General features: G+C 38.6%; 3 protein-coding genes and 1 long non-coding RNA gene across 15 annotated transcripts in view; 2 read left to right on the top strand and 2 right to left on the bottom strand.

The window, feature by feature from the left end:
• The first annotated feature begins 2,241 nt into the window (after window positions 1–2,241).
• Window positions 2,242–9,584, top strand: LOC108711080. Its single transcript, XR_001934849.2, has 2 exons — window positions 2,242–2,321; window positions 9,404–9,584. It is a non-coding gene; the product is annotated as an uncharacterized LOC108711080 (long non-coding RNA).
• Window positions 9,585–9,949: 365 nt separating this feature from the next.
• Window positions 9,950–49,623, bottom strand: tbc1d30.L (TBC1 domain family member 30 L homeolog). Of its 7 annotated transcripts, NM_001127869.1 has the most exon segments (15): window positions 9,950–10,772; window positions 10,847–12,163; window positions 12,537–12,596; window positions 13,365–13,571; window positions 13,679–13,818; window positions 17,102–17,214; window positions 17,718–17,823; window positions 18,079–18,247; window positions 18,864–19,032; window positions 21,441–21,626; window positions 21,958–22,083; window positions 24,678–24,743; window positions 27,392–27,453; window positions 39,340–39,504; window positions 48,987–49,578. In NM_001127869.1, coding segments are annotated over 14 exon segments (2,781 nt in total). In that variant the 5' UTR covers window positions 49,444–49,578; the 3' UTR covers window positions 9,950–10,772; window positions 10,847–11,408.
• Window positions 49,624–49,711: 88 nt separating this feature from the next.
• On the top strand, window positions 49,712–82,239 carry gns.L (glucosamine (N-acetyl)-6-sulfatase L homeolog). Of its 2 annotated transcripts, none has more exons than XM_018252421.2 (14): window positions 49,712–49,829; window positions 59,749–59,808; window positions 60,802–61,005; window positions 61,198–61,263; window positions 63,836–63,934; window positions 65,326–65,493; window positions 66,871–66,953; window positions 69,263–69,381; window positions 72,839–72,942; window positions 73,582–73,683; window positions 73,912–74,019; window positions 75,447–75,557; window positions 76,752–76,912; window positions 77,768–82,239. In XM_018252421.2, exons 2-14 carry the CDS (start codon window positions 59,791–59,793, stop codon window positions 77,844–77,846), a joined length of 1,422 nt encoding a protein of 473 aa, XP_018107910.1. In that variant the 5' UTR covers window positions 49,712–49,829; window positions 59,749–59,790; the 3' UTR covers window positions 77,847–82,239. The 2 variants fall into 2 exon arrangements, with proteins under 2 accessions (XP_018107910.1, XP_018107908.1); XM_018252419.2 differs by lacking the exon at window positions 49,712–49,829 and adding an exon at window positions 54,972–55,277.
• Window positions 82,240–98,466: 16,227 nt separating this feature from the next.
• Window positions 98,467–144,179, bottom strand: part of rassf3.L (Ras association (RalGDS/AF-6) domain family member 3 L homeolog) — a 94,271-nt gene continuing 48,558 nt past the window's right edge. For 4 of the 5 annotated variants that reach the window (XM_018251399.2, XM_041586323.1, XM_041586325.1 and 1 more), the window contains exons 3-6: window positions 108,355–108,462; window positions 105,184–105,448; window positions 101,786–101,901; window positions 98,467–101,190 (exon numbers count right to left, since the gene is read on the bottom strand). In XM_018251399.2, coding sequence (XP_018106888.2) covers window positions 101,041–101,190; window positions 101,786–101,901; window positions 105,184–105,448; window positions 108,355–108,462 — 639 coding nt within the window. In that variant the 3' untranslated portion in view covers window positions 98,467–101,040. Of the gene's footprint in view, window positions 101,191–101,785; window positions 101,902–105,183; window positions 105,449–108,354; window positions 108,463–128,606; window positions 129,222–144,179 lie in introns of those variants that run through there. The other variant, XM_041586326.1, reaches the window with a different exon arrangement.

Below are 144,179 nucleotides of genomic sequence, written 5' to 3' on the forward strand. Positions count from 1 at the left end.
TGATTAAAGGTTCTGCAGGGGCTTTCAGACTTCTCTGGCACACTCGGGGTTAAGGGTATTCCATGCAACTGTTTGTCTTTTGCCCTTCATTTAAACAAAGTAATTGGAAGTTATTGCCTGTTTTCCTTTATTGCTTCCTGCGACACACAGCCCCTACACCTTGTTTTAATGAAGCAAACAATTCCCTTAAGGAAATGGATCTTGATTTCAAAAATATGAAACCATTCCCCCCTCCATGATTAGGATAAAACACAGAACACTGCTGCTAAAGCCACAACATGGTTTCTGATTGTATATTGTCCATTAGAACACTAACATTTCATTCTTCTCTTATATTTATGATCAATTATCTATCACTCTCTCTCCCTTGTTTTACTATGTATCATAGGATCACTGACTATTGACTTCACAGAGCTCATCTACTAATTAATGCCTAATCCTAAATCATAGTGGGAAAGACACTAAGATTTATAGAAGAGACCTATACTGACTTTCCAGTGATATGGGATGTAAACAGGACCATAATTTCTAAACTGGAACCAGAGGCCGGCAGCTTTATAGAAAACAAAAATAAGCTTTTCCCAGTCAAACCTTGGGCACTGGCAGCAGAGCTAAGAGGGAAGGAGAGGGACCCTGCCCTCTATGATCAATGCACATGTAGACTGTCCTGCAAATATGCTGAATAGTGAGGGGAAGATCTGGTCTAAGGTCTGGTGTCCGGGGGATCAATGGACTGATATATCACTGCTGGATGTAAGTATCTGGTTTGACAGATGCAATTTGAAGCAAAATTTACAAGAACATGGCACTACTATATCAGGGGGAATAAAAACAAAAAAACATAAACGAAGGGTATTTCTTTTTATCGAAGGTTGAATTTTAGAGCTTTGTGAGGTTTTTAAGACCTCCAATCAACTCACAACTTGATTGGTCATTTAAGAAAAAAATAGAATGTAAAAAAACTCAAATCAGTGAATTCGAGTTGAGAAACCCAAAAACCCACTGAAAAAAATCTTGAACATCATGAAGGCTATTAACATCTTCAAATGGTTCAAGGGACCTCTGCCGTTGACTTCTACATGACCTCGACAGGTTGTAGATGGTGTATTTTCTGATTCTAGCTATTTCTATGTTCGGGGTTATAAAAAATCCGACCACCCCTTCCCTTTACAGCTCAGCACATGTGCAGTACAGACATAATTATGGAAAAAAGCTACCCTCCTCCCCCCTCTGTTCCACTGCCAGGTTTTCTGGAAATGCCCACATATATATATCTATCTATATATGTATATGTGTATATATATATATATATATATATATATATATATATATATATATATATATATATAGATATATATATATAGATATATATATGTGTATATATATATATAGATATATATGTGTATATATATATATATATATATATATATATATATATATGTGTGTATATATATATATAGATATATTTGTGTATATATATATATATATATATATGTGTGTGTATATATATATATATATATATATATATATATATATGTGTATATATATATATATATATATATATATATACATGTATAGATAGATATATATATATGTGGGCAGTTCCAGAAAATCTGGCCAAAACTGGTTGCTAGGGAGTCTTAGCAACCAGTGTGAGTGAGGGAAAAAGGTGTGGAACACGGGCCCAATAAAAAGGCAACGCGACTACATGCCTGCACGCTGATCTGCCCAGTTCCTGTGTAAGTTCCAGTTCACCTCTGCAATATGTCGGACGGGTGAGTTTACATTGCGGTTCCAGGGGTCCATGTTTCTTACTGCCAGGACTTATACTCACACTGGTTGCTAAGACTCCCTAGCAACCAGTTTTGGCGCCAAACTTGCATGTTAAGATCGCCATTTTCTGTGCACTGTTAATTTTCCTTCCCTGATGAAGGTTCTGAGATAGAACCGAAACGTTCGATATAATAAACCTGCTATAGTTTATTCTCTTTTGTTTTCTTAATTATTTAACTCGGAGTGCTGTCACCATTGGATGTATACTATTTATTAAATACGGACTGGCGCCCAGGCTTGGATTTAACTTATGGTTGTAAGTTCCATTGTGGACTATATATATACATTTATGTATGAAGAGCCTGTGCAAAACAATATTAGATGCACAATTAAATTGACATGAATAAAGTTTGGACAAATCAGTATTCTCTTTGTGATTAAAATGTAGCTTTTACTTTACACCATTATAGGAATAAGCACTCGGATAAAAGATGGCAGCGGTGCTAAGCGCAACTATGCAGGAGTGCAAGGAGCACATGTTGATACAGGTACCATTAATGAATAGGAAAAATGTACATATTTACTACAACTGCAGTGCAGTAAGTGACCCCTGTGGTATAATATAATGTTAGATGCAAAGACGGCTCGATTTCTAGTAACCCAGAGCAATTGACAAGTAGGTAGCAAACTTACTGTTTGGCAGCAAGCACCTGATAGTTACTACAAATATTGCACCTATTGTTGCTGAGATATAGCGATATAAAGGCTCACTGCCACTGCACACTCCTTATGGCTCACACATAACGCCAATGAAGAAATACATCTTTCTCCCAAGCAGAAGCCAATTTGCATCCTTGCTAGTTATGGCACATGCTCTTTATTTGACACCTGCAAAGACACTGGAATTACTGGGAAAAGACTGCATTGTGGGTAAAAAACATGGCAATTTTCATACATTATAGAACTTTGCAACAGTGCAATTTGTACATCAGTCAGGTTTTTTAATGCTTAGTCCTTTAATTATCAGTTTCTCTTGTCATATCCTTTTCACTAAAACATTACACTGTCTCACCCACTTTTGCTTCCCCATACTCCATTCATTGCTTCATTTTTACATTTTAAATCTCTCCCATTCTTCCTTCTGTTCAGCAGTTATTTGACTTTCCATTTTAGCAGCCATTGTTATGTTCTTATTCATTCATTCATTCTTTATTTCTGGAGTAAAGACTAAAATGGAGAGTGTCCACGAGCAATATATTGAATATTGCATAATGTAGTAGCTATGATTTATCAAGCCACACTTTTGATGTACTTTGGATGGTGCTGTCCTGGTCAGACCATGTCGTGCAGCATTATTCGCTCCAATAATAGAGAGAAAAGTGCTGCACTTCACTCTGAGTACATCACTGCATTCAGAGGGAGTGGGCAGCACACAAACCGGCTTTATTCTGACATGTAGGACATGTCAGTGTAGTATCCTACAGTACTGCACTTTAGTGAAGAGTACCGCCATTTCCCTGGCTACATGCAATATTGTGTCCCTTGGTGCTCCTTCTCTGCATCCAGTGCAATAATAACTGAACCCTTGTAGTAAGAACCTGAAATATAATCTAGTAGACAAACTTCCCCACTTAGCCAAATATTTTTGGCCTACAATAACCATGTATAGTACTGTAGCAGAGCAGACAAATACAAAAGAAATACAAATGGAAAACAAGGTGCTGTTGTCACTGAACAGAATGCATTCTTATTAACGGAACAGTCCTTGACGTTCTACTAATTCCTGGCATCAAGTGCATATGCTGTTGTGTGCCACGCCTCAGTTATTGCCCTGCCCTTGCCGTAATTTTGTGTACCAATTCATTCCTCTTACACAACATTACGATGAGCATGGTCTCTGTAATGGTTCATCATTACTGTACAGTAAATGATTTTCCTAAAATCAAAGGGATTATTAATGACATTAACTCTATATAATTAATGCAGTTAATCATTATACTGTATATATTATGGTTACTGAAGAAGACATGAGAGCTCTGATACAATGATCTGAAGACTAGGGTGATTAAGGAGCAAGTAGCGATGAAGAAGTTCTTTGTGTTGAATTATATCATCTTCAGCAGGACATTGTTGGATCTCATGTCTTTTCCACCTGTTCAGTTCAAGAGACTGAAAGATTATTGTGTGAAGTATGAATATATATGGAAAAGTTCTGTAATAATTAGGTAATTAATAACGTAATAAGAAAAAGCCATAAGGCATGATGACAGAAATAGGAGGTTCCTCATTTTTGTGAAGACTTGCCAGGAATCTTAAATTGTTCAAATTCCAGTAAAACATCAATGGGAAACTCCACTGGAAAAGAACTAGCTCAGTTCAGGTGCACCTCACTTCAATGAGGAATACATCATGTGCCCAGATGTGCGCCTGCTGCTGGATGTGATCAGAGGAGATGAGATTACATTCGAGGAAAGTTTCAGCCACTGTAGAAAAATAACTCCACATCACTGACATAGTTTACAGTATGTATTACATTGGGGGGGGGCTGCTTTTTGGATCCTGCTCTTCTTTAGCTAAGGAGTGTTTGTGAAGGCACGACTCTCTGTGTGTTCAGAGCTACAGTTTGGTGATGCTTTGTTGGACATCGTCATTCTCGCTTTTCCAGTTTTTATAGAAAATTTAGGTTACTAAAGGTATGTCTACAAAGTCGTCTTTCCATAATTTGGCGCTCCAAATACAAAAATCACTGAAAACACATTTATCCACACCCTTTAAATTCTAGATATTCTAGAATGTTGGCTTCCTGGTTATTCTTTGATCTATGCCTCGTAACATGTTGTCAGGCTAGATCAAAGAGCCCTGGGAGGTAACGGGTTAAACACTAAAAAAAAAAGCAGCACAACTGCTTTGCTATAAACAAAGATTAATGCAGAATTCGTTGACATCTGTTACAAGGCATTATGTTATCATAACAGAGAAAAAGCCAAGAATGAATAAGTGCTATTTAAAACAATACACACTGGGCAACAGCATTGTTGGTTTCTTGAGTATTCGATGCATTATCGGGAAATTGTGACAAACATACTCCAGTTTCAGGAATCAGCTTAATTTATTAAAAAACTAGCTCCAAAAATGCCCTTCATATAGAACAGGTATGTAGTGTGGAGAAAAGAGCCTTGTCTAACCTGGAAATGGTCAAAGCTTGGACAGGACTCAGCTTGCAGACCTTGATTGTATAGGGGGGCATAGCACACTTTAACCCATACGAGGCAGCCCTACAGCTTTTGAGACAGGACTTGTCCCAAGGTTATCCCATCCATGCTGAAAGGAACAGTTTCTAATATAGTTAGTTAGGCAAAAAATGTAATATATAAAGGCTGGAGTGACTGGATGTCTAACATAATAGCCATAACACTACTTCCTGCTTTTCAGCTCTCTGTGAGCCAGTCATCGACTTGAAGGGGGGCCCACATGGGACATAACTGTTCAGTGAGTTTGCAATTGATCCTCAGCATTTAGCTCAGATTCAAAAGCAACAGATATGAGCCATGTGGCCCCCTCAAGTCACTGATTGATTACTGCTTGGTCAGAAGTGGAAACCAAGAGAACTGAAAAGCAGAAAGTAGTGTTCTAGCTATGATGTTAGACATCCAGTCACTCCAGCATTTATACATTACATTTTTGACTATTTTTTTTTTTATTTTGCACATCCTATCTAGTTACCTAGTTTTTACTTTTATACTGAACTCTTCCTTTAAAACTTTTATCCCACTGGTTATGATGTCACCAGTTAGTGTCACTGGTAGTGGAGTGATTCTATTGGTCACACTACTCTAATCTCTTTTGTTTGATATGCCCCATGTGACCAATATCCTGCTTTTATATATATATATATATATATATATATATATATGAGATATATGTGAGATTCCCTGAATCGTAACTCCCATTAAGTAGAAATAACATGCAATTTACTACGTTTTCCACTCTCTCCCGCCAACACAGGGTTCCCAGGTTTGCCAAATAGCCAGCAGAAAGATGCCTTCAGAAATACACCCATATCATGCTACCATGTCTCCTAAATGTAAAGGTGGTAAAAAAAATCCCCTATAAAAATGTTAGGGTGAATATAGCATTGTAAACAACTTACCGGTATAGCCATTGTATCATGCTTACAATATAAGAACAAAATATATTTATCAGCTTTATTGCTTCCAATTAGGTCATTACACAAATCATTCCAAGCAGCTTCATAACTGGTTACTTTCACCACTAACTCTCTGCTGAAGTCCTGGAGACTTAGGATACTGCCTGCAAGTGATCATCGGGATAAGAAGCCATTGCAATATCTGTAGGCAACTGCCATGCTTCCCTGCATGGACATGCACATGAAACTAAAGCTTGACATAATTTAGGGAATAGAAAGAGGGACAAAAAAAAGTTGGCTCGCAAAGTGCAGGGAAAATTTTTTGACCATGCCCATTTTTTGTGACCACGCCCCCTAATAACCAGGTTCATTTTACAAAATTTGGCAGGTTATGAAAGTTTGAACACATTTCTGTATTTTTTTTCCAGTTATTACAGTTAATGAAGGTGAATTGCCCTTTAAGCCGTGAGTCTAACTTCTCCCAAGAGACCTGTTATCTAAATTGTTACAATTACTTATTTGCTTATCTCAAATTGTTAAAAATGATCTTATCTGCACCTCGTGGCTTTTCTGGTCTCTCTGTCAAAAGCCTATTAAGTTAAAAACACTGTATCTGTTTTTTAGCTGTTTAGTGCAGAGAAAATCGGGTCTTTCCAGTACAAACATGGGACTGCAGGTTGGGCTGTCAAAAACGGGACGTGGGACTGCAGGTTGAGCTGTCAAAAGTGGGACAGTTGGGATAATTTAATATTTGATTGACAGCTGATATTTTTAAATGAGCATACAACAGCTATGAATGCTTTAATAAAAAATAGAAATTGGATTTCAGGTTTAATTTGAAAAGCGCTTTTATCATACAGATTTTTGTTTCTGGGGGACAGGTTCACTTTAAACGTGGAGGAGATTCACCGGCATACTGATTAAATGCCCATAAAGTTTCCTTCTATCTTTCAACTACTGCAGTGATTTAGGATTGCAGCAGGGCAGATGAAACAGGGGAATTAATTTCCTTTCCAATCAGACGCCTTCCTACATTTTCTTCCCCACTGTTGTTAAGGCGAAGTACAATGATATGGAAAATTCAGCAGAACATCCACTCCTCATTTAAGGAAGCATTTTATGCATATTTACATTAATTTTTATAGAGGCTCTTATTCATTTTAAGGGATGATCTCCAGGTGTTTTGTTTGTTGGAAAACACACATTGGTTGCAGACTGCCAACAGATATGTGACTATGCTCTAGAATAAAATGACCACCTGTATTTTTTCTATCCAGTGGTTTATATAATGGAGATAATGAAGATTTGCTACCACTTAATATTTCAATATTTTCCAAAAAATATTTATCCCATTGCTGGCATACAGAATTTGGCTTAATCTCATATGTTACTCATCAATAAGCCTTGAAACTTGCCATGTATCATATTGGTCAATGTAAAAAGTGGTGATGGCAAAATTAATTCTTCAAAGATTTGGTAGGGCAATTTGGCCATTTTTGACCTTACTGCATTCCAACTATGCAAATATTGCTCCCTTACAATGTATACATCAAACGTGTGCATAAATACATATGGAGGCACATGCAAAATAACTAGCTTCTTCCTAATCTACTCAAAGTGGTTTTTGTATACATACATGCTGGGGCATTTTAACACTAAGAACTAAGACCTTTTAGTAGATAGAGAAGTTCCAGATGGCATATCACATTTTGGCAGAGTCACAATTGTACAGCAGATGGGGTATAATCATTCTCACCAACCTATTCCCAGACATTCCAGTCCAGAGTAACACAAGTGGGAATTATCTATGCACATAATAATCCCAGACCTCAAACTGAAAACAAAACATGCAATACTCATGGATCAAAGCATCTGATTATCTGAATGTCAACATTTATACTAAAGGTTATATGTTTCCAAGCATGGAAAGGTACTTCAAAGGCACTGTCATTTTAAGAAATGCTCAGATTCCCAAAACAATTTTAAGAAGGAGGAGCAGATGGGGAATATTTTCATTGAGCAAAGTTAAAAGTAGTTTAAGATAATTTGAAGTAATACTAATAGTGGCCTGGCAAGACTCAAACTGAAATCATTTTCAAACCTTTTAGAATTCAATTTACATGGTCTTAGAAATATTAAATATTCATTCAAGCTGGGTGAAATCACCACGTTATCTGTAAAAATGACACAACGGTGACCTCTGGTGTTCCAAACTTGAAAGGCAATTTAGCAACATAATTTGTCGTATGACCGACCACAATGTGCCAATAGAAATAGGCTCATGTCTGTCCATTAGCCTTCTGTGTATACAAGGAAAAATTTAAAATTCCAATTACCGTAAATGTAATAGGTATTTGTTCATTGTTTATAAAACATTGAATTTTTATATCCTGGTATTAATGTATCGCCGACACATTTCTGCAGTGTTTCACAGAGATTTTACAACATTCCCATCAGTCCTTGCCACAGTGGAGCTTAGAGTCTAAAGTGTCTATCACACACAGTAGGGTTATAATTATATCTGGAGCCAAATAACCTGCCTGTATGTCTTTAGCGTATTATAGGAAACCGGATCACCTGAAAAAACCCACGCAGACGCAGGGAGAGCATACAAACTCCTTGCAGATAGCACCCTGGCTGAAATAAAATTCAGAACCCATCACTGCATGTTGCTGTTTCAGTTATTGATGGGTACCTACTGTCTTGTGCAAGTAGGTAAAAGTATTACATCATTTTACCTTATGACCAGCCCTGATTAGATTATACATTTATCTTGTGTGTTATACTTGCGTGGCCCAGAAACACAAAATCATTATACACGGATATAAATGTGTAATAACCGATTTGTTGGCGTGGTTTAAACCAAGGTTGGATGCTGTAGCAGGAATCATTTGCATATCAGTAGTGATCTAATTCAAATTTTGGAGTCTAGAAGAAATGTTATCCCTTCTGAATTGGCATTATCAGCTTAATGCTGTGGGTTGTGTGTTTTCCTTTTGAAATGGATTGTTTTACTGCACCTGTGTTTTAATATTTATGGGGTTTTTTTTTAATCATGAGACAAATTTGCCTCAGGTTTTCACTTATGCAGAAGATGTTATATAAATATATAGTGACGACACCAGATCTTTTTGTCTAGTCTATAGATTTTTTTGTGTGAAGGCCAAGGAGTGCTCTATATGGTTTTGGAAGAAAAAACCCTTTGATTTACCATCAGTTTTACCAGGGACAATATCTTGAAATTGTGGTGCCTATACAGTCCTGTTCTGGTCATGAGTGTAACGCTCTTCTTAAAGGGGAACAGTCACCCAGACATAAAAAGCTGTATCATAAAAGTCCACAATGTTTGGCAAGATCTGCCTCCCAATTGTCTTGGCCTATGATATAAATGCTAAGTTAAGGGACATTCAGTTTGGTTCATAAGAGGATTATGATGGCTTCCTTTAAAGCTGCTTGACTGATGTATGTACTGTTCTTTCTCAGAAGATGCCTCCACAGCTGGAAAAGACATCTGTGATGATGATGAAGAAATGACTGACCGGGATCCTTGGGACATTATGTTTTTAACAAAACTGGCATATTTAGGATCCGCAATACTTTGGGTATGTTCCTTCAGCCTGGGAACAATACCGGTATTTCCTTATTAAAGGGATGCTATTATTTACTTCCCTGTTCTACAGCCTTTTTAAAAGACATAGATTTCAGAAACTTTCAACTTTAATACTGTATTTGTTCCTGTCGCTGTCTGTAGGAGTAGTGGAAGGGTTTTTTTGTGTTTAATACAAGTTTTTGGAGTCTGTTTTTATTCCCATACAAAAATACAAAAGCTGATTGTATTATCAATAGTTATCTTCAAAAGTTTACATTTATACTGAGGAAGGAAGTAGAGTTTTGGTTTTGTGTGTAACATACAGTGACAAACTGCATAGGTGTAATCAGTATTTTTATTTTCTTGTATTTTTCTTGTTACTATTCCTAAAGTCTTTGAAGGTTTAAAGTTTACAGAGGGTTAAAAATAACACCAGAAACAAAGATGCTTAGGTACTTTATTACCAAGTGCTTGGACAGGCCAGACAAAAACATAAGCTGTGACACAGATCACCATGTTTAGTTTCCACCATGCATTTTGGCACTGTGACTATGAGAGGACGGAGGAAACACAGTGGTGGAGACAGATGACGTTTTCCAGGTAATGAAATTCCACCCGCAGAGTTTTTAAGTGAACATAGACTCAAGATTACCAAGAACATATCTGTATTCTAGAAGACTCTTTCCAATAATATGTCTGACCACAGGAGCACAAGATGCAAAATAATGCATGCATAACTGAGGCAAGCATTCCCATATGCAGCAGTGTACAACCCTACCTTCTGAAACCTGAAATAAATAATGGCACGTTCCAAGCTCAGTGAGGTTAAAGACACATGACAATGCACATCATGTCCCAGGAAACATCTCAATATAGTCTTCCAAAACTCATCATTACATAATCAAAGGACATGACCATCTTAATTCTGCATCACTGTAAATGAAATAGCATGTAATATAATAACAACAAGAATATTTTACTGTTCAATCAAAGTGCAATATTGTAATATTATATCATATTTGCCTCTGGGAAAAATCCTCAGAAATACAGGTTTCCAAAAATGTTAATTACTTTCTATTTCCGTAATAGGTTCATGGTAAAACAAATACAGAAAATGTGTGTGAATGTGTGTGCATATACAGCAAATTTATGACAACGAGCATGATTTTCAGATACAATTGATCAATGTTATCCCTAGATAGCAAAGCCTAGCAATGTTGTGCATGTATATATATATATATATATATATATATATATATATATATATATATATATATATATATATATATATATATATATATATATATATATATATATATATATATATATATATATATACACATGCAGGATGTGTATATGTAACAAAGCCAGATGAAATGCAGTTTACTAGTCTATAAGAACTGAAATTTTTACTGGCCACAGAGATAACTTTCAGGCCTCTCATGCCATACACTGTTGTGCTCTAGCATGTTGTCTGATACGATAGCAAGCAGTTTCTGCAGCAAGCACTCCTATAACATGTACATACATTTGAAAAATCTTAATAAAGTCCATTTTAAAGTTGAAATGTGCCATAAATAGTGAATGGACCGTACCACACTCAGAAAAGAGTGTCAATTTCCACCCATTAATATACATGATACACATGTACTGTATTTTTGAGAAAAATATTTTCCAAATGATGCATAGTTCAACAATTATCTTTCAGAGATGCAACCTATATTAAATGCCACCTACAAGTCCCATATCCCATAGGTGGATTACAAAGAACCACAACTCTGCACCACCAAAAACACCAAACTTAGCCACGTTGCCATGAAATGGATGAAAGAACAAAGGCTTCAGGCCTATGAAGGAAAAGAACAATGTCTCTGATAAGCATAGAAAACTAACAGCATGTTATCGCTTCTTGCTGCCAGTGGTACCATTTGCAGCTTTGTTGAAGGTTTTGCTCATATGTGGGAAGTGTACAGTTGGTGTTCTACTGTTTGGCCCATACAAACCCAAATTTCTGGCTGTGGCAGATTTTCGAAGTGGTTTGACACTTGGGAAAGGGCTAAATACTTGCGCCTTGGGAGATTTCTTTAAAGATTCACTTTCACTAGAGGAACTATGGGAATCAGATTGCGACTCCTGGAATGTCTGACTCATTTCTAAACTGACTTCTGTTTTAGCATCTGGGCTCAGCTCCAGAGCCTCTAGCTTGCTCTGCACAACAGTTACATTTGCATTTTCATCCTGGTAAACAGGCTCTGGAGAGCGGCCATCAACCTTCATAACAGTTCTGTCCAAGCCTGTTTCTTCCCCTGCCAAGGAGCAAGGAGGCTGTGCAATTTCCTCAGTTTCTTTTGAGGTATCTGTTTGATCTTTGGGGACCTCGTTCTGCTCCTCTATAAGTCCTATGGTGTCCCCATGGGCAAGCTCTCCTTTGGCCCTTGCAATGTTTTTTCGATGAACTCTTATATGGGTACGCCAGGGAGAGTTCTGTTTAGCTTTGGTTTCTTCATTGGCCAGGAGGGATGATTTGGATGCTGGCAAATGGACAACATTTTTAGACCTATTTACTTGCTTCAGTTTCTTACCAAGTAATAAATGATTAATGACCGGAGACTGATTAACCTGAGATGGCAGAATACAGCTCACAGGACCTTTGTCTGAAATTAACAACAACAACAAAAATTCATTAGAGCAATGTAATGCCTGTCAATATGGCACAACTGATGGATTTCAAATAAATATTATTTTTGGCAAATGCTTAGAAATAACCATCAGAACACTTGATTTATACACGTTTTCAAACATACTAATTGTTGTAGTACATTAATCCAAATTATGAACGCCGCCACCACCACAGAAATTAGAAATTTAATTGCTGATTTTATTAGAAATGGTATGCTTGCTAATCCTTAGGAGACAGCTCAGTGTTGAGAGCTCAAGGTACTCCAGGAGAAAGGATAAGTTAGTATGTTATATACAGACAGAGAGTCAAGACCCCAACATATAAATAAATAATAACAAAGTGAATACCAGTATTCTGCTGATGCCTGGGATCTAATGGGATCCCAGGGGCTTTTTCTTCTTCATGCCCTGATTAGATGAAAACAAACATTAACAGCAAATCTAGTGGTTTTATCTGAAATGTGTTTCGGATAATGTTTTTTCATACTCTCTTAGTTACGTGCCTATTTGTCCTTTAGATATTGCTTATATTTGTTTCTATTCACTCAGTAGCACATTTTAGTAAAAAGGAATACACAAATAAAAAAAGAAATTGTGTCACTGCTTTATGGGCAGGGACACATGGTCAGATTCGGGGAGATTAGTCGCCCCGGTGACAAATCTCCTCTTCTTCGGGGAGACTAATCTCTGAAGTTTCCTTCGGGCAACTTCGGAAACTAAGAGCTCCAAGTGCCATCCTACCGGCAATTTTCATTCTAGCCGGTATGAAGGCAAGAGGAGATTTGTTGCTGGGTGACTAATCTCCCCGAATCTGCCCATGTGTTCTCTGCCCTAAGGGTAGGGGCATACGGGCAGATTTGGGGAAATTTAGTTGCCTGGCAACTAATCGCCTCTTCTTCAGGGCGAAAATCTCCCCTAAAACGAAAAATCGCCTCTGGCAATGCACTCGCAGCGCTTCGATTTCTGAAGTCACGTGAAGTTTCCTTGTGAGGCAACTTCGGGTGACTTTGGAAAACTAAGCGCCGTAAATGCCATGCCACAGACGATTTCGCATTCTACCAGGCGGAAGACAGGGGGAAGCCATTCGGGAGATTAGTTGCCCCAAAGAAGAGGCAACTAAATCTCCCCGAATCTCCAGGTGTGCCCTTACCCTAATAGTTTGCATTTGTGTATTACCTGCTGCAATGTACACTTGGTTAATTTGCTGAAGTTGTCTTTTCTTAATCCTGGAATACTGCTGCTTAAGGGCATTGATATCGGTGGTCATGCGCTCCATCATCATGCTATTAAACACTGCGTGATATTCACTCCGGCAGGAATCAATTGCTCCTGGACTCAGTTCAGCAATATTGCTAGCTTTCAGGCTCTGATCTTCTTTATGATCTGAAGGGAGGTAATTAAGTAACAATTAAATGCAAATAAAATGATACAAGATCAGCAACTTTCAGAATTTTCAGAGACTTCCTGAACTTTTCATTGTGCAGTACTACCTTTGATCTGCTTCTGGTATTTCTGTAGTTCTGGAGCCAGAAAGCCACTGAATGGTCCAAGACAACCAACAGAATTAGCATTTACATCATCTTCATCGATTTCATTTTCTTCATCGCTGTCTCGCATTTTGCTTGTGCGCCTGTATTTCAATTCCAACAAAAGAAGAAAAATTATTGACATGCTATCTTAAGTGGCTGCCAATGAGTAATGAATAATTTGATTGAGATAATGAGCTCTGTATAAACAATCACCTCCTTTCCCAAGCTGCAGCCTTAGAGGCTTTGCATAGAAGGAAAAAACAGCTGGATATATAGAGGGCTTATTTGTTGGCTGGTAATTTGTTTAACTAACTATTGCTCTAGTGACTAGAAAGTGCAGAATGGTTTAAATGTTGTGCAAATACAAGAAAAAACATATATTTCTTCATTAAAATAGTCAAAAAGTAGTAGCAAATAGGGTCATATAGAAAACAGGTTTACTAGCCCTTTAACAGAAACAAAGCGTATTGAACAGATTTATGAAACAACAATTCAATGTGTTACATTTATTGCTAAAAAAAATGTTACAACATTAATGAACACTGATGTATTAATATTTTAAAAAGGAAAAGTTCATTTTAAAGGGATACTGTCCTGGGGAAACAAGGGTTTCTTCAAAACGCCTCTCAACCAGAATCAGGAACTCATATTAATTTCACAACAGTGAAAATAGAGGGTTTTTTTTAAAATATATTTTCAAAATTGGCATGAGGCAAGCCATCTTTTTTTACTTCCCATAGTCCCTTTAGCCTTGTGCTCCAATAAGCTTTAAGTTGACCATACAATAAAAAAAATCAGCTTGTTTGGCGAGGTCCCATTCATGTTTTGTTGCCTTTGGGAAATCAACAATTACACATTTCAAATGACACGTGTTAAGTGCCAATTAAAAGTCCTTTTTTCATAGGTCGAGACGGTCAGTACAGACAGTGCAGTGTTAAGGTATCCTTCACCTTTGGAAGAAGGACAAAGAAATTATTGATCTGCACCCAGTGCTCCCACAGAAGCCCATGCATATGGGGGGGAGGGGTGCGGAGCGATTACTGGGCCATCTAGCGCTGGGGTGCCCACATCATAAATCTGGTCCTGCCTCCTCACATTCCTTTGGCTCCAGTTCTTCCTTCAGCTTAGCTGACAAGTATAAGTGGAGACAGCAAAGCACTGGCTGCTCTGATAAGAGTGGGCTGTGACTAGGGGCTTGGGCCTACTATCTTTGGTTAATAATGCTGACCTCGCTATTGTCCATTTATTGACCATTTATTTATGCTGACCGTAATTTACGAAAATTGTTTCAGATTGTCTGTAAGTAGCTGATCTGTGTAAGTAGAATCTGACTGCTCTGACCACCTGAGTAGTCTGCCTTCTTTGCTGCTGCTGCCAGCTTCAGAGATAGTCAGAGATAATCTTCTTAAGGTCAGGGACAAATAATGTCTCTCCTGAGAATTTAAACGCCAGGAGTCTAGACTTGTATGCTGTGATCAGTGAGTTCACCATAAGGCTCCCGGCTACTACAGTATTAGCTGAGGATTTAGCAGCTAGTTTAATAGTGTCCAGCCTGCCTCTGCTATCAATGACAAGGCTGAGTTTATTCTGTTTAGGCCTTTAATAAGTGTCTGATCTGTAGCAGGTAGGTTAATAAAAATATTCATCTGAATTAATACTTGGCACAAAAACTCAAAAACAAATAATAGTGGCTTGGTATATAGCTGTTCAGCATAACAATAACAAATTGGGGACAAAGCCGTTGCGCAGTGTGGATTGCTGTCATCCATGGGATGTTTGAATGTCGGATCCTGTCAAAGACATACTACTACAGAGTGAACCTTTGGAGGCTTATATCACATAACGTGCTGTTCTACTCTAGTACAAGATATGTACTAGTCTGTAGTACAATCAGGTTGTGCCCCCTCTATATCTATGGTCTGTAGTACTGCTTCAAAAACTGGAAATGATCTGGATTTTTTTGGTTGCACTCCCACAACTACCTTGGATAAGGTTGTTTCCAGTGTTTAATACTTGTTTGAATAGGTTCTTAGTAATGTTAGGTCTATTCGTGGTGACTTCCTGTTCAAACTCAGATTCTGTGGTCCTCTAACTGTGATGGAGCTAGCAGGGCCTCAGTAGTTTCAGGTTGTTGTTCATTGTCCCCACCCAGGCCTGGATTTGTGGAAAGGCCACCTAGGCCCAAGGCCTAGGGTGGCAGGTTTTTAGGGGGGCGGCATGTTGCCCAACCACACCCACATTGGTTCAAAAACACTGGGGATGCGCTGGAGATACAATCATTTTTTAAATCCACATTGCTCTGGTCCAGATGATTTGCACGAATAAAGGGGAGGGGACAGGGGCGACAAATGGCAGTGGTACTAGGGGCGCACACTATGTAAATCTGGCCCTGTCCCCACGATTAGATCCTTGCTGTGAATGGATCTGTTGCAGAGGGACCTGTAGTGATATTAAAGGAGTGACAGTCAGAGAGAGCCTCCTCATTTTTGCATAAACTGTGCTTATAGTTGGAACATTTATTGGATTTTGCCAACTGTTTACCTGACTTGTCCATTACAGTTTCCCTTGCAGGCTTTCTAGTTTCTGCAGAAACCAGAGAGTCAGTGTTGGGCACTTCCTAGTCTGTAGCAGACATCATTCTACCACAGAGTATAGGGCACAAAAGCTTGCAATGTCCAGATTCTGGTTGTTGGTAGTATGTCTAATTTTTGGAGCCCTCCAATGTGGCATGTGATAGCCAAAGAAGGTGCCAACATTAGCCTATGCTGTTCAAGAAGTGACATTGATGATTTAACAAAAATTGGGTTGCCTGAATGCTGGAGCACATTTCAGCATTGTGCGAGTCAAATTCTCCAGACTGCTGAATATGCTCCTGTGCACCACCTAGTGGTATGTATAACAATAGCACCCACCTGGAGAAATTAAAGAAGCTGAGTCATAGAAGACCCGAAGATAAGAATTGAAAAGCTGAGGCAGTGTCTGCATGAAAGTACTTGCATTGTGCTGTGCTGTTTCTGCAAGCATAGGCTCATGCATAATAAACAGAGCTACTTACACTCCATTATTAGCACTTAAAAAACTGTTTGAAAATAACTTGTAAGAGGCAAATATTTTACCAATTTAATACAGTATTAAATACTACACCATAATAATCATGACAGTATCCCTTTAATTAGGGTAGTGTAATAAACTAGATAAGCACTACATTACAGAGTAAACAGAAATGACATATTTGAAGGCAATGGAATGCATCATAGTTTGGGGTGTTTTGCCCTCCATATTTTTTACCTCATAAAAACAAGGCATTAAAATATTCAATATTAAATAATGCCTAAATGTTCATATTTGCATGTATGTGCCACAAATTATTTTCATGGTACTTACCCAGAAAATGATGCTGACTTAACAGGTGCTGGGAAAGGTGTTATATTATATGTGTATTTTTCTCTCAGTTCTGCCAACTGTGGGAATGGGAACTGGGCCATCGAGTAAACAGTCTAATGGGAATTAAGCAACACATTACTTTTCAGACAGAAAAATACAATAGGAAAAACAATAGCAATAACATTCCACCCTCTAGCTCCCAATTTAGAGAATATATAGAGCACTTCATTTATTTTATCAAATGATACAATCAATATCATCATAGAAATAGAGTCTCGTATTCTGCACATTATCACTGCCACTGAAATGGTTATTTTTATACATTCTGCTATATTTATTCTGAGAATTGAGGATAAAACTAAAAAAAGACTTAATAGGCAGGATTTGCTTCCAATAAGGATTCATTATATTTTTGTTTGGATCAAGTACAAGGTACTGTTTTATTACTACAGAGGAAAAGGAAATTATTTTTAAAATTTGGATTATTTGGATAAAATGAAGTCTATGGAGGAAGGCCATCCCATAATTCGAAACATCCTGGATAATGGGTATCTGGATAATGGATCCCATAGCTGTATATCAGCACAACTGTAGCAAATTTGAAGCGTGTACTTACCTGCATTAGTTCATTGCTGTCTATGAGACTGTCTTCAAGCATCTCCTGAGTCAGTCTTCCCATGGTACTGTAGAAATCATCTGAATTCTGACAGCATTCAATCTGCCTGAAAGAATTAAAACATGGAAAGTGCCAAGTCTGCTACAAAGAGTGTATTTTAAATGTTTATATTTTAAAATAATGGTCCATATATCTTCAACCATGGGGAACAGTGAGAGCTGTTAACAACTAATACATGTAATTAGATTATATATTTGGTGCCATGTGTTATGAAAAGCAAAGTGATATGCTTTTCAGATATCAGAGATGTAAAACAAGGCGAAAACAAAAGACTTGAGGAGAAATATTTTTCTGCACTTACTCTCCTAATTTGGCCCAGATAGCAAGCGATACTCGCAAAAGGATCTCAGAACCTTCAAAGAACACAGAATCCCAAATCTTCAGAACAGTGTGGTTAGGAAGGCACGTTGCAAACAGTGTCAAAAACCACTGCATAGTAAAGACATTTGTAAGAGGGGGCTCATAACCTCCTGAAAAACAAAAAATTCAACAAATGAGTTTTATTTATGCATAAAAAGACCCATATACAACTTTATATGGCAAGCATATAAATCACTGAGGAAAAATGAGCTGCGGTTATCTCAGTACAGTAGCTTTTAGCACAATCCTACTACATATAAATAAATAAATATACACTGGCACGTGGAATGGCAGTAATGAATCCGGCTCCAATATCAGTTTGGCAAAAACTTGAAATAACCAAGAATTTATTCAGATATATATATATATATATATATATATTTATTCATATATACCAGAGTTTTCTAGTTCAAGGTCAATAAAATGTGTAGCACAAATTACTACACACATGCAACACTTTATAATGAACCTATAAACTGTAAATATATGACTTTGTATTCTAGGATCAAAGTAAACGTATTGCTACTCCAATAATGTATCTGGAAATCAGAGGAAATTTGGGCTCATTTGTTATGGTACCCAGTGCAAGCACCATCAATTATCTGCAGAGCTAAAGTACTGTGCAATGGTTGCTGTACCCTTTAGAAAACAAGCTCAGGTGAACCCTTGTCCATAGCAGATGTCCCTCACACAATGACAACCAGTGGTAAAGTATGATAAACATACCTCCGCTTTCTTTGTTTGCAGTTCTCTGAAGGACATCCAGGTGCTGGGACAGTTCAGGCAGTTTCATTCTCAAGAGATCCCGAAACACAGCCATATCCACAGATAATGCTCGCAAATTGTTGGCAAAATAGCTGTCTGGTAGCACTTTGTCTATGAGATAAATCATTACCTGAAACAACAAGCTCTAGGTTAGGAAGCAAATATCTGTCAACCTAAGTTATCATATTGAAAAATATTTAAACTACTTCTAACCACATACTTATTCAGGTAAATAAATCTGAAGTAAAACGGAAATTATTTCCTACAAATACTAATGAAACGGTAATGAAATCCCCACCTGGGAAGCATAGAATCTAGAGGGACAAGTTACTCAGTAACAAACGAAACACAAACTAATATTAGTCAGTGACATAACCATTTGGCAGGCTGCATTAAGTAAGTGCCGTCTGTTAATGTGGAAATTTGAAATGTAGTTTTGCACTAAGCAAACAATTTAAGCAGGACAAAGGTTACAGACAGCCTAACATTTTAGTTCATGAAAGCATAGTCATATTTGAATCCCTTTCTCACACTTTGTGCATGCTTTCTATCCATTCCCCCTATCATGCTCATAGTGAGTGCTTGTGCATGAAGCAGATTTAAAATGCTTGACCCTAATCAAAGATGTGCACACATGACAAATATGATTGCTCTAATGGATATTAAGACAGTACGGACTGTCCAGTTCACAAATATTATGAAAAACAGAAAAGGATATGCTCGAGAAAACCATATGCTATATGAGAAAAACAATGCAGGCTTCTTTGGCATGATGATATTATGATGAAGCAGATAATCCCACTGCATGGAAAATGCTGAACAGCAAGATTAATATGGTTTAGCACTGCAGTGACTCATATTATGGTAAGGGTGGTAAACAGTTCATGACAGTGAAAGGAGAAGAAATGATCTTTGTCAGTAAAGCAAATAGATCTACATCTATTGTTCATGGGAACATACAAGCTGCTTGTCTGAGAATTAAATATTTACAGTAGAACCCCCATCTTACCCCCTTTATCCCCTGATTTTAAGTTTTCCCTCATTTTACATTGTTGTCTTGTGGTCCCACCTATATATTATGCATAGTCAGGGCCGGGCCAAGTCTGCTGGGCGTCCTAGGCAACCCGGCTGGCCTCCCCCCACTCCGCATGTGCGCGCACTCCCCCGCAACTTACGCATGCGCAGGTTGGGTAGTGAGCGCGGCAGAGGGGACGCAGGGAAGGAGAGCGACGGAGGGGACGGGAAAGGGGCAGGGCAACAGAGGGGAAGGGGGCAGAGCGACAGAGGGGAGAGAGTGGCAGAGGGGGGAGAGAGCAGCAGAGAGGAGTGGGAAACCAAAGAGAGATGTGATATCGGACTGGGGTAGGCGGAAGACAGTTTAAGAGGTAGCTGCCCAGCAAGGTTAGTTGCCCGAAGAAGAGGAGATGTGTTGCTGGGTGACTAATCTCCAAGAATCTGAGCAGGTGCCACCACCCTTAGTCTACTAGAAGATCATGTAAACATTATATAAACCCAATAGGCTGGGTTTGCTTCCAATAAGAATTCATTTTATCTTAGTTTGAATCAAGTACAAGGTACTGTTTTATTATTGCAGGAAAAAAAGTAAATCATTTGTAAAAATTTGGAAAAGGAGTCTATGGGAGACTACCTTTCTGTAATTCGGATCTTTCTGGATATCGGGTTTCAAGATAACGGATCCCATACCTGTACTAATGTAAGTGGACTCAAGCGCTCTGGAAAAAGCCAAGCCAAGGTGGCATAATGAATGAAGTGTGTAAGATGCACTTAGCCTTGCCCAGAGCAAACTATCTCACAGACAAATATAGTCAGAGACAGATAAAATTCTTAAACAGGGCTTATCTTACCCCATATATTTTGCATTACATCCCAATGTCTTTAACTTAAGTCCTTAATGTGGATATTACATGGGAACTTCCTATAATGTGTTTTAGGAATGGCTTATGACCAGAGGCTTTGGTGTGAATTGTTAAAATATGCAGATAAACCCATTGCACTCCCAAATATACAACCAGCCTTTGTATCTTGGCTGTCATAGAGATTCCACAAATAAAGGCTCACTTCAGAAACTGCTATCTATAACTGTTTAATATGCTAAAAAAAAAACAATTCTTTTAAAATAAAAATAGCCAAAAATTATGTGACAAAATAACTAATAGAAGCTTTCCTGCCAAAAGTTGACACAGATCATGCCCCAAAAAAATCTATGCTTTTTGGGGCACATGGGTAACACTACACATTTACACATTCTCTAACCATCGGTTAATAATATCTGGTTCCTTTATGGACTAATTATAACTTAATTTTATAATTTGCGGAGTATATACAACACAAGCAAAGCAGCAGTAACAGGTCAAATTTCTTGCATCAAAGTCTGTAAAGGTACTGTATCATAAATATAATTCTGCTTAGCATACAAATAGCCCTTTGCTAAGACCAGTTGTGTCTCCTTCATGGTGTATTTGCAGACAGTTTATATTATCATAATTTTATCAACTGCATAGCAATAATATAACATACCTTTAAAGCATCTCCTTCATTCCCTTCCATAACCTCGAGTATAAGTGCTGCCAGTATATTGAATCCTTGGCAGTATCCAATGGTTTTGTTCCACCTGGCATAGGCAAGTAAAACTCGTTTCAGCACCACTCGATCCTGTTCTGCCTCTTGTCCACAATATGAGCTACAGCCTGTTCTATGAAGATCCTGCAAAGAAATCCAAATTGCAATGTTATATCACAAGACATAAATCTGAGTATAAACTTTGGGCGACTTCGGAAAATAACTGGCCGTGTGTGATTAGCATCGGCGATTTTTCATTTTAGCCAGCGCAGAGTGAGGGAAGGCGTTCGGGGAGATTGGTCGCTGCAAAGACAAGGCGATTAGTCGCCAGGCAACCAAATCTCCCCGAAACGCCCAGTGTGGCCTTACCCTAAAGCATTACAGATCTAATGGGTGTTATAATGGACACTCCCTTGGGCATGGCTAGCTAATATGTTGCGTTTCTGCACCAACAATACTAGAGCTAATACTTTACCTTTACAATTTGTATTCCCATTGAGTCATCATCTGGATTGCTCCGGTCATTAAATGTGAAGCGCATTGTTTTATCCCAATCAATTGAAATGCTGTGTAAATAGTGATCTGCCAGAGTGAGCCATACCTGAAAATTGTTATAATGTGAGAGAACATAAGAATCACATTTTGTACATTTCCACATTTTTATATATATATAGCACTGTGCAACTGCTCATGCGCCGAAAGTCACGGAAATTGCCGAAGCACTTAAGATTACTGAAGAGAAGAAGATGGCGCCCGTGAACTCCGATGCCCTGAATCTGCACCGAGGGGTAAGTAAAGAGTTAGGGGCATTTACCAACGGTACCACCTACACTGGGGAGGAGCAGGGAGGGGGGTCTATGTAGGATAGGGGGGTAGGGGTTTTTATTAGCAAGGATTTGGTTCTCCTTTAAGACAGCCAAAGTCTGCAGTGGAACTGTGGCAAGTTCTCCAGGATGCTTGGAACAAGCTTACCATGCAAGTACCCCCAGAATGCACATGCAAATATATATAAAAGAATTGCTGCTGTGTTAAAAGCAAAAGGTGGTCCCTCAAAATAATAATTAATGTTTTTTTTCTAGTTACTACACTAGATATTTCTTAATTAATAAGAACCATTCATGGTATTATTTTTGAAAGCATTCCCATTTTTTTTATTTGCAATCTCTAAAATGTTTGCACAGTACTTTGTTTATTGTTTATTTCTGAGATGTGTGCGATTTTTCACTCTCTGAGGCTGGCTGGCCACTACCTTCCTTATTAATTGTAGCAGCCCCCCTACTGTGTAACAGTTCCTTAATTACCCTTAAGTAACTTAAGTAGCCAGAATGGAGACATGGAATGGCATATCAGTCCAAAGTATGGTTAGATATCACTGTCTCTCCAAAGTAAAGGTCCCCATAGACGCAAAGATTTTTCTTTGGTGAACGACTGATTTTAGCGAAATCCGACCAATCCGTCAAATTATCGTGAAGTTAGTGGTAATCGAACGATCGTACATCTTACGATTTTTCGTCCGACATCTGTCAGAAAATTGATCGGCCAGGTTTAAAAATCTTTTATAGGTCCCAGTGCAATCTATCTATGTTTGCAGGGGCAAGCAGGCAGCTACCCTCAGTTTTGCTGGCAATATCGCCTGAAATGGTATTTTTAGTTGATGGTCAAATCGTTCATTTAAACGATCATTTCGAGATAATCGTGGTCTCGGGATAACGAAAAGATCTTTTAAAGATCTTTACATCTATGGCTAGCTTAAGGACAGAAATACCACAACCGAGCATTCTGCTGTACAAAGTAGTAAGCAGCATAATTGGAGAGAACAGTGGCCCTTTAAAAGGAACAGTAAAACCAAAAAGTGAAAGTTTTTTAAAGTAATTAAAGTAATAAATGTACTGTTGCCCTGCACTAGTACATCTGGTGTGTTTGCTTCAGAAACTCTACTGTAGTTTCTATAAACATGGTGCTGTGTAGCCATGGGGCAGCCATTAAAGGATCAGATTACACAGCAGATAATAGATGCATTGTGTCAAATACCATTGTATTCTATTACAGAGTTTATCTGTTATCTGCTAAGTAACCTGTGCCTTTTCTCCTTTTTTAGGTTAAATGGCTACCCCCATAGACACACAGCAGCTTATTTGTATAAACTATAGTAGTCTTTCTAAAGCAAACACATCATTTTTACCAATGCAGGACAACAGTACATTATATTTTTAATTACTTTAAAATGCTTGTATTTATTGGTGTTACTGGTCCTTTAACGGTGCTAGTTACTACAGAAGGCATATGGGCTTAATTTAGTTTCTCTTCCCATTCAATTAGCCTTTGCTCTAGTTACTGTGCAACATGCAGACACACACCCACTAGCACAGATGGCTGTGTTCTGCATAATATGGCTAATGTATTATCTATCTAATTACGGAAAACAGATTCAGCCAATGTTACACCACTGATGAGCCTTACAGGAGTAATCATCTGCAACATATTTGAAAGAGACTACATATATACCATAAACACACAATCTGAACTGCTGAGGGAGGCATTTTCTGTGAAGTAAATATGTGTATGTGTATATATATATATATATATATATATTTTTTATATATATATATATATATATATATATATATATATATATATATATATATATATATATATATATATATATATATATATATATATATATATATATATATATATATATATATAACATAACCCAATAGGATTGTTTTGCCTCCAATAAGGATCAAGTACAAGCTACTGTTCTATTATTACAGATGGCCTTACCATTATTCCCATATATATGTATGGAATCTGTTAACCAGAATGCTCGGGACCTGGGGTATTCCAGATATGGATCTTTTTATAATTTGAATCTTCATACCTTAAGTCTACTAGAAAATCATATAACCATTAAATAAACCCAATAGGCTGGGTTTGCTTCTAATAAGGATTAATTATATCTTAGCTGGGATCAAGTAGAAGCTACTGTTTTATTATTAGCAAGAAAAGGGAAATCTTTTTTTTAAAATTTGGATTATTTTGGTAAAATGGAGTCTATGTGAGATGGCGTTTCCGTAATTCGGAGCTTTCTGGATAACGGATCCCATATATTATTTAACCCAGGAAATTAACTGAATGCTAATAGTTGCTTCACACAGATGCTCTGAAATCAAAATATCCATTAAAAACACTTACTCTCTTCCTCCATTCCTTTGGTATCCCAGTTGGCAATCTGGCCACAGCTTTGAGAGCATCATACCACTGTAAGCAGAAAAACTGGTAAAAGCCATGAAACGATGAAGTGTACAGAACAACCAGCTAAAGCATGCAGCACAAGTATAGGTAAGCTTGATGTGTACACTGCCACAGACGTGAAAGGATAAGATCAGTGTAACTTCAGTGGTAAAAACTGAATTGAGATAAGGCTTACTGCCCCTAAAGAGAAACCATGCATTACACAGCCAATAGACTGTGATGGACAATTGCAAATGTTTTTTTTAAGAGAAGCCTGGAAAGCATAAGGATATGGATGACACATGGGCATATGGGATTGCTATGGTACAACAAATTACTGGCAGTCTTGACACGATTTGGTTCTTCAGTTGCTTACATGAACTATTAACCTCCAATGGTTCTTATATTGGGTTTTTACAAGTTTATCCCCAACCCTGCACATGCATTAACTGCCTACTTCTCATCAACCCTGAAACATTCAGAAAAAATAACAAATGCACTTTCACTTAAGATGATTTCTTTGGAAACCTCCTTGGATGTCTTTATATCATAAAAAATCAAATTCATTTTACAAAAGCAGCTTCTCAGAGTTATTGTTGGTTTTACCTGTGTAATGATTCACAGGATAGTGAATAGCAATACTTATAGTCTTACTCCTCTTATCTCATCTATACCCAAAAATGCTTCAAATGCTGTTAGTGCAATGTAGTTCTTATCGTAAGATGAGAACAGGAATTAAGCCCATTGAAGGGGAATCTATCAACCCACCATTATAAAACCACTAGAGAAGGCCAAGTCAATTATCACTTATAAAGTCAATTACAAAAAACACACACACATTTCAAAATTAACTTCTGATCTGTAGTACTGTGTTTTTGGCAGTTCTATAGGTTTTTTTTTTGTATTTTCACTATTTGTGTAATAAAGGAAAACACTAATTTTTTGTTTCTGATGATGGATGCAAGGCTATCCGAGCAAACAGCATTTTCTACTCCGGCTGTTCACAAAAGGAGGACTATGGTTATATAAACAGAAAGCTTAAAGGGATACTGTCATGGGAAAAAAAAAAATTTCAAAATGAATCAGTTAATAGTGCTGCTCCAGCAGAATTCTGCATTGAAATCCATTTCTCAAAAGAGCAAACAGATTTTTTTATATTCAATTTTGAAATCTGACATGGGGCTAGACATTTTGTCCATTTCCCAGCTGCCCCATGTCATGTGACTTGTGCCTGCACTTCAGGAGAGAAATGCTTTCTGGCAGGCTGCTGTTTTTCCTTCTCAATGTAACTGAATGTGTCCCAGTGGGACATGGGTTTTTACTATTGAGTGTTATTCTTAGATCTACCAGGCAGCTGTTATCTTGTGTTAGGGAGCTGCAATCTAGTTACCTTCCCATTGTTCTTTTGTTTGGCTGCTGGGGGGGGGAAAGGGAGGGGGTGATATTACTCTAACTTGCAGTACAGCAGTAAAGAGTGATTGAAGTTTATCAGAGCACAAGTCACATGACATGGGGCAGCTGGGAAATTGACAAAATGTCTAGCCCCATGTCAGATTTCAAAATTGAATATAAAAAAATCTGTTTGCTCTTTTGAGAAATGGATTTCAGTGCAGAATTCTGCTGGAGCAGCACTATTAACTGATTCATTTTGGAAAAAAATTTTTTTCCCATGACAGTATCCCTTTAACATACTGGTAATCAAGTTACTTTTGAAAGCCAGGGGAAGAAAGATACACAATGTTCTCTCCACCATCATAGCACAGACAATCAAAAGCAAACATTTAGGCGAGTGTTTCCTGGAGGATTATTCTAGCCCTGCTAGGGGAAGCTTAAAAAGTGTGTGGGTGCTAGCCTGAATTCTAGATAGGGTGATGTGCGAGTTGCACATTTAGGGGGTTATTTATCAAAAGTTGAGTTGTGTTTTCTTGAAAGATATTAGGGGAAAAAACTAAAATTTTTCGAGATATATTATGCCAGGAAGCTAAAAATACTTCAGCTAAAACCTGTTGAGGACATGTAGAAGTCAATGGCAGAGGACTCTTTAACCATTTGAAGATGTCTTTTTGCCTTCATGATTTTCAGGTGTTTTTAGGTGGTTTGTGCTGGAAAACGCGATAAATTGTAGGTATTTGAGGGTTTTTTTGGCCTATAAACTTGATAAATTCAAAGTATTTGAGTGGTTTCCCTGACTGCATTCAATCAAGTTTTTAACATTCAGGTTTTTTCATAAATAAGCAAACATTTACGTTAATTCGAGTTTATTTGAGGTAGAAAAAAAAAACTCACAAACTCAACATTTAATAAATTACCCCCTTAATGTCATGGATACTACGAATAACAGCAAAATAACTTTCATAGCAATGCATTCAAGAGGGAACATGACTAAAACATTAGACTGAAAGGAAGGGTGTAAAGACAAAAAGTAATACGACTCACAAATGTGTGAATATACAATATCTTTTTTCCCTTACCCACAGGCTTCCATAAATTTAAATAAATCAATTCTATGCTTTCATAGATTCTAGCATTTTTCATAAAGATTTAAATGAAGGAAACAGAAACCCAGAGAGAGCAATCCATTCCACAGTCCATCAATCAAACACAGCCATATATTGATTTACGCAATTGAGCACATTCAAATGATTTCCACAGGTTTTTGAAGAGAAAATCTGTACCTGCTGAAATCCATTCTGACCCAGAGACGGTTCAAGAGTAAACTTCAGTTTGGTGTCCACTCCTGTGGGAAGAAAGGAAGTTTTTAAGAAAACATTTTATTAAACGTGAAGAGTTGACAGACTAAGACAGAACAGCAGTTAAAGGAAAACCAGGAATAATGGAATATGAAAATTACAAGACAGCTTTTGCAAATTGTGGCTCAGAAGCCATTAGTGATCTACAAATCCCAGCAGCCAACACATCGCTGTTGAGATGTAAATTGTGCTGGAAGATGTAAATTAGCAAGATGGAGGATGCAGCTTTATTATAGTAGTAGCAAATTTTTTTTTTTTTTTTAAAAAATCATTTTTAAAACAGGAATGTCATATATTTATATATTTTAACACACCTTGTTCCCTACAGCAAACATGTATTTTTTTGGTCTGCTGTTAAACTGTATCTGCCAGTGGTTCTGACAACCTTTAATGCTTGCATCTTAACAAAATAGGCAGGTTTACAGGCTGAAAATTCCTGGCTACAACTATCTTTTACACATGCAAAATAAAAACCCTAACAACAACAACAAAATGTACAATAGGAGTCAAACAATATTATAAATGGTATTTTGAGTTTCTAGCTCTAAAGCAGTTGCACCAGCCCGTATTTAGACTATAGCCACGGATGTTAGCCAATGACATGAAAGAAGCAAGACTAGTAGTTCTCCGAGCAGGTGACAGGTGCTGTCCAGTGCTGAAAACTTGCTCCTACAGCCTGACAGAGCTACGGTTAGACATCAATGGTACAAGGCCAGTACCCTTAAGCTGGCCATAGTCGCAAAGATCCGATCGTACGAATCATCGAACGATCGGACTTCCCCATCTCCTGACCTGCCACTAACCATTCCGATCAAATAAAGTAGAAAAGAACAGATCAGTCGATGTTCTGCCCCTGACAGCAATCATACAAAAGTTATGTCCGACAAAAGCTGGTGTCTCCCACTGAAAATCGTGTAAACAGCGCCGAAAGAAATCTTTTAACCTGTCTGATCTACCAAACGACCGATCTCCGCCAGACGAAAAATGTCGAGACTCTCCACACACGGTCAGAAAATCGACAATGGAAGATTCGTACGATCAGATCTTTGCGTCTATGGCCAGCTTTAGGCACCAAGCTTTAGAGGGCCCCGTCACCTCAAACATTTAGCAAACATCCTTTTATTCATTATCTTTCTCTCTCTGACAGAAAGCCATCAGCAGTTAAAGGCAAAACTCACCCCCCTCAAGTTTTACATAACAACAATTGGCTGTACCTTATTCAGATACAACTGAAGGGACACCTTCTTCTATGTCCCACTGAAAAATGTCAAGAAAACATGTTTGCCAGTGTGAGCAGGTGCCCCGCAACAGCTGTTACAGAACAAGAACTGCATACACTCTTGGCTGGCATTAGTAGTTCCTACCTATTAGTATTACCTTTGATATCACAGAAAATGAACCAATGTCTGTAAGATCACTGCTGAAAATAACAATAATGAACACAGCATCAACCCCAGACATGCCTGTAAGGTCAATGTAAGATCAATGCATAATATAGATGAACAATTAACCCTTTACAGGACCAGTAAGATTTTGTTAAATGCACTCTTCCACTAATTAAGAACAGCAGAAACGCAAAACAATGAGGCATAATAGAATATAGCAGACACCTTGGAGACCAGCAGACACGGACTGTTCCAGACCCTGATTTTGTTCCTGTGCCATGTGCCCCTCGAGCTGACCCTGCTAGCTTTCCCAGAGCTCAGCTAATGCCAGATGGCTATTAATGCTGACCTCTGTGCCATGGAATGATAGTACAAACAGAACATCTCCAATGTTATCTATATCAACAGATAACTGCATCTACACAATATGATGGACAACATGTGTATACCAAACCTGATGGATGAGCAGCACAGGCAATAGGGTTTCACCTGGTTCAAGAGTGCAGAGCAAGCGGGGGGCTGTCCTGGAGACGCAGTTTCTCTTCTTTAGCACATTGTTTAGGACGCCTCCTGTACTCTGCTTTTTCAGGCACGTACTCCCACGTTGAAGGGTGCAAGCCAGTTTCTCCTGCCTGATCAGGGAGAACTACTCACACAACTTAGAGTTTTCTACTTCCTTAAGGCAACAGTGCTAATGCTGATCCCTTTAACATATGGAATCAACCTGTAGTGTGGTTTCCTATTGAAGCCCAGGCACACTCAATTGCCCACTGCAAAAATCACTGGAAATTAAGCTGGTTGCGACAGAGTCAGTAAGTGTAAGGATGGCTACTAGAGAGCATCTGCACTGCAGAGGTAACCAAACAAGATTGCAGGAGCGACAACTGCTCCGCCTCCAACCGATGATATCACCAGCCTGCACTCATCACTCTTCCTACATCCACACAGCAGGGGGGAGAGGTTGGGCCAACAACCGTGTCAGGCTCCATTCACTACAAACCAGTTTTCAAGCAATGAAACGCATGTAAAACCTATGCTCAACCCAAGCAAGCACAATGGCTTCATGTGTGGAAGAAACACTGGCTATAAAATAGTGATTGCTTACCTTGTGCAATCTTAAAAAAGGTATCAGTAGTGAGATTAACTGGCACCTGTATTGTTTACACCTCAAATTCAGACAGTAAGATCCTGCATTGTTTACACCTGTAATACCCCCTGCATTGTTTACACATGTGATACCTCTATTGTCCATACCCCTAAAACCCTGTACTGCTCACACCTTTAGGGGCAGGGCACACAGATTCAGATTCAGAGAGATTGGTGCCATACTCTGCCAACCCTACGCTCCCTGTGTGTGCCATACTCTTCCTGCCCTTTGTGTGCCATACTCTGCCAACCCTACACTCCTTATGTGTGTCCTACTCTGCCTGTCCTATGTTGCCTGTGTGTGCCATACTCTGCCTGCCCTATGCTTCCTGTGTGTGCCATACTCTGCCTGCCCTATGCTTCCTGTGTGTGCCACACTCTGCCTGCCCTATGCTTCCTGTGTACCATACTCTGCCTGCCCTATGCTCCCTGTTGGATGGGAGCGTGGTAGGGTTTGTTCTGGGGGTTTGTTAGCTTTTGGAAATCGCTGTTAGGGGCCCCTAAGTTGTATAATCATAATCGGGGGTGGGGCGCTGTGGAGGGGAGGAAGAGGCATATGGATTTAGGGCTATTCCACACGGGGAGATAGCGACGCGTTTGCGGTCGCGGCGACAAAGCGCGGCGACAGTCGCCGCGACCGGCGCAGGCGACAGTTTTGTATGGGCGCCTATGTAAAATCGCCTGTGCTAACCACACGAGGCGATGCGCTTTTCAACAGTCGCCTGAAAATGCCTCGCCAGATCATGAAGATCTCATCTGATCTTCATGATTTTATTCAGATGTTCAGAGTGAGAAAGCCATCAGAAGAGGAAAGTGGCAAAACTTACAGACACCAGAAGAGAGACCAGAGACCAGCAAGCACAGATTGTAAAGACTGCCCAGTCCAGGTGGTAATGTTTCACATGATATGGGGCCAATGCTTGGGGTCAGGAGCAGACAGTAATTGTTGGTCTGCTAAGTGTCTGGTTTTTCATTTTGCCAGTCTGTTTTACTTGTCTGCTGTTCTTGATTAGAGGAAGGAGTTATGAATTTCATCAGGGACCTCAAACTTGTCTGGTTTTAATAGAGTGATCCTTGTCCATTTTTCTCCAGTTCTCTCACTGGCATGTCTGGGGTTAATTCTATGCTTAATCAGTTAATCAGTGATTTTACTTGAATGTCTGCAGTTAATGCAATGTTCATAATTCATTTTCTATATTGATCTTACTGGCATATCTGCCTTTAATTTTCAGTGTGGCATAGTTCAAGGGACCAAAGTATGGCATTTGCTATAGGTCACATACAGCCCTACAACAATAGTGCCTGTAGGATATGCTCTAAATATTCTCTACATTCTGCACGCACACCTATGGAGCCTAGAATTTATACCGTACATTGTGCACCCATGCTTGAAGCAAACATTTTGGCCAATACTCAGAACATGTACAGGAGCTGTGTTACCAACATCCTACACTGAAGATATAGATTTGCAGAAAAAGGAAGCTTTGCATTTGCAGCACAAAGACGTGCACAGAAATCCCTGACAGATGCTGCGACGATTAGCTCTCATGGATACTGAACTGAATGCATTAACCCAAGACATGCCAGTAAAATTGCTGTAGAACATAATTAACAACTGAATTAACACCACACACCAGTAAGATTATTACAGAAAGTATCCATGGATATCCTTACTTTTAGTTATATGCACAGATCTATCCTCTAATCAAAAACAGCAAACAACATAATGAAATGTAGGGATTGCTCCTGACCCCGAGTGGACACTGTATCATGTGAAATGCCATCATAAGGTCAGGGGCAGTGTGTGTGCTGGTCCCTGTACCTGTTCTCCTGTTCCCCTTTCCCCTGCCCTGGGAATCATAAAGAACAGAAGTGCAGGGAAAAGAAAAAAACAAAAGGAAAAAAAGGCAATAAAAGAAAATGGAGAAAGGGAAGCTTGCTAAAGGACTATAGAGGCAGGGCTCCCTACAGCTAAGGGCCTAAGGCATTTGCTTCAGTTGCCTTCTCATTCAGCTGCCCCCGTTAGCTTTCACAAGGCTCAGCCCCAAATTTGGCACCAGATGGCTATAAAACACAACTAAGCACCACTCCCTGTTATTTGTACCAGGCAATGACAATACTTTAACTCTTCAAGCCACAAACAGACCCTCTTTAATTCCATATGTATTAATCTCCACACAGCATAAAACGATACACTGGGCGCAATAGCCTCTGCCTATGCCTAGCATCCAGTTGATAAGCAGTGCACAGGTGATAGGGAATTACCTGGTTCCAGAGTGCAGAGCAAGCGGGGGGCAGTCCTGGAGATGCAGTTCCTCTTCTTCAGCACATTGCTCAGGATGTTGCTCACTCCTCCTGCACTCTGCCTTTTCAGGCACCTACCCCCACGTCGGAGGGTACAAGCCAGTTTCTCCTGCCTCATCAGGAAGCACTACTACCCACAGAACACAAAATCTTCTGCCTTAAGGCAATGGCACTTCTGCTGATCTCTTTAAAGTCTGGCATTCACCAGAGGTTTCCAAACAAAGCCCAGGCACACTCAGCATGTCAGTAGGTGAGAGGATGGCTGCTAGAGAGAGAGAGAGCATCTGCACTGCAGAGGCAACCAAACAAGAAGGCAGGAGCGACAACTGCTCCACCTCCCACCAATGATATCACCAGCCTGCACTCATCGCTTTTTCCACATCCACACAGCAGTGGTAGAGGTAGGACAACCGTATCAGGCTTCAGGGCCATTCACAATAAGAGACAGTTTCCTAGCAATAAAAAGGATGTAAAACCTAAGTTCAACCCAAGCATGCACAATGCGCTTCAAGCAATGGCTTCACATTTGAAAGAAACACTGGCTATAATAGCCTACACACACATAATTATAATAAGCAGGACCAAATTATTCCTTTAGACACATAAAAAGTGGCATTGAATCACAGGAAAAAGCAGCACTGCACCAGATAAAGTACTGCACTGGACTTCAGAGAGGTACATATGAATAGATCACTGGCCAATCTGGCTGCAAATTGTGATACACTCTATAGAGGACCCTGCCATTGTAGGCATTTAAAAAAAATTTCTTTCGCTATTGCCTTTTTCTCTCATCTCCTTCTCTCAGATGTACAGGCAAGAGAGAAAACGCCACCAGGACAGGAGAAAGGCAGAACTTACAGGCACAGAGACCAGCATTCAAAGACTACCCCTGAGCTGGTGGTGATATTTCACACTGCTTAGGTTATGTTCAGTGAGTGCACATGGACTCCATTTTCAGCAGCGATCTTGCTGGCATGTGGTTAACACTGTGATCATTATCCAATCTCTGAACCAATCTTACTTGCATGTCTGGGGTTAATGTGATCATGGTCATTATTCATTTTTTACGGTGATCTTACTTGAACTCCTGGGGTTAAGGCACTGTACATGCATTCTTAGGACTAAAATGAGTGGCAAAGGGTGCATGAGGTGTGTTGGGGACCCCAAATATTGAATGGCCCTGTCTATTACCAATTTTTAGCCAGACACTTGTCTGTCAAATATCTCATTCCCAAGTCAAGGGCAATAACATTATATTGACCCTTCCATGGCTGCAAGAACAGTCTCAAGGTTTTCTACTAGATGGAACATTATTGTCATGCCTTACCTCCATTCAAGGAGCATTGCTGAGTATTTGTCTGGTTCCAATTTATCTAACCAGTTTTTATCTGGGATGAGCTTTATGCAAATCAGTTCAGTCTGAACCTATGAACATATATCAGTGGTAAATGTAGGACACCCACTGAGTATTTTTTTTAACTTCTTTATTGATATCAGTCAAATATGTTTACAGCAACACAGAATGTAATATTGTACAGACATTGTACCTTTCACACCATAATCAAGGTCACCATAGTAGCTGAACGAAGCATTCTGTTAAACAGCAGTATCAGGAATAAACATGTGCAATAACACATATCCGAAATACAGCCAAACTGTAAGTACGAGAAATAAAAAAACAAACAAACATACGGAAGGTTTCCCAAAAAAAAAAAAAGGGGGGGGGGGAAAGGGAAAAGGATCAACCACATCATGTAGTAGAATCTGCTTCAGCTTTAAGTGAGATTCTTGTTTTGATACAAGTTGAGAGATGAGAGAGAGGGCCATAAAAAAGCAAATAGGAAAGTGACCAGACTGTGGGTCCTCCAAGCCTATTGAGTACTTTTTCCTCTGTAAGTTACCCACGGTTGCCAAATGGCATCATAAGTGGAGACTCGATTTTCATTATGCGCCGCCATTAATTCCATATCTGCTCTTACATCCATTACTGATAATATGTGGTCAATTGAAATTGGTCCTCCAGGTTTCCAAAATTTAGCAATCAAGCTAGTGGTAGTGTTAAATAGGTGAAAAAGCAACTTTTTCGTAAACTTAGGCACATGGTCTGGGAACATCATTAGCAATGCCACTTGTGGTTCGTAGGGGATGTCTAATTCAAGACCAACCGTTATAATAGTAAACACAGATTTCCAAATGAGATGTGACAGTGGGCAGTCCCACCACGTATGAAGCAGAGTTCCAGACTGACCACAGTTTCTCCAGCAAAGTGGGGAATGAGATTGTGAAATTTTTTGCAAGGTTGCCGGTGTAAGATGCCGCCTATAAATCAATTTCTTGTGGGACTCTAAGTGGTTAGTGCATCTGGTTGCACCTGATAAGAGTTGTGCCGCTTCTAACCACTTATCAGGGTGGAGTGATAATTGTAGATCTCTGTCCCATTTAATCATATACGGATATTTGTATTCTGAAGGATCAGAAAGAAGCGGTTTATAACAGTTAGAGAGCACCCCCCTCATGGACCAGCCAGTAGCCGAGAGTCTCTCCAGAAATGAAGGCAGAGGAGGAGATCTGAACCCCGGGATGTGCGATTTGAGCAAATGTGTAAGGCGTAAATAGGTGAAATAGTCTCGGTCATCCAAATGGAATTTGGATTGCAAGTCTTGGAACGATAAATAGGAACTGGGACCAAACAGGTCTTTAACAATTTGCACTCCATTAGCAATCCAGGGTTGCCCACTGAGTATTTTAAGGATTAAACTCTGTAATATAGCAGAACAGGCAGCGCATTTGCAGAAGAAAAAACAGCTTGTATGTAGCAATCAGCGAGGTTAGAAAATTGGCATTGGGGAAATGGATACATGGGGTCAAACTGTATAATACACACCGAGCTAAGTTAATGTCAGTAAGCAGAAATATATATTTACATTCTAAATCAAGTAAGTCTGTGCTAATATCATTAAAGAAGGAAAGCTACCAAAGCAGTTTATTGCCAATAGATTAGCCACAATGGTGCAAGCTATAACACTATATTTATTGTGCAGAATGCTTTACCATACCGAAGTAAACAGCTCTAGAAGATCTCTCTAGTTGTTTAGGATAGCGGCAGCCATATTAGCTTGGTGTGACATCACTTCCTTCCTGAGTCTCTCCCTGCTCACTCATAGCTCTGGCCTCAGATTACAGCAGGGAGGGGAGGAGGGAGAGAGGAGCAAACTGAGCATGCGCAAGCCCTAGACCTGGCGGTTTATGCTGACAGCAGGAAGTCTGATACAGAAGTCCATGTATACACAATAGAAGGAAAGAAATGCAGTGATTCTTTTGGCAGAGGACTCAGAGCAGCATTACTTTGAGGGTTTATGGGTGTACTTATATCGACCTTTCTGATAAAGCTTAGTTTTAGCCTTTCCTTCTACTTTAAAGGGGACGTAAACCTAAACCAACGGGCGCCCTAGGCAACACAGCCAGCCATTTTGCTCCCATGTGCACATTGATGTCATGCACGGGGGGGGCGGATAAAGGAGTGAGCAGTAAACCTGGGCACCAGGGAGCACTGAAACTTGGACTAGGGGTAGGCAGAGGACCCTTTAACAGGCTACCTGTCTAGCACCCACTCGGTGCTGCACCCCAAGGCATGTGCCTTTTCTGCCTACCCCTAGTTCTGGCCTTGATGCAGTGACTGCCCAACAAAGTAACCCCAGGATATTCTGAAGCTTCTGAAGAGTTTGTAAATCAATAATGTGCATAACTGCAAGCATTAACATTACTAACACACACAAAAATAAATTCCTATAACTCTAAATCACACAACACACTGGAAACTATGGTTTCTCAATGTGACATTTTCTGCTGTGGTTTTCTCCAGTGAGGAATAGGGATAGTTTGAACTTTACTTGAGCCTGCTGTAGACATGCTTACAATATTCTGCAAGCACATTGTATTTTTGTCAATTATTCTTCTGTGCATATTTATTGAATAAATAGTATTTTGGTTTCATTCATGAAAACAAAAGAATTTGTTTCCTCAAGTAAGGACTTTCTTAAAGAGTTGACAAACTGTAGCCACTGTAAATAACTGGGTTGGGTATTATATGCTGTATATATAATAAAAAAACATAGTAAGTCCAATTTCATTTTATTACACAAGGTAAAGACAGTGATTTTTTATTGATTATCACTTTCCAGCCAAGATACATTATCATTAACATAAAGGTGAGGCAAGTGATATGGAAAACTGCCCCAGTTTGATGTAAATAATAGTGAACACTAATCTAAAGTATCTATTTTTTGGAGTACTTCTTTCAATAAGGCTATAAAAATATTTAGTATTAGCTGGACAATGGAGAAATTATGTGCTTGGTTGCGATTGATCTTATTTTGTACATTATCACTTCCATTAGTCACTACATCCTGTTTATGTCCATTAAATAACCGCAGCAGTGCACTTTAGCAAGGAATCAGAAGCATTAGGCCTTTTTTTCTGGATAGGCTGCAGCATCATGTAAAGTGGCTGCTATGGAAACACCTGCCTAAGGCTATAATTGAATACCGTTCCTGTTAATTTTGGAAGCCAGATGCTTAGAGTGCTAAAATATGGAGAGTCATAGCACAAACTTAAAGTTACAAGAGGGGATTTATCTGATCTGTTACATAGGCTGTGTGCAAGGAAAAGGCCACAATCGGAAATGTTTGGTTTTTTTTGCACGTTGCACACTGCATTCTACATTGAGTAAATTGCAGCAGGCTACTGGGTTCCATTTTCAGAGCGCAGAGATCAGATGCTCGTCCCTAGAATACAGCTCTGGCTGTGTAAGTCAGCACTGTATTGGTAAAGAGAGGGAAGTAGTCAAGCACCCCCTACAAGCCAGAATATAGAAGAGAGGCATTAATGGCGGAGCTCACCCGCACAGAGAGCCTCACCTCGTCCGTAGCAGCTATATGTCGGTAGCTTCGTCCGATACTTTGTATGCACAGAAATGTTACCCGCTCGCAGCGCTGACAGACTTATCCACGGGAGGCCAGAGTGATACTTTCAAACTGCGGCTTTATTGAAACAATACACGGTGGTACAGTTGTGGTGGGTGTACAGCAAACTAATGTGTTTCGTGCCCCAAACACCGGGCACTTCCTCAGGAAGCTTTGCCTCTGGGTATATAGAATGTACGTTTATCTTTATACAAGACACAAATCGCACTTTTACAATTCTTGGCACCCCTGACTGCAGTACCCTGTACCCTGCTGATAGCAGCCCTGCCCATTTGAACCACTTGAAATTGACACCCTTCAGCCCTGTTACACCCTGGGTGGTCCTGTCCCAAACATTGTACTGCTAAAAATATGACAGAAACTATTTTACAGTGTAATCAGTAGCCTGGCTTCATCTGGCTTCACATGGTACAATATAAGAATCCAATACTAATTCACTAGGCACTCAGAAATATAATACTTATTCTTTCTGTTGAGTTTTTACTGTACCTTACATAATCTTCTGCATGGCTGCATGGCAACAGAAGAAATATGGAAATGTTAAGTGGTGTCAGTCTAAGAATCTTTTCTCCCTACAACCTCAAATGATAAAGCTGAATATTTTTTCAGCATTAAATAAATGGCCAGCAAAATTTGCAGAAATCAAAGTCTGGTGTTTGTCAAACTAAAATTAGCCCTCATATGTTGGGTCATACTCTTACTGAGCAGTTTAGTCTCCATAATGTATAGATCTGTACATGATACAATACACTAGACAGCTTATACCACATTACTTTGCTTAAGTACTGGGTCTTTTGAATGTACAAGATTCTGTCTATGGGTGTTGATTGATTTGAAATACACAGGCATGCAATGTTTGTTGAAAACACTTATTTCCTGAAGCTATGGGCAGATAAGTAATAGGCTGCCTAAGGCAGAAATCCAACGACAGTCTAACTGTGTAAGTGCCCCATGAATCTAATTCAGCAACATTTCACTTAGCTGTTTACAACTGGAAGTAGACAGGGTTTATTACCTGCAAAAATGTATTTGTGCTGCTGTGCATTTATTATGTTTCATCAATAACTATTTAATTTCTGTAATATTTGTGAAGAGCAACCTTGTGATGACGTTTGATCATCTGTCAAATCTTCACCCTATTTATTGGTTCGTTTTGAGATTGAAGAAGTGTCTAGAATAAACACTTTGAAGAAGTGGTAGGGCATGGCTTTGAGCAAAACTTGTTTCAAGTGTTTCAGGAGAACTTGTGGACTTTTTCTTTTTAGTGTAACAAACCATCTGAGAATTAGTGGGATGTTTGCAGTCGGCAAGGGAGCTCCAGCCTCAACTAATTACAAGCAGTTAGAGATGGAAAGAGGCATGCTGTGGCTGGATTTCTGATCTCACACTTCCTATCACTTGTCTGCCCGTAGCTTGCGGAATAATACTACCTTCATCTTTGGTGGCGCGTTTAAATTGGTTTTGTATTCAGCATTTTGGTGCCATTTCACTTGAACAATTGCTTAAAGGGGTTGTTTACCTATGAGTTCATTTTAAGAACAAGAGTAATATTCTGAGACAATTTGCAATTTCATTTTTTTATTATTTGTGTTTTTGTTTTATTTTATTAGAGTATGTTGTTTTTGTCCAGCAACTCTCCAGTTTGGAATTGTATCTGGTTGTTAGGGTTAAACTTACTTTAGCAATCATGGAGTGGTTTAAATAAGAGACTGGTATATGATCTGGAGAGGACGTACATTGAAAAATAATAAAAAGTAACATTAAAATTGTAGCCTTTCTGCTGGGGTCAATGAGGCTGTGAAAGTTGGAAAGAGGCAGAAGGCAACGAATTAAAATACTATAATGAAGACCATGTTTAGAATTGGCCATTCTACAGCATACTAAAAGTTAACACAAAGGTAAAACACTCGTTTAACTGCTTATATGGGATCATGTCATGTGACTCGTTTTAAAATACCATAGTGGGAGGTGTCATTGGATAGTTACTATTTAAGCCAAGCATTCATAGAACATAACTTTTGTCTTCTCTATCAATACATGAATAGGTAATACTTACGGCGTTTTTGTGATACAGCTTGTAGACATGCAGTAACAATGTCACAATTCTTTTGCACTTTGTGTTGAAGTCTATCCCTTTGCTTCACTTGGCGCAGCAGTTTAGCAGACTGATTTGCAATGCGTTGATTAAGTTCTTCCTTTATGGCTTTTAACTCATTGGAAACTGAAAATAGCAAAATAAGAGTATTTAATTCTACAAACTAAAACACTAATGTAATACATTACTATACTAATTTCAGGAACCATAATATAAGGTCCATAATTTGCCCCAGACCAAGGCTAATGTCAAAAGTTGCACATGTTTGACAGCATTTAACCACCTCCAACTGCCCTTTGTAAGCATTTTTGTACCAGAACTTCATGACTTAAATAATATGCAAGAGATTTTGCTACACTGATCTTTTATGTTTTTAAATCTAACATTTTGATTGCTGTCTGGACCAGGGGAGTGCAGAAAAGCTGTGTGGATCTGCAAGTGGGTCTGTAATGAATATTGAGAAGTAAGTAAGTGAGTGAGGGAGAGTAAGTCAGACGAGTGCAGAGTTGATTTTGTTTCTATGCTGAGAATGGAAGACTGTAACATGACATCAGGGCAGAGTGCAGAGAGGATGTAGGGGCCTGACCAAATACTGTGTGTGGAACATGATACCTCACAGTACCATGGGAAATAGCAGGCTACCAACATGTATGTAACGTGATGGGGAATGCACTACATGAAAGGGCTTGGGTGGGGGAAAGCACACCTTGTGATTCTTTACTTAAAGGGGAACTATCGCAAAAATGAAAATTTAATATTAGTTTCAGCATACTGAAATAATAAATTGAGATATATTGGATCATTCAACTGACACCTAACTGCTGCAAGAAGACAGAACAGATGCTGAGAGAGGAATAGTGAATATAAACTAGACTATTTCAGAAACAATGCAGAATATTTAATGGATTGTATTTAGAAAGTTTCTTATTTTCAGAGGAAGCTTATATTAAATTTTTATTTTGAAGATAGTTCCCCTTTAAGGAGCTGCATTACCATCTGGTTAAAAGAAACATGCTTTTGTTAAATGGGGATGAATTAACAGTTCACCACCTCACTATGCATAGAAGTTCACTAAGTCCCTCTTTTCACCCATTAATTATTGGGAGGCATGTGTTTCTACTCTTGTCTCCACCAAAATACTGAAAATAGTATTGCCAACTAATATACAAGCATTTACAGTATGTCACAAACAAGATATTTTCTGCACAGGTGTGGATACTTCAAAGACATTAAATATACAAAGATTCATTAAAGGGGACATATAGCATAAAACTCTAATTCCCCATAAATTTGTTGGCAACAATGAATAGGATTGTATAAATTTCAATCTGGGATAAAAATGATCATAATCTTTAAAAATGACTCTGTTATCAAAGTTCCCCAAGACAAATTTTGAGGTTCCAATAAAGCAGCACATAGCACATTCCTTCCATATTTACAGAAGTATAACGCAATGGCATATTTTTTAAAACAATATGTCCCCTTTAATTATCTAAAATCTGCTTTCTCCTACTGCTGCAGAATATCGCTGCTCATGCATGCAACTTATATAGTTTATGTAGGGATTTTATGTATGGAATCCATTATCTGGAAACCCATTATCCAGAAAGCTCAAAATGATAGGAAGGTCATCTGCCATAGACTTCATTATAATCAAATTATTCAATATTTCAATATTGTACTGTGTACTTTATCCCAACTAAGATATAATTACTCCTTATTAAAGGCAAAAAACCCTATTGGTTTTAGTTCATTTATTAATGATTTTTTAGTAGACTTTAAAATTCATGAAGATCCAAGTTAGGGAAAGACCCCTTAGCCAGAACCCTAGTTTTCGTATTAGAATAAAACAAATCACAAAATCTACACATCTACAAAAATTTGTCACATAAATTTATAGGTTCAGATTTGGTTAGGCGGAACAAAGATTAAGCAAAATTCTGCAAAAAACGTTTATATCCAGCCAAGTGTATTTCCATAAGTTTCCTTGGGGGTGAGGAGGGTAAGCTGAGAGTGATTTCTACAATTCATTGGTTTCGGGAGCTTTGAATCCACTTGGAGGGTGTGGCAAGAACCGTGTTGCTTTTAAAACTAGCTATACATATGGAGATCTGCTCTATTGTCAAGCTTGGCAAACGAGTGGATCTCTCCCAGATATGCACACCTACAGGTGATCGGATCACAACAAGGCGAAAACTGGAGTTTCAATTGAGGACCCCATCAACAAACCGATGTGGTCCGCAATCCGACGGGATTTTTAAGGTCGGCTGTACTACATATGCCCAACTTTTGGCCAGATATCAATCTGGGAAGCCCATCAGAGGGCCCCATAAACTGGGCAGTAAGCTGCCAATTTAATCTGTCAGCAGTTTATATCTTCCCATGTATGGGGGCATAAAGTGACTGCTTGGGAATCACTACTTTAGGGAAGGACTGCACGGACGTTTCCAGCACGATCCGACGCACTGCGACAAAACACCTGCAACAAGTCGCATGCGATGGTAAGAGATAGAAATGTCGGATGCAGTTGCACACTTGTAGAATGTGATCTGTCAATCAGACACCATCCTACCAAATCTTCAGTGTACTTCAGCCCGTAGAGGACTATTAAAATTACCGTAGGTTACCATGTAACATGTATTTGTTATATTAAAGGAGTTAAATAAAAGAATTGAGCTTCCGGACACAATTAAAGGTCTGGAACTGTTGCAAAATGTTCTTCAGCAGTACAGGCATCAGAGGCTTTCCAGGTTCCAGTTGTCTTACACGCACTCATAATGCAAACACTGTTTGTCTAAATGTGTATCAAGCAGATAAATCACTGGTTTTAGTTAACATATGGTGACCTTCTCCATGTCTTCTGATGTCATGGTTACAGCAGCATTTTTCTCAGAAAAATATATTTAACATGACATGAGTATTTATCAATTGTGAAATGATAATTTCCTGACCTTCTAACATAGAGCCTTGCAATAATGTAGTCACCGACAGTATGTTGTTTAGAAGAGGCTCTGTTTCAAGTCAGGCACATCATTTGAATTAAAATTCAATGCTCAATTACTTAATGGATGAAACATGTACCAAATAAATGAAGGCTCTTAAAGCTTCAAAAATGAAGATTCTAATGAAAATATCCATTATTATGAAGTATACAGTGTTGATATGTGTGCTACAATTGTATACCAACAGTCTTATACAGACCATCAAGAAAACACAAAGATGCTTTACAGAATTAGCATTGATTGACTAAAGTTTTCCATGAGCTGCTACATAAAGTGATCACTTATCACCTTCATAAACATATATACACATACACACTTCAGTTATACATTCACAAAGGTCATCCAGTTGTACAGCCTGCAAGTTAAGAGTCATACACGACTGCATCTAAAACATATTTTCCAAGCTTCAATCTCACAACTGCCTTGCTTCCCATCTCTGCCAACTCTGTGGTTAGTAGCACAGGGAAAAGAGACTGCCAGGGAGGATAGAAAAAAAAACCAACAGGAGGTCAGAGACAGGAATATAGTATATAAAGAGAAACATAGTAACATAGTAAGTTAAGTTGAAAAAAAGACACACGTCCATCAAGTTCAGCCTTTTGACTTTTTTTTTTTAACCTGCCTGCCAGTTGATCCAGAGGAAGGCAAAAAAACCCCATCTGAAGCCTCTCCAATTTGCCTCAGAGGGGGAAAAAATTCCTTCCTGACTCCAAAATGGCAATCGGACTTGTCCCTGGATAAACTTGTACTATGAGCTATCTTCCATAACCCTGTATTCCCTCACTTGCTAAAAAGCCATCCAACCCCTTCTTAAAGCTATCTAATGTATCAGCCTGTACAACTGATTCAACACAGTATAGAAACCCATGATACTAGACTTTTGAGGCTCACTAAGATTCAGAGCATAGCTGTTGTCTTAACTGATCTGAGAGCAGGTGGCACCTAATGTCTTGTACTGGGATCCACCAAAGTCTTGTGTAACCCCTTTGTGTTACCCAGCTTCCTCACCACTGCCTAATTTTTGGGACAGAAAGACTTTCATAGAGACAGAGGATGTAACAGTAATATCTAGGGATGCACCGAATTCAGGATTCAGTTCAGGATTCGGCCAAGGTTCAGCTTTTTTCAGCAGGATTCAGATTTGGCCAAATCGAAGTGCCTGGCCGAACTGAATTCGAATCCAAAACATCATGTGACTTTTTGTCACACAAACAAGTTAGTCGACATATTTTTTACGCTTTCCCCTTCATTTCCCTAATTTGCATATGCAAATTAGGGGTTGGATTTGGTTCGGTATTTGCCCAAATCTTTCACAAAGGATTTGGCTGAATCCTAAAATAGTATATTTGGTGCATCCCTAGTAATATTTATGCCCTTTGCCCGAGTTCAGACGCGTGATGGCTTGTGAGAACTTGGGAATTAATTATACAGTTTATAAACATGAGGAACACTATACCGACAGTATATATAAGGAAAGACAAATATCTGTAAGGCCAACAAATGACCATAACATAAAGATCGGTCATGGCTAAACCATTTGCACTTATCGATATGATAAGTAGAATCACAGACTAGATCGGGCAATAGCAGTACTAGTACAGTGTTTTAACTTGTTTTGAACAATGTATTTTCTGCAATGGAATAATCTCTCTGCATGCAATATGCATTAGTGATTAAGGATTCGAATGGCTGAGCAGCATGGAGCACTGCTTCTACCCCATTGGGCAGCTCAAATTGGTCTAACACATTCTGACAAATTGACACAGGTATCAGCATAGAATAACATGCCAATTTGTTTCCTTTCGGCAAACATTACATTTTAGGTAAAAAAAGTCCAGATGGATATTTGCAACCAAAAGTTGCACTTTGCACTTGCTTCTGCACTTAGAATCATGAGTCATGTTGTAAGAATGTAAGACTATTAAAATGAAGCTGTACAGGTAGGGATTTAATCTCCCATCTGGTGTTTCAAGTGCCTGAACAAGTATTTCATTCAAAGGATTACTTATTTAATTTGTGTCTTTCTCTGCTTTTTCAATATGTAAATGTTATTTGTGCGACATACATTTACATAAGAAGTGCTGCTGGTTTTGCAGGATGCCTGAGAGGTACTGCAAACTGGGAAGGTTGACATGTCCCACCCTTCTCAAAGGCCCACTGTATATTCCCAGCATAAGTTTATAGACCATGCAATCCAAGAAAAATGTAGGACTATTCTAAGAATTATAAGCAACCTCTCAAGCCCAATTACATATTTAAGACAATGATCCAATTCAGTTAATGCACATGCATAGAATGTAAGACCTGCATAGGTAAGACAAGTGAAAAATGGGGAGTTGATTTTTGGACCCTAACACTGCCTGGTCAGGAGTTGGCATTACAAATTAAGGGTGGTAGCACACGGGGAGATTAGTTGCCCAGCGACAAATTGTCAGGGAGCCGGGAGCTCCCTCCAGGGAGACAGTCTGGACCAAGGAGGAAGTCTTCTTGAGGGATCAAGGTCGCGGTATCCAAAGGGTTAGGCAAGAGAATAATCAGAGTACAGGCTAGAGTTCAAAGGCAGGCAGATCAGGATCGGTAAGCAGGTGTCCAGGCAAAGGGTCAAAACCAAGGCAGGTGCAGAAATCAGGGTACAGGATACAGGAATCAAGGCTTGGAACAGAAACCCAGGTTCAGGGAAGCAGAACCTATTCTTGGGCGCCATTCTGGCATCCTGGGAGCCTTTTTATATTCAAATTTGGTGCCAAAGTGACATAATTGATGTCCTTACGCCGGTGTGCTTGCGCCGGTGTGTTATGCGCTCCCGGCGGCCTTGACACAAATCTTCTCTACTTCAGGCCACTAATCTCCCCAAATGCCCTCCACCAGCAAGAATACGAATTGCCAGCGGGATGGCATACATATTGCTTCTGTTTTGCCAAGTAGCCCAAAATTGCCTCACGATTCAATTCAACAATTCATATTCTTGATGGCAGGAAGGCATTTTGGGGAGATTAGTTGCCTGCAGTAGAGAAGATTTGTCGCCGATTGACTAATCTACCCATGTGCCACCACCCTAAAGAGATGCCAAAGTCACAGTTTTCTAGCTTGGCAAACAACAATTCCTAGAGTAAACCTGTATAAAACAGGAACATGTTGTTTGTAGTAGATGTGAAGGAAATGTGACAGCCCTTCTTTGAAAGGGAATTAAACAATTGTTTCTCTCAAAAGCTGGTTACAGTGAATGAATACTTTCTCACCCTCAAAATCCATATGCAACAACCTTGCAGCACACACGCTATTCCTTGCGAAGCAGAAAGTATTTTTCCCTACATCTTCAACAAAACACATTTATTTTTCCACTAAGCTTGGCAGGTTGGTGTTTGGAGTTGTATTATGCGTCTTTTCATGTTTGGCCTTGACATCCTGGTGAGAGCACGTATGTTCTGTACCTACGTTGCAACAATAAGCAGTGAGTCTGGCTCCCAGCCACATGCAAAGAAAAGATGTGGACAGTGGTCTGACTGTTAGCTGCTGCTAAATGGAAAAAGCATCTTGCACGAAAGGGCTTTGTTTTATCAAACACACTGTTGCATACCTATTGTCTCATAAGAAAGCTTGCTCAGAACATATGGTCTTGTAAATAATATTAAGTTTACATTTTATCTCTCTTTTATGGACCTAATATTAAATTGTATGATAGGTGTATATAAGCCCTCCTAGAACCTGTAGCAAAGCTTTAGAACACTGGTAAGTTTGTTCACTCAAGTCTACAAAGCCAAATGTTACCATTATCCCTACACTTCCTGTGGGCTTGAAAAATTATTTTTATTGAGAGGATGTGTGATTTTGCTTTGGCTTGGCCATATAGTTTTATATTGGAGGATGCAAAGATGATCCATGTTTCAATCCAGAATTACAATTTGGATTCACCATTTGAAATGCTGCTTGTATTAAATGGTTTGATCATATTTGAAATTTGCAGAAAGAGTAAGAGGTAATATATATTTTGCTTGTTTTATATTTGTGGAGGGAAGTATGCTAAAAATGATTCATGTTTTATCTCCTTTATTAATTATCAGCTGAGCAGAGTTAAGAGCAGTCAAACTCACAATCACATTCATCATCATGGTAAACATAAAAACAAACATTGGCATAAAAAAAACAATTTCAATTTAAATAACATCCTCTTGAAATAGCTACGAATGTCCCCCTCTATATATTTGGGAATGCACAGAGTAACTGCAAGACTTCCCACAGACAGCAGAAGTATGCAGACAAAATTGTGCATACCCTTCTGTCACCTCCATAAGGAAACTACAAATGTCAAGTTTGCCGTTATGTCTATTCTGCCATCTTGCTGTAAAAAGATTTAATACAGATATGGGATCCATTATCAGGAAACTGGTTATCCAGAATGCTCCGAATTACAGAAAGGCTGTCTCCCATAGATTCCATTATAATAAAATAATCCACATTTTTAAAAATGATTTCCTTTATCTCTGTAATAATAAACAGTACCTTGTACTAAGATATAATTAATCCATATTGGAATCAAAACCAGCCTATTGGGTTTATTTAATGTTTACGTGATGTTTCTAGTAGAGATAAGGTATGAAGATCCAAATTACGGAAAAATCCGTTATCCAGAAAACCCCAGGTTCCGAGCATTCTGGATAACAGGTCGCATACCTGTACTATACTTCAAAATTGATATAGTCTTCCCCACACAAGCAATCCTGCCACATGTACTCAACTGACATCCATATACTCCATATTGAAACTCCTGTTACCTGTTTATTTGTAAAAGTTTAAACCCATTCAATGTACTAATCATTGGTGGACAAATCACAAGTCAAATCCCCTTCTGCAATAAGTGATGCGTATGATGTGCCCTAATCTCAAGTTCACCAATGATTTACTGGGGTACTACTGCATGGCATGAACAACTCTCTGGGGCAAATTCACTAAGCGCCGAAGCGCCGAACGCTAGCGTTACTTCACTAGCGTTTGTCATTTTCGTTACTGCGCAAATTCACTAAAGAACGCTGGCGTAGTTTCGCTAGTGTTACTTCACACCCTTACGCCTGGGTAGTAAGTGCTGATGCGTATTCTTCCATTGAAATTTGAATTTGGCGCCCTATGCAAATTAGCCTTCGCTAGCGTAACTTCGCTTTACTTAGTGAATCAACGCTAGCGCAACTTCGCAACCTTACGCTAACCCTGTGCACAACTTCGGATTTTAGTGAATTTGCGAAGCGCTGGCGAAACTACGCCTGGCGAAGTGTGGCGAAGTTGCGCCTGGCGAAACTACGATTGTTAGTGAATTTGCCCCTTTGAATCTTCAGATTTCTAGTCTTCTCACACATGTAATAGCCATGGCTTCAATTCTATTGTTAATCTTATTTTTAATAGTTTGTCTACTTATATTGATCAAGTCTAAAAACTGCCTGGTTGCTAGGGTAAATAAGCTATAGCAACCAGTTAGGAACTGCTATTCAATACCTGTTAACTGAGGTAAAAAATATTTAAAAAAAAAAAATGATTCATTGCAAATCCCTTTAAAATGCTACTGTCTAAAAGCTTTAAAGTCTTCCACCTATAGCTTTGTGTCTTTTTTCTGTCCAAGCTTTAAAGTCTTATACGGTCCTTATATTTAACAAATGCTTCACTACCTTCAACTTAACTGTATGCATAACCCAGGGGCAATTGGAGTGCACAGATGCACTGCAATTTTCCCATAAGTGTATATATGTCATATAGTATAATCTCATGCATATAGAATATTATTAAGACATGGAAGCATAACCACCCAAAGAAGGGGGAAGTTCACCTCTTGGACACATGTTCCATGTCTAAAAATTACTTTTCTAAATGCTTTTATTTATTTTTCTGCACCATCTTTATGATAAAGATATATAAAATCATTTTCTTTGTTTTGTATTCCCATACTTATTTCTTGGAAGAACAAGAAAACAAGCAAGTACAAGTAAAGCTGGCCATAGACGCAAAGATCTGATCATACGAATCGAGGATTCGTACGATTTTCGGACCGTGTGTGGAGAGTCCCGACATTTTTCGTCCGGCGGAGATCGGTCGTTTGGTCGATTGGACAGGTTAGAACATTTCTGTCGGCTGCCGATAATATCTCTGCGTGTATTGCCGATCGTACGATTTTCAGTGGGAGACTGTCACTAGCTTTGGTCGGACATAGATATCGTACGATTGCTGTCGGGGCAGACCATTGCTGATCTGTTCTTTAACTAATCTGACTGGTAAGACTTTGATCTGAATGGTTAGTGGCGGGTCGGGAGATGGGAAAGTCCGATCGTACGATGATTCGTACGATTGGATCTTTGCATCTATGGCCAGTTTAAGACCTAGTGAGCAGCACATGCCATTCTATACAGTATATCTACATGTTTTAGGATTATTACAATGTTTGTGTCTGTAGAATAGGAAATGTAACCTGCAGCCCTCCAGCTCTGCAACAACTGCAGGACTTATGGGTTCAACAAGAGCTGCAGGGTCACAAATTGTAATTTTAGCTGCAGGAATTGCTTTGTTTTTTCAATAGCTCATTCATAATGCACTTTTCACCAGAAAACAGAGACCTTTCACACTTACCTTTCTGCCTCAGGTACTGCATCTGGTACCTGCTGCTCTGCCGTTCACTAAGCTCTTGCAGGAATCCAGACTCAGGGTTGCTCCTGCTCAGGAAGGCATCTGATCCAGATGCTTCAGTCGAACTGTCCACACTGTCCTGTTGGCGAAAATAGCAATAGCCTGTCCCACCACGATAAGTATCATAGAGTTCTGTAAGTAACCCATTTACTAGGGATGATGTGCGACTGCGGCCTTGCTGCTGGTAATCACAGAGGGAGACCTCGATATCATCTCCAACACTTGTCCCATTGTCTTGGGTTTCACTTGCCAAATCCTGATGATTGGTAAGTGGCCAAGCAACTTGGAATGCACCAGGCCAGGCGCTGAAGTTTTGCTGGAAAGCCATCCCTCCATGACTCTCATTGACAAATGCATCACTCTCCACATCTGTGAATAAATCCTCGCCTTGCTCGTCCATAGTTTCTTTTAGAGTTAACTGTGCAGACATAATTCCAGAGTGCTGGCAAATGTTACCAGCATGTCATCCAGTGAGCCGCAAACAAGGAGCAGTGACACACACACCACCCATGCCGGACCTGTTCCTTCCTTTTCCACTCCACAAGCAGCTCCCAACTTTCTGACTCCAATAGCAGTTCCTGGAGCGTACTAAACAAAGCAACAGGGGGAGCTGACACTTCCAAAACCGTCCTCTCCCTATAAAGCTCCTTTATTTTCTTTCCCTTTCTCCCTCTGACTAAGTGGTGCAAACCAGTCTGGTAACTTTCCCAGATACTTGTCTAACAGGTGAATAAGAAGCAGCGTGACGTGTGAACTCATTCCACCTGCAGCAGTAACAGCTCATAGGTATGTCTGTCAGTCTACCTGCACTGGATAAGGAGGGAGAAACAAAGTAGCAGTTATATGCAAACATTTCTAAATAATTATATAAGCCCACTAGGACTTTAGCTAGTGTTAGTAGCATTATTATTAGCCCTGTTCTATTTTGGTTCAGTTTATTATAGAAATTCTTCCCAGCAAAGCATACGTTTTAGCAGAAATACAGGTATATTTGTGGACACCCCAGAAAAAAAATCAATTGACTAAAATAAAAATAAAAAATCCTAGCTGTTACATTGGGATTTTAAGGAATTCCTGTAATGGTGCTGCACATCCTGCTTCCTTCCTTGTGCAGCCCAATCAGATATTCAAACATACATATAATATCAATGGCACTTACTGGCACTGTTTGGTTTGGAGACACCCGATAATAACTAAGGGACAATTGTGTCCCAGCAGCAGCAAGTGAGCAAGCAATGTGCCCTTTGTGGGAGGCACCAGGGATTGAGGGGACGGGGGGTTATGGAAGCGCAAAACTGGATTTATGGGTTATGGGGGGGGGGGAGAATGGGTTGAATCGAAATGTACACAGTAAATATCCACAGAAGTCTGTGCGAATGTAACTGTATGGTAGGCACTTGCCTCAGGGCTCAGTCACACTATATCATGTGCTAGGATATTCAAATTGTCTGTAAACAAAGCTACGCCTCTCTGCATGTGATTGGGTTGAAGGGGAAGTTCATACTCTGCTCAGCAGTAATCTTTGTTTTGGTTCCTCTTTATATTAATTCCAGTTATCAGGCCCTAGCATTTAAGCTATTTTGTTATCAATTTAGGGATACATAAAATCAGAACTTCAGTTCCATTGGATTCCACCAAATCGGAGCCATTGATATCATGTGAAAACCCCCAACAGCTGAAAGTGACGCATTTTTTGATTAATTTTTATTTTTTTCCCTCCAAATGTAATAGGCAAGTTAGGCGTATGGAGGATTTTATATTCATTTGTATCCAAACATTGTGAATTTAGTGTATTCATTGCTGGCAGATTTCATGTCTATACAAGCAGCGAATTTGCTCAAAACTGGGCAAATTTTCAGTTTAGAACGTGAGCAAATGCACTGGAATCAAACTATTGGGCTCTTCTGCGAGCACAGTCAAACAATTAAACCATTTATTACAGTAATGAACTATAATCCTAACTGAGAAAAAAATATCCTTCCTGATTCCAAAATAGCTTTGTCTATCCTGTTTATTAGAGATCCAGTGCATTTAAGCATCCGTATTAATTAATTGAGAACAAACAGACAATGAGAGTTTATCTCTGGTTATAACATTAATAAAATACTTCTGCGCAGTTTGTCAATTTGAAGAACCAGTAACATTTACAAGGAGAGAGCATACCATGGCATCGCACTGGATATAAGGGAGACAGGGCAACTACAAAAGAGAAAGAGAATAACAGGATGGTAGACAGGAGAGAATGACACAATAGGAGAGGAGGAAAGTGCTAAGGTAGAAATAGCTCAGGAGAATGCTCTAATGTAGAGGATAAGAGAGCATGTGAAAAGGAGGAAAGCAAACAGGGAAAAGAATCATAGGCCTTAAGAGAGTTAAAAGGAAGGGACACAACACCATATTTTGCACCAGGGTCCATGGCCTTCTGTCTACTCCCCGTTTATAGTTTCTGCTTCAGTTTTATTATATTCTTTATTCTATTGAATTTATTATATTCATAATTGGTATACAAATATTTAGTATCCAACTATGAAATCCACATTTCAATACCACTGTTACCTGTAAACTGTGCGCCCATGTGCACACACAAATTGTAATGTCGGCATACACAATAAATTGTGGTGCGCACAAAGAATTTCGTGCAGTGCACAAATGGTTTTAAAAAGTGCATAGAAAAAGAAGCAAAAATGACAAAGCATTGCTATACAGGCCTCATTGGTTGTCACTGTTCCCTTTAGCAGTCCCCTTTATTTACTTACAGTGGACTTACGCAGGCTCCACATTGATATTTTTGTGAATTGAGAATTTGGCACAAAACAGCACAAGAAGAGCACACACAGTCCAGCCTAAGCCACGTTTTATATGGTCTTCATTATTTATTTTTAATAGTTTTTTAATTATTTGCCTTCTTCTTATGACTCTTTCCAGCTTTTAAATGGGAGTCACTGACCCCATTTATAAAATCAAATGCTCTGTAAGGCACACATTTATTGTCACTGCTACTTTTTACTACTCCTCTTTCTATTCAGGCCCTCTCCTATTCATACTGCAGCCTCTTAATCAACTCAATGCATGGTTGCTAGGGTAATTTGGACCCTAGCTACCATATTGCAAACTAAAGAACTGCTGACTTAAAACCTAAATAATTCAGAAACCACAAATGATACAAAATGAAAAGCAATCACAAATGGTCTCAGAACATCGGTCTCTAGATAATACTAAAAGTAAACTCAAAGGTAAGCAACCCCTTTAAGAAAACATAGCGTTGTACAATGTTCAGTAATCCAATTTCCTAGAATTAAAAAAGAACAACAGGACACATACACATTTCCACACATGGGACATCTTGCCTTACCTGTCTTCACTACTTTAGCAATGAACTGCACTCTTACTGAATCACAAGGTAATTGTAATCTTATTCAAATAATTACCTAGGTTGTGTGGCTCCTACTGTGCAATAAAAACATAAATCTTGTCTCTGACAGCTGGTACATGAAAACTTTGTCTACCGCAGCTGTGAAACTAAAATACTGAGTACACAAACTGTACCTTTGAGATTGAACATGCTTTATTGTCATTGTCACACATCTGCTATAAAAATATTTTGTAATGATGGACTGTATATTTGCAACATTACTGACTTCTTTGTGGTTTTGTACTGGATAGGTTTTGGGCAAATGATGTCTGCTTCTGGAAAGTTCTCTCCAATTTTGAATAGTCTAAAGAAATTAAGTGCTAAAGGGGTGGTTCATGGTTAAGTTAACTTTGAGCATATATAGAATAATAGAATAATTATTTGCCTTCTTCTGACTTTTTCCACCTTTCAAATAGCAGCAACTGACCCCATCTCAAAAACAAATGCTCTGTAAGGCTACAAATATTGTTATTGCTACTTTTCATTACTCATCTTTCTATTCAGGCCCTCTCCCATTCATATTGTAGTTTCTTATTAAATTTTGGACCCTAGCAACCTAGCTGAAATTGCAAATTGGAGAGTTGCTGAATTAAACACCAAATTAATGAAAAACAATTGCAAATTGTCTCAGAATGTCACTCTCTACATCCTACTAAAAGTTAATTTATGAAAAATTTAAGTGGCAATTCAGAGGTGTATGACTAATGCAAATGTTCCACCCAGGCCACAAATATGTGAAGACAGTGGGTGACTGGGTAAGAAGATGGCAAATCTTTCAAAAAGTTAAGGTGAGTTACCATGTCTGACTCTAACATTCATGCACTTGCTTTCCTCCATCCCATGCAAATTTACACTCACATCTGTATGCCACTGGTCCTTTTTCCACCTGAGGCCAGCAACCAATATAGGAATGATTTCCCGGTGAGCGCTATACTTTTTTTTGGAGCATCAGGTGTTGCCATATTATTGAGCACCAAAAAGCTGTGTGTGGGTGAATTACCCAGAGCTTAGTGCTAGGTACAAAAATGGGAGCAGTCCCTGGGCAACCAATAACTAATTATTAAACAAATTTTGTGCACCATACACATTACTGCAACTGATTTCGCATTAGTAACAATAAATGGCTCCTTGAAATGCCCAAAAAGCGATTGGCTAATTCTGGTATGTTATGTTTCTTCATATCTGTATTCTTATTAATGGGAGCTCCCATATTAATACTCATTCTAGAAGCCAGTAAAATCCAACTCACTGGCTGCCGTAACAGAAGAGAGCCCAAAGCTCTAGGACCCACAGTGCTTGACAAACAGTTTCATCAGTCATGGCAGATATACCATTAGAGTAGCCAGATGGTTCCTATTGTGATTAAGATGAGTTCAGACGTTGTTGATATAGAGGAGAATGAGCCTCAAGAGTTGTCTTCACCCAAACCCCAAGGTTAATAGATGAAAGTATGAGCATAAATACTTCCAAGAATAAGCAGAGCAGTCCAGACAGTAAAGGTCCCCATAGACGTAAAAATTGATTGGCCAGGTTAAAAAAAAGTTATCGTCCCCAGTGCAAATTATCTATGTTTGTAGGGCCAAGCAGGCAGCTACCCTCAGTTTTCCTGGCAATATCACCTGAAATGGGCTTTTTAGTTGATGGACAAATCGTACATTTAAACCATCGTTTCGTGATAATCGTTGTCTCACGTTAACGAAAAGATCTACATGTCATTAATCTACCACTTCTTATCATTACAAATAGAAAAAATACATAAGGGCAACTGAAGAGCAACTGAGAAGCTGATTAGAACAGGTCCTTCTACAAAATACTATTCCCTTCATGCCTGTGGCTAAAAACTAGGTTGTGTCAGTGAGTGTTCAAGACTTCAAGTATAACACCCAGTACTGTAAAACATGGAGGAAATATAGACCCTACTGTAAGCTATAGCCCTAGTGAGAGCAATACAGAGCACCAGGAGTGGCAGGCATAAGGCTCAGAGCTGAGCAGCACTACAAATGACACAGAGCTGAGGTAGTTTCTCAGGTTTGGCCTGTCAGTAAAGGCTGTGACAGACAAGCTGGTATATATATATAATACACAAAAGCCATGAATATCCTGTAAATTATATCCTTATAAACGGTGAGTTCTGATGTCATCAGTTATAAACAGTGAGTTCTGATGTCATTTCTGTCACATGACTCACTGAAACTTGAATATTATAATAAACAAATTACCCCCAAGTGCAAAATATGAGGATATTAGAAGTTACCTCGGAGTTCCATGACCTGTATAAAAACACTCGGCCTTCGGACTCGTGTTTTTATATGGTCATGAAACTCCTCGGTAACTTATAATATCCTTATATTTTACAAGAGGGGGTACTTTATTCACTATATAAACAGTATATGTGTGTTGATTTGACGAATACCACTGAGCTATACACAAAGCAGAGAGCTAGCTTCTGCATTTCTAATGAAAGCCTTCTCCTACACCACGCCCCTTCTCCGCTTTTCACTCCTCCTCCTCCCTTCCTGCTCGCAATGAGCATGTGATCGCCGTGTAACCGAGCAGCTGACCTGAAACCCAAACTTCCTCTTCTTGGGGTTTAGTGACCTATGAGTGTGTATTGGGGAAGAAGCGCAGAGCGGTGAGATAGAGCGAGGAACGGCCTGTGTTTAGTGCGCACCATGCTTCCTTCAGGCACCGAGGGGCCGCGGCTCTTCCTGCTCCTCCTGGGGTTCCTGAGTTCCTCATGTCTCTGGGTGGAGGGGAGATCTCGGAAGCCCAACGTTGTTCTCATTCTGACAGATGATCAGGACGTGTCCTTGGGGGGCATGGTAAGTGCAGTGGGCAAGGGGTCTGTTTGGATGTGGCCACTGGTTAATGCTCATTTCTTACATGGCACAGCTGATATAATAATCTTATATTATAATCTCATGCCAATTGTGCCCAGCATTGCTGACATTGGCATGTCTTTGACTTGTTGTTTGGGATTGAACCTCAGTGTGCCGTGCACTAGTTACCAACTGATTCATCCCAAATAGTTATTGGGATGTTAACTAAACTCTTCTGGGGCTCATTACAGTTGTCACTTGTGGGGCCCCTGTTCTGTACATTTCCAAGGCCTCACCAATTTCTGGTGGACCCCTGCTTACATTGGAACCTCCTATACCTGTACCCCCATTTGAGGGGCTTTCACCTGTGCTAAAATATCATTTTCATTGGGAAGTCAGATTTCTAGTCCAGAGAATTTCCCAGTGTTCTTGTGATTTGCTTTTAATATTGTAATAATGTTAGGTTATGTATTGGCTACACTCACTACAACTTACCGTTCCCCACCCAACAAAAAACATGTTGTCAATTCATTTACTGGTTGAACTCAATGCTCTAAAGGCAGACCCTGCAGCCGCTGGAATGGTGTATTGTAGACTGTAGAGAACTGAGGGCCCAGACTGATAAAGAAGAACAATAGGGTATCTGATACTGAATGGAATACAATTTTATACGATATTCAGTGCATGTATAGTGGCAGACGAGACAACGGATATCGGCAAAAGATCGTAATTTTAACATGCATCGCCACCCTTACTCTTAAAAGAGAAGGAAAGCCTTGGTGCACTTTGGGGTGCCAAATATTAGTCACCCCAAAGTGAATGTATTGACTTTAGGGATGCACCGAATCCAGGATTCAGCCTTTTTTAAGCAGGATTCAGATTCTTTTGCCAGGCCCAACCGAATCCTAATTTGCATATGCAAATTAGAGGTGGGTAGGGAAATTGCGTGACTTTTGTAACAAAACAGGAAAGTGAAAAAAAATTCCTCTTCCCACCCCTAATTTGCATATGCAAATTAGGGTTTGGATTTGGTTTGGTATTCGGCCGAATCTTTCAAGAAGTATTCGGTGCATCCCTAATTGACTTACCTGAATCCCCGGGCCGGTGCTCTTATCAGCAGAAAACTGCACCGGCCCGGGGTTATAACAGTGAGCACCACGGAGCGATCCTCTTCCGGCTTCTTCTTTCTTCAAATTTCCTGGGCAGACGCATTCACAGTTGAACGAAATAGCGGTCTTTTTAGTTAAAGTTTGGCTTACACAGCCGCGCGAAGAAGGAGAAAGACAGAAGAAGATCACTCTGTGGTGCACACTGGTATATCCCCCGGTACTGGTATAATCACTGGTATAACATTTTCAGCTGCATCTGTGGAAGATGAGCAACAATTGTATCAATTCTAACAGTTGCCTGTAATGAAACTCAGGGATTCTGCTCAGCAGGGACAAAGATAAGAAATGTATCAACTAAACGTATCAATGTATGAAACCAACTGAACTGTAAAAAGTGTTGGAAGGTGAACAACCCCTTTAATGATTTTTTATTACAATGGTTCATATACAGTTACATAATTAGTGGTGACTAATAATCTGTGGTGCAAGTAGAAGGTCCTGGGTCCCACAGTAAATTCATTTTAGAACCCCTTAAAACTTTAGGAATACTGTAACACAATTTTCACAAATGTATACTGAATCTGCTTATTGGTTCGTGGCCTATTGAGCCCCTACACCTCCTGGACCACATTGCAGTGGGGGTCTGTTTATAGTTACACCCCTTTTGGTAAAACTTATTCAAACTTATTGAATGAACAATGCCTTGCCTACTCACATAATTCATTCTTTTAACTTGATAGAGAGCCCTCAGCATGGAGCAGATAAGGCTTATGGAAGTGTGTGCAAATATTACGTGTATTAATCTAATTTATGTCTGCAGTCAAAGTGAAACCTTTATTTTAAAGGTATATTACACCCTTACAAACCGTGTATCCCCTTTTTTCAAATACACATCTAAAATAATTGATTAAGCAAAGATTTTTTTTTTCCAGTTGCATTCCATTTTACAGTTGTTCTATTATTTAACTTTTACGATGAAGGTGTTTTGTTTTCCTCTCCCATGTTTCTCAGTAGCAGATCAGTAAGCTGTATCACAGACATTCTCAATTGTTACTGTTCAGTTCCCCCAGCTTTACTAAGGTCTGTCCCAGAAATTTAGAAGGCCAGTGACCTGACTTATTGGATTTATATGAGTGGGAGGAAAATTAAAACGATTAAACGATCGGATCATAAATGCAGCTATCCGACAGGGAGAATGAAACCTGCCTGATATGAGGCCAATTTTATATGAGTTGTTCAGGCCCTTCAGACCAGACTCTACTTTACTTTTTTGATTGAAGAGACTCTAATTCAGAACTGGTTGTCATTGTGTATTTTGCAGCTGCTATCAGTTATAACAATTGAGCTGAACTTATTTGTGCTGTATAATAACATGAGAGACTTGCTCTAAGGTACCCTGAAGTACTCTGCTCCTCAACAAATTACTAAACTGTATTTTTCCATAAAATTTCACTGAGACCATTGAACTTTTGATTCTAGAAGGGCTTATTATAAGTATTGTATATAAATTGTCATAAAATTGTCATAATATTAAAAAACACCTATTAACTGTTGCAAAGCAGTTCTTCAGCAACCAAATACACAGGAAACATGGTGGGGTGCATTCTTGTGTTTATCCAGCCAGCAAACACATTGGAAACCAAACTGCATGGTAAAATGGCTTTTAGACCCTGGAGGTCTGGTACATTTTGTAAGTTCACTGTAGCAGAGGGTAAGGATTTGTGGCTAGAAAAAGAGCCATGGTAGAATATCCTCATTATGATCTCATTCCGGGAACACTTCTTCTCATAGGTTAAAGGAAAACTATACCCCCAAAATGAACACTTAAGCAACAGATAGTGTATACCAAATTAAGTGACATATTAAAGAATCTTACCAAACTGGTCTATATATTTAAGTAAATCTTGCCCTTTTACATCTCTTGCCTTGAGCCACCATTTTGTGACTCTATCTGTGCTGCCTCAGAGATCACCTGACCAGAAATACTACAACACTAACTGTAACAGGAAGAAGTGTGGAAGCAAAAGGCACAACTCTGTCTGTTAATTGGCTCATGTGACCTAACAAGTATGATTTGTTGGTGTGTTTGTGTGCACAATGAATAAATAGTACGATCCCAGGGGGCGGCCCTTATTTTTTAAAATGGCAATTTTCTATTTATGATTACCAAATGGCACATACTATTATAAAAGTATATTATTATGAAAATGGTTTATTTACATGAATCAGGGTTTTACATATGAGCTGTTTTATGCAATATCTTTTTATAGAGACCTGCATTGTTTGGGGGTATAGTTTTCCTTTAATTACATATTAAATGAATAAATGACTTTCAGTATTACAGGTATCTTTCCAATGGAAATTCTCCAAATGTAACAGTACTAAGCTTGAACCACAAGGAACTGTGCTCTGTAGTTATTTACAGAAAACTAGTATTGCTCCCTGTTGCCTAACTTGTTTCACTTTATATTGCAGTAAAAGCCTGTTACGCCAGCGAGCCTTATTTACCAAAAAGCACATTCAAGTCAAATATAAGAAAGCAGCAATTCTTTCTGCATTCTGGACAGTTTTAGTGTTATTAGATGATTTGTATAAAAAATTAAGATTAAATTTAGCCCAGATACATAAGGATCTGGGCTAAATTTCATTTTTTATACAAATCATCTAATAACACTAATGTGTCACTGCAGGACATGGAAATGCTCCCTATGCATTTGAACATCAACTGTATAAAGGTGTGTAGTGGCCAGGGCACTGTCTGCAAGGGATTTCTATGTTCTTTTAGAGTCTGCTTACCACAACCATAAAAGCCGCTTCCTTGTATTCCTTCTGTATATGTTGTGTGAATAGGATAGGGACCTCGGATTGTAAACTGAGTATTCTGTTAAATGCTGCATAACATGTCCTCTTTATATAGGAAAACAATATAAATTAGCTGCCTGTTTATAAAGCCCCATTGTTTGGCATCATGCATGAATTAGCACCCTATGTCACAGTCCTCAGAATAATCCATTATAAAAAGACAGACACTGTATTTATAAAAGGTGTGTGTTTATTTTTTGTATATAAACAAATAGCTAAGATTTCAGCATGATTATACACAGCTCTAAACCCATTGAAGTCATTGGGACAAATTGTGGGTGAATGGCATTGGTATAAAATATTTAAGAAGCAGTGGCACTTTTTTTAAAACGATTTTTGTCACACTGTGCCTGTCGGTGCACTTAGCACACAGAGAATATGGTATGGGTATGCATCCACTCACACTCTGTTTTTTTTTTTTATTTTTTTTATTTTTTGGACAAATGTAGCGCATTTGTAATATGTATGTATGTAAATATGTTTGTGCAATTTTTTTACCGTAGACCCCACTGAAGAAAACCAAGGCGTTAATTGCAGATCATGGAATGACATTTTCAAATGCTGTAAGTGTTTTTTTGACATTTCTTTATAAAGTAAGATCATATTCTGCCTCACTATACAACAGGGATCAGTTAAACAGGAGCTTACAATCTAAAAAGAATAATACAGGTATAGGACCTGTTATCCAGAATGCTCGGGACCTGGGGTTTTCCGGATAATGGATCTTTCCGTTATTTGGGTCATCATACCTTAAGTCTACTAGAAATTCATTTAAACATTAAATAAACCCAATAGGCTGGTTTTGCTTCCAATAAGGATTAATTTTATCTTAGTTGGGATCAAGTACAAGCTACTGTTTTATTATTACAGAGAAAAAGGAAATCATTATTAAAAATGTGGATTATTTGGCTAAAATGGAGTCTATGGGAGTCATTCCGTAATTCAGAGCTTTCTGGATATCGTGATTCCGGATAAGGGATCCTATACCTGTACTGGGATTTCAGAGGTGAAGATACCACAATAATTAGTGTCCTTGGTTATAAATCATATATGGCCATGAGTAGTCTTGCTTACTTACTTAAGGCAAGTAATACAGCTTCTTCCACTTTTAGGTTGCTACCATGCAGGCCAAGAAACAGCCCCTGTTTCAGTATCCAGAGAGCACAGTCCCTACATCAGTCCAGGGTCAGACACATGGAACGGATTTCAGCTCAGAAATACATTTCAGCCCTGAAATCCGCTCCAGTGGGTATGTTTATCAAAGAGTGAAGTTAAAGATCGCCACAGTCTAGTCCTCTAGAGTGGAATTCTGCCACTCTCCATTCATAGCGAATTGAGAAATGAAAAATACAACACCGGAGTTCCCAAAGGGTTATAGAATGTATTTGAAAGAAGACCTGTCCCAACTGGTTTTGTAATAAGTTACGGTCATCCATTCTCTTTCTATTTACATTTTACACAATTTATTCCACCTTGTTTAGAAACGGGTTTATACGTGCAAACACTTTGTATAACAGGTTTTGGTGGCGAAAAGTAAATGAATGTTTCTTTTTAAGTATGTTGCCAGTGCCTTGTGCTGCCCAAGCAGATCCAGCATCCTAACTGGCCGATATCCACATAATCACCATGTCCTCAACAACACTATAGAGGGAAACTGCAGCAGCAAAGCTTGGCAGAAGACTCAGGAGCCATACACTTTCCCTGCCCTCCTTTACTCCAGCGGCTACCAGACTTTCTTCGCTGGGAAGTATCTGAATCAGGTGCTTGTTACTAATTATTCTGTTTTTTACAAATAGATATTGAGGTAAAAATGCCTTGCTCACCCTAATTTTTGTTGTCAATCTTTTTACACCCCCTGCAGCTGGTAGAGAGGGTAGAGAAACCACACTATCAATGCATCCATTTGATTTCTGCTTGTTAACATGCATATATTTTATGTTTTCTATTCTCAGTATGGCTCAGAGGAAGCTGGAGGGATAAATCACGTGCCCCCTGGCTGGAGTTACTGGTATGCCCTGGTGAGTGCCGTCCTACCCATAAGAGATCTATTTCCTGCGGTAGTTGCAGTAAGATCATTGCATAACATTCTGAAGAAAACAAATATACACACTTAGCTGATTGTAGCCACTGTTTTAGTATTTCTCTCATACAAATTGTATCTTGGGAAACAGACGTGACTACTTGTTTGTTTTTCTATTTTACCATTTTATTTTTAAAGTGGTTGTTCAACTTTGAGTAAACTTTTAGTATGGTGTAGAGAGTGATATTCTGAGATATTTTGCAATTGCTTTTTTATTATTTGTGGGTTTTGAGTTATTTAGCTTTTTATTCAGCAGCTCTCCAGTTTGTTTCTGTGATTTTGTTGCAATTTACCCTGCATTGATATGAATACGAGACTAGAATAATAAAATTAACAATAAATTTGTAGTCTTTCAGATTATTTGTTTGCAAAGCTGTCAAATAATAAAAAGTAAAGGCTAATTGAAAAGTTGCTTAGTTTTAGCCATAATATAGCAGACTAAAAGTTGAACTAAAGATGAACCACCCCTTTAAGCAGATTTATTGCTATATTTCATTTCACTGTGTCATTCCTCTTTGCAGCTTGCTCTTGAATTAAAGTAAAAACACAATTTGGTTTTGTACTTTAAAGGGGTGGTTCACCTTTAAAAAGTTAACCTTTAGTATGTTACAGAATGTCCTATTGTTTTCAGTCAGTCTTCATGTTTTATTTTGATACAGTTTTTGAATTATTTACCTTCTTTTCTGCCTCTTTCCAGCTTTCAAATGGGAGTCACTGATCCCAGCAGCCAACAAATGATTGCTCTGTGAAACTATCATGTTTTGGTTTTAGCTAATTTTTACTACTTATCTTAGTTTTCAAAAACCACAACAAATAAAAAAAATAAGTTGCAAATTGTCTCAAATTAGTACTGTTTACACCACACTGAAAGTTAACATAAAGTTGAACTACCCCTTTAAAATCTTCTTGTCGTAAGTGCTTCAGTCTGTAAGTTTGTCGGCAGTTCCTTGTGTAATACTTAGATATGACGGCAGAATGCAATTGTGGGCAAATTTTTTGGAGTGTTTGCTTTTTTAATGCATACTCTTGTGTTTGAGAGGTGAATCAGAAGTAGTCAATTATAAGTGGACTACGGGCAACAAAGACACAGTGTTCTCATTGTAATATGAGACCCCCTTCTGTGTTTGCAATCTAGCCTAATATTAACAGTAGCTTGCAGCGTATAAGCATTTTTAGTATGTCAAGTTGTTTTTCTACTGTAATTAAACTAAGACACAGTAACAAAGTAAAAAAAAATTGAATTGCTTCACATATATTTAAATATAATATACGGGGATCCAGCTTTTGTAAATATTGTGAGTTTACTTAAAGGGATTCTGTAGTTATATTTATGGTGTAGTTTTTATTCCTAAATTACACTAACACTGCAAATAATTCGCTCTACCATATAAAATTTCATTCCTGAACCAGCAAGTGTATTTATTTTCTTTAGTTGTAGTATTGGTGTGTAGTCAGTCATTTTGCCTGGTCATGTGCTTCCAGAAAGAGGCAGGCTGTTGTTTCTCCTACTCAATGTAACTGAATTTGTCGCAGTGGGACATGGATTTTTACTATTGAGTGCTTAGATCTACCAGGCAGCTGTTATCCTGTGTTGGGGAGGGGTGATATCATTTAAATTTGCAGTAGAGCAGTAAAGAGTGACTGAAGTTTATCAGAGCACAAGTCACGTAACTGGGAAACAGCCCCATATCAGATTTCAAAATTAAATATAAAAAAATCAGTTTGCTCTTTTGAAAAACGGATTTGAGTGCAGAAGTCTGCTGGAGCAGCACTATTAACTGGTGCGTACAGTGTCAAGCAGAGCCTCCTGTAGGCTGTCAGTCCACATAGGGGCTACCAAATAGCCAATCACAGGACTTATTTTGCAACACCCAGGAATATTTTTCATGCTCGTGTTGCTCCCCAACTCTTTTTACATTTGAATGTGGCTCACTGGTAAAAAAGGTTGGGGACCCCTGCTTTAAAAAGAAAATACACCCACTTTGAACTCCCCTCCCTCACATTGTAAAGTGATACATTCTGGTGGCTTGAAGTCTCTCTGCTATGGGGCACAGATTCTGTAGAAAGCAGATGGACGAGGTAAGAGAGATGTTGCATTAAAGGTAGATATACCGGTATATAGGTATGTTTGTGTAAAAATGAAATATATGTTTATTTCTATTTGAAAGTTCAGTTAGTGTTTATGCACCTTTTCTACATAAGCCCAACTGAATGAGCAAATCCCAAAATGGGGGGTATATTTTTTATTGGCAGAATTTATCATAACAGATAATGGAGGTCATTTATAAAGTTCGCACAGCGCATATTTATTTGCAAATGGTTGTTTCGCCCGTGCTTTTTCCTGAACGCTAAAATAATGCACTGCTGTGCCCGTCTTTCAGTTTTTGCAAAACGCAGTGTGAATAAATTTTCGCAAATGAGACGGGTGTTTGCGTGAGTGCCCCACTGTGCGAAAATTGCTGGTACACTTAACATTTTTAAAACTGAAATCTGCATATTTTATTTTATAGGAGAAAAATTCAAAGTATTACAACTACACACTGTCAGAAAATGGCCAACCAAAACCCCATGGGCAAAACTACAGTCAGGATTATCTGACCGATGTCTTGGTGGGTGAACTGTTTCTTTTACCTTGGTAAAATGCATCCTCTGCTAGCAACAAGGGCATATCTTCTGTCACGTGTTGTGATCTGCCATGTTGTTTGGGCTCTAAATCATTATAGACTGCCTTCTGGATTAAAAATCAATGGAGCCTTCTCTCAATGCTGTTTTTATATGTCCTAATATTTTGGTGGTTTACAAAGGAGAAATTTTATACCTAGAGGAAGAAAGAGAAGACCAGTTTACAAAGTGTGGTTAAAATGGACATGAGTCCCTCTTAATGACACCATTCATTAAAGGTACTAACATATAAGCATGCTCTAGCACCTCTGTATATTTGCCCCGATCTATATACAAAGGTGTGTAAATAATATATGACAGAAGATCAGTGTAAAATATGGTGTAGAATGGGGTCATTTATAAAGCTGTGCATTTTTCCATAAAGGGACTGTATACTGCCAGTTCAATTAACAGGGCATTTGTTGAAGATACTTTTGCTTCTTGATCAATTCACGAAAAATCTGTGGGGGTCATTTATCAACACTGGGCAAATTTGCCCATGGGCAGTAACCCCTGGAAACCAATCAGATTGCTGAATTTATTATTCTACTTGCAGCTGGCTTTAAAAAGCTTATCACTAATTGGTTGCTATAGGTAACTGCCCATGGGCAAATTTGCCCAGTGTTGATAAATGAGCCCCTGTGTTTTGTTATTTCTTAAGATACACTGGGATAAACAGAAGCTACTCTTTGTTTGGTACTTACAACATAGATAATTCTAACAGCAATTTTTAGTATTTATACAGGTGTGTATTGATAAAGGTGCTGAATTTATTAGGGATGCACCGAATCCACTATTTTGGATTCGGCCGAACCCCTGAATCCTTCGCTAAAGATTTGGCCGAATTCCGAATCCAAATCCTTATTTGCATATACAAATTACGGGTGGGAGGGGAAAAACATTTTTCACTTCCTTGTTTTCCTTGTTTTGGGACAAAAAGTTGATTTCTCTCCCCGCCGCTTATTTGCTTATGCAAATTAGGATTTGGTTCGCTGGGTAGAAGGATTCAACCGAATCCTGCTGAAAAAGGGTGAATCCTGCATTCGCTGCACCCCTAGAATTTATGCTACGATCTTTATCCTAAGGGTACATTATTTTACATCTTACATTTTACCTCCGACGTGGTGTCATATTTATGTTATAAAAAAACATATCCATCACACATTGTGAACATTGCACTGCACAGCTTTATAAATGTGCCAGATGTTTTTGTTTAGATTTAAAGAAGGTTAGATATTGGGCAGCATATAAGTTACCAAACATGGTGTTACTTTTTTGTAGCACAAAACGAAATGAAGCAGTATATATTCGGTTTACTTCTCCATATTTGCACTTACAGGCTAATGTCTCTTTGGATTTCCTGAACTACAAATCTAACCATGAGCCATTCTTCATGATGATTGCAACACCAGCCCCACACTCTCCATGGACTGCCGCCCCTCAGTATGAGAAGGCCTTCCTGAATGCCAGTGCTCCCAGGGGAAGTAATTTCAATGTTCACGGAAAGGTACGCTTTATATCTGCTCAAAACCGCCCCACCTGCACTTTAGAGCACATACAGTTATTTCACTATATTGCGGTTAGCAACTGCATTAGACTATTGTAGGTTTTTCTGTGCTTCTATTCTGTTACCTCTTGTGTCCATGTCAGAAATAGCAGTGGAAGGGACTTTATTTCTTATGTGTGGGACACTTAAAATGTATTTTATGGCTATTCCCCCTCATTTTCCTTATGTTAGACCCACTTTTATGTCTATCTATGATTGAACACACTTAGAGGCACATTTATCAAGGGTCAAATTTCAAATTCATATGAGGTTTTTAAAATGTGAAATTCGAAATTTATTAATAAAATCGAATTTCTCAGCTCGGACGAATTGAAACGACCAGAAAAAAAAATCAATTCAAAACTAATTAGAAAAAGTCGAATCAAATTTAAGAAACTCAATTCGAGTTTTTTTTCTTCCAAAAAAACTCGAATGTTAGGAAGGCTGCAAACATCACCAAATTGATCCCTGGACCTCTCCCATTGACTTATATAGAAATTTGGCAGGTTTAAGGTGGCAAATAGTCAAATTTGAATTCTTAAAGGGCTAGAGTATGATAAATCTTAAAATTAAAATACGAATCGAGTTTTGGATAATTTACAATTCCAATTTGAGAGTTTTGACCAAAAAATTTGAATTCTAATTTTCACTTCGACCCTTAAAGGTCTAAAAATAAAAACATCTAAATAGAGAGGCTGTGCAAAATAAAAAATGTTTCTCATATAGTTATTTAGGCAGAAATGTAGTGTATAAAGGCTGGAGTGAACAGATGTACTAGCAGTGCAATTGAAACGGATTACTTTAAATGTAACAAACTGAATCATGAAATAACCTTGCAAGTTCATACTGTCCTGATTTGTTATTTATAATCTCTATGCAAGGTTCAGAATACTGAAACAAAACACTATGTATTAGACCCAGAGATCTGCCTTCATATTGAGCACCCATCCATTCCAACAGCGGAGGTAGTCAGCCAGCCATTTATCTGATCCAAAAAGTTACAATTAGATTAACTGCTCTGATTAAGGCATGCTGTTTTATTCAAGCAGCTACATCTATTCAACAACACCATGTGTGGAATTAGTGATGCAAATTACAGAAAGGTTCCTTATCTTGAAAACCCCAGTTCCCAAGTATTCCAGATACTAAATCCTATACCTGTAGTTGTAGTCCAACACCAGCTGGAGCACTGAAGGATACACATCCCTGCAATCAAAAACTTTTTTTTTATGTAGCTTTGTATGTAGATTTACTGTTCAGTAGGGGGTGTAACCTACAAATAAGATGATCTCCACAGATTCCTGATGTGGTCTTACCACCTTTTATTCTTTTTTTAAGGACAAGCACTGGTTAATTAGACAAGCCAAATCACCAATGAGCAATTCATCAATCCAGTACTTAGACAATGCTTTTCGGAAAAGGTAAGAAAATGTTACACTGTGCATTCTGCTGATGAGTTATTGGTCTTTCACCTGACACTGCTTACAATTTTATTGAATAGAATACAAAGCTTTTATTTCAAGATAGGATGCCTCCAATCAGGTTTGCACAATTTGTGCTAATCCTTTTTGTCGGAAGTGAATATACGATAAACCGTAGTAGTATACCAGTTACAGTTCTTCAGATACATATTGTTAGGGAAACCACAAATGTATTAGAGGGAATATGTTTTGCATGCCTGTGTTAGAGAGAATTTAGTTTAGCTCATTCAACAATAGCCATGTTTTGCAAACTTTTAGCATAGTGACTTATGTTGTTTGTGCTTTTCCCCACCTCCAAAATTAAGATATTTTTGAAAAGGAATACTAAGCAAAATCTGTTGGAATAAGAATGAGAAGAATTATTCTATTAAGCATCTCTCAGTTATAGGTTTTGCTCAGCATGAAAAATATTCAGCTTTTTGTGGCACAATACTTCAGCATAAATAATGCTGCTTTTAAATAGGGAGTTTCTTTCTATATAGAAACATATAGCAGATTAATACATCCCAAGGTGTATAAATATCAGGCTATGCCACTTGCTTTCATATACTTGCATACACCTAAATAAGCTCATATCTAAAATGTACTTGCAGGACCGCCATCAGAAATCGCAGGGCCCCATATGACAAAATTTCCTGGGCTGCGCCCACCACAAGCCCCACCTACAGGTCCCCACCCCCCCACACACAGTAAAAAAACAAAAAAAATATTGGTGGCTAGGGTTCCCACATGTTAATAAAAAGTAAAAAGATATTGTGGTTAGGGCCCCCCATAAAAAAACATTTGTGGCCAGGCCCCCCCCCATTAAAAAATATTGGTGGCTAGGACCCCACATGAGAAAAAAAAATTGGTGGCCAAAATTGGTGGTCAGGGCCCCCCCCCCACATTATAAGAAAAGTGTTGCCAAAGGCCCCTCAAACATCCATGCCTTCCCGAAGTCAGCAGCTCTCAGAAAGATGGGGGGCTTAGCTAATCAAGTAAGTGTGGCATGGCCGGGCCCCCCTTACCCTCGGGCCCCCTACAACTCTCCCCCCTGATGGCTGCCCTGTGTACTTGTATTTATATGCATGTTTTATTCATTTATATGCATGTTTTATTCATTTGGATGCACATTTGCAAGGAATTTCCTGTGTGGATAGAAATGAGTCTACAGAATTTAGTAGGGTACGACCATATTGTTGTAGGCTGCAAAATTGATTAAACTTCTTTCACCTAAACTCCATTGGGTAGATTCACTAAAGGGCGAATTGTCGCCATACCTGGCACAACTTTGCCAGGCACAAATGCACTATGAATACGCTAATTTACTAAAATGCGAAGTTTTGTCCTGGGCGTCGAATGCTGGCGACTTTTTGCTAACGTTACATCAGCTGTGTGAGCATTTCATAGCGAAGATGCGCTAGCGTTCATTTGTGTCTAGAGAAAATTCGCAAGTGATCTTGCGCTTAGGTCAATTTGCATACGGCGGGTAATTTAAAGTTGTATGGAGGTCTTTATTATAAATGTTGGTGCAAATGCTTGAAGTTACCACTGTCCAGGGAACCTTAAAAGACAAGAGAGTTAATATAATGCCCTACACATGAGTCCACTGTAAAATGAATGTTCCATATGTTATGAAATGTCTGGAGGAAACCGGTTACCAAAAAAAAGTTTGTCAGGACTTTTGCAGGCAATACCGGTTCAAAAAAGGAAAAGTCGCCAGCATTTTTTTTAACTTTAATGCATTTAAAATGATATATGTGATAGAAGATTGAGGAAGATCTAGCTTCTTTAAGCACTTCGCCTGGTCTGAGGTGGCAAAGTCAACGCTAGCGAAAGCGGTAAAGTTCAGTAACATCCACACTTTAGTAAATTTGCAGAGTAACGATCGTTCGCCAGAGTGAAAAGTCGTCTGGCGATAAAGTGCGAATGAACGCTAGTGGCGGTCCCTTTCGCTAGCGAATTGGCGCCTGCGCCTGTTAGTGAAAAGTCGCTAGCGTTGGCCACTTTAGTGAATCTGCCTCCATGTGTTTCCACTCACTCGGATAAAGCTGCATCATGGATAGTAAGATAAGTGCTGGGGGATTAAAGGAACACTGTAAAATAAAAAAGTATATAATTTTGTTGGTGCTTGAAGACAATGTTGGCTAGAGTAGTGTGTGATCTACCAGTTTAAAAATACTTTAGTTGCCCACACATCACTCCATGTACAGGCCCCTTGGAGGCATCATGGGAGTTCAGACATATAATCAGTCACTGTTGTTATACAGATGGCAAACTCTCCTTTCTGTTGATGATCTGGTAGAAAAACTTCTGAAGCAGTTGGAAGCCCGCGGCGAGCTGGATAACACTTTTGTCTTTTTTACATCAGACAATGGATATCACACAGGTAAGGGCTATACCATTTTATTGTAAATGTATTGGGAATAATTCTTAATTAGCACTTTGAAGCAGCATAAAACATTGTATAAACTATTCATACCAGCAAGGCTACTGCATAATAAAACTGGCACATACATAGAAAGAGGGCTAAATGAAAATGTTAGGGACAGGTTTAACAGCTATTTTCGACAAACAAAATAATCTCGGCTTACACTGTAAAACAATTTTTAAACCCTTTTTGAGGGTCCAGTCTTTGGTCAGGGAACCAGGGCCGTATTTTTGATAGACACCCAAGGGCCTGTGCCTCAAGTGTTCATATAATTGAATACATTTTTTGGAGTTTTTGGAGTTTTTTTAAAATCCCCAACCAACTTTCTGCATAAATTTGGTGGCAGCTCTGGGGTGGTGAGAGTTATAGGGCTCGCTGCACTGATGATAGGAAGTGACCTCACGTGCAGCTGTGTGAGTGACTTTACTTTCATAAGTTGGGGGTGCTGATAGGTCCAATGCCTAGGGAGGCACCTAACTTAAATACATCACTGCAGGGAAACCCATAACGCCTAACAAGGTTACAGTTATAGCGACAACCATATTTTCTTGAATAATCTAGTACATTAAATACTGTATATAAACCAAATAACAAATGGCCTTCGAATTAGGCTTCCAGAGGGATCAGTTACAGTGTGCAAGGAGGGTGCAAAAAACAATAATCAGGTGCAGTCTGCAATGTTTTTTTGCACTCTGCCTTGCATGCTAAATAAATATGAAATATGTGCAAGTCTCTGATTTCCAAATAGCAGCATAGACACCCACAGCCTCTCTCAGCATTGCGTATGTTCAACAGCACTTAAAGGAACAGTAACATCAAAAAATTTAAATGTTTTAAAGTAATGAAAATATCATGTAGTGTTGCCCTGCACTGGTAAAACTGATCTGTTTGCTTCAGAAACACTACTATAGTTCATATAAAAAAGCTGCTGTGTAGCAATGGCGGAAAATGAAAAACGGCTATATGGCACAGGTTAACGAATGGATAACAGATAACACCATTAGACAGACAGAGCTTATCTGCTATCTGCTGTGTAACTTGAGCTTTTTCTCCTTTGAATGGCTGCCGCCATTGCTACACAGCAGCTTATTTATATAAACAATAGTAGTGTTTCTAAAGCAAACACAGCAGTTTTACCAGTGCAGGACAACACTGCATTATATTTTCATTACTTTAAAACACTTTTATTTTTTGACGTTACTGTTCCTTTAATTCTTGAAGACCAGATGGGGGGGAGGGAAATTTAGGTGTCATCCCTCCAGCTCTCTACTCGTATCCAAGCCTACACTTCATTTTGACGTGCAAACTAGGGAGCAGCTTACATAGTTTACAACAGGGCCCTATGGTCAGGGCAGTTTGTGGTGCTGCTGTCGCCTGAGGCTACAACTTTAATATCTGAGTGTGTCAAGGGGGGGGGAACCACATCTAGAAAAGACAAACTTATTTTGGTTTTTAAAAAAAATAAAATAAACGGAAGATCGGCTCTTAAAGTTACCAGTGGCAGCTTTTTGCTGCCCCTGGTAACTGACCACTTGCTGCCGCGTGAAGCAAGGTTCTTATTTATGTCCCCCTTAGCGCTATTGGACTTGCAGCAGGGGCAGTTGTAAATGACCCTTTAGGAGTAAGACCAAATAGCATAAATTGGGAACCACCACCATTATAGAGCCTGCATGTGCATATCCTCTTCGTTTCTTATAAAGTGAGAATGATCTCGTTCTCTGAGAAGCTGTGGAAAATGAAGAGGTTAAAAAGGCACAAAGCCAGACAGGCTGTCCCTTCTGGTATAACAAGGAAGTGAGACGTGTTGTGGCTTCTAGTGTAACGAACATGGGTGTGCACTTTCATTTCTTATCTTGGTGCCCATCTGCCATTATTATAACTCATTATTGTTGTTGAGAGAAATATTGTTTTATAAATAGCAGCAGTTTGAGCTTTTTTTCAGTAGCTAAAGAGAGCTTGGACCAGTGAGCACCATGGAGCAATCCTCTTCTGGTTTCTTCTTTCTTTGTGCGGCTGCGCATGCACAGTAGAACGAAAAGCCGAACTTTACCTAAAAAGTCGCCTATTTCAGTCTACTGCGCATCCATCTGCCCCGGGAAATTTAAAGAGAGAGGAAGCCGGAAGTGGATCGATCCGCGGTGCTCACTGGAATTACCCCAGGCCAGTGCAGTTTTCTGCTGATAGGAGCACCGGCCCGGGGTTTCAGGTAAGTAAATACAATCACTTGGGGGTGCCTAACATTTGGTACCCCCCAAGTGCAAGATGACTTTCCTTCCCATTTAAAGAAAAATTAAACATAATATAATTGATTTATATGGGAATATACTGTTCCGGGGGGTGTGGGCGTGCTGCACAATGGGGGGGGACTTGGGGGATTGATTTTATTGTGTTAGCGCTGATCTCTGTGTGGCCTTTTTAATGTGGTGTGGGTTGCAAGGGGTCTGGGTGAGGCTTGGGGTGGGTAGGGACCAGGGGACCCAGAAAATTTTGTTGTACGGGGCTGGTAATTTCTGATAACCTTTGTTATGTTGCTTATGATAACCTTTGTTATTAGTTTCTACTAGTAGTCTGATCAGATCTATTTGCTGCTACTGGTAACTGTACTGGTTTAATTTAGCACCTATATTCAAACATATCTCACTGATTTAAAAACAAAAAAAACCTTTAACCTCGTATTAGGAGTTACTGTACAGACTTCATTACTGATGAAGTAAGTAATGAGATCTATTTAGGGCATCACAGAAATTCCTTTTAAGACAATTGGTTTCATAACCATTTTATAAAGTAAACAAGAAATGATTCAAAGAGCAAGAATGAGGAAAAGGCTTAAGCGTAAAGATGCCAAAGATGACTGCTGGGTAGGGAAGTCATTTGAAAAGGCATTTTCTTGCCGGGTATATTTATACAGGTACAGTTCATGATATTTTTTTCCAAATAGTAAAATATCTTTTTGGTCCCAGAGTACTTTCCTGGGCTTCTTTAAAAGGGGAAAATGATACGACTTGAGATCATGCAGTGATGGGGATATGTAAAAAACATTTATAAAGGCAGCCATACATCATTTTTCAGATTTGAAGGAAACTAATCTATCTGTGACTCATAGGAGTCATTCTATTCTACAAGTCAGAGACAGACTATCAGGGTCCTTTCAGTCTGAGGAATCGCATATGTCTGTGGGGCAATAAAAAGTTCACATTATGTTTATGCATCTTAAATACACATGCCCAAATGAATAAAGTCATGTCACAAAGGGGAGTTTGTTTTCCTTGTAACACTTCTGTTTCACTTTCAGTTAAAAGGGGAAAGTGGTGGTTATGTTCATGGTTATTAATTTTGTGATTGGGGTTAATAGAAAACTGTGTTTTGTGTCATCCCTTTAAAGTGTCTGACTGAACGATTGTTTCTTGTGTTGCAGGCCAGTTCTCACTACCGATAGACAAACGGCAGCTGTATGAATTCGACATCAAAGTTCCACTACTTGTTCGAGGGCCTGGGATCAAACCTAACCAGATAACTAAAGTAAATAGGAGACCCTTCCATTTACTATCAAGGCAATATTCACAGTGCTATAACTGTAGACCAGTGCTTTTCTTTTTGTCAGTAAGAGAAGTTATGAACATGTGTACTAGGCTATGGGCAGACAGGCTGAAGGCTCAGTTCACACACACACCAGCTTTTGTGGACATTTTGGTTAAGGGCATTCCTGCTATTGCTTATGATTTATTTCCTGTTCCTGTTTTCCCTCTTTCTGAGCTGAGAGCAAGTGTGGAGCAGGGCTGTGTTACCTGCCATGTTCTAATAAATGTACCAAAGTTCCAGTGCTTGTCTGACTGCTTCATCTGAACTAACTCAGCAGTATCATTTAACCCACTGCTAGTCAAACAGTGTATCACAGTTCTCAATTCAGTTTTGAATAAACAGGGCAATCGTACACACAGTAATTTTGGGCGCTTTGAGCACAGATCTTTTAAGTTGGCCTAAAACTTTGCATCCATAGAGTAGTTATGTGATCTGGAATGTGATGGGATAAAGTAATTGTAACTGAGAACATGCAATCATCTCATGTCAAGTGATGAGGGTTTCGGAAGAACAGAAAAATGCTTGTTTCTTAGCAATGTTTAAAAAATACCTGATTGTTTTTTCCCCTCTTCATTTTAGTCACTGGTTGCAAATATTGACCTAGGCCCAACCATTCTGGATATTGCTGGTTATGACTTGAACAAGACACAGATGGATGGGATGTCATTCCTTCCAATTATGGCAAGTGAAAGTATCCATATATAATTGAATGTAAACTAATTAAGAGAAATGACAATGGTGTTCAGAACCAATTAGCTTCATATCATAGTGTGCTTGTGGTTTGTGTCGGAGGTGCTGGGAGATACTTGCCTGTGATTGGTGGCAATCAGCCTAATTGTGTATCTTCTCAGAACATTTTTCATGATTCATGTTCTCAAATTATATTAAAGTGTTTCATTTCTTTTCAAGACAAATAATACTAATGTAACTTGGCGAACAGATATTTTGGTTGAATACCAAGGGGAAGGAAGCAATACATCAGATCCAACTTGCCCAACACTGGGCCCTGGTGTTTCTGTAAGTATACCCTTGTGTTCTCTAAATGTAACCAAGTTATTGTGTATTCCATGTCTTTGTTAAATAGTTGTCGCATCGCATCCACAGAAGAATAAGAAAAAAGTTAATTCTTTAGTTGTTACTTTTCATTATTTATTTTACTGAAAGGTGCCATGTCTTTAAGTAAAATCTTTTACAGACTTTTACAGACATACACCTAATAATTGACTCCTTTTTTGCATTGCAAAAATCTAAGGTAAAGGCTCCAGTTTTGGAGGGCACACTGGTCTTCCTGGACCTATATTTCTATTTCTTGACTGCCTAGCTATAATGTGGCTCATGGTAATTAGACCATGATTTCAAAAACTCTAGTGTGTTTAGTGAAAACCCCTTGGTACATTCCATTACTGAGACTTTCTAATTTAAAATCTATGCACTCTACAATGATCTACAGCTGAGCCTTCTGAAGCCCCTCAAACTCCCTTTTATGGAGCCCCTTCCTACCATTTCAAAAACATTCTTGCAAACATGAGGGGACAGATTTATCGAGGGTCAAATTTTGAGTTTATGGGAGCTTCTAAAAACTTGAAATTGGGGAAAAAATGACCAATAGAAATTTATTAAATTCAAATTTTTTAAATTCTGGTAAATAGGATCGACCTGCAAACTCGAATCGAATTCAAATATAATTTGATTCGAGTTTTTCACTAAAAAAAAAGAATTTGTTTTTCAAAAGTCCACCAAACGACTCCAAATTGATTTTAGGAGGTCCCCCATAGGCTAAAACACCAATCCGGCAGATTTCAGATGCTGAATAGTCGAATTTTAATTCTTTAAGGGACATTTCGAATTTTTTTAAACTTGAATTGAATTTGGACTATTCCCTAGTCGAATTAGACTAAAATAAACTCGGAATTCAAATTAAAAAATTTGAATTTTCAATTCGATCCTTGATAAATCTGCCCCAAGGTGTCCCCCAGTTGGGACAAAATCCAGTGTAATGCTATTCCAGGCAGATAATGTATTACTAGGTAACCGTTTCACATTGCTATTCAAGGACAGGTAATTTAGCCATGCTTTAATTTTTCTCATATTCTCATTTTTTTCTAACGTATAAGCTTTCCCTTAGGAGATCTTCCCAAAAGAAAATGATTAGAGAGTTATATGATAACTGCCTCAGTCCCATCACCTTTCTCCCATTAATATAAGAAATGGAAGCAGGATCTCACAAACATGGATCCAGAATACTCTGATGATAACACACAAAATTTATCTTTAGCTCTTTTCATTTCTGTATACTGGGATTTAGGGTGAAATGCTATTTTAGACCTTCTTTTAACTATAATAGGATGGATGACTGGTACCTCAGCATTTTTACATATCTATGACCTCATTACAAGGCAAGTGTTTCCTGTGGATGTAGCATCTGGAATTTTCTTGTTTCCTAGCAATGTTTCCCTGACTGTGTATGTGAAGACTCTTACAACAACACATATGCCTGTGTGAGAACCATTGCAGCTGCCTATGACTTGCAGTACTGTGAGTTTGATGATGCAGAGGTAAGGAACAAGCCCTATTGTTTATCATAATGGTCTGTTACTGGAACAAGACATTTTATGATATTCTGAGCACACACTGTGTCACCTTAGAAACCAAGAATTTTCTACATAATATTTTCTGTTTTCCCTTCGGGTTCTTGATTTTCTCACTGGCACCACTATGAAAATGGACAGTAACTAAAGTTCACCTACTCACATAGGTGTAGCCAAGTGCATCATTGTATAAGTGTATAATGATTCTACTTTTATTTCCTTTATTTGATTCTCTCTCTCAAAGAGACTATACATTCTGCACTCCTGAGTTGTGTGCTAAAGGGAAGCCATTTCTCTTCCAATTAAATGGCTTCCTGCAGGGATATGTGTTTAGATTCTTCCTGATAGTACTGCAGTCCTCAAAACTCGTATGTGCTATCAACCTTAGCCTTATCATTCTGTGTTCAAGAATTCTTATCTGTTCCAAATTCTACTCATTCCTTTTAAAGGAGAACTAAACCCTTATAACGAATGTGGCTAAAAATGCCATATTTTATATACTGAACTTCTTGTACCAGCCTAAAGTTTCAGCTTGTCAATAGCAGCAATGATCCAGAACTTGTCACAGGGGGTCACCATATTGGAAAGTGTCTGCAACACTTACATACTCAGTGGGCTCTGAGCAGCTGTTGAGAAGTTAAGCTTAGTGGTTGTTGCAAATTATCAGGCAGAAAATGAGGTTGGCCGAGTAATATAAGCTGATGCTACAGGGCTGCTTATTAAATTCTGATGCTAGTTGCACTTGTTTCTGTGCTGTCGTGTAGTAATTATCTGTATTAATTAATAATTAGCCTTATATTGTGACAATTATATTCTATGGGTACTGTATATTGTGGGTCGGTCACTAAGCTCAGTAAGTGGCAGAAGCACAGAGCATGTGCAGTGAATCAGCAGAAAAGAAGATAGGAAGCTACTGGGGCATCTTTGGAGACACAGATCTATCCCGCTAAAGGGCTGTGGTTGCCTTGGGTTGGTACAGAAGCCCAATACATAATGTACAATATTTCTTTAGTTAAGCTTTAGTTGTCCTTTAAGAACACTGCACAGATGCCGTGTTATGATAACAGCCTGAGTTGTATGAGTATATTTGAGTTCTGCATATTATATCTGCAGCTCCTGTATGTATAGCTATACTAACAGACTTTTAATACTGAAATGCAGGTCTTTGTGGAAGTATATAATATAACAGCAGATCCAAACCAACTAACAAACATAGCAAAAACCATCGATAAGGAGATTCTGGAGCAGATGAACCATCGCCTTATGATGCTACAGTCTTGTTCTGGACCATCATGTCACACCCCAGGAGTATTTGATCCCAGGTAACCATTTGTCAGTTATTAGAAGCCCACTTCCCACAAGGAGTTTTTCCAATCTGATTTCTCATCCACCATCTTGTCTCTGTCATTTAAAAACTGATTGATAGAACCTGACATTGTCAAGCCAGGGCTCTCTGAAATCAGTTTGCATTGGCAGACAGGCACCTGACAAATGCTAATAAATAGCCCATAGCTGTCCTTTCCTATTCTACAAAGCTAGGGAGGATAAAGGGCAAGTCAAACAAAAAAATATTTTTTTTGCCTAATAGAAAACATAATTCTAAGCAACACTGCAATGTACAGTCTTTAACATCTTCTATGGTTTTTAATTTATCTATATATGTATTGCTATTGAAAGCAGTGTGTTTGTCCATGTCTATTATCTGCCCTGGTTGTCTTTTTGCAACAAAGAGGTGCTGCAGCTGTATTTTTCTTGTATGTTGATACAATGTAAGAGAAGGCAGCTGATTAACAGGCCTGTCTTTGCTGGGGAACCAAGACTTTTGCAACATTGTTTAAAAAGTAACAACCAGGAGATAAGCAAATGCTGCTTTCAATAGCAATTCTTTTTTTTACAAATAACAATAAAAACACTGAAATGTTTTAATGTATATTGGGAAGATGCTTAGAAACAGGGGTTTTATTTTGAGGTCAACTTGCCCTTAAATGATTGTCTGATTCTAGAGTTATTGCCTCATGGAATCTTACCAGATACTTAAATGTGTTCTCAATAGTAGCTGTATTATTTTTATATATTCCTGCTCGTTATTCTTCATCAGAGAGTTGGAAACATTGCTCATTTAACCATTTCTTTTTTGCCATTTCAAGTAGATTAAAAGACAATAACTTTCTTTTTAGGTACAGGTTTGATCCTCGGTTGATGTTTATGGACCAAGGGCAACAAAGCCACACCTTAAGCAGAAAGACTTTGAAGTAACTTGGAAATGATTTGGAATTCTGCGTTCTGAGGACTGGTCCATGTCTGCTGGTCAGTGTTGGGTGTGACAGTGATTGGGATCATTCACTAGCTGGCCCCCCAATGAAATATGTGAATTGAAACACTTCAGCTGTGTTTTTAAAATGACTGGACGTAATTTCTGGCGTTGTTTGATCTCGCTACTGTGTTTTTTGGAATCTCATTTAAATGTAAATGCAAATCCTCCTCTTGGATAAAGGAAAATAGCACAATGCCATAGGACGTTTCCTTTTATAGTCATGGAGAACTGTTGTCTAATCAGAGGAGGAGGAGAGAAGAGAAAAGCCAGGCCCTGTGATTATCTGCAGCTCTTATGCTTTTATTGTTAAATCATAACTTCCATGTGTCAGAAAACTATTTTAGCAGTGTGACATAGAAAATCACACCCAAGTTGCATAATGTATTGCCACATAGATACTGGGGCAAAATGACACCAAAATGCAACATATCAATACAAATTTATATCTTCCCTCCTCCCCAAGTGACCACATCTTGCCTTGTAATTACAGGTTTTAAAAGGAAAGGCCCAATATTTTTTTAGCTTTTGTTTAACCTGTGCTTTCCAAGCAACTGTGATGTTAAAGGGATACTGCCATATAATTTGTTTTTATACCAATTACACTTGATAAAATCATTTCTTCTTCTAAATACCAGCCTTACTAGGATTCTAACAACTTTATAGCCCACTGAAATTATTCATTGCGAGCTTCTCTATATCTGAAAGTCTCAGGGTTTCCATTGTTTACTTTTATAAAGGCAGGATTACTTGGCAAACAAAGCCCAATACTGCACACTGCTCTCTTCAAGCCTGTGTTAAAAAATAAAAATAAAAATGAGTTTAAAATGGCAAAGCACCTTCATAAAAAGTCTCATTTTCAGATATTACACCATGAATAGTGACACTTCTGTTTTTACCTTATCTAATTTAAAAATAGTGTATATTTGCTTTTCCCTCCCAGCCATGTTTCCCAGCAGCAGCTCAGCAAACCACATCAGTGACTTTCTAAACTGTTACAGTTGGATACATTAGTTGATATATATTTTTCAGCAGCATTCCATTTATCTGAGTCTGCTGAGAAATGTATTGCATTGTAAGTATGAGAAGGAGGAAAATGAAATTCATTTTTGAAACCTACATTTCAGAAAAATAGTAAAAAATGATTTAGCAGTTAAAAAAAGTCATTATTTGAGGTATTCTGTTTTTAAAGAATACATTTGGGCAAGCTCTGGTACTTCGAAAAACCCTCATCCCCTGCACACTGCAGTTCATTTTCAATTTATGGGAGGGGGGGTTGCCTACACCCATCTGAGTGAATAACGCAGTGTTGTGCTGACTACAAATTTTGACATAGAGTTATTCTGAAAATTTTTAAAGCAGATTAATTGAATGGCTAATATTCACTATATTTCTCATTATGGAATTAAATGAACTGATGGCTCATAAAATATGGTGGGCAGTTAGTAGGTACTAAGTCACAAGGCTGATTTAATGCTTTCCAGCCTTCCTGGCTCACCTTGCAGATTCTGTAAGGTGCTGCTTACTTGCATCTGCAGAGGTCTGTGGCCCAGAAAAGGAGGTAGGGTAGTTAAAGAAATGAACAACACAGCACAATGGGACTCATTTATAAACAGTAGTCAAATTTCCACCTGGTCAGTAACCCATAGCAACCAATTTGCGATTAGCTTTTTTTCAAACAACTGCCGGTTGAGCACTGAAAGCAGTTGTCTGATTGGTTGTCATGGGTTACTGCCCAGGTGCAAATGTCCCCACTGTTTATAAATGAGCCCCACTGAATCAATACAACAGCCATGTGTTTCACTGTCAAAATGTCCTGCGTTAGTTAATTAGTAGGATCACTGCCACAATAGCTATAATACTGCAGGCATAAATTGCACTAATATTCACGTTTCTGAAATGACAGCAGGATATGTTAGATATCATTTTATATCCCTTAACCTTGTTATACACTGGGGCCTTCAGTATATTCTGGACCCCAGTGTGGGGCTTTAAAAGTGTTTTTTATTTGAAAAGATAGATACAGTGAACATTATACTGATTTTGTGCCTGTGGGTTTTGCTTAGTGTCTGCTCTACTAGAAAGCTCCTGCCTATGTAGACTCAAGAATATTCTGCCCTGTTGGAGGCACTCAAGTGCAGGCCATAAATATGTCTGTGTTGCTTCTCAGTGGCATGAGAGGGATCTTAGAAAAGGATTATAAGTGTGTGTAATGTTGGATATCTCCAGTATATTCATCAGGCATGTCCCCACTCCCCACAGAAGTCACAGGATTACTGAGCGTAATGTTATGTTACTGGGACCCGTCCAGCATATGCACTCAATTCTTTACAAGTCATGCTTGTTCTGGGACATTTCCAAAGATCCTACACGCTAACATATATGTTATTAGTATCAGAGCGTAACATCGCTTTGAGCATATTATGATTAGAAATGTGGAAAACTGATTCAATTAATCTATTTAAGTAATTTAGTTTAACTTTATATTGGATATATACGGTAGATACTGTTACTGACGTTTTCCATCTTTCTCTTACCATGTTATCTAGTTATAATATGTTAAACCATTTATTACTTAAAACTGTACTTGACGATTGGCTTGGCAGAAGGCAAGTTCACAGGTATCGTTTACTTTTACTGGTAAGCAAGTTTATTAATATGATATAAACGCATACCACCTTAGTTACCCTAGAGGAATTTACTCCGTTAAAGTGGCCCTGACACTTTCAGTGATCTGTCCCTAAACAACTCCATGTAGATGTGTGATTTTATGGGCTGGTTGTGTTAGAGTTTAGATACGATATTATAAAAAGAATGACTTGCTGCAGGCCTTCTCAGTCTGGGAAAGCTTTCCATCATGGAAACTGCTGGACAGGAATATCCATGGGGTTACCAAGTCCATCCTCACTAATGTGTTATTGTGACCTGTAAATGTGTGATAGGCCATGGTGCACCTACAGGTTTTATGCCACTTTAAATGAATACTTTCTATAGTTGTTCAGAATAAACTGATGGGCTGGCAGATGGTGAACATGTATAACAGATCCTGTAGTATGCCCATGTGCCAATTAAAGACTGATCAATGTGTTAATCTCTGTGCTAGCCCAGGCTAGTTGGAGAGGGGACATTTTACCACAGATTAATTGGCACAAGATGTCTACTGCAAACCGTTTTTATGCTATTAAATATAACTTATAACATAGCTAGTGTGAATGGTTAAAGAGGGGTGGGTTGGGGCATATCCCTGAATGTGCCAATATCATTTAAAATGTGTGACTTGTGGGGAAACCTTTCTAATCAGCAGATGCACTTTGTATATATTATAAAGCAGAGCTTCTTATAGATACAGTTGGTAATGTGAATGGGAATTGTGCTGTTTATGGAAGAGGCCTGTGCTGTCAAGTGGATTAACTGCAGGTAGATATTCCTCAGCTGCACGATGGGGTGGCCGGGCAAAGTGATACCATGTAATATAACTTGCCTGACAACAAAGCAGTTACCAAATGTAAGGGTCATAGACCAATAGCAGTTCCCTTTCACAGACTGTGCCATTTAGGTAAACCATGTAATAGCCCCTATGTTCTACAAATGCGCAGAGAAGAAACGATCTTTGCACACACCAGAGGGGCCTCTTTTGCGGAGAGGCCTGAGGTAATTGCAGAGGTTTTAAATGGGGGCCCTGCATGACAAGTTTCTCCAGGAGATCTTTCAGTAGCCCCACAGTGAGATGTAGCTGCAGCCTAAAGGGGGAAGGGGGTATACTCCTAGCTAGTGCTGACTTGTGGTATCTCTCAATAAAGGCTTTAGGGGAACCCAGGGATTTTTTCCCTGTGCTAGAGTGCAATACAACCCTGTCCAACTGACCATTGCCATGGCCCCTGTGATGTCATGCCATTGCGTGTGAAAAAATGGGAAATATTTCTCTTATGCAAATCCACAGGGAAATTAAAAACAGAAAAAAATTACGTAACATAAAAATTGGGCTCTTTTAGACATGCAGACAGATAGATGTGCTATGGGACATTAATAAATAATCGTCTGGCAACAAAATGATCATTATTAAGTATAGACACTTGTACTTAAATACGTCAGCTGACATACAGGAAGCATCAGAGAGCAACATTGTGCAGAACATTTGATTGCCCTGGTAATTTGTAACTGCTAGAAATTGCTTTTACGTTTAAATATTCACTTTTCTTTCTTTTCACTGAATGTTTGATCCTTATATCTATTGTGAAACTTGCTTTTGTGTGTGTGTGAGACCATTTTCTGTAGTAAGTGCCCTTTAACTGACCCTGTTCACTGCTGCACTTTTTCAATAAATGATAATTAACTCTTCGTTGTTGTGAACTTTGTTTTTGGGATATGGGGGGGGGGGCTTGCTGCACGGAACCAAATCCAACTATACCCACTCCCTGAATAATCTAGGTGTTATTTCAGGGGATGTGGTCTCTCTAAAGAATATTGGGAAGGTTGTGTGTGGATGAAGGTCTTCTGCTACTTGTGGCCAGGATCAACAATATCATACTTTCTGTTTAAAAGTAAAGTAGTATGTGTGTATATATAGTTATATTTTTTTCCCCATTACTTGCACTGGAATTCACAGAGAAATGTAATTCTTTGCACTTCACCATTGTTTTTTCTTTGTCAAGGTTACTTGTATTCGTCCAATGTACATTAAAGGGATATTGTCATGGGAAAATTTTTTTTTTTCAATATGAATTAGTTAATAGTGCTGCTCCAGCAGAATCCTGCACTGAAATCCATTTCTCAAAAGAGCAAACAGATTTTTTTTTTTTCATTCAATTTTGAAATCTGACATGGGGCTAGACATATTGCCAATTTCCCAGCTGCCCCAAGTCATGTGACTTGTGCTCTGATAAACTTCAATCACTCTTTACTGCTGTACTGCAAGTTGGAGTGATATCACCCCCTCCCTTTTCCCCCCCAGCAGCCAAACAAAAGAACAATGGGAAAGTAACCAGATAACAGCTCCCTAAAGCTGGCCATAGATGTTGAGATTTTTAAAAGATCAGATCCTGATCGTGAGACCACGATCTTCTCAGAACGATTGTACGAATTTACCATCAACTAAAAAGACCAATTTACCAGGAAAACAAAGGGGAGCTGCCTGCTCGGCCCTGCAAACATAGATAGATTGCACTGGGACCAACAAAGATTTTTTGACCTGGCCGATCAATTTCCCGACAGATGTCGGCTGAAAAATCGTAAGATGTACGATCGTTCGAATCCCACTAACCCCACGATAATTTCGAAGGATTGGTCGGGCTTCCCTAAAATCGGTCGTTCAGCAAGAAGAATCGTCGCGTCTATGGGGAGCTTAACACAACATAACAGCTGCCTGGTAGATCTAAGAACAACACTCAATAGTAAAAAACCATGTCTCACTGAGACACATTCAATTACATTGAGAAAGAAAAACAGCAGCCTGCCAGCAAGCATTTCTCTCCTAAAGTGCAGGCACAAGTCACATGACCAGGGGCAGCTGGGAAATTGACAAAATGTCTAGCCCCATGTCAGATTTCAAAATTGAATATAAAAAAATCTGTTTGCTCTTTTGAGAAATGGATTTTAGTGCAGAATTCTGCTGGAGTAGCACTATTAACTGATGCGTTTTGAAAAAACATGTTTTCCGATGACAGGATCCCTTTAATCTGCCACTGTAGGAAGATTACAGACCCACAAGCTAGGGTTACAATTTATTTGAAAAAATAATTAGAATTTTCTAACCTTCACACAGGACTGTTCCAGGACTTTGTAAGATGAAATGTGGAGGATACTATGTACAGAGAAACACAAGAAACAGACAAACATTTGAAAATGCTTTTGAGCTTTCAGTACTGCTTCAGCAAAAAATATTCAAGATTATTTTGTAACAATAGTATTATACTTTGCAATTCACATGCCTTATTGCTGCTCAAGCAACCCCACTAGGAAAGGCTGGTGAGTACTGCATATATACAGGTTCTCTCCATACTCAATAACATCCCTGATAGTCCAGGTCACACTACCATCAGGGTCATGGAAGCTCACCAGTATCTCCCATCCTCACCTACTTCCAAAAACAAGCCATGCCTCCTTAGAAGAATGCTGTATACTGTAGAGACAGTGGGGTGACCTGCAAAAGCAGTGGAAAACAATGTTGTTTTATTAGAAGGTACATGTCTTAAATATCTAACAAAGGTGCAAGAAAAAGTTGCGATGCACCTCCCCATTTGTACCCATAACTTTGTACCATAACTATGGTACAGCTCCCAGGGTAATACATGATGTTGCCTAGAAAGCAACACCACTAATTTATCAGTTGTTCCTACTATAATACTAAAAATATGGGTGATCAGCTGAAGATGACTCAAGCATATGCTCTGCTGCTGGTCAATCAGCTCCGTACCAGCTAAACAAAGACAGAAATGTTGTTTTATAGGTTGGGTGACCACCAAATACTTTGGTATATATATATATATATATGTGGTGGTCCTGTGTCCCAGGTAAGGTTTGCAAATACACAGTGGTGAATAGGTAACGCCCCAGTTGTCTTCTACAGGCTACTATACTTATCCTGGGAGACATCATCAGTAACTTTTTTATTATGAGTGGAAAGAAGTGTTGACCTTAGAGTGACATAATTCCAACATTGCAAAAATGATTGAGGCAATTGTGAGTGGCCATCATTTTCAATTTACTAGCATTTAATATACATAAATTGAAATGGCTCTGCTATAAAACTGATGCCAATCTCAAGTGGCACATGCTTCCATTAGCACCTACTACACTCTGACACATTCTGGCCCATCTGAGTTATGATAAATATCTGTTCTCCTCTGATCACCCACAGTTTTCCATCCACAGTACCAGTGTAAATGTTTCCTAGGGGAAAAACATTGCATATATATATATATGTTGTTATTTTAATGTTGTTAGGATTTGAGAACAATTTTATCATTTCAACAGGACTTTAAATAAATATCTGTCAAACCATCCATAAAGCCATGCAAAAAGGTACAGTTCTATGGGCCAATTCCACTGCCACTGGATGGATAATGACCAAGTCTCCCCTAAAAGAGAACTTTGTTTTGGTTATAATTTTGAATCCTAAAAAATTCAAACATCAGAAAGACCTTATAAAACAGTGTTATGCTTTCCTGTCTGTATGGTGGTCAGTGCTATTTTCAAAATGGCATCTACCTTTCCTAGACCTGTTATAGACATGAGCAAAGCAATGGCTGCCGTCTGGACAGCATCACAGATAGAAAATGCCTGCATTCCAGTTACTGATGACCTGGTTGATCTCATTCTATTCACAAAGAGCAGAGCATTTCTCTTTCAACAATTTTTTCTTTGGTTGAATATGTCCGTCAGATTTCACCAGTTTGCTCAACTTTAGTTGATACCTCTAGAAGGAGGGTACCCATCAGATAAATTTATATTGTTGCCAGAGAGGGACCTGTTAGGTTTCATTTTAAAACAACTTGGGAAGAGATAAAGTATTAATAAACAGCATAAAGAACAAGGGATACAAGATGGTTGGCACTGTCTGCAGCATGGTTTCAGCTGTTAGGGAAAGTAGAAGACAAAGAATAATTTTGGACATTCAATCTATACTGGCATCATACAAGAGAAACAGCTGTCAGACAATCTGGAATGCATTGATGAAAAATAATAAGTGGTGGTTTCTAAAACAAGTCTGTCTGTAAGTCTTGTGTACATTCCTTGACAATACACCCTTCTGTGTACACTGTATCAGAAGCAAATATTACAACAAACCAGAACAGTGTGATCACTTGTGCTTGAGGGACAATAACTGCCACAAAATAATCCCGCTTTAGCTGATCAGTTTTATTTTTAAGGAGAACTTTATTGGATATTCAGTTCCAATTACCCCTTTACCACTCAACCTGGAAAGAATTAGGCATGCATTTATAGGGCACTATATAAAAAAATTGTGTGTTTTACAAATTAATATTCTGCATGCAGAGGCTGACCCAGAATTGTAAGTAGTTGTACATTCCTCCTTTGCAGTCACTGGATTAGTAAAATTTGGTCATCTACTCATGATTTGATTTGAATTTAAATAGGACTACTTGTGACAAGCTGTATCCTCTAGTTGTAAAAAGTAAGGCTATGACAGAGTTCTTATTGGTTAAACTAGAGGAACATTAGGCAACATTCCCAAGAAGTTCAGCTGGCCTGGTACATTCAGATAGGAATCTAGCAGAATGGATCTTCTCTGTGACAGTACAGTGTTAACTGTAAGGCACATGAACATTGTCACCATTTTTAGATAAGGATCATGTGCACATACCTGGGGGTCTCCTGATGAAGGGTATTTGATGACAATTTTACATGTTGTGTCATTGCAACTTTTCTAGAATAAAGCTGCTGGTTTAAAATACTATCATATAGCCTGATGTGTCATTAGTCTTAGCTTTGACTTGTCAATTAGGCTGTAGTGGACTTTGTAATTTAACTTACCTCAGTAAGTAGAAGAAAATAAAAGCATCTAGGTAGGGCAACTAATCCCCATTGCCTACTGTAATAAAACCTACCTGCCCTGGTGGTCTAGTGGGGCGGCAGGAACGCCCGCCGCGCCGCCATCGGCCATTGCCCGCCGCGTGGTCCTCTTCCTGCGCCATCTTGCCTTCCTTAAGGCGCGCGGAGCGTCTGCGTGTTCTTTATAGGCGCAAACATGCTGGCGTGTTTGCGCCAGCGCGTTTTGGCGCGAATGTGCACATTTTTGCCGCAAATTCTTTCCCCTATAAAAGGCCCATTCTGACTGCAGACAGATGCCCGTGATAGAACTTGGTTTCTAGTGGTTTCCTGAGCCTTGTGCATCTGATCCTGAATCTGTTTGTCCTGATTATCCGGTTTTGACTCCTGCTTGTTTCCTGACTATTCTTTATTCTGTATCCTGACCCTTGCCTGCCTACGACAACTCTTCCAGCTTAACCCCTTGATTGACAACCCAGTTTTGACCCTTGCCTGCCTGACGATTCTGATATCCGCCTGCCTCGACCCAGCCTGTCTGACCATCCTTCTGCCTAATCCTTTTGTACCGTGACCTTCGGCCCAAAAGACTCTGCTAACAGCCCCTTTTGCCAGCCAGAACATCTCACCTTGTACCCCTCGTTAAGTCCAGGTGGCACCCAAGTAAGCTGAGGGCTCCTCCCGAAGCCCAACGGTGGTCACACTACTGGTGATGCCGAGCCGAGACCAGGGTGCTTGGCACTTGTTCTGGTATTGGGTGCCGGTCGTGACACCTACCCAATACTCCATATTTATTAAGCTAAATAATAATAATGCACTTCAATGCTAATTCCTGAAATAACATTAGTAATGATCACAGTAATCACTAAACATGAGACAGTACCTTCATTGCCAGTGGTAAATGATTCCGGGCCTTTCAGCTGCCCACAAAATATCCTTCTTCCTTGTTGAAGTTTTCTTTTTACTGCCAGACACCCCACTAGGGAAGGAGGTGTTTTTTTAAACCTGGACAAATAAAATATCTATAAAATGCCCTTCTCTTGGATACTGGCATAATCTCTGTGAAGCACAAGCTGTAAATTCTGGCAAAAAGCCATGAATTGACTATATAAACAGTGCTTGGCGATGTAATGTTACATGACCCATTAAAGCTTGTATATTAAAATAATGTACCCTTTACTTTACAACATAAGGATATTAAAAGTAATCTTGGATGACCTGTGTAATAACTCTCAGCATAAGGCCTTGTACATTAATGTTATAAAATTCTTTGGAGAATTTTAATTATAAAAGAGATTACATTATTTCTTATATGTTACAAAATAGAAGTGATAATTATCAACCAAGGGCCTGGAATAGATACTGATGGCAGTGGTACAAATAAAGTAGCTGGTGAGCACATAATACACTTCAGAGGTATCCAGATTTTTTTTGATTCAGGAACCCCTTTGAAATAGAGCATTCTCCTGAGCTCATAACAAAGTGGTAACAGTTCTACAGTTCAATAGATATACAGTACAGGTATAGGATCCCTTATCCAGAAACCCGATATCCAGAAAGCTCAGAATTACGGAATGGCTGTCTCCCATAGACTTCCATTTTATCCAAATAATCCAAATTTTTAACAATGATTTCCTTTTTCTCTGTAATAATAAAACAGTAGCTTGTACTTGATCCCAACTAAGATATAAATAATCCTTATTGGAAGCAAAACCAGCCTATTGGGTTTATTTAATGTTTACATGAATTTCTAGTAGACTTAAGGCATGAAGACCCAAATTACGCAAAGATCTGTTATCCGGAAAACGCAAGGTCCCGAGCATTCTGGATAACAGGTCCCATACCTGTATATGAATATTCTCCCTTCTAACTAAACTGCATTCTAACTGCACTGTCGTCCACTTGTTTGGGCCCGACAGTTTGGGAACCACTGTCTTTAATAGTCAGTTAAACATTCTGTACCATTTCTAAAATACTAAAGTTACTGTCCTCCTTTTAGCAATCATACTTTCTACATTTGGGTTTCATGTTTATTTTGAAAAGGGCTTTTATTATACAACTTTTGATGTCTGAGTGACAGGGGTTGTTCACCTTTGACTTAACTTTTAGTATGATGTAGAGAGTGATATTCTGAGACAAGTTTTTATTATTTATGGTTTTGAGTTATTTAGTTTTGTATTCAGCAGCTCTCCAGTTTGCAATTTCATCAATCTGTTTGCTAGGGGACAAATTACCTTAGCAACAGTTCATCGATCTGAATGAGAGTCTGGAATATGAATAGGAGAGAGATTGAGTAGAAAGATAAGTTATAAAAATAGTAACAACAATAAATTTGTAGCAGAGCATTTGCTTTTTAGATGGGGTCAGTGACCCCCATTTGAAAGCTGTAAAGAATCACAAGAAAAGTGCAAATAATTAAAAAAATATACAAAAATTATGACGAAGACCCTTTGAAAAGATAAATGTTAACTTAAAGGTGAACCACCCCTTTAATGAAGTATTAATCAGCCTTGTGTTGTGACTTATATTCTGCATATACTGTATATTGTTGGTCCTTAAGCTCAGATAAATTACATCAGTATGCATGTGATTGGGATGTATACAACGGTAAGGATCTTTAGAGCTAAAAGGCTGATGCCTTGAGCTGGACCCAAGTACATAATGTAGAATATTTCCACCCTATTAAGCTTTATTTCTGAATTAAATGGAAATGCCTGAAGTCTACGGATTCTGGTGGGCTGACAGAAAGTGTATACATAGATGTGCCCTCCTGGTAAGTCCTACACTTCAGGGGGTAGTGAATTCAGTGCACTTATTTCAAGACTAGAATCATTTCCAATTGTAAATGTAATAATGAGGTTGCATTACAGCCAGGTCCGGACTGAGAATTAAAATAGGCCTTGGCATTTCAGGTACACAGAGGTCCAATCAGCCCCCACCAGCCCACTAAATACTGACTTTCTATGGCACCTTAAAGCAGCCCCTCTGGCATTTGCCAGAACCCACAGATTGCCAGTCCGGGCCTGATTACAGCCATTACAGCCATTACCCAGCTTCATTTCAGCAGTTTGAATGAGGCAAAAATCAATATGGTCCTAGCTTAAGAGACATACAGACACTCACATGAATGGCTCTCGATCAATGGCGGGTGGCAGTTCCGGACTGAGAATTAAAATAGGCCCTGCAATTTCAGGTACACAGAGGCCCAATCAGCCCACACATGGGCCCAAACAGCCCACTAAATACTGACTTTCTATGGCACCTTATAGCAGCCCCTCTGGCATTTGCCAGAACCCACAGATTGCCAGTCCGGGCCTGGCAGATGGGATTAAATAAACGCCCACGGCAACAGCAAGAAGAGCAATGGAAAATCCACATTTGAGATACCTGAAATGACAAGTCTTCCATTATTCATGGGAGAAAAAACAGATGGTACATGTGCATAATTGTAACTAGTAGCAAGGGATGTATATTAAGATAATAAGTCTATACTTCAGTGTAAGTGCAAGTGATGGAATATTGCCATTTAACTGTGTCTTCTGTACAGAACAATTACATCCCCCCTCTATTTTTAGTACTGGTTTTGTGAAGGATTCAATAGAAGGAACAGCTATATCCATATAAATACCTGGTGTCATAGCAACCATGGGTGGTGCAGCCACCAGTGTAACAGGAAGCAGGAGTCTCGCCTATCAGTTCAAAAGAGGAGAGGGATTTTCTTACTTCCTGGTTCTGTGAGGTAATGCTACGTGTGTGTTATGCAAATCATTTCTGCATTAAGTACCTCGTAACTGCTAATGTCTTGTCACTATATCTTTAATACGTCCCAACACTACCAGTCCTGACATTTATAGGCCATGTTTCCAGTCTGCCCTGGTCACACCTAAGCCACTTCCCTTATCCAACCACAACTCCACACCCAACTATCTCTAAAACTCAACCCTTCTATCTCTGCAAAGTGTGCTGCCTAGAAATATGGAATGATAAATGTGGATTTGTATTTAATTCCAGGCTAGATATATAGCTTGTGAATGGATGAGCAGGCTCAGCTTTCATCTGTAGTTCATTGAGTTGCACCCAGAGATTAGTGGGAGAGAAGTCACTATACACCAACCGCCCTGATTAAACCAGCTTATGATTCACTGGGAGGAATGGAACAGAAATTAAATCATTCTTGGGATTTTGGCAGTTTTCTTGTCTTAGAAATGATGCAAGTCTTTCCGTTTTTGTGCAGCTATGTGGGAATTTAATGGAAAGATAGAAGCTGTTTCAATTATGCATTTAACTCTTAGGAAGCACCTCTACGGCACATGCGCCACCAAATGCTGGCGAATACAGGAAGATGAGCGAACGGGCGAACATGGCTGCCGTAAACTCAACAGGAGAGGAACTGCACGGAGGGGTCAGTAACAAGTTAGGGGCATTTGCCCGGGGGGGAGGTAGGTCGGGGGGGAGAAGGGAGGGGGAGCAACACAGGAGAGGGGGAGGGATTTTAGTGCTGAAGGGGTTGAATTCTCCTTTAAAGGTCCAGGCAGGCAACAACTAGATTGGACAGTACATTAAGATTCACTCACACTCAACAACAAGAATCTGCTGTTGGACTCTTGTTGGAAGGCTGTTTATGACACTGACAATGTTTCACAAATCCCAGTTATAGGCAAGATAGTTGATATGTATTCAGTTAAAATAATATTGTATGAAAACAATAAGAAGCAGGTAGTCTGAACCATTAGACAAGGTTCAAGGTTTGCACATTATTTGCACATTATTTATAGATATACTGTATATATATAAAATTAACTGCAATACACATTCCCATTGGAGCAATATGCATGCCAAGTTTCCATGTGCCATATGCCTATTTAGTCCTTTATTCTACCTGTACAGAAGGGTTGATATGTATCAGCCAATAATGTAATTCTAAATCCTGTTATACCAGAAAAACTCCCAGCACAAAGAATTTCCATTGCCTGCGGGGATATGGGCTCGGCACACAGCTCAAGGCACCTCCCAACTATTGTTTTTTTTGCCTGTACTTTGATCCTTAGTACTGTTTATATTTCTTATATTCTATATAGTTGATTTTTCTGTGGAAATCTTGCATAGTTTTAAACTGCCCATCTATGCAAAAGTTTAGTGCCCAGTTACAGGGTTACATGGTCGATGAGGCTGAAAAAACACTCATCCATCAAATTCCTACCTGACTCCAGTCCCACAGTAAACCCTTTATTCTTTCACTTGTGAAAAAGGCATCCAACCATTTCATGAAACAAATGTATGTGCCACTACTATTTCAGCAAGAGAATTCTACAACTTCACAGCTCTCATTGTAAAAAGCCCCTTTCCTACCTTAAAGGGATACTGTCATGGAAAAACATGTTTTTTCCAAAACACATCAGTTATTAGTGCTGCTCCAGCAGAATTCTGCAGTGAAATCCATTTCTCAAAAGAGCAAACAGATTTTTTTATATTCAATTTTGAAATCTGACATGGGGCTAGACGTTTTGTCAGTTTCCCAGTTGCCCCAGTCATGTGACTTGTGCCTGCACTTTAGGATGGAATTACTTTCTGGCAGGCTGTTATTTCTTCTATTTAATGTAACTGAATGTGTCTCAGTGGGACTTGGCTTTTACTATTAAATGTTGTTCTTAGATCTTCCAGGGAGCTGTTATCTTGTGTTAGGGAGCTGCTATCTCGTTACGTTTCCATTGTTCAAAAATGAGGCAAAAAGTTCCTGCAGCAAAATTCACAAAAAAGTCACGAGTCAAAAAAAAGTTACCATAAGAAAAAATGCCCATTGACTTTAATGCATTTGGACAAAAAGGTTGCCATAAGAAAAAACTCCCATTGACTTTAAGGTTAAGTCCACACTGGGCGGTTTGGGGAGATTTGATCGCCTGGCGACTAATCGCCTCGTCTTTGCGGCGACCAATCTCCCCAAACGCCTTCCCTCACTCTGCGCCGGCTGAAATGTAAAAGCGCCGGCGCTAATCACACATGGCAATTCATTTTCCAAAGTCGCCCAAAGTTGCCTCACGCTGCGTGTGATTAGTGCCGGCTCAGAGTGAGGAAAGGTGTTTGGGGAGATTGGTCGCCGCAAAGAGGAGGCGATTGGTCGCCAGGCGACCAAAATGTGGACTTACCCTAATACATTTGGACAAAAAAGTTGCTGGGACAAAAAAAGTTGCCACAAGAAAAAACTCCCATTGACTTTAATGCAGTTGGAGCGAGAAAAAATTGACACCTATTGACTACAATGCATTTGTGAACTTCTTGGCGTTTCGCAAATTTTTCGGGACAGATTCATTCTTCACTAGCAGTAACAAAAGGTTAATTTTTCATTGGAGTTAAATCGTGGGCAACAAAATGTCTGAAGAAACTCCACCATTACTAGGAATTGAAATTGTTGCAGGTATATCAGCGAGTGGGCAATAAAATCTGTATCAAAAGCTTTGGCACAGATCTTACAGATTAGATCCCATCTGCTGTACCCCGACTGTCCAATTTCCTACTTACTAACTTTTCTCATAATAAACGTTGCACAAAACAAATGTCAAAGTAACATGACTAAAATTGTCAGGTCAAGATTGTAATTTCTTTTTAACTATTGGAATTTCAATTCACAGTACTCAATTTATCTGTACCAATCCAAGTAAAACTGAGTCTAGGATAATCAGAAATGGAGTCTGTGCAAATGTTTAGTAAATCCAGAAGCAAGAGGCTGTATGCTAAATTGTCTTATCTATGAATATACAATGAAGACAACCAGTAGCAGTTTTATATCACAGGATTAATGGATGGAGGAGGTGTTGAAAGAAGTAGTGCTTAAAGGGGTGGTCCACCTTTAAAGGAGAACTAAACTCTAAAAAATGAATATGGCTAAAAATGCCATATTTTATATAGTGCACTTATTGCACTAGCCTAAAGTTTCAGCTTCTCAATAACAGCAATGATCCAGGACTTCAAACTTGTCACAGGGGGTCACTATCTTGGAAAGTGTCTGCGACACTCACATGCTCAGTGGGCTCTGAGCAGCTGTTGAGAAGTTAAGCTTAGGGGTCGTCACAAATTATCAAGCAGAAAATGAGTTTTGCCTGTAATATAAGATGATGCTACAGGTCAGATTATTAAATTCTGATGCTACTTGCATTGGTTTCTCTGCTGCCATGTAGTAATTATCTATATTAACTACTAATCAGCCTTGTATTATGACATTTGAGTCGATCCCTAAGCTCAGTAACTTCTAACTCTTTCCAGCTTTCAAATGGGGGTCACTGACACCATGTAAACAACAAATGCTCTGTAAGGCTACACATTTATTGCTATTGCTACTTTTTATAACTCGTCTTTCTATTCAGGCCCTTTCCTATTCAAATTCCATTCTTTTATTCAAATCAATACATGGTTGCTAGGGTAAGTTGCATCCTAGCAACCAGATTGCTAAACTGAAGCGCTGCTGAATAAAAAATGTAAATAACAAAAAATGAAAACCAATTGCAAATTGTCTCAGAATATCTTTCTGTACATCATACTAAACAACCCCTTTAATATCCTTATTTTAAAAAAAATGCTTTTTATAGGATGTCCCCTTATGTAGAGCTCTGCACAAAAATGGACGTTTAGAAGAAGAATTAGCACAAATGTAGCCATTTCACTGCAGAACTTGCTCTGTACAAGAGAATACGGTAACTAGAATTACAGTGTGAAAGTCAACATAGTAGATGAGGTTGAAAAAAGGCATGCCCATCAAGTTCAAACATTTTGTCCAAATAAACCTGCCTAACTGCTAGTTGACCCCAAGACAGCATATTTCTGTACAACTAAAAGACCATTTAGGGGCTTGTACTTTATTATAGTTCTGTGTTCCATATTCCATACAATGATTGCCCCCTGCTGGATACCTGTAAGGAGTTATGAGAGGAGGAGAGTTGAGATCAGGTAAACAGTAGTGAGAGTTCAGTAACGATATCATAGGTGCTAGAGATATCAAAGTATGAAGAAGCTAATTATACAATCACCTGTTCCATTTGCCAGTGGAAAAATGAGTCAATGGAGAAAAAACACTGGGGGTATGATTGCAGGCTGTAGAATGTTTCCCACATCAGGCACATTATGATCTAATGTTGAACATATGTCAGATACCCAATCTCTGCCACAGCTGCAAAAGTTTGCTAGACAGATCCGTGTGAGTTGGATGTAGCACACAACTACAAAGAGATTGTGAAAAGGGCAAATAAATAAATAAATAAATAAAAAAGATATCAATTTATTTGTGTTGTTTTACTTAAAGGGGAACCGCATCTTATTTTTTTTGTGTTTGCATAATAAACAAAAATGTAATTCTCGCCAACTTGTTTTAATACCAGTCTAGTCACCCACAGCAAGCAATCATTTACTGGTCAACTGTTTGAAAGCAAACATCTGATTGGTTGCTATGGGTGACTAGACCAACACAAACTTTGCTCCTGTTATTGTTACCCTACCTGTTATCTAAAGGTAGCCATACAGGTGCAGATTTAAGCTGTTGACAGGTCTGGTGCAGTCAGCCAGATATCAATCAGCAATATTTAAAATCCTGTTGAATGAAGAGTGCTTTGGCACATTGATGTGGTCCTTGTCTGAGATTACATACAAACACTGACAGATAAAGGAGGTAATAAGAGACCCGTTCATTAGCGCTTATTATAGAAAAATAAAACAAAAATTAGTTATTTATTAGTTATAGGGATGCACTGAATCCAGGATTCGGTTCCATGCACTGAATCCAGGATTCGCCTTTTACAGCAGGATTCGGATTCGGACAAATTCTTCTGCCCGGCCGAACCGAATCAGAATCCTAAATTGCAATTTCAGCAATATGGTCGTTAGGGTCCAAATTACCCTAGCAACCATGCATTGATTGGAATAAGAGACTGGAGGGCCTGAATAGAAGTGTGATAAAAAAAATAGCAATAACAATATATTTGTAGCATTATATAAATACATTTTCAAGCAACATTTTTTCGACTGGTTTGGGCCAGCCTTTTTTCTACATGGTCGTGTGGCCTTATAAATAAAATAATAAATAAAACCTGGAAAAAGTAAGAAGAAAAGGAAAATAATTCAAAAACAAAGGCCAATTGAAAAGTTGCTTAAAATGTGCCATTATATAACACACTAAATGTTAACTTAAAGGTGAACCACCCCTTTAAATAAACGCCCATAAGAACCATAAAAATAAGATTGACAGCAGACCCTGAGCCTTTTCCTGGCTCCCCTCTTTCCCAGGCAGTCACAGGGTCTGCAGTATTGTAGTTGCACCGCCGGAGCACCTGTATAAAGATTCTATTTAACAATCACAAAAATCCATCAGGAGGACACCTTGCAACAGTCTGATGGTGCACATGTTTAGGCATTAGGAATGGCAAGCAGCGGTCTTTGACCATATTGTGGCATCCAGAGACAAAATGATACAGTTCAAATTTCTGCATAGAGCATATCTCACTCCAAGTGTATTGGCTAAAATGTCCCCGGCCACGGTTGATGAATGTCCACGGTGTCATCATTCCCCAGCGAATTTCATACACATGGTTTGGTCATGCAACAAGATACAAAGGTTCTGGGGGGCTATAGCGCAATACATTTCTGATATGATGGAAATTCCTATCAGGGTGGAACCCCTAGGTATGTTACTGAATCAGGTAGCAGATCTAGCACCAACTATAGCTGAGAAATCGTTACTCTCCATAATGTTTGCCTATGCCCGAAAGTCCATAACCCTGAAATGGAAGGCACAAATAGCCCCAACTGTTGGATTTTGGGAATCCCAGATCATACATGCAATACCGCTATATAAACTTCTCTATACGAGAAGAGGCTGCCCGGCCAAATTTGAAAAAATATGGTCCCCATGGCTGGACATCCACGTTGACCATAATTGACTGCTGAGACATTGCCCCTAAAAATTTCCTAGTAATGTGGTAGGACAGGCAACCTCCCTCCTTCACTGTCCTATGTTTTCTGAGTTGACTTTGATACACGTACAAAGAAGTAATGCATAAGTTAGGTTAGGTTAGTAGAAGTTCTTTATTAAAATGGTAGTAAAGCGATTACACAATATGAATATCAGTACATGCATGGTGTAATATTGGAAACTGTGATATGTTTGATGTCAGCCGATACCACTGTTTGCAACGGTGGCTGTGATTTAAGGAACGCTGTATAAACCTGCTTAATGACCATGTTAATGTACTCTACTTGAATAAAGCTTTTTTGTTAAAAAAAAAAAGGAATGGCAAGCAGGAGTTACATTGGGTGAAGCACTGTGACTTGTTAGTGTTTGGGCAGTTTTCACACTTTGCTGTTCATCTTTGACACATTTGTGCCGGAAATATTAACCCTTGTCCTCCATAATGTGTGTACAGTGTATAGTGTGTAGAAGTGTTGTACAGACTCAACACAAGTTACTGTGCGCCAATGTAGTGGCATTTCAATATCAGCATTTTCCTAGAAAATCGCTCTAGTTTAATCTGCTCAGATAGATCTGTATAACTAATTAGCCATGCAGCATAAAGGGGTCGTTAACCTTAAAGTATTTCTTTTTTTTTTTTGAGAATTCTAAAACATATGAATTCTAAACTACTTTTCAATATATACTTATTGAATATTTTACTGGATTTAAACAGTGTAAATTTTTTGGCTCGGACTCTTAAAGCAATGTATCAGGAGTTAGGATTCCCCCAGGCTTGTTAATCAGCTGCTTCTGCTGAAACCACAAGTGATCTATTCTTAGTACCTCACCCCTTTGGCCCTCTGCAATCATTTTATATTAATGGCACAGTGGCAATTCTGATTCAGGCAATACAGTGGGAAAACTGCCATTGCCCTACAATTGGATGCGCTTCAGACGATTCAGCACTAACAATGGACAATGTTTGGGTCCCTTCAAAGGCACCCGATGAAAATTTTCCGTCCAGCCAGATCAAAGAGTTGACCGATATTCGTCTTCTGCCGATATTGGTTGGCTCTTTTCCCAACATACATGCACTGAATATTGTATGAAAATTTTTTCGTACGATATTATCTGTGCGCCTATGGCCACCTTAAGACTTTATTTTTTTTTATAGTTTTTATTTTATTATTTGTCATCCTCTTCTGCCTCTTTCCAGCTTTCAGATGGGGGCTCTATGAAACCTGGTTGCTAGGGTAAACTGCATCCTAGATAGCTGCTGTAATGCCAAACTGGCAAAAAAGCCAAAAAGCTAATTATTTTTAAAAAAAAATACCAATTGCAAATTGTCTCTGAATATTATGGTCTACATCATACTAAAAGCTAATTTGAAGGGGAACTATTGCGAAAATGAAAATTTAATCTAAATACAATCAATTCTGTACCATTTCTGAAATAATCAAGTTTATCTTCACTATTCCTCTCTCCGCATCTGTTTCTCTTCATTCTGACTTCATTCAGGAGTTGGGTGTCTGATGAATGTTCCAACATATCTTATAGAGGGGCTCCTTTTGCTTAGAGGATGTATTAGAGATTACTATTAAAATCACCAGACATCATGTCTCTCTACATGCAGAATAAGTGCAAAAGGCAGTTATTTTCATTTGTACTGGTGAGTGAGCTGTTAGGAAAGGAAGCCACCCTATATGATATATTGGATCATTCATCTGACACCTGAATGAAGACAGAATGAAGAGAAACAGATGCTGAGAGAGGATGTGAATATAAACTTGATTATTTCAGAAACAATGCAGAACATTTAATTGATTGTATTTAGAAAGTTTCTTACTTCAGTATGAGGAAGTTAATATTAAATTAGCTACCCCTTTAACGTCAAATACACTACAAGAGGTATTCAGATCACTACAAAAAGTGAGACTACCCAACAGGTGTGTGTGCCCTTTTAAGTTAACTGGTCCCAGAAAGAATGAAGGTGAATTCTGACTCTGGTATGATGTGTGTATGAGACTGGAACATACCCTGCTAAGTTCTCCAAGTAGTGACAAAAATGCACCTTATTTCCAATGTACACCATAGCATCACAAGAATAAACAAAACAAAAATAAGACAAATTGCAGATTTCAGTCTTTATTTCATTGAACACATGACAGTTAGTTTGAGTGGAACCAGATCAAAGACAACTGTATTTCTGGAACAAAAAGTATATTGATCATGAACATTACAATGTCAAAATATATAAACAGTACTGTCAACTGCAAATGTAATAATAACTGAGCCGAGACTTGGTCTGGGAAATCAATTCCCTATAAAAAATAAAATTTAAAACTTCTCTTTAAAATTATAAATATTATAACTAGTAAAACTGCTCTTTAACTGCACCCCAAAATCTTACTTCTCTTTCTTGTACCATCAAATAGTATATATTAGAAATAATATTGCATCGCAATTTTCATTTCGGTATTTAAGACCTTAATTGCAGCTGAGAATCCAAGTAAATTATTCCCAATTCCGTTCGTATTGCCAATATTCTCAGTGTTAAATCTTGCATCTTGTGCAGAATAAGTTCATTTCCAGTGCTAATTCCTGCTGCAGAATGCATCTCACTGAGTGAGATGTTCATTTCAGAGGACCGTGGGTAAGACCTTCAGTTAAAGTGGGGAACTAGAACAATGGCTTTGTGTTTAAATGTAAGACAAGGGCTGTGTACATGAACAGGTTAATACAGTAATTTGCCCCATCGGATGATATGTAGTGCATATAATAAGCTTTATGATGACTTATCTGATCAAATTCAAGTAAAAAAAAAAAATTTTAAATAAAATTCACAGTTGAGGATTCTAGAAAATATTGTTTGAATGAACCAACAGTCTGCTTAGCCTGCTTACGAAAAACAATAATAATAACCTTCCCTCCCTGAGCCAATTTGTCTTTAGCAAAGAAATATTCTTTTCCTGCAGCTACAGCTTCATGTGTAGAATAGTGAGTGTGTTGGATAAATGGTGGCAAGCTTCACCTGTCATTCACATAGTCAAGCAGGGTATAGTAGTGAAAGACAGGCAGCACTGTATGATTATTGGTCTCTATCCTTAGCATAATAAAATCAGTCTATCAAAGACTGCCTATTAACTGATTAGGAGCTGTTGGCAAGGGATTAGCAAATGCAGTTCTTGACCAAAGCATAAGCCGGTGGACTTGCTAGTTCATAAGCCTGATAATGTGCTGTAATAGCAATGCCCATCATGCAGTTCTCCAGATTCTGAGAGCTGTAGTTCAGCTAGAGTAGAGCTATAGTATTAAAACAAAAAATACAGTACGCAAAGACATTGTTTCTATAAAAATAAACAGCAAATGACCTGCTCCACTTCCCTGTAGCAATAATGCCTAAAGATCTGAAATCAAATGTTAAGAGATGAAGGCACCACTGACCCTCTGCATAAAAACAAAAGAAAATGCAGCGTGGCCACCAGGGGTCAGACACAATACACAGTTCTACAGTAATAATTATATATGCCCCAAATCTGCTGTAAAAAGGTAAAAGTTCAAAAATGGTGATAGTTACACAATTTGCAAATTACAATTTCTCTAACAAACTTGAAAACCATAAAATGTAATTTTGCAAAACAAAGGATATATTGATAAGGAACAAAACCCTTCATAGCTGATTCCGATATGCTCATTCTTTGGTTTTCCTCCCAGCATGCATGTTTTCATGCAATCATTTCTAATGTTAGCACAATCCTTGCACTCATGCTGATCTATATGCCCAGCCGATCCTGCCATTACTTGCCCAAATGCCATAATGATGGTCATAGCCCACTCCTTTCTCAAGAAATACATATACTTACCAAGTCTATCCACTTAAACTCTGCTTCCTACAACCAAAGATTGTCGCTTCTTCCCTTTCAGCATACACAGTGCCTTCTCTTCACTACATGCTAAAACCCAGGAACTCATAATAACCCAGACAGGGACATTTTCGTCTGTTACACATTCTGTATTCAACAGCAAGAGCTCTGCAACACAGTGTTCCCTTCCTATCATCATCTAAACATTCATTGCACTACTGACTTAGCAGCTGAACAGGCAGAACATAACCTGGCATATCATTTTGCCTACACTGCATAGATACATATCTGCACATTACTCTGTCTTAATCCATCTTAAAATAAGACGTCCCAGCACCAACCCAAAATATATTACTATGCTCTCTGCCTCACATCTCAGCATGTGAACATACCTGATCCCACTCTCCTAACCCACTTCGTAACCTTCATGAATTCTTGTGAATCTTCAGGTTCCTTGCTTGCCTGGCAGCATGACCAATTTCCCATAGGTGACATCACAAAAACATTCTCTTTAGAAACATAAATTCATATAAATACCAGTTTCTGACTTTGTAACAGTCTTTAGAAACTTCAGCAGACTTAAAGCTGTAATAATTTACATGACAATTAAAAAATAAAAACATGTAAAAATGATTTCGGTTTTAGATTGTCTATTGCAGACACCACTCAAGTAGTGGTGATTTGCAGTGTCCTGATGAATGTTGGTATACACCTTCTAATAGCCTTCAGATCCGTCTCCTCTTAAGAGACGAGTCCCCAGTAAGAGTTTGTTGAACACATTTGTCCCTGTTGCTGAATACTGTAGCAGAAGACCACATTAGAAGCTCCACTGACTAGGAATTAGCCAGGATTGTGCACTCCACTCAATGCTTCTTCTAGCTTTGCTCTGTATGATGTGTAACGCCTTTTTAAACTCTGCAACTGCTCGTTTTCTTCTTTGTCTAATATGCGCAAGAAGTTCTGCAGCTCGGGGAGTGAGAAGGCTTCCCACTGAGGACAGAAATCATGGGTTAGAATGGATTTAAAATTACAGGAATGGCGGGGCCTTCATATAACAACAACAACTGGAGATACAGGTAGACATATATAAAGCAATACAAGCATTTTCCATTTTCCTGCATAAACCTCCTTGCCCTGGGCGTGAGCATGCTCAGTTTGCTCCTCTTCCCTCCCCCCCTCCCTTCTCTGCTGTAATCTGAGCCCAGAGCTATGAGTGAGCAGGGAGAGACTCAGGTAGGAAGTGATGTCACATCAAGCTAATATGGAAGCTGCTATCCTAAACAAACAGAGAGCTTCTACAGCCATTTACTTAGGTATGGTAAAACATTCTACAGAATAAATATAGCATTCTCGCTTGCACTATTACAGCTAATCTATTGGCAATAAACTGCCTCCGTAGCTTTCCTTCTCCTTTAAGGTTGCATATATGCATAAATACCAATACAGGAGTTTGTTTTTGCGCAGAATATATAATTAGCAACAATGAAATGTAAAAGGGGAAAACGAAGAGGGCAATGAGGAGATATACACACAGTTCTACAAACATTAATACATACAAACATACACACTTTAAAGAAATACTGACCATTACATCTCCGGTTTCATGCTCACGCAAAACAAAGCCGAGAGCTTCAAGGCAGGGACCAGCTACTAGTCTGAGATACAGAGGGTGCTCCCTGTCAGATAACCTACACATGTAAACTGCAGAAGAAACAAAATGTAAGTAAATAATAGTTCATTTTCAGTGATAAAATGCGGAACATTTGTTAGTATGAGGAAACTGGCTTCTTATTCAGGCACGTCCATTGGATCTATTTATAGACCCAATATTTGGGATCTACTTGGAGTCTTCCTTAGCATGAAATGTTTTCTTTGCCAGCTTGGTCAAGCTGAACAACCACCCCCCTCCATTTGAAAAAAACTCATAACTCATCACTACTGGCTCCTCTGAAAACCAACTAAAGCATCTTCTAGCTTGCACAGAGAAGAGAAGTGAGCAACTTGCCCATTGTCAGTGATCGCCTCTGCAATTTCTGAACAAAAGCTATTTTTGGAAAAGTTACCTGGAACCCGAGATCTGATACATTAAAGGAACAATAACGCCATAAAAAAACATTTTTTGAAGTAATGAAAATATGATGTACTGTTGTGCTGCACTAGTTCAACTGGTGTGCTTGCTTCAGAAAATTTACAGTTATATGAAAAAGTTTGGGAACCCCTCTTAATTCTTTGGAGTTTTGTTTATCATTGGCTGAGCTTTCAAAGTAGCAACTTCCTTTTAATATATAACATGTCTTATGGAAACAGTAGTATTTCAGCAGAGACAAAGTTTATTGGATTAACAGAAAATATGCAATATGCATCATAACAAAATTAGACAGGTGCATAAATGTGGACACCCCAACAGAGATATTACATCAATACTTAGTTGAGCCTCCTTTTGCAAATGTAACAGTCTATAGACTCCTCTTATAGCCTTTGATGAGTGTCTGGATTCTGGGTGGCGATATTTTTGACCATTCGTCCATATAAAATCTCTCCAGTTCAGTTAAATTTGATGGCTGCAGAGCATGGACTTCAAATCATCCCATAGATTTTCGATGGTATTCAAATCAGGAGACTGTGACGGCTATTCCAGAATATTGTACTTCTCCCTCTGCATAAATGCCTTTGTAGATTTCGAATGTGTGTTTAGGGTCATTGTCTTGTTGGAATATCCAACCCCTGTTTAACTTCAACTTTGTGACTGATGCTTGAACATTATCCTGAAGAATTTGTCGATACTGGGTTGAATTCATCCAACCCTCAACTTTAACAAGTCCCTTAACTAGCCACACAGCATGATGGAACCTCCACCAAATTTGACAGTAGGTAGCAGGTGTTTTTTTGGAATGCAGTGTTAGTTATGACAAAATAACTCAATGTAGGTCTCATCAGTCCAAAGCACTTTGTTTCAAAATGACTGGCTTGTCTAAATGAGCTTTTGCATACAACAAGCAACTCTGTTTGTGGCATGACTGCAGAAAGGGCTTCTTTCTCATCACCCTGCCATACAGATGTTCTTTGTGCAAATTACAGCAAGATGTTCTTGCAGGTCTTTGGATGTGATCTTTGGGTTGTCTGTAACATTCTCAAAATCCTCCACATATGCCGCTCCTGTATTTTTCTTGGCCTGCCAGACCTGGGTTTTACAGCAACTGTGCCTGTGGCCTTCCATTTCCTGATTACATTCCTTACAGTTGAAACTTACTGCCCCCATGGCTAAACAGCAGCTTGTTTATATAAACTATAGTTGTGTTTCTGAAGCAAACACACCAGTTTTACAGAGCAGGGCAACAAGTACATTATTATAGTTACTGTTCCTTGTGCTCAGGATGCTCCTTCTATGATAGTTTCAATGATTACAGAGATATCCATGGTTTTATACTGCCAATACAAAGCTTTTTTGCCTGTAAGTAAGGCAAAGGCAGAGATGGAGAATATATGAGAGAAGCTGTCATCAATGCCTTTCAGCTGATGTAAGTTTTGGCTCAGTGGTTTCATTTACAATTTCTGCACCACTAAAAGTCTCCAGCAATTATTCTTACTATGTTTTTAAATACAGTTTGTATGTTTTTAATAGACAGCATATGTCAGATACAATGTGTAAAATTTAAATAAAAAGAGAATGGGATGATTTCACCATCATTGAAACTCTTTAATTGCCAATAGTACAACAACATAACAAATGATGGAATGGAGAAATATTATTATTTTCTCAAAAATATATGCTCATTTTGAATTTGATGCAAGCAGCCCGTTTAAAAAAAGGGACAGGAGCAACAAAAGAATGGAAAAGTTAAGGCTAAAAAAAGCTGATCCCAAATATGTTAGTTTCTCAGAGGTAGAGATGGGGAGATGTACACCACTCTGTGATATATCTATCTATCTCTATATATATATATATCTCTATATCTCTATATATATATATATATCTCTATATATATATATATATATATATATATATATATCTCTCTATATATATATATATATCTCTCTATATATATATATATATATCTCTATATATATATCTCTATATATATCTCTATATATATATATCTCTATATATATATATATATCTCTATATATATATATATATCTCTATATATATATATATATATATATATATATATATATATATATATATATATATATATATATAATCGTTAAAGGATGGACCAGCACTCCAGTTTCAATAAATAATGGTGCTTTTATTCACATCGTGCATCCAACGTTTCGGCCCGCATTGGGGCCTTTATCCTTGATAAAGGCCCCAATGCGGGCCGAAACGTTGGATGCACGATGTGAATAAAAGCACCATTATTTATTGAAACTGGAGTGCTGGTCCATCCTTTAACGATTATACAATACTACTTTGACCAAGCACCCGTGAAAAAATCTAAGTGGTTGGAGTGCAGGTACCTTGGACATATTATATATATATATATATATATATATCTATCTAAAGACCAAAATCTGGTGCACACATAACAATTGTTACTGCCTAGGTGCTGGTTATAATAAATCATAGATAAAGCAACAAAAACCGCACTCACAGGACTTTTGAAGGTGCAAAATCAAAAAATATTTATTTCAACGTTTCGGCTATTCACTTAAGCCGTCATCAGGAAGTCCTGATGACGGCTTAAGTGAATAGCCGAAACGTTGAAATAAATATTTTTTGATTTTGCACCTTCAAAAGTCCTGTGAGTGCGGTTTTTGTTGCTTTATCTATATATATATATATATATATATATATATATATATATATATATATATATCTATATATCTATATATCTATATATCTATATATCTATATATCTATATATCTATATATCTATATATCTATATATCTATATATCTATATATCTATATATATATATATATATATATATATAAAAATAAAATATGCAATATATAAATAAGGCGTGCAAGCTTGTATACCTTGATCTTCCTTCTGACAACGTTTGTAAAGTGCAAATTTGGCAGGATTGTCAGCAATCAGGAACTTTTTCAGCAAGGCCTCGATGACTTCTCGCACAGTGTTTGTACTACTGATGTGCAGTATGTTTAGGCTGCCCTTGGGCAAGTAGAAGGCAGTTTCGTTGCCATTGCTGTGGGCATGGCTGTGTGCATGTCCCCGTACAGTGATTGGTCGCCGGAGCTCCATTTGCACTTTGATAAAGCCTGTGTAAATTCCACTGGAATTCTGTGTAAAAATAAAAGCACCATTCAATAGTATTAATAATGCAGAAATACAAACATAGCATTATCAAGTAACATGAAAAATAAGGATTTTCCCGTAGAGGTATGGGATCACTTATCCAGAAACCAGTTATCCAGAAAGCTTTGAATTATAGAATGGCCATCTCCATTTTATCCAAATTTTTAAAAATTTTCTTTTTTCTCTGTAAAAATAAAACAGGTCCTTGTACTTGACCCAAACTAAGATATAATTAATCCTTATTGAAAGCAAAACCAGCCTATTGGGTTTATTTAATGTTAAAATTATTTTATAGTAGACTTAGGTATGAAGATCTATATTATGGAACAATCCTATATCTGGAAACCCCCAGCTAAGCATTCTGGATAACAGGTCCCATACCTGTACTAAAAGTTACCTCAAGATTTTATATTTTTAATTACTTTATAATTTATGTTACACTAGTAGCCATACATGATATGCCCACCTTGTTATGTTTGTTTTAAAGGAGAAGGAAAGCCTTCTTTCACTTGGGGGTGACAAATGTTAGGCACCCCCAAGTGAATGTATTGACTTACATGAAATCCCAGGCCAGTGCTCCTATCGGCAGAAAATTGCACCGGCCCGGGGGTTTTCTAGCAAGCATCACGGAGAGATCCTCTTCCGAATTCTTCTTTCTTCAAATTTCCCGGAGCAAACGTATGCGTAGTAGAACTAAATAGCCGACTTTTTAGTTAAAGTTTGGCTTTTCATTCTACTGTGCATGCGCAGCCATGTGAAGAAACTGGAATCCGGCAGAGGATCGATCCGTGGTGCTCACTGGTATAACCCCGGGCCGGTGCAGTTTTCTGCTGATAGGAGCACCGGCCCGGGGTTTCAGGTAAGTCAATACAATTACTTGGGGGTGCCTAACATTTGGCACCCCCAAGTGCAAACAGACTTTCCTTCTCCTTTAAGGAACAGTTAAGTACTAGGCTGTGCAAAACAAACAAGGTTTTCAATATAGTTAGCAAAAAATGTAATCTATAAAGGCTGGAGTGAACAGATTTTGAACGTTATAGCCTGAATGTTAACTCTTCCTTTGCAGCTCTCTAACTGGTTAGTCAGTCAGTGAGTCAAAGGGGGATCACATGGGACAAAACTGTTCAGTTAGATCCTAAATCCACAAAAATCAAACTATCCGAACAGTTATGTCCCATGTGTCTCTTCAAGCTGCTGACTGACTTCAATCCAAATTTATTTAAGAAAAAAAAAACAAACAAATTTTCTAAACTCAGGTGAATGGGATCGACCCGAAAACTTGAATCTGATTTGAATCTAATTCAATTCGAGGTTTAAAAACTCAAATGTTAGGAAGGCTGCAAACAACTCCAAATTGACCCCTGGACGTCTCCCATTGACTAAAACAGCAATTCGGCAGGTTTAAGGTGGCAAATAGTCAAATTCGAGTTATTAAAGGGCCAGAGTATTATAAATCTCAAAAATCGTATTCTAATTTTTTTTAAAAAAAACTCTAATCTAATTTTAACCATTCCCTTGGTTAATGACAGTTTTGGCCATAAAAAAAAAAAATAGAAAATTCGAATTTTCAATTCAACCCTTGATAAATCTGTCCATTAATATCTTTGGCACTGAGCAAATTAAAGGAAAGTTGAAGGTATTACTAAGTCCTGACAGTCTTTCAACAACATACATTATAATATTGCAGGAGTTAATATTTGCAGTAGTATACAGATAAATGATTGTGGTTGTATTTCAAAAGTCTGTCTCAGTATGTCCAGATCACTTTAAGAGCAATGACACCAAATGTAATTTCTCTTGTTTTGCTCTTCCCAAATAAATGTTCTCAAAATGCCAGAGAATCATGCAACAAATTGTGGGCAATGGAGAGTAATACTACAGAGTGATAATAATTTGGGGCACAAATCACCATTTTTTTTACCAGTAGTGCAGCTTTGACACAAATCCGACTCAAATGCACTGAAATCTATGGTGTTTGGGTGTCATTTTCGCTGTTCAGCATCAAAATTGTGTCTGCCTGTGAATCGTTAGCATTTTCTATTGAAGCTGGCTGCTTTGGGAACCCTGGAGTAACAAGCAGCTCAAGGGTTCCTCTGTGTCAATAGTGTACTGAGCACGACTCATCAGAAAAGACCAGCAGGGGGTGCATTGATGATTCACACCAAAACTCGGCTTTAGACGCAAGTACCTGAAAAATGGTGCTGATTCATGCAATGGCTGCAGCCATCTTTGTGCAACCACAGTTAAAGGGGATGTAAAGGCAAAAAAATAAAATCCAACTTCTTTAATGAAAAAGAAATCTACCTTCAATATACTTCAATTAAAAAATGTATACCGTTTTTATAATAAACCTGACTGTATGCAGTGAAATTGCCCCTTTGTTTTACTTGCTCAGATTGCTGTGGATAGGAAACGGTCCCTAACTGCTCTGCAGGCAAACAATTATACTTTCAAACAGCAGGGGGGGGGGGCCCCTTACTTCCCAGAACTGGAGCAGCTTTGTTTGTTTCCCTATAAAGCAGCCGACGACTGTGTAGAGATTTGTATCCACAGACCCAGTGCAGTCTGCATATTCTGATTATTAATCAGTCTTGCTGTATCGGCTCCTATCGCAGATATTATTTGACTTGTGCAGTTTTAATAATTTAGGACGATCCTTAAGCTTAACCTCCCAACTGAAGCCCAGACCACACTGAGCATGTGCGTAGTCTTGTCTTGCAAAGATGATTAACAAAGTTAAAAGATGATTTATGAAAACATAAATCATTTGTTTAATTAGGCTTCTGGTGCAGTAAGTTCATGTTAGTATTTAGTATACAATGTATAGCATTTCTAGCATTATTCTATTTTAGACTTTAGTTCCCCTTTAAATAAGCTCTAGTGTCTCTTACCAAGGTCATCTTCAATTTGTCAGTAACTGCTGCATTGTAAAGCTGGATCTTGTCTTTGGTTTCTTCCTTACTGAGGTATGACAGGGAATCTTTTTCCTTTTCAATATCCTAAAAGAAAAAAAAGAAAATGCATTTTCACATTTTAGGTACTGGCATGATAATAGTGCAAGTACTTTAGCTTAAGGATATGCAGCTTCAGTTACACAAGATAATACAATAAAGGAAGAATGACTAACAGAGAGAGCAAAAAAAAAGAAAAAAGGAAAAAAGATTGGAAGTTGAGGGGGGCAGAGAAACATGAGATGCAGTTTCATGTACTGTATAAATGACTATATCGACCATAAAGACCCAAACAACCTCAAACTTCACAGGGTATCCCTGAGCAAGATGCATGAGCTTCTATTTGGGGAAGGTGTTATTAACAAACTTCAGAGAAGGCGATATTGTAGTTGACTGACTTTCATTAAAATAGCTTTTTTTTTTCTTTGCATAAAAGAATTTTTAGATTGTAAGTTGGGCCCTTTGATCCTATTTTTTACTCTGTAACCCTAGTTAAATGATTTTAAGAACTGTTTGTTATAGATGAAATTAAAAATGTTAATGCTAAGAGAAAGTACATTTGAAAAAAAGGGCATTTTCTATATAGCTTAATAGCTCCCACCAGAACCCTCATATGGACGTATGGAGGGGTGTGTGTATGGATGCTGGGTTTCATTTGGAGGGGTTGAACTTGATGGACTTTGTCTTTTTTCAACCTGATTTAACTATGTAACTATGTAAATTGCCCACCAAACACCTAATTTATCATATCAGTAAGGTAGATTAGGGAAGTGGACAGATCACAAAGAGAAATATGTTCAGTCTTAGAGTGTGTGTACTTATATGAGGGCTTTGTGCATCCTGTCCTTATTTGGGCTGCTCAGGAATATGTATACTGACCGACGATGCACAGACTGCCATAAGAAATCATTGGGCCCTCCCCCACAAAGTGCAGATTAGTAGGCTACACCTTCCAGACCCCTGGGCAGTATATATCCCCATCTTAATATCGCATAATCCATGGAATCTTTGCTCATTTGCAGACATTGTGCAACATTCTAGCACTATATAAATAACAATGGTGTGGTTCTGTTTTATTGTACAGAGCTCAATTCCAACTGTTCAGAAAGTGAGGGCGTCAAAAGGTCCTACTGTTTGGGGTCCGAGGCCAGCATTTGAGTTTGCTGCAAAATGGCAAACTACTGATGAACTGTAACCAAATGAACATACAAGCAGTCTGCATATGTCAGCGTAAATAATGAGGAAAAGGCAAATCACTCCCAGGTGTACACTTACAGGCTTAAAGAAGAGCCCAGAACACTACACGTTTGATTCTAAATAAAAAAAATATAGTTTTGAGAAACAAGGCAAAAAGACTTGCATTTCTGCAGCCGTTTCATGCTTAGCTTCACAGTTAACTAGAACAGTCTCACTGTAGAGCTGGATGGCTTCCAAAGCAACGTTTGTTCTGACTGCAACTGCTCAAGCAAAACCAGTGTTATAAATATAACCAGCACAGACACAAGTACCCAAGGCCCATATATAGTATGGAGCTGCTTGTTTCCCCCCAGCTGGGAACTTGCTGGATTTCAAGCATGTTTGTGCAAGCAATGCTACCCTGGTAGTTATAGGAGACTGGTAAAACACTAGCTGTTGGGAGGAAAGAGTGTCTGTTTCTACTTAAAGGAAAACTATACCCCCCAAACAATGTAGGTCTCTATTAAAAGATACTGAGTTAAACAGCTCATGTGTAAAACCCTGCTTCATGTAAATGAACCATTATCATAATAATATACTTTTCTAGTAGTATGTGCCATTGGGTAATCATAAATAGAAAATTGCCATTTTAAAAAATAAGGGCCGCCCCCTGAGATCGTAAGATTCACTGTGCACACATACAAACCACATGTAAGGTCACATGAGCCAATTAACAGACAGAGTTCTGCCTTTTGCTTCCTCACTTCTTCCTGTTACAGTTAGTGTTGTAGTATTTCTGGTCAGGTGATCTCTGAGACAGCACAGATAGAGTCACGAAATGGTGGTTCAAGGCAAGAGATGTAAAAGGGCAATATTTATGAAAATATATATTCCAGTTTGGTAAGATTCTTTAATATGTCATTCAATTTGATATAAACTATCTGTTGCTTAAGTATTCATTTTGGGGGTATAGTTTTCCTTTAACTCATTATATATACATTTCTCTGCTTACATCATGAAAAGCTGTCACAGTACCTATGCCTACGTGAAAGTACTATGCACACAATTGGATTTACGTTTTGGCTTGTAAAAAGGCATGTTAATGGCACAGAGGGCTTTCTTACATGGGCCAATAAAAGATGCCAATTTGGCTACTGCAGATTGAGTCGATTCAGCTATGTTAGCAAAAGAGATTAAAGGGGTTGTTCACCTTTAAATTAACTTTTAGCTAGTATGATGTAGACATTGTTATTCCGAGACAATCTGCAGTTGGTTTTCATTTGTTATTAGAGAGTTATTATACACGCACTGAATATGGTATAAAATATCTGTGTGTTAGTGTGTGTGTGTATGGCCACCTTTACTCTAGAGGGGCAGAGTTGTCCGCTTTATCATATATGGCCACCAGAACTCACTTACTTATTAGGCTACCAGGTAGAGCAAATAGTCCTTAAACACTCATTTTTAAAGCAGAGAAAGAACATTTGTAAGGCCAATTTTTAAATATTTATACGGTTATATTTTACAAGAAAAGCAGAAACTCCTACTACTATGCACAAGCGTATTATGCTTCATTATCTTTCCAGGACACGCTGACCTGCCTAGCCTGTGGGGCTTTCACTCACACACTTTATGGGACTCCCAGTTTCTGCTGTCTAGAGCAATACAACTTTGTGTCTTAGTGCTATACTGTATCACTGAATTACTATTCAGATAATGTGATGTTTGCTTTTAAACAGGTGACCAGTAAATGCTTACAGGTGATTGGTTGCTTTTGGTGACTGTAATAGTAGCAAACTTTGCACCTTTTTACATTATCCTGTAAGTTTTTGTATTGCAAACATGAACTGAAGCACAACTGCTTTTCTTTTTACAGTTTTATTTAGTAGCCTTGTTTACAGACTTTCTCCCAGATTTTATTCACAAGGGTTTTTTGCATTAGTTCTTCTATTATAGGACATTAGAACTCCTCTTTCTACATTGGGTTTTGTTAAACCACCAAACTATTTTTTCACTGAACACCAATAAATGCCTCCAAGCCATAATGACTTCACCCTTTACAGCCCTCTGCCAGTTCTACTGTACCCTACAATGCTTAGATTTAGACTGTGCCAATGCTAATACAGACAATTATTGTTATGAGAAGAAGCAGTGACTTAATCAAATGTTAACACTTGGGGCTATGTCTCAAATGCTACAGTTTCCATCTACCATGGGATTCAGTTTACATTGACCTAAACAATGTAAACTACATTTAGCATTTGAACAGACTTACGAACATCCTTAATTTAGGCATTGCATGCTCCTCCAAGGCTGTCATTTAGCATAGCTCTAATCTAAGTTAATTGTCAATTTTCAAACAGGGATCATATCAACCTTTTATTATTGTAAAAAAAAATTTTTTAGAGCAAGAAGCATATGTTATCCAGGTCTGCACTGGGATTCAAAATAGGCTCTGCCAATCCAAGTGCACAGGTGCCCAACAGTCCCTCAACAGGCCAATAAAGTGATTCTCTATGGCATATTATGGCAGCCCCCCTGGCATTTCCCTAAACCCACAGATTGCCTGTCTGGCACAGTTTCTGACCCCTTATTTTATTTCCCCCACAAAGTTAAAACACTCCCCGTGTGTATTCTGTGGGTACATGTCCAGCTGCAGGATTCTAATGCAAATGCCCCAATGTGCTGTGTATGAACCATCCACAAGAGGATCAGGGAGCATGTGCAAATGCAGTGTTATCTGAAAAATTTCAGAATAAACAATCCCTAATTTCAGGAGTGAAAGATCTATACTTCCTCTCCAGTTATAAGATCACATCTTCAATAAATAAATTTTATTATGAAGCAAGTTTGTAAAGACGCTTCAATTCCCATCCCCAGCAGGGAGCAATGCAGAGGTTTTCTTTTTTTAATCTCAGAATCTAGTACTGACCAAAATGCATTCAATTGCACAACTAATATGGATATTTATGGCTATAGTTTGCTGCAGAACTTGCGTGTTCAGCACGATGGGTTTTAAGGGTTTTTCACTTTGTTTATTTACCTGGGATGCATCTCATTTTGTTCTCTCTGACACAAGTTCCTGTATGAAAGGACGAGTATAACTATTTTCAGTCAAAACCCCTTTTTCTCTTCATGAGATGAAGTGGCCATTTGATCTATATAAAGTCTCAAGCTGAGTGACGATCAGCTGAACAGTTTTCAGCTCCCTCTGGAGAGATGACTCAATCCCCTGTGCTAAGATTTGGAGGCACAGAACAATACAATACAAAGCCCAAACATTCCTGAGGCTTTTCCCTTCCAATTAATATGTAGGAAGTCCTGCTCCGCCTTTCCTTCATCCAGTTAGATTTCTTGAGGGAAGTGGGGTTCTTTGTGGTGCTGATCTTTGTTCTGAGGAAATAGCCATACTTGCGTCTGTTCACTACCCTCTTCCTGGTGCTACGCTCCACAAATACTAGTTTTATAGACCTGTGAGTAGTACTGAACTCCATCTATTGCAGTCTGCCATAATCAACAAGATACATAGGTAAGAACCCATTCATGGATTAAAATGTCAGGAAGAAAAATATCTTTACATTTACAACAGGACTATAAAAATACATAGCCCAGTTCTCAACACATTTTATCTCTGCTTCAACTTTCCAACAGACCATTTATCAAATGAGTAAACCGTATTACCGATCATTCCTACACATTGGCTCAGTGGTTATTATTGAAGCCGTGCAGCATAGGCTTCCTCCAGTTCAGGGGTGCCCAAAAAGTAGATTGGGATCTACCAGTAGACCTTTAGCTGGTGATCATTAGACAACCTGTCTAAATTACCCTCCTATTCATTCAGATATTTATTATGTCAAGGTTACATAAAAAATAGTTGTGATTGGCTATTTGGTACCCCCTATGTGGACTGGCAGCCTACAAGAGGTGCTGTTTGGCAGTACATCTGGTTTTTATGCAACCAAAACTTGCCTAAAAACCAGGAATTCAAAAATAAGCACCTGCTTTGAGGCCAATGAGAGCAACATCCAAGGGATTGGTGAGCAACATGTAAAATAAGGGCACATAAGAGCATCGATGCACTCTGGTCAGTCAGTCAATCTCTTTAAAAAAGCCTCTGGCAATAAACCTATAAATGTAATGCCTGTTTTAGCACTGAAATGAAGAAGCCTGAAAAAATGTAAACAGTTTTAAGCTTTATGAGACTGCTGTTAGAATATCTGGCAAGAGTCAACACTACAAATAGAGATTAAAAAATGCAGTTATAGTATACACTACTAATATAGAATGTATATTTTTAGACAAATACACTTCAGAATTTCTTCAACCAACAATTACGGTTTTTCATTTAGTTTAAAAAACACATTTTAGAGCACAGTTAAGCTCCAAATTATATGCCTATTCTAAGAATTCAAGTGAAAACCCTTCTGCAAAATCAGACTGTTCTGTGTTCCATCGAAGAGCACACATTTTAACAAAACCTAAAAAAAACAATTGTTATGCACTAAAATGCTATGACATTTTACATAGAGCATAGCCATTTTTTGAGTCATACCAGAAGTTAGAAGAACATAGTATGGGTATTTCATCTATTATACAGAATGATTGGGGCACCAGCGGTTTTCTGGATAAGGCATCTTTTTGTAAATTAGATCGCCATACCAAAAGCCTGCTTAAAAAATTTAAGCAAACATTTTTAAACAGGATTATTTTGACACCGATATGGATTATAGTTACCATCATGTAGCATGCACGGTTTTATAAATGCAGAGAAAAAAGAATAATTGTTTCCAAATAAGGAATCCCATAAATCACTGAAAATGATGTCACACAAAGAGGACTTTTGCAGCAGAATGGGAGCAACATGGTAATGCCCATCAATATGTACAGATTTTTAAGTTTGCAATTTAAATGAAGTTTACATGAATAATATGAGAGTACTTCTAGATCAGAAGCTCATGCCGGGAACAGTAATCCATAGTATAGCCTGTGACAACAAAGTCCTACTTAAGCTGGCCATAGATGTTGAGATTTTTAAAAGTTTCGATTGTCATCGTGAGACAACGATTATCTTGGAATGATCATACGAATTTACCATCAACTAAAAAGACCAATTTGCCAGGAAAACAAAGGGGAGCTGCCTGCAAACATAGATTTTTTCACCTCGCCAATCAATTTCCTGACCGATGTCGGCTGAAAAATCGTAAGATGTTCGATCGCTCGAATCCCACTAACCGCACGATAATCGAAGGATTGGTCAGACTAAGCTAAAACTGGTCGTTCGGCAAGGGAAATCTTTACGTCTATGGGGACCTTTACACTGGTTTAGCAACCAACACTTCATATGCAGATAACATGCTATAATATACTGAACAAGCTGGATCAAGTATACAATGCAAATAAATCATTAGCTTTGCACATTATTTGTAGCTCTCTATTGCTGGCACTCCAGGCGTGACATTAGCCTCAAGTCACATGAGGAATTAAATCCACATAAACCAGACAATGATAAAAACTTGCTGCTAAAATGAAAATTTGCTGTAAGACAGCAATAAATACCAGGTCTCCTGGAAAGATTCTATTTATAGGATATACTCAAAGAAAAAAAAAAAGTCACAAAACAACCAGTCATTTATAAAATAGAACTTTCTAATGGAGAATTCCTTTAACTTGTGCCCTCTTATTAGAGGAGTGTCCAAGGTGAATTATCAGCATCAAGAGTACTGAAGCTTGTCAAAATATCTCATTGTCCACACTGCCATCATGGACCTGAGAGCACAAGATTACAGCAAAGGAGAATGAAATGTCAGAGTAGGGAATATACAGAAAAACACTATTCAGTCTTCTGAACTGTATGAGCAAAGGCCATAGCAAACAACACTGCACTGTTGCCTAACACCATACATTATTCAAAAACTCTTTTCATTCCAACAAAAGAATTGATAATGCAGTTTCAGATACACGAGTTTAACCATAGCAAAGGGAACCATCGTTGTTATCTTGGGTACACATCAGTTTTCAGCTTAAAAACAAACAGACCATATAGAGGGCTCTGTTACACTGAACATTTTGTCACCTGTGCTTAATCTCCTCTAGCGTGGGCAACACAATATTAAGTTTCCTTCCCACTGGCATTAAAAGGGTGGTTCACCTTTAAGTTACCCATTGGTATGTTATACAATGGTCAATTCTAAGCAACTTTTCAATTGGTTTTCATTATTTACTTTTGTATAGTTTTTGATTATTTGCCTTCTTCTTCTGACGCTTTCCAGCTTGCAAATGGGGGTCACTAACCCTATCTAAAAGTCCGATACTCTGTAAGGCTACACATTTATTGTTATTGCTACTTTGTATTACTCTTCTTTTTACTCAGACCTTCCCCTACTGATATTCCAGTCTCTTATTCAATTCAGTGCATGGTTGCTAGGGTAATTTGGACCTTAGCAACTAGATTGAAAAAATTACAAAGTGGAAGCTGCTGAATAGAAAATCTAGATAACTCAAAAACCACAAATGATAAAAATTGAAAACCAATTGCAAATTGTCGTATAAAATCACTCTCTACAACATACTGTTAACTGAAAAGGTGAGCAACCCTTTTAAGGTTAAATTGCCAGTAGGAAAACATATGTGCCATGTATTTCAATTTTAGAAAGCAGTGGCAATGTATATATTTTACTATTGGTAATCTGCCTTAATGCTAATACGAAGGAAACTTCAGAGGTTTTGTTGCCTGTGATTTAGTTGATTCCCTGCACAAGGGGCAAGTTTTGTGCTAGAGTTGCAGATGGCACTAAGATACCTGTTAAGTCTGTCAAATTTTCCTCTGGGCTTGGTGTCCATTTACAAGACAAGGTTTTCCTTTCCACAAAATGCCCTTTAATGCAGGAAACAGGTCAGAATTACCTTAAAGGGATACGGTCATGGGAAAAAATTTCAAAATGAATCAGTTAATAGTGCTACTCCAGCAGAATTCTGCACTGAAATCCATTTCTCAAAAGAGCAAACAGATTTTTTTGTATTCAATTTTGAAATCTGACATGGGGCTAGACATATTGTCAATCTCCCAGCTGCCCCAAGTCATGTGACTTGTGCTCTGATAGCCTTCAATCACTCTTTACTGCTGTACTGCAAGTTGCGTTTTGAAAAAAACATGTTTTCCGATGACAGGATCCCTTTAACAGCTGCAAAAAGGCAAGAGAAAGCACCAAAGTTTACGTGCTATACATGGTTACAGAGTTACAGATCAGCTAGCATTTCCAAGGAAAAAGGAGAAGGTCATGCTTATGTCTTAAAAAACCCCATAAGGGTAGGGTAAGCAAAGCTTTATCAATTACTCACCAAGTAACAGGTCGGCTACCCCTTTTTATTAGTAACATACAGTACAGACCTTATGTTTACCTTCCTGTTTACTATACCTATTGTATTTTCTTGGCCTTAAACATCCTCCATTCTATTAATAGTATTCTTCCCAACCCTACAAATTCTATAATTTTGTCTCTATTTCATAATTCTCATTCTGCAATTTTGGTTACCCAGCTCACCATACTGTATATTGTGCTAAACATATATTGATGCCAAACCGGCAAGTAACCTTCTTTTCAGAAAGGCAGAAATGATTTAGTGGTAACTTTATTGGCAATGACAGCCTGAATCCTTTTCTCAAGTAGTAAATGTTGGAATGCCTGAGCACATTCCCTCTCCTATCATTACACCCCCTTCAGAACTTTGTTCAAACAAAAATATTTCATTACTGACATAATCTCAGGTGTTTACTTAATGGTGTTTGAGCTACACCATTCTGTCCGGGCAAAATGAAAGGAAATAAGGAGGGAGAGTGGGCTGAATTAATTAATTTATTCTATTTCAACATCTATCATTGCAGACGACAGCCAATCCACCTTTTCTCTGCCAGCATATTATCACCAATTGAGAAAACAATGTGCGTGACACTAGCCTAATACTTCAGCTTTTTAGTAGTTTTAATGCATGACCCTACAACAGCAAAAACATCTAGACCCAAGTCCCAAGCATTTCAAATAAACTCTTCCATACCTGTACAAGAAAAATACTATGACAAAATGAGAATGTTAATTACATAACATATATTAAGAGCAGATTTTCGCCAAGGCAAAGATACAACATTGCAGAGCAGATTCATTTACAAGCATTAGCAACAGCTGAATGCTGCTTTGGAATTAGCACTCCATCCTATCACTGCCAGCCAAAAGATAATCCCCTTAACATTTAAATCATCTGCAGGTTGCAAACAATGTTTAATACTTGGGCTGACCCAACATTATTTTATTTTAAGGTTCTGTCAGCACATTCCATTTTATTTTCCCAAAAGACAACTGGGGAGGCTACAGAAGAAACAAAATCCTTCCAAAATAACTTGAATAACTCACATGCCTGATATGTTTTCCTTTGTAAAATATTTTTCATTGCAGAACCAAATAGGAAGAATCCCAGCTCTGTCTATTATAGGTTCCTAAACTGATCACAGAGCATTTGAATAAGAGACTGTGATATGAATGGTAGAGGCCTGAATAGAAAAATGAGTAATAAAAAGTAGCAATAACAATACATTTGTAGCCTTACAGAGATTTGTTTTTAGATGGGGTCAGTGACCCCCTGTTTGAAAGCTGGAAATGGTCAGAAGAAAAATGCAAATAATTTGAAAAAAAAATAATAAAGGCCAATTGCTTAGAATTAGCCATTCTATAACATATGAAATTTAAACTTAAAGGTGAACAACGCCTTTAACTGCAGCAATGATCACATATTACACTGATGTGGCAAAAACGTTATTATATAATTATACGTAAAATGTTGTGTAATTGCTGGTGTGACAATAAATGCTGATGATATACATACTACTGACAATTTTTAACTAAAAATGGTAAAAAAAAAAAAATTAAGTACGGTATATGTGAAAACAAATGGAATAATGAAACCTGGTGCAATGTGACAAACACATTGAGCAAGTAGCTGTGAAAGGCAAAATCTCTACAATCAGCAATAGCGAGCCTGACAGAAACAGGAAACATCGGGAACAGCACATAATGGCCGAGGTTTAATGCTTTAAAGAAGTGAAAGCAATGTGCAGGAAATACACAGTTGTGGGTGCACAACTATTTCGCCAGCTAATGTGTGATGCTTGACAAGTGCAATTTCTATGAATCCTACTCATCTTGCAGACAGGAAGAGATAAGGCAGGCCATACAGGGGAATGATTTATCTCTGCTAGGAGTAATCCTGAAACATAATGCTTTTTAAAGAGGAAGTTCACCTTAAAATTAACATTCAGTATCCTGTAGACATGTACACTAGGCAACTCTGCAACAGGTTTTTGTTAGCCATTCAGTTGTGTTGCTCTCCAGTCTTCAATTTGAAATTCTGTCTGATTGCGGAGGATATATTTTTTTATTTATTTAGGGCCCACAGTATGATGTAGCATGATCTAAATTCTGCTGCCAAGACCAAAAGCTAGTTGCTATATTCATTGAGTTTAGAATAAAAGATAACTACAGTTTTTATGAGGGATTTTAATGGCAAACTCTGTATGGTGATTGCTGCAACCTTCTCAGGGAAAACGTTTGGTATAGTATACAAACCAACTGCTATCAGATGCTTCTTGTTATCGTGTATATGTCAGACATGCAAAGACACCAAAGCATATACTGGAGTTTTACTTTAAACCTAACTGTAAACACTCAGTGAAAGCATCATTCCAATATAAATATGGACTATAAAGTAAATTATATAGGTAGCCATTTTAAATGCAGGAAAAGAGGCTTTGCAATGGTCTGACTTGGCCATAAAACAGAAAAGTTCTGTTAAAACAATACAATAAAAATAGAATCTCACAATTATCTGGCATTTGTAGTTGCTTTGCCTATCCAGGGGGTAAAGGAACAAAGTAACTAATGGAGGTCATGTCACGTCAGCTTCATAGTAATGGACTGAATGGCTGCAGGCCATTTTGCAGTGTTTAAGTACAGCTTGTATGCCACTCTAATTTCCTAAAAGGGCAGAAAAGCACAAAAAATGCTTTTAAATCACATATCCTGATTTAATATGGAATCAAGAGATGTGCATTGGTTCACGTGTTTGCTACTGCAGGACACAGAAAAACAGAAGCTTATAAAGTCATAAACATGCTACTCATTCAAGCATCGCAACGGGTAAGAGGCAGGCAAACAGGTCCCTGGGGTAAACTAATGTGTGCAAGTGCCTTTGGAAGAAGATTTAATTCCTAAAATTCACCAGCATGCTATGTTGTTTTGCAATGGAAAAACTTGATTACAGACTTTTATACTGTATCACCAGTGCTGGACAAAGTTTATAAGACAAAGTCCAAAAAATAATTATAACCATGTTATTGCTTGCTCAGGTCAAACTGGTTTCCTTAATGTAGCCCTTGCAAACTGCTGATCTTGGAATTACCTTACAGCCAGATAAATATTATACAAGTATTTTGGACACGTGCTTTGGCCTAAAATATTAACACAATTCACTTGTTCTGTGGGCAATACAAAGCAACACAGCAACTATGTGGAAAACTTCTGTTGCACTTCTTACATCCATATTATCGAAACTTAAATACATATGTAAATGTTTTTTTAGTTAATCATAAATGTAACTGCATTAGAGAGCAGAATATGTCTGCCTCTTAGTGGACTGACTGGTTCTGACTCTTGAAAGATACCACAAATCAGTTCTTTCAGCCAGACTTGCAAGTTCACAGGTCTGTTCATCAGCTGGGTTTTGCTACAAAATACAAGGTACTGTTTTTTTTTCCTACAGAAAAAAACTAACATTTTTACAAAATGCAATAAAACAAATTCTGATTAAAATTGAGTCTATTGGAGACAGCTTTCCTGTAATTCAAAGGCATCTAGACAGCTGGTTTCTGGATACTGGATCATATACATGTAATACAGTATTTACATTTAAAGGTTATACATGTTTGATCAGCATCTGCAAATAAAATATTCAGCAACATACTTATAAGAAAGCTTTTCAACCTCTAGGTGTTAGAGAGCCACAGATTACATTTTGACTTGCCAGGTACAAAACTTTGTACAGTTCTAGTGTCCCACGGAAAACAATTAGCTTGGTTTTACTGGTCTCTTTATCTCCTTTTATCTTGTATGTGCTATTCAAATGTAGGCAATACAGCTCTACTATAACTTGTATAGCAGCACCTTTAAACACAGGGAGTAGAAAATTGTATTAGCCAAACTTTTTATTCATGTACTTGAGATGTTTTCAGGAAAGGGTGTGGGCTGATAACGTAATAACTGCAATAACAAATGATCTCATCCCATACACACCTACAACTGTAACCTGTCAGATATTTAGTTAGTGAAACACAAATTACATATATTATGTGCACAACACTACCTAGTGAAGTAAAAGAGCTTGAATGGTTAGTTGTAGGTGGGGAGATTGCAACAAACAATTGTCTGCCAATCATTAGGATAAAATCTGCACGTCTATGGCCAGCTTAAGTCTTGTAACTCATAGCAACTATTTCTTTCAAACAGGCGATGTGTAAATGCTACCTGCTGATGGGATGCTATGGGATACTAGATAACTTGCAACTTTTATTACATTACCCCCTCACCATACAGCCCAAGCAACTCTAGACAGTCCTAGTGTCCCCTAGCAACCAGCATGTACTGTTCAAGCAAACACCAGAGTGTGCACCATAGCTTCTAAGGCCTGAAGCAGCCTTTGTGCCAGTTAATTAAATGTTAATATACAGTGCCCTCTTTGATGAAATTTTAAAAAAAATGCCTTTTCTATCCAACCAAAGGATTATGTCCCACTGAAGTCATAGCACATTTTAGCCCTGGAGGAAGGCTATTAAAAGCTGCTGTCCACATGTGATTTGGGAAAGCAGTCAGCAGATGATAGCCGTGGGCACTGTTCAACTCAGAACTTCTACCTCAGCACCAAAATTGGCCTTTGTATGGAAAAATGCCTGCTAACAGCCTGCAAGCTTTCAATGCCTGCTACTACAATCATTAGGTTAGGAATCATCCGGGCAATACCCTGTGAAAAGTTAGTACACAATTTAAAACATACATAAAACAAAAGTGCAATTTAAAAGCTATACTGTTCTTAGTCAGGGCAAGCAGTAAAGCAGACCTTTATTTATTCATGCATGCAAGGCCAAAACAATGCAGGCTAATAAATACATATCTGCTGCACTTGTATAACATAAAACAAAAGTGCAGGCTACGAAACAGTATTTATTCTTTCAGTGGATTCTATAATTATCCTGGAAGTCAAGGCAATTTTTCCATGTTGACTAAATGCCAAGGAAATTGCATAGAGCGAGGTCAGCAGCTTCCAGCAAACATTTATGTCAATTGCAGCACTTGTATGCCTAAGCAAAACCAGCATAATGATTAGGCCTGCAGCCTAATGATTCACGTGCCACATTATGTTAAGGCTTTCACACTTTATAAATTAAGCTTCTTGGGAACAGCAATCAAAAAGAGCTCAGCTTAATACACACTACACATTGCTTAAAGGGATACGGTCATGGGAAAACACATTTTTTTCAAAATGAATCAGTTAATAGTGATGCTCCAGCAGAATTCTGCACTGAAATCCATTTCTCAAAAGAGCAAACAGATTTTTTTATATTCAATTTTGAAATCTGACATGGGGCTAGACATATTGTCAATTTCCCAGCTGCCCCAAGTCATGTGACTTGTGCTCTGATCACTCTTTACTGCTGTACTGCAAGCTGGAGTGATATCACCCCCCTCCCTTTTCCCCCCCAGCAGCCAAACAAAAGAACAATGGGAAGTTAACCAGATAGCAGCTCCCTAACACAAGATAACAGCTGCCTGGTAGATCTAAGAACAACACTCCATAGTAAAAACCCATGTCTCACTGAGACACATTCAGTTACATTGAGAAGGAAAAACAGCAGTCTGCCAAAAAGCATTTCTCTCCTAAAGTGCAGGCACAAGTCACATGACCTGGGGCAGCTGGGAAATTGACAAAATGTCTAGCCCCATGTCAGATTTCAAAATTGAATATAAAAAAATCTGTTTGCTCTTTTGAGAAATGGATTTCAGTGCAGAATTCCGCTGGAGTAGCACTATTAACTGATGCGTTGACTCAAACACGGTTCATGTCGTTTTGTCTTAAATGACCAAATGGTTCGTGGCCCATTTAATGGAAAGAGATCCCACACAAACAAGGCCTAAAAGCTGTAGAGGTCTAACTAACCTACATTAAACATGCCTGCCGGTCAGTTTCTGGGAGCTCATAGCAGTAAGTGGGAAGTGCATGAAACATCCAAGCTCCAGGCATTACACACCTTCCGTATTTCATATTATTATTAACATTTAGAGCAGTTGGTTAGTTAGAGCAGTCAGCACATTATGCCCCCTAACAAAGCAAAATAAATCTCCTATATATGCTGGCACACTTGTATCAAGCATGTATCACACTTGTATCATAAAGACTTGTTAGGACCATTCAGAGATGATGATAAACATCAGGCCTCATTCAGAGAAAAGAATATAGTAGCACTGTGCTAAAATGATGCTTGCAATATGTCTGCTTGTGCATAGTTTCTCAGCTCTTTTGTTCCCAGCCGGGTTTCCAGGCAATTTTCTCATCTGATTAATTGCTTCATTTCAGATACTAACCTGCTTTGAGCTATCATTTTTATGTGGCACACAATACTGCACTCTCACCTTGCTCACTTGTACAGCTACCACCAGTATTATTATTATATTGCAACCACACTTATATTTTGTTCTAGTGCAATACTTGCTCTACTTAACATTTTATGATAATGTTGTGCTTCAGAATATAGCTACTTAAACACAATGGTATCCAAATGGTCATATAAGCATTGAGATTCTGATACAGGTATGGGACCTGTTACATAGTTATATAGTTACATAGTTAAATTGGGTTGAAAAAAGAAAAGTCCATCAAGTTCAACCCCTCCAAATGAAAACCCAGCATCCATACATACATCCATCCCTACTTTTAATTAAATTCTATATGCCTATACCTATACTAACTATAGAGCTTAGTATCACAATAGCCTTTGATATTATGTCTGTCCAAAAAATCATCCAAGCCATTCTTAAAGGCATTAAGTGAATCAGCCATCACAACATCACCCGGCAGTGCATTCCACAACCTCACTGTCCTGACTGTGAAGAACCCCCTACGTTGCTTCAAATGAAAGTTCTTTTCTTCTAGTCTGAAGGGGTGGCCTCTGGTACGGTGATCCACTTTATGGGTAAAAAGGTCCCCTGCCATTTGTCTATAATGTCCTCTAATGTACTTGTAAAGTGTAATCATGTCCCCTCGCAAGCGCCTTTTTTCCAGAGAAAACAACCCCAACCTTGACAGTCTACCCTCATAATTTAAGTCTTCCGTCCCTCTAACCAATTTAGTTGCACGTCTCTACACTCTCTCCAGCTCATTTATATCCCTCTTAAGGACTGGAGTCCAAAACTGAACTGCATACTCCAGATGAGGCCTTACCAGGGACCTATAAAGAGGCATAATTATGTTTTCATCCCTTGTTATTCAGAATGCTCGGGTTCTGGGGTTTTCCAGATAAGAGATCTTTCTGTAATGTTAATCTTCATACCTTAATTCTACTAAAAAAGTAATGTTAACATTAAATAACCCCAACAGACTGATTTTTCTTACAATAAGAACGAATTATATCTCCGTTTAGATCAAGTACAAGGTTCTGTTTTATTATTACAGGGAAAAAGGAGATCATTATTAAAATATCATTATTAAAATTATATATCTTTAATTCAGGGCTTTCGAAATAATGGATCCCATAACTGTATAGAATCTCAAATTTTGTTCTCATATTGAACTGGTAGGATGTGCCACACTATTCACTCTCCTCTCAAACACAGACAGCAGCCTGTCATTTTACAGGTATGGGATCAGTTAACTGGAAACCCATTATCCAGAAAGCTCCAAATTACGGAAAGGCCATCTCCCATAGACTCCAGTTTATTCAAATAATCCAAATTTGTGAAAATAATTTCCCTTTTCTCTGTAATAAAAAAGTATTTTTTACTTGACCCCAACTAAGATTTAATTAATCCTTATTGGAAGCAAAATCAGCCTGTTGGGTTTATTTAATGTTTACATGATTTTCTAGGTGAATTAAGGTATGAAGATGCAAATTACGGAAAGATCCGTTATCTGGAAAACCCCAGCTTTCTGGATCACAGTTCCAATACCCGTATTATGCCTTATATTTTCCCCATATTACTGTTGACTATTCATTTTGTTTTCGAAACAAGGCTATTTGCTCTTGCTAATGAAATCACAGTTGCTGCGCATTTGGGAAGTAAAGCTGAAAAGTCCTTTGCTATAGCAAATACTGGATTAATAGTGATATTTCTTTACCTGTATGCCCTGGCACTGCTCTCTAGCCAAAGAGAAAACATAGAAAGTCAGAGCTTCTTTACAGCTGGAAACCTGCCTAAATATTCATTCCTATTCACACAGGCAAAAAGGAAATGGTGTGCTACGTGCATTTTTATGTTGATTCAACCACACTTTCTGAAACAGCTTCAATTACAGAAAATTGCACACAGATTATATTGTATATTAATGACATGTAACACCTGTATATTAATGACATTTGTAGGAAAACCCTAACTGGCATGTAGTTGAGAAAGTACAGGAATATATTTCATGACTTTTTGGAACAAGAAGGGAAAGCAATGTATATTACAACTACACTGTGATGGCCAAACACAGACACCAACCATATCCTTCCACAACATACAGTTGCTCCACAATTCTGCATCTGGCATACTGCAGTTTTCCTTGTATAGAGATTGGGCACACTCAACTGTCAACATTATTCCAGCAAAGTGAGCTTGAAGTGTACAGAAGGATTAAAAGAGAGGCACAGAAAGGGGCAGAAGTTTTGCCTTTCACGTCTGATCCAAAAGTTTCAGCAACAGCCGACCTAAATACACCACTATACAATGGCACCATGGTCCATCTAAACAGGTGTATCCGTACAAAAAGAAAGCGTGAAAACATATTTAAGAAATAATTGACCGATTCAGAATAGAACCATGATTTTACGCTTCTTAGTGGACCAAGATACATGTAATGTATAAAAAAAAAGTGAGATCTGCCTGCATTTGAAATCCAGTTACATATCGGTCACTTATGCTTTATGTAGAGGGAATGCAGAAAAGAGGCACAGTGTTTGAGTGTTAGAACTGCTGCCTTGCAGTGTTAGGGTCGTGGGTTTGATTCCAGCCAGCATACAAATACAAGGGACATATATGTTTTGCCTGAGCTTTGGTGAGTTGCCTCTGGGTACCCAGTTTCCTCCCACAATCCAGAAACATTAAAGAATGTTAACTGGCCCCTAATAAAATGGATCACAGTGTGTGCGCTTGCACTTTAGGGCTCTTTAGATTGCATGCTCAGCTGGAGCAAAGATTGATGTGAATGATGCATAATGTCTGTAAAATGAAGTGAAATATGACACATTATTTAAATGCAGATTCCACTGACTCACAGGCTTATATAGCAACAGGTTGAGCAGTCTTTATCACCTAATCAGCTTTTGTGCAATATAAATGATGGAACAAATGACTAACTGGTTGCTGTGGGTTACTGGACTGTCAAACCTAGGGTAGCTATAAAGCACTGGCAAGTCTCCAGTACAGATTGTGACTCCAGCACACAAAAAGACAAAAACTTTAGACATAGACCAGATAAAAATTTAGACATAGACCAGCAAACTGACCATTCAAGGGCTGATAATGTTAAGCTGGCCATAGACGCAAAGATCCGATCGTACGAATCATCGTACGATTGGACTTTCCCCATCTCCCGACCTGCCACTAACCATTCCAATAAAATAAAGTACAAAAGAACAGATCAGCCGATCTTCTGCCCCTGACAGCAATCGTATGAAAGTTATGTCCGACCAAAGCTGAAAATCGTATGTTCGGCAATGCATGCAGAGATATTATCGGCAGCTGACAGAAATCTTCTAACGTCAGGATTCTCCACACACGGTCCGAAAATCGTACGAATCCTCGATTCGTTCGATCAGATCTTTGTGTCTATGGCCAGCTTTAGTCAATTTACCCACGACTGGCATATGATACCTTTCCAAGTGTGGGTGGCAGCTGACTTCCCCATTAACATCTGCCAATAAAAAGAAAAAGGGGGTTTCCTCTTTCGGTGCGTAGGGATTTTTGTTTTACAGGAAGTCAGGTGAAGTGGTGGAATCCTGTACATGAAAGAACTATACTGGCAGATACAATAAAACAGGGATTTGTAACCCTGTGCTCCCAATAAGGAGAACTTTTAACTCACAATAGTAAACGGTAATTAAACAGAGATGCATAACTGGTTCTAAACCAGAGACTGAAATCTACACACTGCACAGACATAAATGATGTAAGAGTGTGTTGGCAAGGAATATGTTCAACTGGGTTGAATTTGCTTATTACTTAATATATGGGCGTGTTAAGGGATTTTTAATGGTCCCAGCACAAGTGGAGGATAATCATTAGCCTGCTCAGACCCAGATGACTCAATACTAGGGATGCACCGAATCCAGGATTCGGTTCGGGATTCAGCCTTTTTCAGCAGGATTCGGCCGAATCCTTCTGCCTGGCCGAACTGAACTGAATTCTGGTGACCTGCAATTTACATTTAAGGGGTCCTCCAATCCAAAAAAACTGATTTTACATATTAAAAGAAAATCTTTCATGTTCACATTCATTAAAACATATCAGTAGGTTTAAATTGTTTTGTAAGCTGAAGAGGAGTATTTGTTTATGTGTTTCTCTTCCCTCTTCTGTAGCAGAAGTCCGTTCTAATCAGCTGGCTTCTGTTGCACTGTTTTAGGAGTCAGAACCAGCACTGCAGAGAAAAAAAACAGCTGCTGCTTTCACCAGCAATTGTGTTTATAAATAGCTACAAAACACTGAAAATCTGAACTTGAGGTATATTGGAAGGTTGCTCAGAATTGCGATTTCTTTCAGTATACAAAAACAGCTTTTGGCTGGAGTAAGCACTATAAAGAATACCTTTATAGTGCAGTTATTGCTTGAAAACAGACAGATGTCTTTTGGGAAATACCTGCAGAATGTGCCAAACTTTTCTGCAGAAAGATTGTAATGAATCCACAGAGGAGCTAATTTATGTGTCAATATTCCAAAAGCACTGGCCTAGGACTTCCATGCACACACTCTATTCTATACTAATCATTTCCCAGGCCTCTGGGAAACACCTGGAACTTTCAACCTGTTAAAACCTTAAATAAAATGGGCAGAAATCCCACCAGAACTATAAGTCAAGTTAAATTATCCCTTGGAAATGAGAAAAAACCTCCCTTTTCTATGGGGCCCTGGGGTGCAGGCAGGGGTGCTTCGCCAATGAGGCAAGTTGAGGCTGTCGCCTCAGGCAGCAGCGCCCCACTAGGTACCAGGGGCAGCAAAAATGCTGCTCCTGGTACTTTAAGAGCAAATTTCCAGGGGAGGGGGGGCAGCAGCAGGCAGCGGAGGGGCCAGGATCGCCCCTGGGTGCAGGTGGCAATGTGTGGGAAGTGGAGGGATGGGCAGGTTCAAGCTGAAACATAAGTCGTGGGATCAGGTTGGGTGCAGGTCAGTGAAGTACAGACTCCTCGTGTGCACAGTGTGGTTCTACAGTGACAACAGTTTGTGTGCTGCAGGTTGTGCAGGGTGACTTTTTCCTAAGGCACACATCACTATGGGCAGTTGCATGAAACTGGCTGCCAGTAAGTTATTAAGAAGTAAAGCTGGTTAAGTCCAGATATGGCGCACACCCTACTGGGAGTTGTAGTTGAAGGACACCTGTAAGGTCGCGGCTCAGACACTGTAAGTGCACGTAGAAGTAGGTGTGCAGGGGACACTGGTCAGGACATGTGACAGAAAAGAGAAGAGCAATAATTATGACATGGGACTGAGCCCTGGCGCCGGGAAACTCACATGTTGCCCCCGGACTGCCTTCCCTGAGGGTTTCTTGAAGAAGGAGGTCCTGGCGGTGAAGTAAAATTCCTCGGAGTCCTCCTCCAGGCTGCTGTATCCGCTGCTCATGTTGCTGCTCCACGTCATCTGGCCAGTCCCTGGGGTGAGGAAAGTGTCCCGTACTTGTCACCGGTACATGCTCACCCACCCGGCCGGGCTGCTCCCTGCACCTCCCAGCTCCACACAAACCCTCACATGGCACTCACAAGGGGCGTTGCGCTTGATCAACGACTAGAGGACTGGCGGCTCCACGAGAGTGTGCGGATAAGCTTGTCCCGGCCGGGTGCGCGGACAGATCCAGGGCTAAAGGACAGACCGTGTCTCCGTGCGAAGTGTATTTCCTGCTGTGTAGCGTACAGACTGCTACGGCTCCTCCTGCTGTTGCCGGGAGTGTAGTGCTCCGGCCCGCCCCCTACCCTAGCAGCCAGGTGATTGCACCTCCCAAACCCGACTGACCACTAAACCCGCTCACTCCATACTCTGCTCTTCAACTATATACAGGATACACGCCTCCAATATTTACACGCCCGGGGAGATGACACTTTATCCCTAAATTCCAATGGGACAGAGTTATTAAATGTTAATAAAGCGGCCTATAAGCGTTGAATGTCACTACTAAGCAATGGAAAAAGCAGGACTGGCATCAGAAATCGCAGAGCCCCATACGACAACATTTCCTGGGACCCCTGGGCTGGGCCTACCGCAAGCCCCACCTACAGGTCCCCCCCACCACACAGTAAAAAAACAATAAAATATTGGTGGCTAGGGTTCCCACATGTTAATAAAAAATAAAAAGATATTGGTGGTCAGGGCCCCCCATAAAAAACCATTTGTGGCCAGGGCCCCCCATTAAAAAGTATTGGTGGCTAGGACCCAACATGAGGAAAAAAAATTGGTGGCCAAAATTGCCCGAAGTCAGAAAAATGGGGGGGGGCTAATCAAATCAAATCATGTCGATCAGGCATGGTTAAAAAATCCCATCTGATCGCGGGCGCATCTGTTTATCGATGCGGTCCCGCGATCTGAATGCCCATATAGCCTCCATTCTGTTCCAATCATTGGGCCCACAATTCGATCAGCCCAATATCACCGACCTCAATGTGGGCATATCGGGGAGTGATCTGCTTGTTTTTTCGAGCGGCTCTGCCTGTGTACGGCCACCTTAACTCCTACATGGTGTCACACAAGTGTACAAGCAATGAAAGTGTTTGCATGGAGCTGCTCAACTGTGCTAACACTTCTACAAAAATGTATGGTTGTGAGGAATACCTGGCTGAAAGTGGCCACTAAAGGTTAGTTTAATCAAGAAGTATGGTTGGTTTTAATTTAATTAATGAGCCAGTTCCAAACAAAGCTGGGGGCAATCATAATTCAGCCCACTGCAAAGTTTTCTTTGCCATAACAAAGTTTTTTTTCTACCAAGATGCAAAAAATACATCTCAGAATCCTAAAGGTCAGAACCACAGGAAGTCCATCCCCCATAAACTCAATTTTAATCAATTAATTCAAATATTTAAAAATGATTTTTCTCTGTAATAACAAAACAGTAGCTTGTACTTGATTCTAACTTAGATATCCTTGTTGCGGGTAAATAATCCTATTGTGTTTAACTGTTTACATTTTTTTTTAGCTGACTTATGGAGATCCAAATTATGGAAATATCCTGTATTCTGAAAACCCCAGGTCCTGAGCATTCTGGATAATCCTTCTAAAATACCATTCTCTACTGTGTCTTGTGTTGCTCTCTGTCAGAGTCATTTCAGTGCCTGGCTAGAATCAAGCAAACACAAATAGTTCCTCATGGACACAGTGTTTTGGCCTTGAATAGATGACATAGGTTCACATTTTCCTCTCTTGTGCAAAGTACATAAAACTTCAAAAGACAAATAACCAGCTTATCTAAGGCAGTGTGACCTCACTGCTACACACATAGAGGCAGGATTAACTTGTTGCAAGTCTGATCCACATTAAAAACTGTTGCCAAAACATGACATAATGGTGGGTGTGCCACCCAAAAGTATTACAGGCCAATCTATCTCAATACAAAACTTTGTTTTTGAAGGGAAAATATACATTGTTTAACAGAAGGATTGATTTTTACTTAAATGGACTGTAAAGTGAAAGAACAACTTTTTGAGGTAAGATAAGATCACAACTTCTGTGTTTATTTACAAGGCTATATGGGGGGGATAAACATAAACAAAGAAACTGCAAGGTGCAAAATACATATTCAGTCTGCTATATATGTGTTAAGTGTATTATACTAGGCTGTAAAACTAACATTGAAAAACAAGAATATATACAGTGTAATTATGTTAAGGATGTCATATTGATGGTATGCATAAAACAATAAAGAAATACAGTTGCACAACACACTTAATGAATGGCAAAATCAATATTAAGAATTCTTTCTCCCTTAGTCATCTGTTATATGTGTAACCATGCATATGTATGTGGTGTTTTTATATATCTGAAACCAAACAGGACCTCCTACAGTTCCCCACCTGTCTGCCAAAACAAGGATATCAACGCCCAACCCTCCAGCTGTTAAGAACTGGAAATCCCAGCATACTCCCAACTGTTAAAAGACTTGGGATTTTACATTAATGATATTATTTTCTTATATACACTGAAACCAGATACTGGGAGAAATCTCCCTGTCTCCCTGCTGCTTCTATCATATAAACCTGCTGTTTTAATTGTTGATATCTGGGACTGTGTTAGAAATACCCCCCCCCCCCCCATGTAGGCAATAGTGTCAAGGTTTTCTCCTAGAAATCTATGCTGCACAATAATTCCTATGTACTTTTAGTACAAATGGCAATAAACTCCTACTTGACCATGTCTACAATGTTAGCCTGCCTTTTATAATTATGGCTATGTTTGGTTAGAGAAGTAGGATTAGGAAGGTGACAGAGAAGATATGGGAAAATGGTGAGTTTTTAGACTGGAAAACATATTCTCATGAAAATAATAATTTAGGACAATTGCATATGTTGTGCTTTGTTGTCTGGGGCTAATTACCTCTTCCATGTGCAACAAAGCTAATCCAGAACAATGGGGTTCAATGTATGTAAAGCACTTTACATATGGTGATCCAGTGTAATTGTGGGAAAATGCTTTGGGATTGCTTTTAACATGGTTGAATAATGTTTTTAAAATTAGGCAAGCTATGTAAAATTAACCTTTAGAAAAAGGATCTATTAGTATCAGTATTCTGACACATAGGTGCTTATTCTGTTTTAAGAATTTTTTTAGCCAAAACCAAATTCAAGGGTTTGCTTATCTTTCTCATTTTCTGAAGTTAAAAATATTTCCCTGTTAATGGCGTGAACTTGAAGTGTTGTGTCTGCCTTGATGTCAGTTTTATGTGCATGTATAGACATGAATGCCATATAATGGATAATTTATACAGTAGTGATCTACAATAATTCCTGAAGAAGGTGGGAGCTGCTGAGCCACTGAGTTTGGAGCTATTATCCTAGAATATTCTGATTGCAGCAATTGGAGTCATATTGTCTCATACCATTTAATGTACAAGCCTTTTGTTATTATTATATTTCATCAAAAAAAGATGCAATACCTATTATCCAGAATGCTCAGGACCTGGGGTTGTCTGGATAACGGATCTTTCTGTAATTTGGATCTTCATACCTTAATTCTATTAGAAAATCATGTAAACATTAATAAACCCAATAAACTGGGTTTGCTTTCAATAAGGATTAATTATATCTTAGCCTAGATAAAGTACAAGGTACTATGGGAGACAACCTTTCCATAATTCAGAGCTTTCTGGGTAACACGTTTCCTGATAACAGATCCCATACCTGTAATATAATTTGGAATTGCAAGTATGTTATTTGGTCTAGCTATATTTTAAAAGACTTACAGGTCTTACAATGCAGGCCGCAGATACATTTTAAAGGATTTATACATCAACTACTGGGACTACTACTTATTTTACTATCACAGTGATTTTTATTATTAAGCATTTATTCTTTCCATTATGAAATCAATTTGGTGGTAATCTAGTCATACAGTATTCTTTTCTATTGCATTTTTTAAAACCAGTCGTAGGCATTCAGTGAACATGGTGATGGAATCCAATCTGTATATACATAACTGTCCAATTCCAGGAATCCAACGGATTCATATCAACTGATATGTTCTTTGTGGATAAATCTTACATTTAGCATTTCTTATACAGGTTGGGGATTATAGAATAAATGGTGAGTGGAAATGATCTGACGAGGATAAAAAACAAGTCAGCAATAGTGAGGAGAAAGGTACATATTTGTGAAAGAGCAGGTTTATTAATGTGTGACACCCCTACTGCCAAAAGGCAGACTATACTCCCAAAACACTTCCCTACTTGGAAGCAAGACACAAACATAGATAGCAGCATTTTAGGAAAATAAAAAACCCTACATTCTAAACATGTGTTCAGTTAAGTTAACTTGATAGCCAGGGAATGAAATGTAGCTGTTAAGTGCCCACACCAGCTCTTATTGTGGTGGCACACGCTGCTACTTGGGGAGATTAATCGCCCAGCGACAAATCGCCTCTTCTTCGTGCAACTTATCTCCCATAAATGCCTTCCCGCCAGCTAGAATGTAAATCGCCGGCAGGATGGCACTCGGATCACATCGGCTTTCCGAAGTTTCCTCAAGAGGAATAAAATAGAACACATACAAATATATATGTTATACAATTTTTAAGTTGATGGCACACAGGGTGCATTCTCCACCAGCATTTTCAGTTGAGAAACACCCAACTTTGAATGGAATCCTTCTGACACTAGGGGGTGAGAGAAAACTATTTAGACTTAAATATAATATCAGAGGAAGAAACTATTTTGGGTCATGTTTATGGTACAAACATTTTGGGAAAGGGTTCAATTCTACAAAAACAGGCTGGTGGTGTTTAAAGCTGTTATAGCTAAATCCAATTAACTATCATGCCATATACCATCATCAAATGCCTATTACATGTATGGAACCTGTTATCCAGAATGCTGCCTACCATTATCCTAATGGTTAATATTTGTATTATATAGATTAATGGTCCCCAGCCTTTTTTACCCATAAATCAATGTAAAAAGAGTCGGGGAGCAACACAATCATGTATATAGGTATATATATATATATATATATATATATATATATACATATATATATACATACAGTATATATATAGTTCCACGGGGGTGCCAAATAATTGCTGTGATTGATTATTCGGTAGCCCTGTGGACTGGCAGCCTAGAGGAGGCTCTGTTTAGCAGTACAACTGGTTTTTATGCAACCAAAACTTGCCTCCAAGACTGATTTGGTGACACCTTAGGCAATTCACATGGGCTTTTCAGCAGGCTGAGAAAATGTGTTTTTCTTGGCCCTATCTCTAGCAAACAAGCCTTGCTATAATAGATGAAATACCTCATGATAAGTAACAGAGAAGGGCAAATGATGATGGAAATCTTTGTCCCAATTAGGATCATTACACCTTATTCATTTTTCCTTTATATTAATTTAATGGTAAATTTCATGCAATTGCTAATTTAAGAATGCTCAAGCCTTCAAGCACCTGCTGAACTTTTTATTTTTGGTCAGGGATAAAAAAAAAACCTGCTAAGCGAGGCATTCAAAGGAAAAAAACATGTAAGCGTTTAGGAACTCTCACCTGGTGTTAGTACCCAAAGGCTCAAGTATTCTTAAATTGGCGCCCCCTGTGATGGTTGCCTGCAGGAAATCGCCATTCCCATGGGAGACAAATAGATGCAAAATATCTTGCCTTTCAGATCCATTAGAATGACAGCATGTAAAACACTTTACATGTATTGACTCCAGCTAATCATGAAAATGCTTCATGCACTGGAAGATGCTCAAGAAGGCATTTTTTCCCTTTGTATTGAGAACAACTGGAATTGCCGGCTGTAATGAGTCGCCTGCTTTATGACACACAAAGCACTTTGTTTTCCGAAGTTGCTCGAAGTTTCCTCATGAAGCAACTCCGGAAAACGAAGCGCCGCGTGTGTCATAATGCAGGCGACTCTCATTACAGCTGGCGCAGGAGAAGAGGAAGTGGTTCAGGGAGATTTGTCGCCTCAAAGAAGAGGCGATTAGTCGCCAGGTGCTAAATCTCCCAGAATCGCCTGGTGTGGACTAAGCCTAAAACATCCTATCTGCGTAATTGCCAAAATTGTTGTGTGATTATGGGGATTATGTAATAAAAGACATTAAGTTTGCCTAGGAGCGGTAACCCATCGCAACCAGTCAACAGGAAGCATTTACTGGTCAACTGTTTAAAAGCAAACACCTTATTGGTTGCTATTGGTTACCGGTCCCGGGCAAACTTAGTACCTTTTATTACATAATTTTGTAGCCTCTATGTGGACTGGCATCCTACAGGAGGGTCTGTCTTGCCTCCAAGCTAAGAACTTTAAACATAAGTATCTGCTTTGAGGCCGCTGCGAGCAACATCCAAGGTGTTGGTAAGCAACATGTTGCTTGTGAACCACTGGCTGGGGAACACTGCATGCAGATTTATCTTGAAGTGCATGTAATACAACAGATTTCTGACTAAAAAATACATGGGGCTGGCTAGTTAAAATAATCCAGTGTTGTGTTCCATACACCTTTGCTCCCATATATGAAAGCACTGCTTAAAATGGCAAAATTATCAACCCCAATGATCATGTTAAAGGCTTAAAGCTCCCACTGCATTTGAATGACTCCCATATACATTCACCATATTATTTGTATTTTATTAGTCAAGTCATATCCATATAAGGATAACTTGTATTGTGTAACAACTGAAGTAATGCTGCAGAACTTCTACAATAGCAATATTAATATATTTTAATTTAACCAAGTAAAAATAAATTTTGTAAGTGAACCTAAGAAAGTGGTTAAACTCATTTATTAAGACTAGGAAACACATTTTATAACTAACCGTATTCATACTGGCAAAAAGATGATACAGAAAATAACTACGGTATTCCCATTATATCTCTAGTTAAATTTAACTGTAAACTGAATATATAAGGTCTTGTATATAAAGCATATAAAGCAGGTGTAGCAGGATGATGTGCAAAGGTGAATAATGATAGGGTATGGTACCTCCCTGTCTTTGTAGGTATTGAAGTCCAATTATGCATGTCTCTACAGGGGTGTGAATTTTCCTTTGATTCAGCTGGCCTTCTCTTCTACCACAGGTCAATCTTTTTGTATCATTACATTGTTCAGAAGTGACACCTCTGCATACTAGTCATGCACCATACCTTTTTGCTAAAGCCATACTTTTTGCCATGCTATCACTTCAGAACAAACTGCTGATCTATCTGAAACAATATGATCACCTTTGTTCTGCAACACACCTTTGTGTCAATGTTATATTTAGGATAAGTAAACAACACAGGAATCTGGAACATAAAAACATTGATTAAAGGGAGTGTTGTTTTGCAGTGCAGTGGGTAGCACTTCTTCCTTGCAGCACATGGGTCATAGGTTTGATTCCAGCCTGGACACTATCTTTAAAGACTTAGACTGTAAATGCTACTTTTGTGGGGACTGATTTAATGTTGAACGATCTCTGTAAATCACTGTGTAAAATGTGTCCGCACTACATAAATACCCATCAGTAATTATAGTCTGTTAGATATACAGTAATTTAATGCTATGACATGAACAGCATGCCTGCTCTACATATAAAGCCTTGATAACAGTTGGTGCTGCCCACTACTATTGTGGAGGCCCCGGATTAAACATTAGAGGCTTAGAGGCTTTGTATGGATAACCCTTCTGTAGAGTTGTTTGGCTCCAGCTGTGATCGAAGCACTGTGCTGCTCTGGCCAGTTTGGCATAGGCAGTGTTTAAAGCTTGGCAGGCCACCTACCATAAAGAAGAGCAACCAAAAATAAATCCACGGATTGTGTAAAATAGTTCTACCGTGTCTGTGGAGAACCAAAAATCTGGTACCATCTGCAAAAATGATGCCCACTGCAGCATGCTGGGATGAAACATGCTAAATGTTGTTTATCTTTAAAACTTGCTTAGGACTTAAAAGAGATAACATATATACATGATATACAGGGTTTATATAATGTTTAAAATATTTTAGTAGCATTAAGGTATGCTCCCGAGCATTCTGAATAACAGATCCCATAGCTGTACTGATAAATGAAGTGAAAGCATGCCTTCTGTTATATGTTATCTTCATTAATCACCCACAGAAACTAGTAAAGAAGTTGAAAATGGTAGGGGCAGGCTAGCCTAAGGGTTGTGACACATGGGCAGATTCGGGAGATTCCTCGTGAGGCAACTTGGGCGACTTCGGAAAACGAAGCGCCGCGTGTGCGCTTTTCATTATAGCGAACGGGAAGACACTCAAAGGCAGTTCGGGGAGATTGTCGCCCAGACGAGGAGGCGATTAGTCGCCAGGTGACTAAATCCCCCCGAATCTGCCCGTGTGTCTCAACCCTAAAGCAGCACAACAAAGGTGCAGGGTAATGATCACCTATGATGTTCATAGGCAGCCTCACCACAAGCTTTTAAACTGGTTTGTCTCATCTATAATTACCAGCAGACAAGAGTACAGCTGTTATCACGGAAACCACTCTTTTGTTCTAGACTAGGTTCAAAGCTAACTTTAATACTGTGTCACATTCTCGCAAAAGGTAGCTTTGTTTTTAAAATGTCATTGAGAAAAACTGTGTACGTAATCACATCAGACATATGCTTTGTTAACTGAAGGCTGGCGACAAGACACTCCTTTAGTTAAAGTTGTCATAACAAAAGCAGAACTTGCTAACTCAACCACTGCACACTATCAGCTAGTTGCACAACATCATTTAACCCCATCCACCTTACTCATTTAGCATGACTGTCCTAATCACAGCACTTCATCTGCAAACCATCACTTTAAAGGAAAACTTTACCCCCAAAATGAATACTTGAGCAAGAGATAGTTTACATCATATTAAGTGGCATATTAAAAAATCTTACAAAACTGGAACATATATATTTAAGTAAATATTGCCCTTTTACATCTTTTCCCTTGAGCCACAATTTTATGATATTTTCTGTGCTGCCTCAGAGATCACCTGACCAGAAATACTGCAGATCTAACTGTAACAGGAAGAAGTATGGAAGCAAAAGACATACGTCTGTCTGTTCATTGGCTCATGTAACTAACATGTATGGTTTGTTTGGTTTGTTTGTGTTCACCATGAATCCTATGATCTCAGGGGGGCAGCCCTTATTTTTTAAAATGGCAATTTTCTATTTTGAATTACCAATGGCACATACTACTAAAAAAGTATATTATTATGACACGAGTTAATTTACATGAAGCAGAGTTTTACATATGAGCTGTTTTATGCAACATATTTTTATAGTGACCTACATTGTTTGGGGCAATAGTTTTCCTTTAAATTAAAATACCTTGCATCACTCACCAGTAAAAACGTTCAAAACAATGTGGCCATATTTTACATCATTATGTTTTGGGAACAGTGGCCAGCATATGTAGGATACTAAGATCTCCCTACAATTTGCCAATTAGTATTACATATTGTTATTGCTCCTAAAATAGAGATGTGCATTACTGTTATATCACACCCTGGTTCCACCATTGCTTGCCCTGTTTTGAGTTACTGGCACTATTTCAATGAGACCTGGATTATATCAAGGTAACAGGACTGGGCTTTCCTTACAGAGATACCACTCAGATCACACAACACCCACAAACCAGCCATTACTTAATTACAAAGTGAAAACACTGCACAAGCATATCTGCAAAGTGTTTACATTAGCCGCACAGAAACATAATGGAAGGAAGGAAATTCTTGGAAGATCTAAAGGCTGACATTATTCTATAAAGAAAAAAAGAAACATGAATTCCAAATCTATTTTGTATGTGAGAGCCAAATACAGATCACAAGCTTCACTGTCATGTCACCTTCATTTTTGTGTATGTGTATACAGTGTGTGACACCCAGCACAGAAAATCCGTGACTGCCTCTTGAACAGTGGCCTCAGAAATATCCCATTGCTTTCTCCTTTCTGTGCACCCTTGCATTCCTTAGTTCATCCAATGAGGGTGCACAGAGAGGCAACCACATTGGGAAAAGTGCGGGTGATATGATGTTAGAACCATATGAATGCACCGAATAAATCATCCCAATACCTCTGCAGCAGTTCCCAGTGTATTCAGGGATCCCAGTCAGCCAATATTCTGATAAGGAATCATGCTTGAGCTTACCCTACAGTACTGCATACACAAGACCACACAAAGTGCACAAAAAGTCTGATGCATGGGTCTACCATCCAAGGGGCTAGATGATCAAGGCTGCACAGAGAGATAAGGAAACTTAGTGGATTCTTTGTTTTCTCTCTCCAAACAGAATACACAATACTACACAGCAGGCTTGCCGCTTATATTTGTTGATGTTATTCCCTGTCTGTGACTTATAAGATTTCTCTGCATATCAAATCTTGCTTGTTTGCTGGGTAGCTACCACTGGAAGTGACTTGGAGGTTACAATCAGTCAGAGCATTCTGAGAAGTCTCTCAACAGCTGGAGAGCAACAAGTTAAAGAAACCTGCATGTTACATAGGATAACTGGGTTATATGCCAATTTATGTAACCTTTTTACTTCTCATGTTGAATTAATGTCTTGCTGGTGATCACATATTTCTTTTTTTAAATATGCAAAAATAGATTTAATCATATTAAAGAATAATTCAACTATGTCTTAGTTGTAACATGTTTTACAGAATATTACTTGGTTTCAAATAATCCATACTTAATAGCCTTGCAGCAGACTCCATTTTCTAGCAACCTGGACAGATTAATACTGCCCAGAAATCTCATTACAACACTAATCTAATCTCCCGCTCTCCTGGAGTTGAGACTCACTAATAAGATTAATAACTAATGTCATATGTATTTTTAGATGCTCAATTTTTTTTGTTCAGATAATAGAGGAAACTTTCCATGACCTCTATGGCTTCATGTAGGTGAGCTTTTTGGACCTTTGGCATACCTCCTAACTGTCCCATTTTTAGAGGGACAGTACCTCTTTTGACAGCTCAACCCACAGTCCCTCATTTGTACTGGAAAGTCCAGTTTTTCTCTGCACTGAATAACCAGAAAATTCTACTATGTGATGATGGTCTGAATCATCTGGGTTCTACTTTTGCTTTTGTACCAAACAGGTAGTACAAATTAATTTAATACACAGCTATGTATTCTGGCAGATCAGTCAGGACCCAGCAAATAAGACAGCTGGTATCCTGCAGTACCCTGTTTTGTTTAAAGGGTAAGGCATTTTTTAGTAGCTGTATGCACAAAATGTCGCTGTCTTAAATATATTGATAATGGGTTGAGTGCAGAGGACTCTTGTATTTGACTATATGTATTTTGTTGTCACAGCCTCATTGCACCCCCGCCTAATGGTTTTAAAAAATAGTGGTGAGCACAACTTTCCCTTGTTTGTTATAGTTTATACAGGAGCAGTGACCAGCTCCATGTTGTAGCTCCCACCCTTCCCAGCTATAGTCAGGTGATCCCACTGGTGTCTAATAAAAGGGCAGCCAAGTATGGAGGTTTACTTTGAAAGCAGCAAGTAAGTTGCAGGTAAAACCTCGTCCCTTTGTAAAATGTATAATGAAACAATAGACTTCTTAATGAATCGGATAGAATTGAGCATAGGACTGGCCAGATATGGGATGACTTTGACGTAGTTGGCCAGCTTAAATATATTGCAATATATGGACAAACAATCCCTGTTTTGTTTAAAGGGTAAGGCATTTTTCAGTAGCAGTATGCACAAAATGTCGCTGTCTTAAATATATTGATAATGGGTTGAGTGCAGAGGACTCTTGTATTTGACTATATGTATTTTGTGGTCACACCCTCATTGCACCCCCGCCTAATGGTTTTAAAAATAGTGGTGAGCACAACTTTCCCTTGTTTGTTATAGATCCTGCAGTACTTTGCCCAAAACTGACCAATCTCTAAAGTGTCTCTGCTATTTTAGGCCAAAATATCACCATTCTCTAAGTAAAACTTTTCTCTTGAGAATTAGTTACTAAGCAATATACTACTCGTAGAGACAAAGGGTTAAAGACTTACTGTTATCAAAATAAAAAGTGTTTACCTGTACCTGGAAACAAACATTTCTTTATTCTCAATTTCTACTTCTATTTATGGTAAAAATGCATGTATGGAGTATTCACTACACATTTTTAAATTATATATGAGAAGGAGCTACAATGTTGTTAGCGGCAGAAAAGTTAACCTTAACAATCTTTAATAAATATCAACACTACAAACAAGAGTTTTTAGGTGAACAAATGCAAATATGAAGGGAATAAACAGAAGATAAACCTTTATTGTATACAAATGTTTTCCGTTAAATCCAAATGTTCATTTGCAGAGCTCAATAAAAAAAAAGGAATGGAAAATATGCTGATAATCTTGTTCAATCAGCTTACTGTGAACACCAAGGCTTTCCTCCAGTTTAATGAACTGGGCAACTGACAGACAAATAATTACTGGAAGTGCACAGGAAACTAAGGCCAAGGCCAACAAACCAATCCTTGCTTAATCTTATTAACAAGGGCCAGCCAAAGTCCACAGGTGTATCCACATATAAAATAGAGTAAAATATGTTAAATGGCCTGGAAATGTACTGGTGCCTGATCTGCAATGTACCTGGCACTGAAATAGACATGACCATGTAGAACTAAGGCTGGCACAAACCGGACTGAGGTCGTGTGATTACTCCCCTTACCTGAAGGTCTGGGGCACCATGTGCTCCTAAACCCACCGTTACCCACGGTGAGTGCAATTTTACAGACAGGGGTCTCTTGTCTTTCATGTTTACAATACCAGTGTAAGCAGTCCAGCTCACACACTGACAGGTTAGTGCTGCCCATGCCCAGTGTATTCTGCCTACTTATTATTATTATTGGATATTATGATTTTAGTCTTATTCAAAAATGTGTGTACTCTATAACAGAACTCATTAAGTCAGAATAAGCACACACATTCCAGTCTCTCAGACTTTCCCTAGCATGGAGAGGGTTAAAAGCTGGTTTAGTGCTTGCAGATACAGTATGTGGGAGAAGTGCATGCCCTCCTTTGAAGTCCAGCAGAAGTGCATGACTGTTTAGTTGTACACATATTCCATGCTTTCTGCAGATGTAGGCTTAGCCTATGAATGACTTCTTGTTTCGGAGTTTGGCCTCGTTGTGGGAACATACATTGGTCATGTGAAAAGGGGCACTTTGTAACTTATCTGGTACATAAATACATTTTTATGATTTAAATAATATAAAAATGAGGGCATAGGTAAAGCTTTACATAGCAGTATGCGGTCGGCCCCTTTGGAACAGATGTTAGTCATGCAGACAGGTTCAGCAGAGAGCTATCCAAAACACAACATACAGAACTCACATTCTTTCTCAACATCTCTTTCTTATTACTCTTATTTCTCATAATGCAGTTACATTTCTGGGAAATAAGAGGCCCCTGGGTAATAGAAAGTGGTGTGTAGTATGTGGGCTTCCTTTATAGCAATTACCTGTTTATTTTTGTTGCTATTGATCCTTTTGAAGTAAGAATTGCTAATGACCAATGGTGATGCATTGCTCCTATTTTCTGCTTGAATACTCTCAAGGTCTTTGGTGCCACTGAAATCCCTTTGCTATGCTGACCCAGCAAGAAACAGATATACAGCATTGTTTTATATTACTCCTTCTTGCAGGGAATACAAATTAAAGGCAGAGTCCTTTCATTTCTGGAAACCTGTTTCATGCTGTTTTATACAGTTCAGCCATCTAAAGGTACAATAACTAAGTCTATGGGGTAAATTTATTAAAGAGTGAAGTTCCGCCACTAGAGTGAAATTCCGCAGCTCTCAATTCATTTCTATGGGATTTTGAAAGGTGTATTTATCAATGGGTGAAAGTGAAAGTTCACCCTTTGATAAATACGCCTATAAAAATCCCATAGAAATGAATGGAGAATGGCTGAATTTCACTCTAGTGGCGGAACTTCACTATTAACTTCACTCTTTGATAAATATACCCCAATAACTGTTCTCATTTCAACTGCTATAAATAATGTAATCATGCTTCTATTCTATAAATGGACAAAATAACAATTACTTATACAAATGCATTTTATTAATATGGGTCCCTCCAAAAAAAAATCCATACATAAAGGACTTGGTATTTAATACTTGCATTAATGTTAATGTTTAGCTCTGTTTATGAGGCACATATGTAAAACATATTCAACCCTGACCACCAAAGAATGTACAATCAGTTTGTGCAGGGGAGGGTCCAAAATTTTTTTGTGTGAGGCATAGGCCCCTAAAGTTGCTCCTCTGGGTACAATGCATGAAACTAATCTGACAGAGCTATAGGTTAATGCTACTGCTGTTTTGGTTTTTTCAGCTACTGTATTTATCTGAGGGTGAAACTCATACTGTATATACCAGTGCCCCTACATATACTTCAGCTTGCACTGTCAGGTCTCCTTTTTTATCTATATTGTATTTCTTTATACAGAAAGACCAGTACATGGCACATTACTTTGCTAGATTGCAAAGTATCACAATGCACATAAATATGATTCCGTATATGCATTTCATAATGGCTTAGATTGTAATGTTGCAATTTTATTCCTGGGGACTAACCCACAGCAACCAATCATCATATTGTTTTGACTGATCTTGTATAAGCAGAATAATAAAGCCAACTTCTGACTGATTTCTGTTGTCAGGGAATTAGGAGAATTTGTGTGAACCTGGTTAACATATGGTGTTCCCCTATTCTAATTCATTAATGAATAATGAGCAGGTATTTGTTCAATAACTGGATGATGATATTGTTTTCATGTGTAGTATTTCTGTCTCATGGCTACCAATACATTATTAATAGCCAATTTTTGCATATCATAATAGCCCATTTTTTGCTGTGTTATTTAATCTCAGACCATGTTCACACAACAAACGTCAGCCAGTTGAATTTCATATATTATAGTAGGGATTTTTAAACTGTGGTACAGCTGCCAGCATCCCAAAATAAACTCAAATGAGAACAAGGCCTTATTGTTATCTTTTTTCTTTAGCAAATACACTGCACTGCGGGAGCTTTTTAAACAAATGATTACAATACAGTGGCAGGGAACTCTGCTTTGATCTATTTGTTTAGGGATATGTCAGGGTTCTAAGAAAAATAAAAACAATATATATTAGAACTCATGGCAATGAGGAGTCTGTCAGATCTAAAATGTATTTAGTTTTCTACATAAATAGCTGTCTTATTTGTAGCACAGTTACCAGACCTTTACTAGCTGAAATGCATTGTAGCTGGGGGAGCTATTCTGTAATTTACTTTAAAAAAACACATGCCATTGGCCAAAAGAGACAACTGGTACTGCAAGCACGAAAACCATCAAAATCTCATTTAATGATACCATCTGACATATATTACAGACCCCATGTCTTAGGGCTATTCCACACGG

Source organism: Xenopus laevis, chromosome 3L, assembly GCF_017654675.1.
Source record: "Xenopus laevis strain J_2021 chromosome 3L, Xenopus_laevis_v10.1, whole genome shotgun sequence".
In the NCBI taxonomy this organism is placed as follows: Eukaryota; Metazoa; Chordata; class Amphibia; order Anura; family Pipidae; genus Xenopus; species Xenopus laevis.

Excerpts from the sequence above, each read along its gene's own strand:
- gns.L (XM_018252419.2), top strand. The coding sequence starts at position 55,128 with ATGCTTCCTTCAGGCACCGAGGGGCCGCGGCTCTTCCTGCTCCTCCTG. Across the intron at positions 61,006-61,197 it reads CTGGGAAGTATCTGAATCAG|TATGGCTCAGAGGAAGCTGG; the intron begins GTGCTTGTTACT and ends TTCTATTCTCAG. Across the intron at positions 74,020-75,446 it reads CACTGGGCCCTGGTGTTTCT|CAATGTTTCCCTGACTGTGT; the intron begins GTAAGTATACCC and ends CTTGTTTCCTAG.
- tbc1d30.L (XM_041584811.1), bottom strand. The coding sequence starts at position 49,473 with ATGTCTGCACAGTTAACTCTAAAAGAAACTATGGACGAGCAAGGCGAG. Across the intron at positions 21,627-21,957 it reads TGGGAATACAAATTGTAAAG|GATCTTCATAGAACAGGCTG; the intron begins GTAAAGTATTAG and ends ATTTCTTTGCAG. Across the intron at positions 13,819-17,101 it reads AAGTCAGCATCATTTTCTGG|GCGCACAAGCAAAATGCGAG; the intron begins GTAAGTACCATG and ends ATTGAAATACAG.